The following is a 144,179-nucleotide window of genomic DNA, read 5'->3' as shown; positions in this document are numbered from 1 at the left end:
TTGTTTGCTTTGTAAAAGTTTCAAGTCAATGTGGACTCTTAAAGGTAATACTTACTTTTTACATACCTACCATGTATAAGGGAATTAGAGGGTACCACGTGTGAATGTAGAAACCCGTCTTATCTTAACTTAATAGAAGAGTATAGATATTGACAAGTAAGTGCCCGCTTGATAACCTTAGGAGAAACAATTTCTGGTGTTTTTCTATTTTGAGAAACAGAAAAACACCCAAAAACCGCTTGATAACTTACCCACTTGATAACCTTACGAGAAACAATATCTGGTGTTTTTCTATTCTGAGAAACGGAAAAACACCCAAAAACCGCTTGATAATGAAGTGTTTTTTGTGACTATTTTTGGAAACATAAATAAAAATTTATGCTCCCTGGAAGACTTTTGACAGTTCTGTCATTTCTGGGCTCAAAATTGGAAAAGTGTGCCCAATAAAATCGTGAGTGAAAGGAAAAAAGGACAACCTTCTCATATACTCTCTTCGTCCTCACGGCCAGCCATAACCGCTTCTTCTCATCATCCCCTTCAATGACTACTGCAGAACCAGGTCGAAGAGTCTCATCCAGGTAGTCTCGCTCTCTCTCTCTCTCAAGCCAACAAATTTCTCTCTTCTTCCTCTTCTGCAATGGCAATGTCTAAGAAGGTGGGTCCGAGGGATGAAAAGATGAAGCAATCAGAAGAATCTTTTGTTTGGTGTTGCCCAAAAATTGTCCGTATAAGCATATTGTCACGCATCACCATGCGCCAGTTTATATTGCGAGGCGAGCATTTGGGGGAGAGACAAGAGAGAAGGCTAAGTGGAGAGCAGACGCCGGATCAGCCCAGATCTCTAAATTATTTTCTGTAAATCATTGTATCTAGGTTTGATTTCATGGGTAATAGCCAGTGATTTCTTGAATTATTGATCATCGTCTCACATTCATCGAATAGTTGCAGAAAAACTTTTGTTTTTTCCCTTTCTCCCAAAAAAATTCATTTTTTTTAACAAGCCCATTTCATTTTAGCCTTGTGGATCTTCGAAAATGTCGAAATGCGTTCACTACTTTATGCGAGTTAGGATTTTGGGGCCGAAAAATGGGATCTTGATATAGGGTTTGTGAAGGTCACACCTTGGATTTGGATAGAGCGTTCCAGTTAGGGTTTTGGCTTTGATCTCCCATGGGTGCATGAGACTTTGGTGTTGTTTTGGCATTTGGGAAGAAGAAGAAGAAGCAAACACCAGAGATGACATGAAACAAGGGTTGCTTTCTACTGAGGCTGAAGGTAAGTCTGAAGAATTCTCGTCTGCGGCTATGGAAAATGACCAACCTGGGTCTTCTCGAATGGGGTTCTCCGAGTGCCCCATATGCAGAGAACGTAGGAAGAATGGGTAATTAATTGAGGCCTTGGGGGTAGATATAGATGAAAGTAATTAGTAATGGTGAGACAGAGAGAGAGAGAGAGAGTCAAAAAAGTGCAAAGAGATTGTCAAAATGTTAAGTTAAGGATGGTGACTTATATCTTCTGGAAACGTTTCTAGAACAGGTTTTAGCAAGCGGGTCAAAAACGGTTTCTCAGCACAGAAAATGAAAAAATTGTTCTGTTGTTTCTCAGCACATAACTAGAACAGAAATACTCGTAAGGTTATCAAGCGGGCACTAAGAGACCTAAGAGAGATTATACAAAAATAGAGTTTGAATTAATTTATCAAAAAGAAACTAAATAAATGATGATCAGAGAAACAAAAAGAATACATCAACATGGACAGTTACATAAAAACACCAAAAATGTTGCATAAGATGCTTCAAATGAAATTCTACTTCAAACGCAACATAATTATTTCGATATCACTATATGGAGCTTACAGTTATACATAAAGAAGGCTCAGAAATAAATTGTTTAAATCACATTTTTGTTAGGATTAAGAATAGACCATATAAATTAATGCTTCTCTACTACAGGAATATTATTTAATCCGAAATTCAAAAACTGTGTATGAAACAGAAGTAATGAATTTTCACCATGAGCTCCCCTCGCACACTACCTTCTTCTAAATCTTCTCGTTTTGCTGCCTCCTCAACAGTCTCATCATCCTACCATCCTCCCTGTAAAGAGAGAAAATTGAATGAACTGAAATAAGGTCTTATCTCCAATTGTCTGGAGAGACATACACATGCACATGGTCTTATCATCCACACACACACATACAAAGGCGGTGTGAGAGAGAGGTCATATATTACTATCTGTTATGTAGCTCATTAAAAAATGAATGCCACAGGGAAAGGGTATGATAAGACAAAATAGACAAGAATATCATTTGTAGTTTTTGTGTTCATTTAAGGGCTCATGCATGCTTTTAAGAAAAAGATAGTGTAATATGCAGTCGTAAAAAGCATTTAAGGTCCTTCAAACACAAGAACATTTATACCCACAAGAACCCCATCATCAAATGTTTTCTCAAATAAATTTGACACTCAATCTCAAGTGTTTCTTGATTCAGACATAGGGAATACTCTGTGAAGCCAGTGAAATTCAAAACTAAGCTCCCAAGCTAAGAAACAACTCCTCTAATGAGAATGGATGCGACCTAACAAGCTATTTGCTGTTACAAACAACCAAAACTTCGAAGGAAGAACATCAACATACAACAGCCAAACTGCAATGAAAATCAGGATACACCAATGTAGTTAAATCATAACAAGAACAATGAAGTAGTAACCATGAGTAGTAAATTCTTGTCTGTAACAGATACAAAGCTATCAAAAACCCTAAATAGAGCTTAATTCTTATCTCCGAATTCCATATTCACCAACGACAAAATGGATATAGAAAGATTGGGAGTAAAACCCGAATTTGTACTCTTGAGAAAAGCCCCAAACTGACTAAGCACTCTAAAACCAGAGGTAATGCAGAGGAACCCTAAGAAATTTCTTACTGAATCATTAAATTTAACAATGGCAATGGGGGATTACCTAAATCAGAACCTTGGGAATGTGGCTCACATCCTTTGATTCTTCAATGTTAGTAGGTTAGAGAGAGAATGAGAGTGTAGGGTTGTCATAGCACCAAAGAGAGAAAATACAGGCGGCAGAGCGAAGACCTTGGGCGCTTCTTCTGATTTTTTGATGTGAGCAAATAAAAACTTGGCCACTTCTTCTGATTCTTCGATGTAAGCAGATCAGAGAGAGATTGAGAGGTTTAAATTGTTGGTAACACCAGAGAGAGAGGAGAGAGCCAAGACCTTGGGATTGTCGGACCTCTGATTCTTTGACCTGCTAAGGAGAGCTCACACTAGAAAGAGGAAAGAGAGGAGAGAGAGCGCGAAGAACTTGGGATACGATCATCTTGTTTGAAACGACAGACGGGTAAGGTAGTGTATTTTGTGAAATGACAAAAATATCCTTTTAAAATGTCATTTTATAATATAAATATGAGATTCTAATAAAAAAGTGAGATGTCCAAATTGGCCAACCTAATAGATACTTATTTGTTTTATTTCTTATTATGAAATGGTCTTTTCCCTATTTTGTTACTTTTCCACATGTAACCCACCCATAATTGATATTTATTTGTTTTATTTCTTATTATGAAATGGCCTTTTCCCTATTTTGTTACTTTTTCAAATGTAACCCACTCTTATTACGTTAATAACAACAACAAAAAACATATTTTTGCATATTAATTCATTAATAGGCTTTTATACGTGGATTTTAAGGTACAAAACATGGTTGGAAAACCAAGTTTTTTGACTCTACTCAAAATCTGTAAAACCTGGTGATGCGAACGAGTCAAGCCTGGTTAAAATGAGTCACGTACTCGAGAAATATATTGGATAAAAATGTGGAAACCAAAGTCCCAACACTCTAATCTTGCTGGCCAGGTGCAAAAATCGATATAAATTGGATAAAAATACAGAAAACGGAGTCTAACGCTCTAGTCACGAATTACGATACAAAAATCAAGAACATTGTATTCCTTAACAACCCAGAGATGTCTTACTTGGATCTGGCTCCTGTCCAGCCGTGGCGGGAGCTGGACTGTTCAGCATCCACCTAAGATGTTAACACGTGGAAAGTAATACATCCAACGGTCATGGTTTTAAACCATAAATTTAACCCATCTATATCTCTCACCCTCTCGTTTGTAGATACCCGATCTGACTAAACCCATCGTCGTATTCTTCAAAACCTAGTTTCTTTTCCTTTCTCTTCTCTTCCCCCTTTCTGTGAGCTTCCCTGGTTGAACTCGAGGCAACCATCATCTTCAAGGTTGGTTCCGGCGACGGCGAGGTTGGTTCTAGGTTGAGAAACGTCTTCTTCTCTCACCATTTCCTTGTAAACCTCTCTTGCTTTGGTCAAAAAGTGTTTGTCTTGAAGAATCCGGAGCCTTCTGTTACAGTTTTTTACATTTGGGCATAACCTATGTTGCACCATCTTATCAAAAGTTGATAAACACAACTCAGTCATCCTTTGGTGTAAACCAACAACACCACATCGAGGAGCTTAATCGAAGCCTCCGAACTTGAGTACCCATCAACCAAAACATCCACAATTCCATGTAAATTCACATTGACAAACTTCTGCATCACCCAATAAGCCGATCGCATAAGATTGTTCTCAGCTAGAATCTCAATAATGACACAGAAAGCAAACACTGAGGGTTTGAATTCAGGTTGACTCTCTGCCCATAGAAAGAACCGCAAAGTGATTCTGGGTCTCCATCGGATCGATTTGAGGACTCGTACGAACAAGTCAGAGTTTAGAACCACAGCTCAGAATCGCTCGGAGAGCCAGAACCATGCATAAAGGTGCATGGGTTGCGGTCAAGGGTATCAGATATTAGATTCTCCAAGTGCGTTTCTGAGAAGGCATTGTCTTTTGAGGTACAGAAATGCAAAGAAGAAGCGATGGGGAAGAAAAGGCGAACCTTGGGGAGAAGTGCGATTGTTACTATGGCAAATGTTCTTAAAGCTCCATATAATAGAGGGCCATTAGTTGCAGAGAAGCTTGGTCTGTTCTGTTTTCTCTTTACCCTTTGTTTATACATTCCGGAATTGTTGGTTTACACCAAAGGATCCATGTAAATCCATTCTTGAAACAACGCACATGACTGTCTGTGAGGTCGATTTCAGCAGAAACCTTAAGCTTTCTTCCATTCAGACCTCACCGGAACAGTAACTCTAACACTAAATCTAACCTTAGAGCGATCAGATCCGGCTGGAGAAAATCGAGCTCGGTTGGGATCTCAGGACAAGTTACTCATGGTTCGATTTCAACAGAAACCTTAAGCTCTCTCCTTTTTAGGGTTTCAGAATGCAAATGAGAGAGAGAAATAGAAAAGGAGAGAGAAGAAGACGTTTCTCAACCTAGAACCAACCTCGCCGTCGCCGGCGCCGGAACCAACCTTGAAGATGATGGTTGCCTCGAGTTCAAGTAGGGAATCTCGCAGAAAGGGGGAAGAGAATCTGGGTTTTGGAAGAAACGACGATGGATTTAGTCGAGTCGGGTATCTACAAACGAGAGGGTGAGAGATAGAGATGGGTTAAATTTAGGATTTAAAACCATGACCGTTGGATGTATTACTTTCCACGTGTTAGCATCTTAGGGGGGTGCTGGACGGTCCAGCCCCCGCCACGGCTGGACAGGAGCCAGATCCGTCTTACATCCAACATGATGATGCATAAAGGTTTAAAATCTAACTGTGCTTGAGGATTCTCTACTGGATAGAGATGCTGCAAGGTCACTTTTAGGTGTTCGTTTTGATGGACATATAGATTCAACATAGTCTAACCCTCCGGCCTCTTCTCCTATCAAATGCCCTACGAGAGTGAGCTCTCACCGTTGCTAGAGCCCAACTCCATGCCTCCACCAATAGCAGCGCCGCTAGCCGCTTCGTGTAAGAGTTAAACATCTGCTTTCTTGTTGGTTTCGTTGCGATACCTGAAACAGACCTATGCTAGTCGGTTCTCAAAGCTTTCAGCTTGCTGGTGATGTGCAGACGAGCCCTCCAAGGACCACATATTTGATTCAGTTTTAAGATTTACAACTTTTTATGCATTGCTTTGGGTCGCCTTCCTTTCTGATTTTAGGTTATGTCCACTGTTGATTGAGTTAGAAAGGAATCCAAAGGCATAGATATAGGTCAAGAACAAAGTCGAGAAGAAACTGAAATTCCTAACAAAATAGTTAGAATCCTTGAAACTTGCATCTATGTCAGATCGATTGAGTTCATCAGAAATAATTAGGATTCAAAGTCCTAGAATGAGGAAAACCCGATCTTGAAAATGCAGATTCAATAAAAAGGGACAGAGAAAAGAAGCGTCAACTTTAGCAAATCCTTGCCACGATGATTCAGTCACTGACGAAACCATCATTGAGTTTCTAATTAGGGTTTGCGAGGATAAAGTTAAGGTAGAGGACAACTAGACAAGTGACCGAACTCACCGAGTTTTGTGAGACTCGGATAAAAAAACGAGTCTCTTCCGACTTGGACAACATTTGACCGAGTCATGTCAATTTTGATGCTGGCCGAGTCAGCAAAACTCTTGACCAGGTTTTATAAATATTTGACTTGACTTGGCCGAGTCAAACCTTGGTTTTCCAACTATGTTACAGAAGAGGGATGTCAATCGATCGATTTCGGTCGGGCCTGATCGGGCCGCATCATTTATAACAACTGCACCGTGAACGACCATTTATGGGATCGGGCCTGCATATGGCAGGCATGAACACATTTAATTCGATCGATCGGTTAACTGGTTTTTAATCAAGGCTACAACATTTGTTGCTAAACAAGCATCCATTCAGTGAGGAATGAGGATCAAGAAGCCAAATCTGAAGAACATATAATTAGCATTACAAGTAATTTCAAATAAAAAGAAAATTGCTTGTAGAGTCGGATTTAGAAGCTGAAGAGATTACTTGACCTTGGATAAAAAAATAGGACGAAATCTAGCACAGAGAGAGAGAGAGAGAGAGCTTCTGCTGTCGTCAGCTATTAGGAGCAGCAACGACCTAATAGATTTTGTTGTCATCAAAAGAAAGAGAAGGAGATTCTGTTGCCATTGTTTACCAAGAGCGGTAGCAGGACAATAGAGAGCTAGGGTTCGTCTTCTTTTGACTGAGAAGTGAGAACTAACAATAGAGCGGCAATGGAGACGGTGAGGCGCAGTAGAGGGGAAAAGAAGAGATTTAAGGGTTAGGGTTTTTGGGGAAAAAAGAAATTAGTTGCGGTTTATGATGGAGTAGGTTTGCCGTTTGTATTGTGACTTCTCAATGGAATCATTAAAATATGGGGTGTTGTTCTCTGTGTCGCAACGCAGCCTGCGCCTAGGCACATGGGGGTGGGCGCAATGACCACCCTGCCCCCCTGCATAGGCTGCCCATGTGTCTAGACGTCGGTTACGTTGCGGCAAAAAATTTAAAAAAAATCACTCAAAACAGAATTTTTGGTCAATTGGTTGGGCTCCCACTGTGCACCGCGACTGACCTGTTAACAATTGGGCGGGCCTTAAGCCCGGCATGTTATTAATCGGTCAGGTTGGACTCGATTTTTTATCGGCCGGGGTCAGTCCAAATCTAAAGAACATATAATTAGCATTACAAGTAATTTCAAATAAAAAGAAAATTGCTTGCAGAGTCGGATTTAGAAGCCGAAGAGATTGCTTGACCTTGGATAAAAAATAGGACGAAATCTAGCACACAGCGAGAGAGAGAGAGAGAGAGCTTCTGTTGTCGTCACCTAGTAGGAGCAGCAACGACCTAATAGAATTTGTTGTCATCAAGAGAAAGAGAAGGAGATTCTATTGCCATTGTTTACCAAGAGCGTCCTGGACAGTAGAGAGCTAGGGTTCGTCCTCTTTTGACTGAGAAGTGAGAACCAACAATAGAGTGGCAATGGAGACGGTGAGACGCAGTAGAGGGGAAAAGAAGAAATTTAAGGATTAGGGTTTTTGGGGAAAAAAGAAATTAGTTGGGGTTTATGATGGAGTAGGTTTGCCGTTTGTATTGTGACTTCTCAGTGGAATCATTAAAATATGGGGTGTTGTTCTCTGTGCCGCAACGCAGTCTGCGCCTAGGCACATGGGGGTGGGCGCAATGACCACCCTGCCCTCTTCATAGGCTGCCCATGTGTCTGGGCGTCGACTGTGTTGCGGCATGGAGAACATTCTCCCTTAAATATATGTGACACATTTTATTAAGAATGGAACTCCCAAAAAATTTTAAAAAAATCACTTAAAACCGAATTCTTGGTCAATTGGTTGGGTTCCCACTGTGCACTGTGACCAACCTGTTAACAATCGGGCGGGCCTTAAGCCCGGCATGGTATTAATCGGTCAGGTCGGACTCGGTTTTTTATCGGCCGGGTCGGCTTTGCCAGGGCGGGCCTGTAATTGACATCCTGTTCCAGGGTATTAAACACGAATAAAACGCTTTTACCAAAAAAATAAAATAAAGCACACACACACACACACGAATAAAACGCTGATTATACGCTTATGTTTAATTTAAAAACCAAAAAAAACTAATTGATTGATTCCCTTTGCCCTAAACCCCTAACCCCCAAAAACCTCTAATAATCAACTTATCGTCCTCGCTCTTCAGGTTCACAGTACGAACCCAAGCATTTAAGCAGATCACTTGCAGTTGGATTTTGGAACCCTAGTCTTATCCATTTCTTCTCCGGCTCGGTTCCCGGATGATTTCAGTGGCGACCGGTGACTGAAGCTCCAGATTTTAGAACTCCATCGGAGATTGCAGCGGCGAGTAGGCGACTCTCTGCTCCTCTCCGGTGAGCACCTGCCCCGGTGCCTCCTTTTTCTTCTCCATTTCCATCAAGTCAATCAAGGCTTCTCTCCTGTAAGTTTTTTCTCAGATGGATGCATCTCTCTCTCTCTGATATACCAGGTATTCTTTTCTGGGGAGGGGGCACTTTTCTCGACCCCAAATCCAAGAAAGAACATACCAAATTATCATGAGCCTTATGAATAAAATTTGAAATCTGTGCATGATCAAAAATTTCAACATCCAGAACAATATATGTAATTTGTTGGGGCTTAATGGAGGATGTAACGCCATTTTGCCACATCCAGAGAGAAAAAAAGAAAAAGAGAGAGAAAGAAAACACAGTGTTACCATTTGAAAATTAAAATTTTGGAATTAGGTGGTAGAATAAAAACTAATTTTGAAAACTAAAATTCTGGAATTAGAGAAAAATCAGAGATGTTTAAGTAGCAGGGGAATTCAGGCCTCGGATAGGGCCCAAGTTATGGTCGAATGTTAGTCCTTAGGGTACCCTTTGAATCCCAAAATAGTGGCAGGATCTGATTAACAGATTTGCCTGAACCCACAAAGCTCTATTGCTGAAACTAGGACACAGAACAGGGGAACCACAAGTCTTAAATCATAGAAAACAAGGTTTAACTATCAATAACAAGAACAAAATCAGTGATATCAAACCAACTCAAAATCAGAGATTAAACATTCAGTAACAACACTCATAGATAAGGATAACAGTACCTATTTTGAGCAGAAAAACAGAGTATAAACAGCAAGGAAAATCCCAGGTTTACCACCCTTCCATCTAGATCAGAATCCTTCTGTCTGTAATGGTTTCTCACCCCAGATTCTCTCAGCTATGTTGTATAGCAAACTTCTTCTTCAAATGCCTTTTTATTTTTTATTTTTAATGTTTGATGAGATATTGTTTTTGATATGTTAAATGATAATCTTATGAGATGTAATAGGGTTTCTTTTTGATAAAATCATTGTCTATATGCTATTATTTTGTTTATTAAGTGGTGGGTGTCTGTTATATAGTAAATATATGCCCGTATTTTTGGTTATAGAGCGGCCATATTAAACACGTACCATATCATTATCGTATGAGTTTTATTATGCCGGATTTTTAAAAAGTATTATTGTCGTCTGATCCGTTTAATTCCTGTACATATCCATACCCGTTTGATTGCCATTCCAGAACTTACTAAGGCGAGAGGTGCCGGATTGCCATCATTGACAGAGCATCAAGCTCCTCCCCAGGGAGCCCAGTCCTCAAGGGGCATCCAACGGCTGGGCTGTGCCGCACACATCCCGATGGCTGACTGGATGCCCCCGGGCACTCTTTGGAGAGGAGCCAGATCTATACAAGTCCAATAGGTTTCTTGGATTCGTACAAGTGAGGTGCGTCTCTCTTTTGCCAAGCTGATCATTTTGTATTTTATAATATCCCATCCAAGCTATCTATATGTATACCCAAAAAAAAAGTTGAGATATTTCTACAAAGAATCAATTTTTCATATATAATAATAATGATAATGCCCTTCATTATAAACCCCTAAAGCTTAAACCCTTCCTTCTCCAGACTTTCCTAAGACACCAGCCCCGTTCCTTCTCTCTCTCGATCTCTCTCCACCGTGAGCAATCCTCGAGGAAGGATTCTCTCCATTTCAAGGGGTATGTCTCTCTCTCTCTCTCAAATGAAAGGCGAAACACTCCGCCTCTCTCTCTCCTGGTCTTAAATCTCAACCTTGATCAGGCATTGGGGTTAAATCCGAAGAAATAAGTGGGTGTTTGATATAATTTGATTTTGATTGGGTAACCCATCTTATTTTAAATGTTGGTATTATGCAAATATTTCACCTCTATTCTCCTCCAAGTCTCTTGTTGGGTTAGGTTAACTGGGTACCTGGACGCTGTTCTCTCTGTTTTCATTCTGCCTTTTCACATAGGATTCTGGTATGCAAAATATCCATATCAGTCCAGAGACACTGCTGTCCAGTGTGCTAGCATATTTTGTATTTTCCTGATAATTAGACAGGTGACCACATCTAAAACAAGTTCCTCTTCATATTATACCATTCCATATATTTAGGAGATAGCATGAAGAAGCCCAGAATGTTAATGCATATAGATTGAGTAGATTTCATCACCTGTGGATTGTGAAGTCCCCTTCTGTACAAAGGTTGGATGGATAGCAGCTCGACTTACGTGATTCAATCCCAGGTTTAGAGGAGGACTTATAATTGAAATGTTATTGTTGTTTCATAATTCTAAATTTAAGTTCGCTGTGACTCAGAACTCTACTAATGAGTTCGGGGTGAGCTTCTAAAGAATGCTTCCCGATTCATATAAGGTGTATATTCTGAAGTAATGTTTTTATTTTATCTATTTTTGTGTGATTAGCTTGGAGCTGCTTTGCTTGTTTATACTTTTCAATAATAATGATGGGCAGATTTGATTTCTTGAGTCATTGGCTTATCTAAGTAGACCTGGATTTAATTTGTCTATTTTATTAAGTTTAACCGAATTAAGTATTCTCTCTTTTGATAAAATGATATGATTCCTTAACTTATTATGATGTTTATTGGATACTGTAGTCTGGACAGTGAACATATCACCTGTTTCTGAATATACCCCCATGTTTTAGCTCCCGACCATTAAGTGAAAACCTTTTTAAACAGACTTATCTATGTCCAACCTTTTGCCATAGCTGTTTTTTACCCCCAGATTTTTATAAAATATTGAGTTTCAACTTTCAAGTCTGTCTTATACCTGAATGCATCTGTTCCCCCCCCCCCCCTCCCCTTTTTTTTTTTCCCCGTATCCATATTTACTAACTATGCACTGTCTTGGTGCAGAAAATGTCTCTCTGTGATGATGGAAATTCTACTTGACTACTCCATTGAGCAAGTGGGAGCTCATGGAACTCCTTTGAACAGTTGAAAAACCCTTCCTGATTAACATATTTTTCACCTCCTGTTATCCCTGTTCTTTCACTAGTTTGTTCTTATAAAGGACCATCTCTTGCGGAATTTTGAAGATGAATCGACTTGGAAATGTAATGAAATTTAACACTTTACTACGGAGTGGTAAAGCAAACCAAGGCCTTTCAGCACTGAGACATTTCTCTATTGGAACAGAAGAGCCCTCAAGCAAAGGTATCGTGAACCTAATCATTGGGATAAGATTTAGAGCTTAAGGTGCAATATATATTTTGATTCTTATAGCTCATTTAGGTAAATCAGAAGCCTCAATGTTGTTAGAACATCTCTGGTGGTTGTTGTTTGGAGGTTTCATTTTTGTGATATCAGTTTGGCATTATTCACAATTGTCCTTGGAGTTGCGTTTTTGTGGGGTTTTTCCCTTGTGGCACAAGGTTTTATGGACGGTCTCACTCTCGCCCATATGGAATATATGGACAGGCATACCTACTTTTGCCATTTGGAAGGCTGATGTGACAATTCCGACCATTAGATATCTAGGGAATGATTTGGATTGGCCACATGTCATATTTCAGACTCAAATTTGATCATTAACACTTCCATGTATTGGCATAACATCCCATGAACTATCTTGGTAGTCCGTACACCCTCTTTGCATTCCCAGATTTTTCATGCTTTGTTTTGCCAAATGACCAATTCCATTTGGGTTGAAACTTGACTTGTGAGCAAGAGACCTTGAGGTCTATTTGTCCATAAAATTTCAGTCGCATCCAACTTGCCATGTGGCAGAACTAGATGCCCATTCATAGATTCCATATTGTGTGCCTTTCCATAAAATCTGTTCTTTTTTATTGTAATTATTGAATTATTTGATATTAAGGTTTTTGAAATTGTTGTTGGTGGCTGTAGAAGCAAATAAGTATTTGTTGGAGCTACGGAGGACGAAGCAATCAGATGTTATGGGCTGCTTCCAGAGGATGAGATGTTGCCAGGAATACTCCAGTCTTTCTATGCTCACGCACATCACACAACCCACTCACTCTGGTAAGGTTTATCATCAGTTGTGTTTTGAGTCGAGTCTGGTAAATTATTTTCTTGATTAATTCTGATATTTGATCTAAGTGGCGTGATGATCCTTCTGACTTCATTTAAGTGAACCAAATTTGTCTTCCAAACAGGTTCTTTGACATCTCGTAATGACAGTTACCTTCAGTATCTTTGTTGTGCAGAAACCCTAGGCATGGGCTGCTGAAGAAGGGAATGGAGTGTCCTAGTTTTCTTGTCAGACACATTGCAACAATGGGCGATTCCAAGGAGTCCATTTCAGAAGTGGGTTCTGCTGCTAGTCCTGACATGGTTCCCCGCATCAAATTTAAAAGGCTCGATAAAACAGCGAAGCACATAATGCAGGCATGCCATGTTTTTTCATATTTTCTTGGAATGAAGTCCTGCATTATTCCTTTTGCTCCCCCCCCCCCCATACACACACACAAAAGGTGTTCATCGTTCCTTTCCTTTAATCTTTAATAAGTAGGTTCCTACCTTATAGATTCTGGATAAAGAAGCAGTGGAGGAAGTGAGGACACAGAGAGAGATACTTGATATAAGGCCTGGCTATATCATCCAGCTCAAAGTGGTATGAAATTATGAATTTTCTGGTTGAGTCAATTTTGAGTTTGCTTTCTTTATTTTAATCCTGATATGAACAGGAAGTTCCCGAGAACAAGAGGCGTACTTCAATTGTGAAAGGAATTGTTATAGCACGGCGTAATGCTGGTCTAAATACAACATTTAGATTGAGGAGGCTCGTGGCAGGTGTCGGGGTGGAATCTGTCTTTCCTTTGTAAGTAAATATGTTATCTAACTGTTCTTCAACTAGGGTTCCTTTCAGTACCTTGTTCTCTGCTCAAGTTACTGAGTGTATGTCTCAGGAATCACTGCATCAACAGATCCAATGACACTGTATGAAAATACATTATTTTATACATTTATATATAATGAATAAATGAATAATTTTACCAGTAAAATTATTATTTGTATTGTTTTTAATTATATGACAAACTGACTGAAAAAATGTATCAAGTTAGATATAGAAGGGTCGAAGATATGATGACATGAGGAAAACTTCTTACATAATGGCATCATGTATGCCAATACACTAGAATGGTTAGGTCTACAGCACAAGAAAAATGTCAATCAGAACTATTGTTCCTTTCCTTGATTCAGTAGTTGGGCATCTTCTATCATCAGCATCCCTATGCATGCATCCAGCACAGCATTTTTCTCTATTCCTTCTTGTGGGGAATGATCTTTACCCATCGCGTTTCTTTTCCTTGAGTTTCTAGCAGCAGTTGTTCTTTATCGAGATAGGCATTTATTCATATATGGCAAACTGATCAGACCAATAGGGGGTTCTGCTGGTGGTGGGTCAGATTGATGGAAGAGAAGGAGAAGAAAAGCGAGAAGAAAGAATAGAACCAAAAAACCGAATCGTTGTGAGGGGAAGAAGAGAGAGGAGAGAGCAAGAAACATGGGGAAGAGAGATAGAGAGAGATCTCACTTAGTTTTTAACTAAACAAATAAAAAGGGCTTACCCAGTGCATGAGGCTCCTGCCACTGCGGGGTCTGGGGAGGGTCATAATCTTTTAATTAATCAAAACGGGGGGGGGGGGGGTGGTTCAGTCATTACAATGTATATATATATATATATATAAAGATAAAGATAAAGTTAAGACACTAAAAATCTTTCATGACCATTAGTCTTTGGAAGGTATTCTAGTCTGACTTAAACACCTATTAATAACCCATACTTGATAAGATAACCTCTCCTCCTGCGCAGGCTAAGAAGGAGAATCCCTAGTTAATTAAGGTTCTGTATGGTAATTTTCTTAAAAAGTGTTTTTAGTGTTTTTTTGCTTTTTTGGAACAGAAACGGGGTAAAAACTGTATGGTATGTCCGGTTTATTTATTTATTTTTTTGAAACAAATCGGGCACTTGGCACACTTTTGACCTCATTTGAGGAACACCAAAATCATGTTTCTCACATTAGAGAAACACTTCTACAAATTTTCGGAGAAACACCATGCCCACCTAAGTTAATGAGGGTATTTTGGGAATTTCCATGAAAAACATAACATATGTGATGTTTTGCCTAAAACCTCACAGTCTCTCTTCACTCGCGGTAACCTCTGCAATTCTCCCTTTTTTGCCCTAAAACCTGACATTCTCTCTTCACTTTGGTGCTCTCTCCATGGCTCTATGCATCACCGCTGCAACACCAGTCGTTGCTATCGCCAGCAACACCTCTCAGTAGCCCTGCAATTACATCCACCTCTTTGTTTTACTGGCTCGTCTCCTTCCCCACTCTCCATGCGTAAACCTTGCTGCTTGAATCCGTCAAAGCTCATAAAGACATCGTCAATGTCATGGACATGTTGGTTGACAGAATCCTTTATATGGTGCCAATAGATCGGGTGTAGGGGGAGAGCAAGACCGACGGATTGAAGTCATTGAAATTAAGGAGAATGTAAATCATGGTGGCTTAATTAGTATTGAAAGCTGAGATTCTCTTCAGACTCACTTGTGAACCATTCCTCCAATCGGATGGATCTCTTGAAGAGATTGATTGGTGGGCTCCGACATTTTTTTTTTTTGGTGAAGTGAACCTGGGAAGGTTCTTACTTTCCAGCTAAAATCTAGACCCAGAATTCAAAATGAGCACTACTTCAGTTCAAATAATCACATCTGAACCGTTTCTCTCCATTGTTTCTAATTTTTGTCATAGGTGAACAAGATCGATATGGCTTTAATTGAGCAGTGGAAGAAAAGACTTAAAACTCAGGGATGATTAATGAGAGAAACCTATTCCAAAATCTGATCTTTCCATCTTTTTTAATGCTGGAAAACAATGCCATGGTTCCCCTCTACTTTGCGATGCTGGTAGCCTACGCATCCGTGAAGTGGTGGAAGATCTTCACTCCCGAGCAATGCTCGGGCATTAACTGCTTTGTCGCTGTCTTCGCCATCCTTGTTCTCTCCTTCCACTTCATATCTTAGAACAATCCCTATCAGATGGACACAAGAGACTGAGGAGGGGGTGCTTGGGTTCAAGAAGAGGATCTAGTTCCGATTTGAGACTAGGGGCGAAGGGAGGTGGAGTCATGTTCTGGACCATAGTTGTCAAGGCGCCAGGCGTTCCAAAGCGTTCGAGGTCCTCCCTAAGCGCTTAGGCAGCGCCTAGGTGGCCTAAATCGCGTTCTAGTAATTTTTTTTTAATATATCAATTATATGTGTGAAACAATTAAAACACACATTTGGTTTATATGTTCTTGGAATTGGTCATTTTCAGGTATACATCTAGTCTCACGTTTGGATTATATTGTTCTTAGAAAATATGATGTTATCAATAAGTAATTAACTTGCTCTCAATTTAGAGAAATGCTCTTGTTCTCTAAGAAATTTGAGTGATTGAATTATTTAATTTTTACATGAGATTTTTTGTATTAGGTAGAGCGCAAAACCAGCTTTCCAACAAATTCAAGATTGCTTAATTCTGATTAATATTGAAGGAGTTATTTTCCGGCCAAACCTTATTTGGTGTGCACGAATGTTCTCAAAATCACTCTGAATGAAAATATTTTTTTAGATATCAAAACAAATTAATATTTTGTAGCACTTTTGGTTTTTGGCAATGTTTTACCATATTAAGATATATGTAATTTTTAGACTTAAGAAAAACCTCAGTATTAGAAAGTTGAAAATTTCACCTACCGCCATAAATCCAATTTTTGTTCTTGAACTGGGGGGTTGACTTTTTGTCCTTTTGGAATTTGATTTTTAAAATTTTTTTTAATTGGATTCAAATAGGGTTTTTTTTGCTTAATTATGAATACTATCTTAATTAAATGATTTATTAAATGATATTTGGCATAAATAAGTGTCAAAACCTGGTTTGATACCGATTAAATCAATGCAAGGCGCCCTAAAAAAAGGCGGCAGCCGCCTAGGCACCTAGAAATCCCCCTGGACGCCTAGGTGGTGCCTAAGCAATGCCTTGACAACTATGTTTTGGACGGGTCGGAAATCTGAATTGGAATCTGTACGCTTGGGGAAGGAGGGCAAGGGTGGGGCGGGAGGGATTGCAGGGGTGTCCTGGATGGCTGGATGTGAGGAATATACTGGTTGAACCTATCATGGTGGCCGGAAAATGCCATTTCGGGGGAGTAACTGCAGGGGAGTGTTGTTGTAGCAGAGGGTGGGATTCCAGGAAGAAGAATGGGGTAGGGAAGGGTGGGGGTGGTAGGAAGAAGACAAAGAAGAAGGGGGTAGACAACAGAAATGATTCTGTTAAGTGCGACACATACAGATTTGTGTTTTCTCTTAGTTACAGAAACATTTTTTTTTCAGTGTTACCAACTTACCATACAGCATATCAGGACCCAGAAACGCTCAAAAAACACAGAAACACATAAAATTGTGCCGGACCCAAAAACACTTAAAAAACACAAAAACGTTGCCATACAGAGCCTAAATGACTTACTATCAAAGGAAATAAAAGACCAACTAAAAGGGAAAATTATGTGCTTTTGAAAGAGCCCTTAGCCGACTCAAAACTAATCTCATCCCTCTTCCCAACTGGGTCTGAAATATAGGATAAACTTTATCTAACAAGATAATTTCCTAACTAATAGCTAATGGGCCCCACTAATAGAGACCTATTTAAAATTCTAATTTTGTGTACCCTTATTAATGTAGCTCTAGATAGGCAAAGGACCTACTAGAGGCCAAATATCCAGGATCTAACAATAAAGGAACCAAGGGGCTACTGGTTCTGCAGTTGCAATAGGGCAGAATTGTAGTTTCAGGTCAAAACTAGGGATAGGTTTGGGGGAATGGGGGTAATTTTTACATGGTAATGCTAGGCAGGTCTAGGGGAAGCTAACAGTGAAGGTTTGAACAAAATTTCAAATTTCAGAAATTTAGGGCTAGGGTTTCGGGTTTTAGAATTTAGGTTGAAATTAGGGTTTAGAGTGAGAATTTGGACCAGAGCTTTAGGTCGAGTTCTCCAAGGATAGGGAAGAGCATTCGGGCAAGGTTGGGTGAAGTTTTGATGGTTGGATATGGCTGAATGGAAATTTTAGGGTTTTGGGGTTTTACAGAGATGAGGGGGATTAGGGTTTAGGTGTTAGGATGAGGCTGTAATTAAGGTCGAGTGGAAGGGGAGGTCTAATGGACCTGTGGTTAAAATCTGATTGTAAACTGATGGGGGAATAGGGCTGGATAGGGAATTTAGGGTTTAAGAGACTTAGGGTTTAATGGAGACCGATTGGGGGTGATTAGGGTAGGCTGTAGAGGATTAGAAGAAGAAGGATAAATGCAGAAAATTAAAATAACTTACTGGATTGAGCAATGGAGAAGGATAGAACCACCTTCAGAGAAGAACCTCCTTGCCGTCACGGCGTAAGGAGTCATAGGAGATACCTACCCTTTCCACCTTGATAGAACCACAATGATATACACTCACAACGAGCAGCAGCAGCAACTAGGCAGTAATACGATTTTTTTAACTTCATAAACTTGTGGGGGAGCCTCCCACGATTTAACTTTTATAATAAAAGGCCATAGGCCAAGTCCTAATACAATTTAAACTCTTCCCTCACTTAAATCATGGAGGGGGGAACCTAATTAAAACAACTTAAAACTTTAAAAGATAAAAAGACCTAATTGTTCGTAATAACTTAAAATAAAAGACACTTAATTAATTCACTTAAATTGAACCAATTGGATGCAACCAATTTGAACCGGTTCAATTAAAAAACATAAAAATAAACTAAGTATTGGGCTAATCCCGTATGCAACCTATGTACCCCTAGTTTAGGCCCATTAAAGTGGCCTATTACATAGAAAACCCTTGGGATCAAAGGCCCAACATATATATATCCCAACCCTTGACTTATTTCTAAAGAAATAAGCCCATTTCGATGATGAATCTACATCACTTATGGACCTAAAATTTAGGCCTTACAATTGAACCCATTACAAATAAAAACATTTAAAACAAAAGCCCATAACCAAGTACTATCAAAACAGGCCTAACTATTGCATCAAAACTGCATTATTCCTTCCTTGTTTGAAAAAACTCATCCTTGAATTTTGTAGAACAAGAGAATCATCCCCACTTGATCGACGATTAGCTGCCTTGGTTTGACGATCCAACACTTATCTTGAATAAGACAGACATGATTAATGACCGTCGAAATTTTGACGTTAAAGATCTGTTGTGAAAGAAAAAAATTCCATACATTCAATCTCTACAGGGTCAATCGTGATTTTCTTCATTGTTCACGCATTGACTGGAGGCATTCTTCTGATGATACTGGGTTGACTGAGGTCAGGAAGATTTTTTTTGCTGAAGCCAAACTGAAAGGTATGGTTCGAGTCTGGTGGATCAATTACTAGCAACAAAATTGGACTCGAGGCATTGGGTTGGTAAATACTTGGGCTGAAATGTGAGGTGATGAACTGTCGATTTCTGTCTAGTGACTACAAGCAACACATGCACATTAAGTTCGCATAATTGCAACAACATAGTATGGCCTTTGGGGAATATGTGGCAAAATTTACTACTTAGCCACTTGATCTGATTTTAAGTGGGATCATGGTTTCAAGTTTCGATCAAAACATATCGGTTTCGACACTAACCGAAATGAAACCAAGGGTCGATACTGGTTTGGTCCAACTTTCGACAATGTTCCGACAGGTTTCAACCAAAACATGATTTTGGTCGAACTATATGTATAATTCACAGGTTTCAATTATAACCTGTCATAGACCTCCTTGTTTCGCTGGTTTTGACACTGCTCCTGGGGATTTTGCCAAAAACTTAAATATCTTGATTTCTTCCCACTTTTTTGCACCGTTCTACAGCTTGGATTTGCGTGACTGGAGCTTGAAGGTAATGGTTTTTCCCCCCAAATCTAATTTTTGGAAGCATTAGTACATAGAAATAGTAATTTTGGTTCAATTTTTTATATGTTGATAGAATGGTTTGATCTACTACTTCACGGATTATTTTTGAGGTTGATAAATTATTTATTGAATTTTATGGTTTAAAAATATGATTTTCCTGCAACAAAAATTTGAAAAAATAAAGGGTTAATATCTGGTGGCTATGGTGGATCTCTACTTCATTCTCTAGCACTGAGTATGGGGATGGGACAGGTGTTGGGTCATCTTTCGTCGACAACATCTTCTTGTATCCGGCCCAACCATTTGTGCCGACTCGACCTAGTTCCTATCTTTGTGAGCCATTCCGTAGGTTGGGATACATCCGGTATGTTGATGATGAGGCTATAGGTGGGTTGTCATGGACTATCAAAACAACTTGGCACAAAATATGTCATGGGATACATATGTGTTCACGGTTTAAAGTATCCTTTTGTATCCGCTGATATTGACCGATACGTATCTTATTTTTAAGGTACCGATATGATTCCTTTAAAAAAATTGGTATTAGTACATGTAAGAAACCACATCTTTTATATATAATCTATTGAATGCTCGTCTCGTCGTACCTTGTTTTTCTTTTGATACATTATATATTTTACATATTACTTATTTATAATGTTTTATGCTTCAAACTGTATTTTGCATACATCCTATGCATTTCCATATGTTTCTTGATCATTTCCATACTTATCTTGCATCTCTTAAAATCACCCTTCCGATATGATACCCGATACTGATACTTTAAACCATGTGTTGCATTCGGAGTAGCGTCAATGAAATCTTCAATCATACGCAACTTGTAGATTAGACTTGCCAATAAACTGCATGTGGTATTGAGTGGCGAGTGTTGTATACTTGTATTTCCCTAACCCAATTTATGTTTTGAGTGTTTTAATTGCATATATACTGTTAAGGATGTCAATTAGAATTAGTAGTCTGGGGGTGTTTGGTTTGATTTATAGCTTATTTATGTTTCTAGTTTATTTTCTGTACTAAGGGTAGTTTGGGTATTTACTCTTGTAATGTGGTTAAGTCGTTATAAATAATATTGCCTCTCCTCACGATTCAATTAATCAAAATCGTGAGGGAGGTTTCCTTGCTCTCCGAATCGATCTCTCTTCTCCATCTTCCTCTTCTCTTCTCCTTCTCCATCTTCTTCCCTCTTCCTCTCTACTGATCACAATTGCAGGTCTGCATTGTTTCATGGTATCAAAGCTACAATTCTGATCCACGATCTTCCCCTCTCCTGCGGTTTTGAAGGAATTTCTATGTTCTCTCTTATCATGGTCCACAACAACCATATGCTGCTTTATATTGCCTGAACCCTAGTCATATTATGATGAAGGACTAGGGTTCCCTGCTGTGCTAAAGTTTGGCTGCCTGCAAGTTTGATGGTTGAAGTATTCTCTACCCCCATTTAAGATCGATTTTCCAAAAACCCTGTGAAAATCGATTTTGTCTCTCCTGGGAGTTTATTTTCTCTCACGGATTTATGATTTGTATGAAAAGTTTTTCTCCTTCAAGCAAGAGGGAAAATCGCTTGGCGAATACTACAGCTCTTTGAAGGGCATGTGGGAGGAGCTCAATATGTACCAGCCAATATCTACTGATGCTGCTGTGGTTAAGGCTCAACGTTCTGAATTTCTTGTTGCTAAGTTCCTCTCTGGGTTAGATTCTGATCTTCAGTCAGTCAAAAGCCAATTATTGACTGGTGAGAAGATCCTGTCTATGAATGGAGCTTATTGTCGCATACAAAGGGTTGTTTCTCCTTCCACGGTCAAATCTGATGCAGCTCCTGTCTCTAAGGATAATTCTGCCCATTTTATTTCTACTGGAGGGCGTAGTCATGGTGGTGGTATCTCTTCTCGAGGTGGTCGTGGTTCTAGAGCTGGTCGTGGCCGTGGGGCTGTTTCTGGTGGTCGAGGGGCTGGTTTGAATCCTGCTGGTTCATCTTCTAGTGATGGTGGTTCTCGATGGTGTTCTCATTGTGGTCGTCCTAACCACACTGTTGAAAAATGCTGGCTGAAACATGGCAAACCACAATGGGCTCAAGAGCAGTTTGCCAATGCCGCAGTCTCTGATGGAGCGGCTGATTCTGTGCATCTTTCTAACACTAATCATGGGTCTCCTACTGATGGTGGTAGTACTTCTAGTGATCTGGTTTCTCAACTGTTACAACAAGTTCAACAACTAGAGGCATCATCTTCTACTCCTACAGCCACTCTTGCCCACTTAGGTACTACTTTGTTTCGCCTCTTCATCCTCTCCGTGGGTCATTGACTCCAGTACATCTTCTCATATGACTGGTAAGCCTAATTTATTTTCCTCTTTTACTCAGTCTACTACTTCATCTCGGATTTCCATTGCTGATGGATCTTTTATTCCTGTTACTGGTTATGGGGATATCCCCTTATCCTCTAATCTTTTCTTGACTAATGTTCTTCGTGTACCTAGGCTGCCTCTTAATCTTTTGTTTGTTAGTCAGTAAATCTTTAAATTGCTCGACAACCTTTCATCCATCTCATTGTGTTTTTCAGGATCTTGCAACGAGGACAACGATTGGTGGCGGGCATGAGAAGGGTGGTCTCTATTATTTTGATTTGTCAACTTCTCCAACAGCGGCTGTTGCTACTTCTTCTGGTGTTTCTCCATTACATTGGCACTATCGGCTAGGACATCCTTCCTTATCCAAGTTGCGACATCTAGTTCCTAGCTGTAAATCTGTCTCCCGTATTGAGTGTGAAGCTTGTGAGCTTGGCAAGCATCATCGAACTATTTTTCCTTTGTGTCCAGAGTCTAGGAGTACTTCTTTATTTTAGTTAGTCCATTCTGATATTTGGGGTCCATGTAGGGTTAAGAGTCGATTAGGTTTTCGTTATTTTGTCAGTTTTATTGATGATCATTCTCGGATGACATGGCTGTACCTCTTGAAGGATAGATCTGAGTTTGTTTTCGTTTTCAAACAATTTTATAATGAAATTCGTATTCAATTTGGTGTTCATTTGAAAATTTTACGTACTGATAATGCTCTGGAAATGGTTCAACATGAGATTTTTTCCTTTTGTTCTGACAATGGCATTCTTCATCAAACTAGTTGCTCTTATACACCACAACAAAATGGTGTGGCGGAGCGCAAAAACCGCCATTTGTTAGACATTACTAGATCATTAATGTTTCATATGAATGTTCCTAAACTCTATTGGGCTGATGCAGTGTTGACTGCTTGTTTCTTGATTAATCGTATGCCTTCCTTGGTTCTTCATGATCAAATTCCCTTTAATGTTGTTTTTTCAGAGCGGGCTGTTTTCTCTCTTCCTCGAGTTTTTGGTTGCCAATGTTTCGTTAATATTCTTCGCCCTGGCCTTGATAAATTGTCTCTAAGGGCTATCAAGTGTCTGTTTCTTGGTTATTCTCGTACCCAGAAGGGGTATCGGTGTTTTGATCCTGTTTCTCACCAACAATTTGTTTCCACTGATGTGACTTTCTTTGAAAATACTCCTTATTTTCCTGGTTCTCCCAATTATATTGATCTTACTGTTGATATTGGTGTTGTTGGTCCGGTTGTTACTACTGTTCCTCCTCTTCCGTTAGTTGCCAATCCTCTGCAGGTCTATCACCGTCGTGCCCAACAGCAGTCACCGCCTGTGCCACCTCAAAATGTTGCTGCTGCCCCTCTACCGCCACCAGCTGAGTTCTTGCCTGCGGATCCTCCTTTAGATGCTGATGACCATCCTATTGCTTTGCGCAAAGGTACTCGTACTTGTACTCAAAATAGTTCCCTTTTCCCGTTGGCAAATTATGTTTCTGTTGCTCATCTCCCAACTTCTTACCGTGCCTTTGCTACTACATTACACTCTACCTTTGTTCCCACTTCTTATACACTTGCCTTGTCTCACCCGGGGTGGAAACATGCTATGGATGTGGAGATGGATGCCTTGATCTCTCGTAAGACTTGGTCATTAGAGGATCTACCACCTGGTAAAGATCTTGTTAAGTGTCGTTGGATGTATACAGTTAAGTACAATCCAGATGGAACTGTGGAATGGCTCAAGGCCCGTTTGGTTGCGAAAGGGTTTACACAGACCTATGGGGTCGACTACTTTGAGACCTTCGCTCTTGTTGTGCGTTTAAATTCAATTTGTATCATACTTTCCTTGGCTGTCAATCTTGATTGGCCTCTATTTCAGATGGATGTGAAGGATGCTTTCTTTTATGGTGATCTCCAGGAGAAGGTATATATGGAGCAACCTCTTGCGTATGTTGTTCAGGGGGAGGATAGTGTCCGGGTATGTTGCCTTCATAAGGCAATTTATGGACTAAAACAGTCTCCCCATGCATGGTTTGATAAATTCAGCAGTGTTGTGGCTGGTTATGGGTTTTCTCAGTGCTATTCTGATCACTCTATTTTTGTTAGACGTCAGGGGTCTAATGTGGTCATCCTTGCAGTATATGTTGATGACATCATTGTTACTGGTAATGATGCTTCTGGAATTGCATAGGTGAAGGCTTATTTACATGATAATTTCCAGATCAAGGACTTAGGTAGCCTCAGGTACTTTCTTGGCATTGAGGTTGTTCGCTGCTCTCGAGGTCTTAGCCTGTCCCAGAGAAAGTATTTCCTTGATTTACTTGATGAGATAGGGATGTTAGGTTGTAAATCTATTGATACTCCTATGGATCCCCACATTGAGTTTGGTGCTTCTGATGACAAAGAGTTTGGTGACATACATCAGTATTGACGTCTGGTTGGTAAACTTATTTATCTCACAGTTACTCGTCCTGATATCTCCTTTGCTGTAGGGGTTGTTAGTCAGTTCATGCAGAACCCTAAGCAAGTACATTGGGATGCTGCCTATCGCATTCTAAGATACCTCAAAAGCGCTCCTGGTAAGGGATTAGTGTATTGTCGCCATGGTCCTACCAAGACCATGGTACTAAATCTCGTTTCGTTTCAGTGTTTCGGTTTGACCGAAATTTCCGAGATACTGAATTTTCGTTGAAATATGGTATTTTTTCTGTGGGTGTAAATGCAAAAAATGATCGAAATTTCTGAAATTTTCGAAACGAGATGACCGAAATTTTTGAAATATTCGAAATATTGCATTTTTTCATATCGGACTTGCTTTTCGTTTCGGACAGGTTGAGATACTCGAAATATTCGATATCTCGACCGAAATTTCGCGAGTTTTAGTACACTGCTACCAACGTGGTTGGGTTCTCTGATGCGGATTGGGCTGGTTCTGATGGCGATAGAAGATCGACCACAGGTTATTGTACCTTCTTTGGAGGAAATTTGGTTACTTGGAAGAGCAAGAAGCAGACGACTGTAGCTCATTCCAGTGCTAAGGCTGAATACAGAGCCATGGCTCATACTGCTGTAGAGTTGATGTGGATTTGTTCGTTCCTTATTGAGCTTGGTTATTCCAGTGATCAGCCCATGGAGATGTACTGTGATAACCAGGCTGCTATTGACATTGCCAACAACCTTGTTTGGGCCAAACACATTGAAGTTGATTGTCATTTTGTTCGAGATGCTGTTTAGAAGAAGCTCATTGTCACTCCTTTTGTTCATTCACGGTTTCAGCTTGGAGATATGTTTACGAAGGCCTTGTTTCGACCTCAGTTCTTGGATGGTTGTTCCAAGCTGGTTCTTGGTGATGTCTACGCTCCAGCTTGAGGGGGAGTGTTAAGGATGTCGATTAGAATTAGTAGTCTGGGGGTGTTTGGTTTGATTTATATCTTATTTATGTTTCTAGTTTATTTTCTAAGGGTAGTTTGGGTATTTACTCTTGTAATGTGGTTAAGTCATTATAAATAATATTGCCTCTCCTCACGATTCAATTAATTAATCAGAATCGTGAGGGAGGTTTCCTTGCTCTCCCAATCGATCTCTCTTCTCCATCTTCCTCTTCTCTTCTCCTTCTCCATCTTCTCCCCTCTTCCTCTCTACTGATCACAATTGCAGGTCTGCATTGTTTCATATACATTTCCAGTAGCTAAATTATATGTAGTCAGCGGTTATAATAGGGCTAAAGTGTACAACAACATTCATCGTACACTAGCAAACTTTGGTCCAATCCACAAGTACCATTTTGGGTGTTTTTTTTTTTTTTTTTGTGAAACTAATTCATGGATTAGGTGTAAAATGGTAAAAATAGGCAGCACAAAAAAGGGTCAAAAACTATTTTCTGGGCCTCGAAACCTAGGTTTCAATTTTGGCCCCAGATAAAATCCCAGGTTTCGACCAGGTTTTGGTCAAGACCCTGGGAAGTTTCAGTTTCGGGTAGGATCGAAACCTGCTTGAAACCCGAAACCTTGAACCTTGAGTAGGATGAATAGGGGTTGGCGGCATAGTTTCAGAATGGCTTGCACCCTCAGATCAATGTTGCATTGGCTTCCAGTCGGCCGCTTATGATGGAGGATGTCGTACTAGTAGCATGTCAGGTAGAGGAAAGTCTAAAGAGGCCTTACAATTGGAGGAACTTTCCAGATGCCTTCTCTAGGGGTGATAGCACTAGCAAGCAACCTTCTCCGCTAAAGAAGTCTTTCAGCAAACCACAGGTCAGTGGTCCTTCAATGGCGTCATCACAGCCAAAAGCCCTTATTCTTTGCCTCGTGCGCGGGGTTCTGATAGGCCTCCCCCAAAGCCAAGGACTGAACTACAGTATTTTACATGTAAAGGGTACATGTACTTTTCTACTCGGTGTCCTCATTGTTTGGTTGCTTTTGCCGATAAGGAAGATTCCATGGCTACTTTGGAAAAACAACAGAAGAACAAGATCGTATATTTGGAGGCAGAGTGTGAGTGTGAACCTAATGAGGTCAACGGCAGTGATAGTGATGGAGAGCAGTAGTGGTAGTTGTACAGTTTGGACAACAGTATTTTCCAAACCAGAGAGAGATGTAATGACAGTCTGTGCACTATGGTAATTGACAGTGGTAGTTGTACCACCGTCATTTTTGGGGACGTCGTTCGTAAGCTCGGTTTGAAGACGGAGCTACATCTTAACCCCTAGAAGGTTGCTTAGTGAACACCCCTAAACTTAAGATCAACGATTGGAAACACACACATATTCAATCGGTGGATTAATCCATGTAGTGCAATATGACCTACCTTTGAAGGTCTGTCACATCCTCCTTGCGAGACCGTGGTTCTACACTTCTTTGACAAAAAGGTACAACATTGTGGTGGTGCGAATACTTACTCTTAAAGCACGGTGGACTTAAGTTAAAACTTCTTCTTGCCAAAGACCTCCTGACAATTAAGCTCAAGCGGACAATCAGATCATTTCTCCTCCAAATAGTTGACTCAAATAGTATCCTTGGTTCTTATCCAAACTCGACTGAGTTAAGTTCTTTTCAGAGGAGGAGAGTTGATGCAGTAGCAATATCATGGCAGGACTGGCATGCCCATAGTTAGTTATAACGGGAATTGCAAAACAGTTTTGTTTGGGACAGCATATTTAAAATCGCTTTGAAATTAAACGGGACGGTAAAAAAAAATGTCAAACATTTCAAGAATGGCAAAAAACGAAAACAAACAGTAGATGTTTTAAAGGTTTAGATTTTTAAGTAGGGGACCCAAAAAACGGCATTAAATACTTGTATTCTTTGTTGTTATTTTTGTTTCACTTACTATGTTTTTTCAAACCCACTTGGGCCCATGAGGTGAATCAGACATTTGATACCAAGTTGGATTCATATAGGGTCCATTATGGGCCCATAAGTCCTTTGGATTCTGATCAGGATTCTCGGCCATGTGAGAGTAGATTTTGAGGCAAAGTTTTTCCCTGTTATAATGGTTGGACTCACTTTTTCTATTCATTGTTTTCCCAAACAAAGTTGGCACTTAGCAATGTTGCGTTGGCGGATGGATCAGCGTAGATCCCTGGTGCTATCTTCAAAGTTGGTATACGAAATTACAAAAGATTCCCTATTCTGCTGGCTCAGCACAGCTTTTGTTTTTTTTAGATGGGAGGTGGTAGTTGGGGTTTTGCTAGTTTTTCTGGTTCATCTCGGCCAGAGACCTGAATATTATAGCCTCATTTACAAAAAGTATATAGACTTTGGTCTGGGCCCCCTTTTCTCTCCCTACTGGCCAGATTATGAGAGTGTGTGTTAGTTTCTCCTAGATGCCAAACTTTGTTCCAGGCAACCACCTTTGAGGCATTAACTCACACACATGGAATGGGGGCAATAAAGTTGCCTTTAAAAGTCATGTGAGATTTGAATATTGAAAGTAGGGATAGCGAAGTGCTTTCCATGCATCTTTTCGAGAAACAGTGACATCAGCCTGTCACCTTTTTAAATTAAAAAATACTTATTAAAAGTAGGGTTATGCAAATGCAGCTTCCCACCTTTTATAAAGTTAAACATCAAGTTCAAAATATTCCTTTTTTTTTTTCATTACAAAAAAAAAAAAAACTCGATTGCGTATAATACGTCAGACGTAAACAAACTTGTTTTTTGACGTTAATTTGAGACCAATTCAGTAGAAAAAGTTAAAAAAAATGGTTCAAGGACACTTCATTTGCTGGCACTTGTGCATTTGAACAGGTTACAAGGACATTCCATTTGCTGCAATCTGGCCAATGTTGCATGGAGTCTTCTTAATGATTGCCTTGTGCACAAGTGGGATCCCAACGCTCCACAGATTCTTGTGATGCAGAACAATATTCTGTTCTATACACTTAATATGAACTAAAAGATGTTAGAAACCTAGTACAATGCATCATAATGTACTAATAGGAACCCAGGACAATGCATCATAATGCACTAATCTCAATGCAAGATACCTATCATTGTCGGACATTCATTTTTATTTTTGGTGTACGAAACACATAATGTTGATGCCTGTACACAAATATAAATATTTATATATTTATTTTTAAAATTATATTTAATAAATATAATTTTTCTCTTTTCTAACATTTATAAAATCTTAATTCTTCACCCTGTAAAAGTTGTCTAAGCTCAAGTCCTTCCTAAATTTTAGAAAACTTTAGTGTCTGAGCCAAAGTAGTGTATACTTACGCCTATTAACAATGCTCTTTTCATAATGATTCCTGGAAGAAAATTTTCAAATTCTTCTACCAATAAGATTGCAGAATCTTACCATCTTTATATTACATGTGCATGCAAGTGCAATAGTTTGCATTTGGCATGCAACTGCTGTCTTTGTGAACATAAAGGACAGTTTCTTTTCCTAATATTGATTTCAATGCCTCTCATAACTAAAAATTATTGTTGTCAATTATAATACATTTCTGCTTTTATGGTCGTTACTGATCTTCTGTTACCATGGTTTTGAAACTTCTTGCTTACAATTTTTATCTGAAACTGCCTTTTTTGTTAACAAAAGATGATAATTGCCAATAGTAATGTGCAGCATAGTTATCAAGGCGGAAAAGCGACCATGGCGTTTTAGAGGGTCAAAATTCAAGGCGACACTGCCTTGGCGAAAGGCGCCTGCCATGGCTGGCGCCCAAGGCGTCTAAGGAGCCTGGACGCCATGGCGACGCCTTGATAACTATGATGTGCAATGTCTATTTTTATGATAGTTTTTATTGCTATGTTGCCAATTTTTTTGTGTATTTGGTAAACTCTGGTATTCTAGGTTTGCCTTCATCAACAATCTTAATGTTACCCGTCCCCCTCAGGAAGGTTACTGACAATGCATTCAGGAGGATCGGAAGTCTAGAAGTGCCATTGAAGATGGCTTCCATTGGTTAACCAAGACAGCTATTGAGCTGGCATTATCAATGTGTGGATTACTAGCTTTGGTTTGGTTACCTGTTTCTCTTAGATAAACAGCAGACAAAAAAAGAAAAAGGGAGGGGTGGGGTGGGGTGGGGTGGGGTGGGGGGAGTATGCAACTCTTATCAATGTGCCTTCAGAAAGGCACCACTACTTGGAATATCGTTCCTTCACTACTTAAGAGTGCGACTCCAGGAGTATGCAACTCTTATCAATGTGTGGAAGCTTTTTTGTATGCCTTCAGAAAGGCACCACTACTTGGAATATCATTCCTTCACTGCTTAAGAGTGCGACTCCAGGAGTATGTAATTTAAGGCTTCAAACTGTGGTCCAGATCATGCTGTATGTGGAAGGTGCAGAAGTCAGATCTTCCAGTCTACTATGGTGGATTTCTACATGTTATAGGATCCATGTTAACCTTGCTCCTTATTTTCCAGATCTATCGCACAATGATATTGGCAAGTGTGGGGCTTGCTTGTGACCCAGTGAGCCTTGAATTCTTCCACTATTGGTACCCAAGGGTTTGATTTTATGGATAGGCAGTTACTCATTTTTGAAAAAAGCTTGGAAAAATATGTACTATATCTGCATCTACAGTTTTCCAGCATTTCTGCTAGAGTAAGGTTGGGAGATCCATTGGGTTGGGAGCATGTGGTGGGGGTATGGCTCGAACCACAGCAAGGATTTTTTCAGAAGAAAAGGATGCAGCCAAAGAGATTTGTTTTCTTATTCTGTGATCCCTCAAGAATTACACTAGATAGTCATCTGGAATTAGAGGTGGATTACAGGATGAAAATATCTGAAAGTATCTAAAGAAAACTGCAGAGAATAGTTGAGTCAAGTCTCCATCCTTGTGAGTGATTGGATGCAATCAATCTTTTCTTATCGTGAGGTTAGAGAGGTTATGCAATCCGAGGTTCGCAAAACCCTCGTTTGGATCGCTTATGGTCCCACCTAATCAACAAGACTCCAAGTTTTAAAAGGGAATGACAGTTTGGTAAATAACCAGAAATTTAAAGGGCAACTAAGGGAGATGAAGAGGGACAGGATACGAAAAGACTTAAGTATTTATTGATCAGGGGTAAACTAATGAAAGATAAAATAAGGGCTAGAAAGAATAAAAGTGAAGATGGTAAAGTACTAATAAAGGATTAGGAAATTAAGGAGAGATGGAACAATTATTTCTGCAGCCTACTAAATGAAGACACTTCGAGTAATAATGTCTTGGAAGACTACATTACCCATCAAGACACCACATGTCATAGATATATGAAAAATTAGGGTGTCTGAAGTAAAAGAAGCTTTAAGGAGGATGAAAGTAGGCAAGGCCCAGATGAGGTCCCAATAGAAGTATAAAAGAATTTAGGAATCTGTTGTTTATCTTGGCTAACCAAGTTGTTTAATAAGATTATGAGCACAAGGAAAATGCTAGATGAATGGAGGAGAAGCACTATGGTTCCGATTTACAAAAATAATCGTGATATTCAGAGTTGCAATAACTATAGAGGCATAAAACTAATGAGTCATACTAATTATGGGAGAGGGTTATTGAAACCCACCTGAGGCAAGAAACTACTATTACATAAGCTATTTACTTGGGAGATTTACGACAAAATATAGAGAATGCAAGAAGGATCTCTATATGGGCTTTGTTGACATAGAAAAAGCTTATGACAGAGTCCTTAGAGAATTAATCTGGCAAGTGCTAAATAAGAGAAGTGTTTCAAGTAAATATGTGGACATAATTAAAGATATGTATGATGGTGTGGTGGCTAGTGTAAGAACTGTGGGAGGTCAAGGTAGTGAATTTCCAATTACAATTGTGTTACATTAAGGATCAACTTTAAGCCCTTATTTGTTTGTGCTTATCATGGATGATTTAACTAGAGACATTAAAGATGAGATTCCTTGGTATATGCTTTTTGCTGATGATATTGTTTTGGTGGATGAGACAATAGTAGGGATTAACACCAAGTTGGAGTTATGGTGATCAACCTTGGAATCAAAAGGTTTTAAGATAAGTAGAATGAAGACAAAGTATATGGTGTGTATTGTGTAACTTTAGTTACACTAGGACGGATAATGAGGTGGTGAAAATTGATGAGAGGGAGATTCCACAAAGTGATTATTTAGGTATTTGGCCTCCTTCATAAATAAAGGTGATATAGAGGATGATGTTTCACAGAGAATTAAAATAAGATAGATGAAGTGGAGAGGTATGTCCGAAGTGTGGTATGATTAACGCAGTGTGGTATGATTGACGCATTCTTTTAAACTGAAAGACAAATTTTATAAGACAGTCATACGATTGGCTATGATGTATGGTGCAGAATGTTGGGCATTAAGAAGCATCATATAAATAAACTCAGTATAGCGGAGATGAGGATGTTAAGATTAATAAGTGGCAAAACTAAGAATGATAATGTAAGGAATGATCATATTAGAGCTGATTTGGGAGTAGCTCCGATACATGATAAGCTATGAGAAAGTCGTATGGCCATGTTCAACAGAGCCCTTTTGGATGCTCTAGTATGGAGGAGTGATTTGATTCAGATTGTAGGAACTAAAAGAGCCAGGGGCCAAACCTAAAATGACCCTAGGAGAAGTGGTGAGGAAAGACATGCATAGCTTAGGCCTTGTATCAAGTATGACCTCGAATAGAGCTGATTAGAGGGCAAGGATCCATGTAGCCGACCCCATTTAGTTGTGATAAGGCTGAGTTGTTATAGAGTAAAGGAAGGAGGGGTTAAACGGGAAAGAATTTGTTATGGTGACAGTCAATAGAATATTTTTTGTTCTTCCTCATGATTTCCCTACCATGTGCACTGACCAAACCAGATGCGAAATATGCAATTGGAAACTTCTCCCATCTTAAATCCAAATGCCACAAGATTCTAGAATATGTTTTGCAATCCCCTACCCTATTAGAACCAACAAGAATCATTCTCAAAAATCAACTAACAATCAAAGGGTTAGATCTGGAATAAGGAACTGATGGTAAGTTGAGAACCAGATTCAAAATCGGTTCTGCAACTTTCAAGTCGAGCAAGCTCTAGGCCCAAGTTTGTTAGGATGGGGTTTCCCTAAGTGTACTGATTGCTGCCTCCCAAATTTGAGGGTGAAAGGAGGTGATACGAAGTGATTCCGCTTTATTGGGCTGCACCTACTGCCCAGAACAGGTAGACCAGCAAGAAATAAGGAAAGGTGAAATGAGGAAGCATGAAAAGGGGAAAGAAGGGAACTGGGAAAGTGGAAGTTGAGATATAAACTCACTGGATAGGGAAGGAAGGAGGAAGAAATAAGAATGGAGGAGGGGACGACAGCCAAGCCGCCCAGGCCACATTGGCACACACTGAAACCAAAAAACTCAATATTTCATTCCATTCAACTTCTTTAATAATCTCCATCCATTACATGAATACAAATGAGAAAAGAAAGACTCCTATATGTATTATAAAGTAGAAACTGTAGTAAACTAGGCTAACTACCTCAAACCAGGAAACCAATCTCCTACGTTATCGTACTTTTCATAAAATAAAAATTGCGTAATCTCAAAAAAATAATCAAACCTCTAAATATCCTACTGGACCAAAACTAAAATTGGACTTTGTTTGTCCTGGTCTAGGCTTCCACGGTCCATGGAAGTGCTACTGCACAATTTGATGTGGTTCACATCTCAGTTCCTATGCTAATGGCTACACTAATTACAATAGCCCTCTCTCTTTGTTTTGCAGTAGCTCCTCATATTTAAGCAGTATTGTTTTTCTCCACTCCAGTCTCTCATTGAAGAGATATTATAATTGGAACTTCTTAATTTGTGATTCCAACATACAGTTTTTGTTTAGATAATTGCAAGAGTACTTTTGCTCTTTGAACATTATCCAAGCAGGAATTAGATCTAAAATTCATTGAGTTTTACTATTGTAGATACATGAGAAAACTGATTCCTCCGGACAGCCATCTGAATCTCAACATGATTAATTCCAAGCAATAAATTGGGTAAATTTTAGGATCCTGTCCAGTAGACTGCCCGGTAGTTGTCTGAACTTCGGGCCATAGTCCTACTACTATTATCACTGAGCTTAATGTTCTTAGTTTTAGTTGGTTGTTGTTGCTGTTATTCCTCTTCCCCTAATTCTTCTTCTTCTTGTAGAAGAAGCACTTGATTTTCTTCCCCCCTAACTGCCAACTAATGGGTGATGACAGATACTCTCCAAACATCAAGGAGGTTAAAGTGCTGGACAAGAAGAAAGTGAGAAGGGCCAAACTCTACTACCTCAGGGACAAGATGAATGCCCTCAAGAAACATTAGCTTTAGAGTACCTGATGGTTGAATTTATTGAGAGGAAAAGCAAAATAAATTTTGTCATCCAACTGTTTTGGTCATTTGTTTGCGGTAAACAGGTTTGTTGGGCATTGCAAGCACTTTTTGACTGATTTACAGTATTTCTTGATATGATAATGTTGCTTATTATTTTGGTAATTTTTGCTATACTATTTTGAGACAGTAAATTTTGTTTTACAATTTTTAAGAAACCTGACATTGTCTCTCTAGAATTCTCCTGTACTCGTTGTATTACATAACTTAGAACTGTTAGATGGGTTTCTATGTTTCTATCAGAAATGGGGTTGCACACCTTTTGTGGGGACCAAATAGACCATGATCTTCATCTTCGCTCTTCTTTAGTGGTGAGTGAAGCCCAAGCTCTATGGCTGTCATTATCTGTATGTAGAGGTTATTTTGCATCACCCGTTGTTATTATAGTTCTGGGTTGCCCCTTGTCTAAATGACACAGTTGATTCTCAGTTCTCATGTGAAATCTATTTTGGTTTATAAAGGTTGCCTAGAGTAATTTGTCCACAAAATTTGAGCACCAACGAAAGCTATTATCGATTACCCTTGATTAGGGCAAACTACAAAAGAAGAATGAATATCCACATCGCAACACTGAGGTCGAACTCTGTTCAAAAGACAGTCTGAATCAGCATTACGTGCAGACTCAGTTCTCTTTGAATAGAGGGTATACAATAATTTCTTTTTGGGTTATGTTTAAGCAGAAGACTACCTTGAAATGATTTATCATTCTTTGACTCGGAGGGAAGGTGGAAATATCTTTTTCAGGAAAGTAACAAAAGGAATTCAAATACAAATTGCAGTGTATCGACAAGACAAGAAATTGCATGTGTTGCATGGATCAGAGTAGGTAGAGTTCCCCTACAAACCATTCGAGTTAAAATTGATTATTGTTCCTATTCAGTTTGAACTCTCTCCCAAAAAAAATTTAGTGCCCATTTCGAGCAGCTCTCCGTCATCTTTCTTTGGTTGAGTGGCATATATTTTCATGGTGTTCGTTTTCCAATTATGAAGTAGGCTTCTGTTTTGGGATGAAGTACGGAAGCTTTGAGATTAACTGGGTCTTCTCATCGTAGCTCAACAAGGTTATCGGGAAAATTTGCTACAGGAATGTTGTGATGATTAAGAATGTCATATGGTCATATGTTTAATTTAGTAGTAGACTATCTATCAAGTGAGAGGCACCCATTCCATGACGTTAAGCCGGTCTGGATGGTCAACACCTTAAAATCTTTAATCCAAAAGGGGGGAGGGGGTAAGCAGATGCTGAAATTCTAGGTGGTGCAGAGCAAGCACCTCAAAAGTAGCTTATGCAACCTATGACTACTGGGGTTATAAGACTAAATCCTAGCTTACAACTTGAGAGAAAAAAAACAAAGGGGAAAATAGTAGGATTGCAATCTGGGCGTAAAGGCGTAGCTAAATTTGGATGGATCTGTATTTTTAAAGAAATTCAAATCAGTGAAAAAAATACTCAAATCCAACTGAAAAATACTCCTCTCCCATTCGGCTGCCCCTCTCTCTCTCCTTAAAACCAGTCTATCTGATGGCTAACAAACAAGAGAATGAACAACGATGGTCTAACAGATCCTCAAATCAGCCCTCCATCTTCCAAGAGCTTGAGGCCCTAGCTGTTTTATTAATACTCAAATCCAACTGAAACTCTCTATTTCTCTGCTCCAATCCTACTGGTTTTTTGTTTCGTTCAGCAGATTGTAGATCCTCTACTGCGGGCCAATCGGCTGGTAAGTGGTTCTCAAATCAGTTTTTTTGTTTCGTTCATTGAAGGAATGTCCATGGTTGGAATTTGGAGGTCTTGGCCGTTGGAACCGAACCAGAGTTTTCTGATTTCTGAACTCAAAAATCCAAATTATGGATTTTGTTTAGATTAGTAAACTGGAAATGAGTAACCTGATCTTAACCATTCTGAAAATTATCATTTACAAACTTTACAATGTCAGGTGATACAATCATTGACCGTCTCAATGCGAGGTGGGGGAAGCCGATTGTATGGATAGAGAAGGGGGCATGTTGAAAGAGGTGTAGGTTGAGGAAGAGTTGCAGGTGAATCCGGTGGTCCGCCACTGCAATATTTGTGTGACATAGCCGCCGCTGCTCTCCAGCCCCTTTCTGTGAACCCTCAACCCCACACCTGCCAGCCCCTTCTACGAACCATCCCCTTTTGCCCCATCCTATCCTTAGCCGGAGAAAAGCTATCTTCTCTTCTCCCTATAAGATTTCATTCAGGTAAATTTTCAAATTCACCCCTCCTCCTCAAGTCTCTAAAATAGTTTAAAAGGGTAGATAAGAAAATAGTGAAGTGAATTACTTCACTCTTAGTCATGACGAATAGAGAACCTTTTGTAAATCCCATAATAATTTCCAAAAGTTAAATTTTCCTAAATGAAACAAAAAATTCTTGATCATATTTTTCTGGACAATGGAGAAAAAGTTTCCAATCCGACTGACATTGCCCAAGCCTTTGCAAGCCATTTGTACAAAGCTTTTAATTCCTCCAACCCTCTGGATGTAGGCTTTGTGGAATGTTTATTTTCACCAATTGTTTCGACTGAGCATTATAGTTTCTTATGTGCCCCCCCCTCCCCCACCACTTTGGTTGAAATTAAAAAAGCTATGTTTGCTATGGGCCCCCTCAAATCTCCTGGAATTGATGGCTTTCAAGCCTGTTTCTTTCAAAACTTTTGGGATGTGATTAAGGATGACTTACACCTCTTTATCAACAATTGTTTCACCTCTCTTAATCTGCCTGAGGGCATCAATCACACTCTTATCTGCCTCATACCAAAATCTGAATCCGCTTCCAAGCTTGGAGACTTCAGACCTACTAGTCTATGTACAGTGACCTACAAGATAATTGCAAAAATTATTGCCAACAGATTAAAGACCTTTCTACCCTTGTTCATCTTTCCTTGTCAGGCAGCTTTTGTGGCTGGTCAACAAATTTTTGACAACATTGTCATTGCACATGAAAATTTCTACTTTCTGAACCATAAGAAAAGCAAGAATGGATATGTAGCCATAAAAATTGATATGTCCAAAGCCTAAGATAGGATCGAATGGTCCTTCATCTCCTCTATCTTTAAGTTCCTTGGCTTTGGAGATCGTTGGTGTGACCTTATTGTTGCTTTCATTTCTTCTTCATCTTTCTCAATCAAACTTGAGGGGAGCCCTTTTAGCCTTTTCAAGGGAACTAGGGGTATTAGGCAGGGCTGTCCTTTCAGTCCTTACCAGTTCATATTGGGCATGGAGGTTTTATCTAGATTATTGTCTGCTTACAGGGACCTGAACCTCTTCTGGGGAATCAAAGTTGCTGGAACTGCTCCTGAGATCTCTCATCTATTGTTTGCTGATGACATTTTCATTTTTTACAGAGCTTTGCCTGAGGACTTTTTAACAATTAAGGCTATCCTCGATCTCTTCTCTGAGCTATCGGGCCAAGAGATAAAATTTTCTAAAAGTGGGATGCATTTTAGTAAGAAAGTCACCATGACGGAAAAATCCCATCCATGTTCCATCTTGGGCATTTCTGAAATGTCAAAAGACACTAGCTATTTAGGAACTAAGTTATTTTCCCACATATCAAAACTTAAGAGTTTAACCCCTCTAATTGACTGGATCGATAATAGTTTGTCATCTTGAAAATCTAAGTTTCTTTCTTTTGAAGGGCTTAGTGTTCTAATCAAATCAATTCTAGGATCTTTATCTGCGTACCTCATGAATTGCTTTTATTTTCCTCAAAACATATGTAGGAAAATTGATTCTATTTGTCATAAATTTTGGAATGGGGCTACTAAAAGTAAAAGAAGAAATTCTCTCATTTCTTGGAACAACATTAGCTCTCCCATCTCCGAAGGAGGCCTAGGATTTAGGAAAGCTAGAATCCAAAATGAGACTCTTCTTCTAAAATTGGGCTGGAGGCTTTTGACTGAAAGTAATGCTTTGTGGGCTAGGACTCTTAAAACTCATTATTTTCCCAACTCCTTTTTTGATCCCAGAATTGCCTTGAAAAAAGGATCTTGGACCTAGAATAGTATTACAAAGATTATAACTCCTTTAAGATCGTTTAGCTTTAGAAGAATTGGTAATGGTCAAGAGACTTTCTTTTGGACTGACCCGTGGATCCCATCAATCCCTAGATTTACAATCCACCCTGATTCCTCTAAAAGAATCTTTCCAGAAAAGGTGAGTTTGTTCACAAATAATCTCATGTGGGAAATTGATCGGATTAGAACTACTGCCCCTTCTTTAGTCTCTAACATCATTAATATTCCTATTTCTGATTCTAGAGACAACTGGTGGTGCACTTTAGCCAAAGATGGCTGCTTTAGCACTAAGAGAACTGCTAATTTTCTCCACTCTTACTCCACTAATCGTGACTTTTCTACTTACACTTAGTGGAAATTTTTTTTGGAAACTTAAATTGCATCCTAAATTTAAAATGTTTTTCTGGCGTGTATTACATGCAGGGCTTCCAGTTAAGGATATTATTTCGAAATGGATTCAGATCTACCCCACTTGTGCTCTCTATGGCACTTGTAATGAGACCCTCTGGCATATCTTCTTCTCTTGTGATTGAGTTAAACATATCTGGACAGCTGGTCCTTTGGGTCTGAGAACAGAGTCTATTACCCACCCCTCTATGGAACATTTCTACATATCTACTCTCTTGAATCGAAGGCTTGATAAACCCACTATCAGCTGAGTTTTTTTTCTGTTTTTATTATCACTTGCTATTTTATTTGGGATACTAGAAACAATTATTTGTTTAAGTCACTTAAACCTAACCCTCTCATGCTGTTGAGAAGGGTAGCAATTTGGTTGAAGGAACTTAATATTTCCCCTACCCCAATTCCATCTCTGTATGTAAATAACTCTGAAGTGGAGGTTTTTCTTGAATCTTCTATGCTTGATTTACCTATTCTAGAATTACCTATTTTGTTATGCACTAGATTGTTCTAGATGGGTTTTTGGTCTTTTGTTAGATGGCAAATTCATTTTGCTCACTGCAGGTTCGATTAAAAACTATCATATTTTGGAACTGGTGCTGTTTGGGATTACAACCGGGCTAGATTTTGCTACAAAGAGAGGTGTGAAGTTGAAAGAAGTGTGGTGCTCTGACAAAACGCTGCCTGGACTTCTTCCAACTCCATCCCATTCTCCGTGGCCTTATGAACTCCTAACCTATTTTTTGTAGATTTTGCACAAGTATAAAGATATTATATTTCGGCCTATACCGAACAATGGGTTGCTACCTTGGCTAAAATTTAAGGCTCATCATGCTACCAAAATGGAATTACCTTGTATTTATGAACACTGTACTAATCTGCCATCTTCGTAGTTTATATAATCTTATCTTTTATTATAACAAAAAAAATCATCAAAAATTTCATGGAGGCACAAATTTAATAACTAAAATCTATATTAAGAAAAAGAACGCTGCCCTGATCGCGTGGCCCTTGCGCCTACACAGCCCCTCCTGAAATGACTGCCCTGCCCCACCCCTACAAATAGAAAAATCCCTCCCTTGGTAGATGCCCCTGTGTGTGCTCCAATTGGCCCCTATACTTTCAAGTATGTTTTTTTCCCCAAAAGATGAAGGAAACGATTTCATTAGCTCTTATTATTTTTTTTATGAATAAAAAAACTTTAAAATAAAATGACTATTACATCGTCTTCAATAAAACAAGATAATTTACACTCCCTAGCAATTTGAGCAACCCTTCGAGCTAGTAAAGTTTGAAATTCAGATTGACATGTTATATGAGTAATAACTATAATCATTGATTTAAAATACTAGAATATTTTAAGAAAAATATCAAATAAGTCTAAAGGTCTGCTAGCCTGAAGTCCTTACGTTAACCACATGCATAATTCTAGGCTATCCACCCACACCTCTACTTCCCTCTAACCTTGTGCCCTTGCTTGGTTCAAACTCTATAAGATACCTTTGACATTTGATGCCAACAGAGACCTTATAATACCAGAACTCAAGGAGACAAAATAAAACTTTGCATTATGAAAAACAATAGAAGCTCATCCACTCAAAAAGGAATTAGTATTGAAAACACCATCACATATCAAGACTATATGATACATAGAAGGCAAAACAAGGTATTCATGTAGGGGCATATGCCCCAACTGAATGGAAGATGTTAAGTAAGATGAAGACGATGATAGGTCAGATTCAGTAGACCATTTGTAAATTAAATGCACAATGTTAGGGGTACATTTTTTGAAAAAACACATTTGTTTCTATGTAACCATAAGAAATACGTAGTTATGGCAACAATATAAAGAAACCGATTGAGATCACATGGACGCACCATCGATGAACACACAAGAGATTCAACCAAATCAAGCATGGAGAGACTTTGTGCGTAACCCTAATGGCCGTGCTGTCTGAATACGCTTAGAAAGAATAAGACAAAAATAAATGCAAACTAAATTCAGATTCATTTTTAGAGAAAATATTAATATCGATAAGGATGAAGCTTTAATTTCCAAACATACTTCCATATGAACTTCCTACGATGGTACAAGTTAATTTCCAAACATGCTTCCATATAAACTTCCTACGATGGTAGCAACAAACGAGTAGTAATCATTAATAATGAATAATGCCATAGTTTATCTAAACCAAAAGGGATAATGGGGACTTTCCGTGTAACTTTGGTAATACCGCAATAGTCATAAGAAACACCGAAAATAATAACCTAACATCCCAGCTATTACTAGTTATTAATTCATTAACAAAATAAAACCTATACATCAACATACATTGGGATGGAATTCTATAATCTTTGAGTGTAGGAACCCACCAATCATTCCTAACAGAACTAGATAAATTATAGACAACCTTAAGACATAATATGGTTTTTTCTGGATTTAATCAGAAATTTTCTTAGTTTATTCTAGCCCTAGAGGTAGTTTCGTAATTCTTTTCTTATATTATTTGTGCATGGATTTCCATTTCATCTTTATCATGTTTGATTGAATTTTCTTATTTTACTTAGCTTTATTTTATATCTTAGGTTTTATCTTTGATTTCTTCATGCATTAGAATTATAGCTTGCAAACTCCTAGTAGTGGCATATTCTATAAATATGTTACATGTATTATGTATAGGAAAAAAGATCCCTACCAAACTACGTGCAACCTGTGCCGATTCCTATCCCCGTGAAATAAAAATCTCATCCATGTTGATGCCCTTTTGCACGCTCTTATTGGTCGCACGCTTGTAGGGGCTATGCAGCCTAGCAGCGAACTTTTGTTCATTAAGTATTATGTTTATTTTTACATTATGTATACTAATCTTGCTTTGCAGCCATCAATTTTGAGTATGCGATTAACCCTAATTTTTATTTTTGTATTTTTCTTTTGAATTTTATTTATTGGCTTCTTGCATTTTATGTAATATTTTGACTAAGTGTTAGGAAGACTGGTTTTAACTGGGCAGACCAAGGTGCAACATTTTCTTTGGAGCATAACATGACTCGTACCCTGACTAATGGTTTGACCAGTCCCATTGGAACCGTTATTGAGTCAATTGTAAGTTTTGTGGGTCCTAAACCCTAATCTAGGTGGCAACTCCCTATTTGTTCTTTTTTTGAGAACCTGAGCATCTTCTCCGAAAGTGGATTTTCAACTGTTTTCATAGGTAGCAAATCCTTAGAAATATAGATGGGTTCTAAAGACATGGTACATTTAATTTTCAAAGCATGTGGATCGGGTTTGGCCTTGGGAATGTTTTCATGTATTGTTGTTTGATATTACCTGTTTTATTAACTATTTAAGTCTGTTGATATGAAGAAACATTGGAATAACACATACGTTTGGATCGCACTCTAGCTAGGACTAGGCAAGAGAAGTTTAGGACACTTACTACTAATTCTAATGAAGTTAGGAATATTGTAACTTAATTTTACTACTATAATTTTTCTTTTGGGAAAAAGGAGCCTATCTAGGAGCATGGTTCCTACCCCCAGACACAGGCCTCTGTTAATTGACCTCCCTCGCCTCCATTAAAGGTGAAAATCTTGTCCCTATTGATGCTTCCTTGCATGCTCCACTGGCTGTTGTGCTGACTCATGGACCATGCTCATGAACTAAAATTATCCCATTTTTCTTTTATTTTCATAACAAAGACAAAAGATTTCGTACACAATCGCACATGGACTATCAGATGGGGACAATGGTTCCCATTGAAATACCAAAGCCATGGGAATGGCTCTCGCGCATGAATCTCTTCCAAACAAAGAAAATTTACAGTGATGTTTCTTATGGACTATGATGGAAAAATCTCTCTCTCTACTAGTGGGGTTTCCAGAACCCTAATAACACGATTTATGTGTAGGGAAGCTAAATTTATCCCGCTACCATGGAAATGAGGCCATGACGCACCAAGTTCAAACTCCAAAGAATGCTAATCTCAAAAAGAAAAAGAAAAATGGGTGGTTAGAGAGAGACAATAAATAATCATGATAAACCCAAACTGGGAACTAGGTAGCACATCCATTGCTTGTATTGATGGAATCAAACTTTGCTAAAATTAGCTGATGCACATTCTTATCTTTGAAAAAGAGAACAAGCCATAGTGAGGTTTTGAGAAGAGGGTTGTTACACATGTTATAGAATTAAATTTGTATCCACTATTTCGCTTGTACACACACTATTTCACCTATACATATACTATTCCATCTACCACATTTATATTGCTCATCTCTTGTACAATGCAAATACACACAGATATACAATATACATTTTCTTCAATTCATTATATCATGGTATCAGAGCTGATTTTGTGAGTCCGGCTTCTGCAGTAACTAATTTGTGAGTCCAGCTTTATGTGTCCACTGTCTCTTTAAAAGACAAAGCCTTTATTTCGCTTTTGCACATTATTGTTTTTGTTTGTGTAAGCCCGTTGCTTTTGTTCTGCTTTCGTATATTGCCGCCTCTGTTCGTGCAAGCCCGTTGATGCTCTTGTTTCTCTAAAAGATTTTGGGTCGTATTCTCTTGGTTCTACTACAACTAACTCATTGAACTTTTGATTTTATTTCTGGAATCGCCAAATTGAGTCATCCCGCAACTGCAACATCATCGCTGTCGCACCTAATCATTCCAAATCTCGCTATTGCCACACTTAGTCGCTCCAAGCATGACCACTGCTAATCAATAATGTCCATTGAAGTTACCCTTGCACATCTCTAGTTTTGCACATCAACGCTCACCGGACCAACCACTCCTGCAGAACATCCTCACCTACCCCTTCTCCTTCCTTGCCATATTTTATTCTTCCAGCTACTCCCTACCTTTTCTTTCTCATATATTCTCACTTCTCAAAAATCTCATACTACATTTTTTTTCTACTTATTTTATTCTTATTTCTTGTATTTTCAGTCCAATTATCATTTAATTCAACTACCATTTGTCCCTTTGACCACATTTTATTTCCACCCCACCATCAATCACCGTAGCATTAAGCATTGTTTCCTTCATTTTTTTCTTCTTTAATTCTCACCCACATTTTGTCCTCTACCAAAAAAAAAAAAAAAAAAAAAAAAACATTTACCCCAACTCTCTACACGGCTCCACTTCACTCTAAGCCCATCATCTAGCCACCCTAATACCTATGGCTACTACCGATGTCACTTAACCCATTCACATTATTTTGGAAGAGATTCAAAATAATGTGATTAATTTTCTTAAAGATCATACTCTGGCGTTATATCACTGGAGACAAGGTTATTCCAACAAAGACAACCACTGAGGATACTAATGCCTTTAAAAAAATATTTGGACGAATGAGTTAACAATAATCACAAGATCATCTCTTAGATCACCAATACCCCTGTCACCTCAATTAGTGTTCTTCTTGGAAAGTATGCCACAATGAACGAAGTTTGGGAATTTCTTGCTCACTAGTACATTCCTTCTGATCTATCTCGTTAATATCAACTTTTGCTTGAACTTCATTTCCTGAAGCTTAAGAAAGGTCAGTCTATTTTTTATTCCCACTCCACTATGTCAGTAATATGGGATCAACTTGCCATTATTGGACCTCATCTCATATGTTCTACTGATATTGAGATTTATCGTAGTCACAGTGAGTCCACTTGTTTGGTTCAATTTCTTATGGCACTTGATGAATGTTTTGAGAATACATGGGGCTCTCTTCTCTCTCGGCAACCTTTGCCTATTGTTGATCAAGCTCTTTTCGAACTTACTGTTGAGACTTACATGACCATTTCTGATCTTGGCCCTATTGATGCTATTTTCGTGACTGCTGCTTGCCGTCCAACACCTAATGATTCCTCTTGCATGGAATGTCGTTACTGTAAATTTTTGGGACATCACATTTATGAATGTCGTTCTCAACCACAGAAGAATGCACCGCCTACATGCTTTCATTGCAACCGTGTTGGACATGTTAAAACCTTCTGTCCTGCTCTAAAAGGCATCACTAAGAATTCTCAGAATTCTGATAGACCTCATCGTACCGCCACTGCTGTTACTCCTGAAACAGAGTCTTCTTCTTCTTTACCACCTGCTAGCTACTCTGCTGCTGATGTTCAAGCGATGATCAACCAAGTCTTATCTCAGTCTGGTACAACCTCTTCTGTCACTGCTCTCTCTACCACATTAGGTAACTCCTCTTGGTTCTTTGATTTTAAGGCTTGCAACCATATAACTCCTGCCTCATCCATATTTTATTCAAAGTCTTGCTCTCCTATTTTACCCACAATTCATACTGGCAATGGGCCATCTCTCCATATTAATCACACCGGATAGGTTTCCATGCCCCATTTGTCTGTTTCTGATGTCTATCTTGTACCTCATTTGACTCTTAATTTACTCTTTATTAGTCAATTATATGATCTTGGTTATGACCTATTATTTTCTCGTTCTGATTGTGTTGTGCAGGATCCACAGATAGGGCAAACTATTGAGACATGACGTAAAGTTGGTCGTTTGTTTAAACTATCCATCATTTATCTTCCCAAGAACCTTGTTGCTTCTACACAATCATCTTTTTCTTTGTGGCATTCTCGCCTAGGCCATGCGTCAATCTCTCGTGTACAATTTTTGACTTCCAATGGAAAGTTAGGTTATGTTTTGATGGATGATTTTAATTGCCATGATTGTACCTTTGCAAAACAACATGTTCTACCTTTTAATCAAACCACTTCAGTTTCATCATCTCCTTTTGATTTAATTCATTCTAATGTTTGAGACTCTGATCCTATTCCTATTAAAGGAGGTTCCAAACATTTTGTCATTTTTATTGATGATTATTTCCGTTTTACATGGTTTTATCTCTTTCAATCTCGCTCTGAACTCTTGTCAAACTATCAAAAATTTGCCCACATGATTTATAGTCAATTTTTCAAACACATTAAAGTTTTTCGCTCTGATTCTACTGAGGAATACAATTCAAAACCATTTTGTTCATTTCCTCAATAAAATGCTACACTTCATCAACTTTTATGTCAAGATACTTCTTAACAAAACGGTGTCGCCAAACATAAACACCGCCACATCTTAGATTCTACTCGTGTCCTTCTATTCTCTGCTAAACTAACTTCATCCTTCTAGGAGAAGCTTCTCTCACTGCTGTATTTACTATCAACTGCATCCCATCTTCGGTAACTCACCACATCTCTCCCTATGAGCATTTATATGGAATCCCTCTGGATTATTCAATTCTCTGTGTTTTTGGCTGTCTTTGTTACGTTCTTTTGCTTGACAAAGAACACAATAAACTCTCTCATTATGCCTAGTGTTGTTTTCTCGGCTATGGCATCAAACACAAGGGTTATCGGTGTTATGATCCAATTGCTCATCGTCTCCACATTTCTCATGTTTTTCAAGAAAATATAATCTTCTCTAGCTTCTCTCCGCTCTCCTCTGATCCTACCACACCTTCTGACTTCTTACCCAACCTTGTTCTAGACATTTTTCCTCCCTCTCCTTCATCTAACTCTGCTCCTTTAATTCCTCCATCTCCCAACCCTTCTACCACCCTTCCACCTGCTTCTGACTCCCCCATTGATATTCCACTTACCACTCCATTAGTACCACCCTTATCAACTACTGACGACCCGTCCCATGGTCTAGACCTCTCTGTGGATTCTTCTACGACTCCTCTCATCGATATCCTGATCAGGTAAGAGAACAATCTGTTCGTCTTTGACCTTTTCATTGTTATTTCTCTGCACTTGTTTCTTTACATGAACCGACCTCCGTTCGTGAGGCCTCCACTGATCGTCTTTGGCAGAAACCTTGCTCTTGTAGCCTAATTGACCTTTGTTCGTATCTTAATCGCTGTGCCAACTGTTCGCCAGTGGTCTCTCTTTCAAATGGATGTAAAAAACGCCTTCTTGAATGGTGATCTCCAAGAAGAAGTTTTCATGAAACCACCTCCAGGATATTCTCATCTACCTCACAAGGTGTGTCATTTACGTCATGCCTTATATGGACTGACACAGGCTCCCCATGCCTGGTTTGCCAAATTCACCTCTACTATCTCTAAGTTTGGCTTTACAAGCCCACATGATTATGCCCTCTTTGTTCGTCAGACTACCTAAGGAACAATACTTTTATTCTTTTATGTTGATGATATGCTCATTACAGGGGATGACATTATAGGAATACAGTCTTTAAAACTCTCCGTTAGTTAGCATTTTGAGATGAAAGATCTTGGATCTTTACGACACTTTCTTGATCTTGAAGTTTCTTCTGCTCCAATTGGTTATTTTTCTTTTTTGGTCTCATGCCAAATATGCTTCCAACTTACAATCTCGTGTAGGCTTGACTGACAACAAAATTGCTGACACGCTTCTAGAACTCAATACCAAGTTACGAGCTACTGATGGAGAACCTCTATCTGATGCTACTCTCTATCGGCAGCTTGTCGATAGTCTTGTCAATTTAACCGTCACTCGTCCTGACATTGTCTATGTTGTCCAACTTGTCATTCAGTTCATGACAACTCCATGATCCACTCATTTTGTTGTCGTTCTTCGCATTCTCCGCTACATCAAGGGTACACTCCTTCGTGGCTTACGATACTGGGCCGGAGATGTTACTGATCGTCGATCCACCACAGGCTACTATTTCTTTCTTGGTGATTCTCTTCTCTTGGTGCAGTAAGAAACAAAGTGTTATTGCTTGTTCCAGTACTAAACCGAATACCGTGCTCTTGCTAATGCCACCTCTGAACTTATCTGGCTTCGATGGCTACTACAAGATATGGGCATCTCTCTCTCTACTCCAACTCCTATCTATTGCGACAACAAGAGTGCTATGCAAATTGCTCACAATGATGTCTTTCATGAGTGTACCTAGCACATCGAGATCGATCGTCACTTTGTTCGACATCATTTACTTAATGACATTGTCGCTCTCCCCTTTGTTCCCTCCGTGCACCAACTTGCAAATCTATTACCAAAGCACATCCTTCCGGGCGTTTTCATTTCTTGGTGTCCAAACTCAAGTTGATTTTCTCTGACCCACCTTAAGTTTGAGGGGAATTGTTACAGAATTAAATTTGTATCCACTATTTCACCTGTACAAATACTATTCCATCTACCACATTTATATTGCTTATATGTACTCATGACCTATATATAGGTCCTCTCTTGTACAATGTAAAGACACACAAATATACAATATACATTATCTTTAATTCATTCTATGAACACGGTTGCCTTTGGTTGTCCATTCTGAAACGTCCATATTTTTCCTGAGGGAAGAGGAAAAGGCAAAAGGGGTCGTGGAACTTGTTTCAAATTCTATTAACAATTTCTTTTCCTCATTGAAGATGGATGTAATTATAACTCTTAACAATGCATGTTTTGTGCCAATAGCCAATAGGGTAGCCTTGCTACTAGAGAGGATGATGTATCTAACTTCATATTTTGTTAATTTTTCTTTTATTTTTCAAAAGAAAGGGGCAATGGGACCTCAACATCAGATGGCAGATGGCAGATGGCTAGAGTACCAGACTCAGCTCTGCTCCATCTGGGTTCTGCTTCCTACAAACCTTGTTTCTGTGTTGGAGTTCGTACAGATTGACAGAACTGTGGGAGTGGAGCGGAGGTGCGCAAAGAATGGGTGGGGCGAGAGTCCGGTGGGGGTGAGGGTTGCACAGAAAGGTTTGGGCGGGGGGGGGGGGTGCGGGGAAGAGAAAGAGAGGCAATAACAAGGTTCAAGGTTGGGCAGAGAAGAAGAGAGGCAAAGGTGGGGTTTGAGGTAAATGCTGCCTAGTTGAAAATATATGCTCATTAAATAATTGAACGCGATAGAAATGATTTCAATGAAATAGCTCCTCAATATTTCTAGATTTTTGTTCAAATTGATTTCAATTTTACAGGAATAAAGTGCAAAAATCATACCAAACAACTTGCAAAATTAAAATCACCCTCTGAAATAATTCTCAAAAGGGCCAAAGTCTAAAAAAGAATGTGAAATTCATAGAATTGGGTCCACCCACAACTAACCAGTATGTACATATTCAAAATAACCATTTATAAGACGTTGGTTCTCACTGTTCCAAGTCCCAAGACAATACTATTTCTAGCAACAACATTCATGATTACTTATATCTTATTCAATCACAACAAAGAAGAGAGGATTGTTTTACTCAGGAGAGTTTCCTGTCGGTAAGTCTCAAGTTAGCTTTGTCTCAATAGGGCAAACTTTGGGAACAAATGGCTCAACTGAACTTGGTTTCTTATGGCAATACCAATACTAGATTTTTTTCATCTCACAACGATGAAAAGAAGAACAAGAAATCAGATTCACCTAAATGAATTTATTAAGGGTCGACATATATAGGATAATGTCCTCATTGCACATGAGATTTTTCACTACTTCAAAAAGAAAAAGAAAAGAAAAATATGGTTTCATGTCATTGAAACTTTGACATGAATAAAGCCCATAACAGGCTTGAATGGGATTTTCTTAGGATAACTCTCAACTTTGGTTTTTCCTAGCCCAGAGCCTTCTCTTGGAAGGCCTTTTTCATTTGGGTTGGTCATGGCCAATGTATAAATTCATGGATATCTGATTTCGTCCCCTCTATGGCTCTATATCCCCTTCCTCAAGGAGCTCCATCTTCAGTAGCAGATTTCATTAATCAACCAGATTAGTCCTAGAAAGCTAATCTCATTCCCAGATATTGCAATGACAATTTTAGCTATTCCTTCACATGTTAATGAAGTGAATGATATATTTGTTTGGGAACCAACAGCTAAAGGAGACTGCATTGTGTCTTCGGCATATTTCCTAGCTCTTGCTCCTTCATCTACTCAAATCAATATGATATGGCAGAAATTTTGGCACATCGAAACAGCTCTAAAATTTTTATTTATCTTTTTAATGGAAACTCATGTTGGATCGAATCTCACATCCTAGTTTTATTACACAGTTGGGTTTTCATCTTGAGGCAAGCTGTCATTTGTGTTCTCACTCCCAACCAATCTTCTAATCATGTGAGAAATCTCATTTCCACTTTCCTCATTCTGGGCCATTCAAACTCTTCTGAGTTGCTGCTCAGTTGGGATCATTTTATCTCCCAAGATAAGAAGAAAGCATCTGAAACGTTTGGCTTCTGCTGCTCCTTTCTGTGTTGGTACCTGTGGATTGCTAGAAATGAAAAGACCTTACACAAGTTCTGGACAGCTTCACTCTCCCAAACCCAACCTACTTCACAGGTGCGGATGACGGTCAAGACAGATGGCTTCATCCTCTAGTGGATTCTCCAAGCTAAATTGTGATGCAACTCTCCCAATCGATTCTCAGGTGGGAGGCATTGGGTTTATTATTCGCAGCCATTTGAGGGATCAATTATTTGTGGCTTCTGAGATGGTAAACTTTGCTTCCTGCAGTATTGGAGAAGCTCTAGTTATCATAGCTGTATTGCTTCAAGCTTCAGACATGGGTCTCTTTCGTATTCAGATCGAACGGCTAATCACAGCTCCAACCAACACAACCCCCCCCCCCCCAAGTCCCTTTGCTTGGTTCCTATAATCCAAGATATATTCCACCTGTCGTCTCAACTCTAGGAATGTATTTTTACCCATATTTAAAGGTCTGTGAATATCACTGCTCATAACCTTACCCAGAAGGCCTTGTCATTGACATATAAAATAGTTTGACCGAATTCCATTCCTTGGCTTCATTATTTGTGTTAATGAAGCCTTGTGTTGACCATGTTATCAATAAATTTCATTGTCCCACCCCTTCTATTGCTCGTAATCAGAGACAAACCATCTTTATCTAACTGTGCAAACCTCCACAGAATTTTAACAAGGTGACTATTGATTATTCATGTTTAGAAGCTCCAGAACATGTCGTTATAGGTGTTTTTCGTAATGATCAGGGTGAATCCTTTCCTGTTTTGCTGAATATGTTGATTTCTCATATGCATAAATTGCCGAGAGATTAGCTATTCGACAAGACTTTGTGATTGCAGTATCAAGAAATTACCAATGTGTTATTGTGGAGAGAGATGGTCACACAATTATTGATCTTTTGAACTCCAATTCATCATCACTGCCTAAGGAGAATTGAAGCACTTTTTAGAAATCTAAACTAACTTCATACAATAATATCAATTAGGGCAATAGATCGCAGCTTGGTTGGGTAGCCCCTGCACCAGCTTGAGGGCTAATGAGAGTACACACAGGGGCTTCAACATAGATGGATTTTTTTTTTTTAAATTTCACGGGGGATTTGATGATAAATTCATGTATTCTTGTGTTTGGGCATTGGATCCACGCGACTAGACAGCGTTCTTTTTTCCTATCAATAATTCAAGAATGTCCAAGATGTTTAACAGGGTAAACATGACCAAAAAAGAAATAGTGATGCTTACTGATTTATGGATACAAATATTAAGACCAATGGAATAACACAACCTTTTCTCTTTTACCTTTCATCCGTCAACTGGCAAAAAGTTGCAAATGCATGCAAGAACAACATATTTTTATGTTTCACCACCAGATATAAATCAGTAACAATGAGAAGTATATGAAAGTGTCCATAATCAACCTTCATCCATTGCATCATTGCCACTACATGTCTAAGACCAGAAGTCCTTGTCCTCATCCTGCCTTGTTTATGTTGTCCCGTCAGCTTCCGATGCTTTGGCAACAGAATCATCCAGCGCCTCAAGGAAAGACAACACAGTGAACTTGTCTACAGAATAGAACCCAAAAGAAAAATTGTGGATTACCAATGATTGAGCAGGCTTACAAACCCAAAGAACAATATAGATCCCGGCAATCAGATGTTTCCCACTTCCCTCTTTTTTGACCAGGATAGAAAGTAGAAACTTTACTACCACCACTACTATGAACCTATGCAAAACTTGGTGAATCAAATATTCTGTACCTCAATGAAGTCATAGTAGTAGCTGTTGTCATCATCGTGGTAGCACCATAGTAGTGGCAGTAGTAACGCCAACCACAAATCGAGTTGGAAAACTAGGGTGTTGAGAGCCGAAAGAATATAGAGATTCACCAAAATGCATGAAAACTAAAACTTCCAAGTTATTTTAGTTCATGAAGGTGTGAATACTCACATTTGCTAGGGTCAACTCCAAATTGAGTCAGATCTATCTGCCCTGTTCTAAGGACCTGTACAAGGCAAAAGCATCACGTGTAAACTTTAAGCAACTTGACATGGAAATACTAAAAAGAAGAAAAAAATCAAATAGATAATAGGAAAAATAGAAAAAGAACAATGTGAAAGTAAGAAGGGAGTTCTCACATAAGTAAATGCTTCCACTTGTTGACGAAAAGGTGGACTTTGAAACAAGTCTATCAAATCCTCAGGAGTCCATTGACCCTATAAACTCACAACCATTACAAAGTTTTGCAACTTAACAGAACAAGATTTAGAGGAAACTACTGCAAGTCTGGTTTACCTCAGGCAAATATGATGCTAATTTCTGTTCCAATGGCAATGTCTCAATCAAAGGCATTATTAGATCAGGCTTTAGAATATCTCCTAATTCCAAACCTAATAAAAGGAACAGAATGATAAGTGTTTAGAACTAAAAAAAACATCAATAGAAAGCTACGACTGCTGTCAAAATTCCCCTAAGCATAAGTTTAACCTTAAAGATGGTCCACCAACTGCATAATGGTACAATACATGGCTCACATGCAGAGGTATGGCAACAATTACTTGATAGGCATAAGCAGAAAGATCTCCCAGGCCAGATATTCCCATCACTAGTTGATCCTAGACACCAGATTTTGTCTAATAGGAGATGTCCAAAGAGGTACAGATACTATTAGATTGGTAACAGGTACAGCTTCCATGAAACCAAGGATACGAATTGTTATGGGAGGAGAAGACTCGTAAGAAATGCGATTGGTAGAATGAAATACTTGAGATTTTTAAAGCACCCTCTCACTCAAAGTCCATACAGAATCATTGTCAAGGGATTTAAAATAGGCTTTAGTCTATCACAAGCTATAGTTGGAGAAAGCCAAACATAAAGCTGCATGCATATTTTGGGATTAGACATTTTTTCCTCTAAACCTGCCAGTGCCATGGGTGGTCTCATTTCAGAGATTCCAGAATTTTCATAGTCGATATCCGGATTGAAAGAGTAAGGTCAATTGAAGAGAAAACAAGGTGTTTGAAGGATATGTTCTGTGATTGGTGGATTTTTTTTGGATTGGCAAGCAACAAAGGGAACAAATGGATTTTGGGGGTGGATAGATCTAGTTTTAATGATGATATGAATTCCTTTAAATGAGAAACTCCGACTCATTTTCTGTCTATCCATACAGAAATGTTTTTTTTTTTCAAGGGAAAAAGGGTGAGCAAGCTGCCGGGGTGCCCACCCTGTGTCTATCTCTCTCCCCTCCCCATGGGAAAGGACCACCCTGCCCTCCCATCCCACCCCTTCCATTGGGCAAGGCCGCCCGCTTACCTGGAGCGGGCGGCGTGCCCAGCCCTCTCCCTTTTTTAATTAAATGTATACAGAATGTTGATACTGCTCTTTCTTCTTTTGCATTTTTATTTTGTAGACTTGTCTCCATTGCCTTTATGAACTCTGTTGCCGTTGCCTATCAAAAACAGAAGAATGCGTAAGGTCACCTGATTAGTATTATCAGATCAGGCAGGTTCAACCCCTCCACCCCTCCACACCATCCCCTTAAAAAAAAATGACAACAAACAAGAAAAAGGAGATCTATACAGGGCTAGTTCATTCAATGGTTGATCCCAATACACTACGTGTACCACAAGAATTTCCCCCATCGGAAGACCATCCTTAAAAGTCTAACCATAAGGTACCAGTGTTTCCTCATTTACACAAGCATTACCTCCATCCTGATCTCCAGTAGCATCTACAATAACAATAAGGTAACTATGTAAGAGCAGCACTATTAAACACGAGAATAAGAAGCCACAGCTAAAAGAGCTACTACTTGAAGGGAATGGGTTATTCATACCTGTAGGTCCAATGCTACTTAATATTCTTTGAAGATCTGCCAATTGTACTGGTCCAGATGAAGATGCAATATCCATAGTAGCTTCAACATCCAAGTTTGGACCAACCAAGTTTCCAGCCCTGGAAGTAAGAAACAATGATCAAACCAGGTATTTCAAGTAAAGAGAACTAAGTGAAAATTCTGGACCCAATAAGCTTTGAAACATAAAGAAATTCTTATAAGAAAATACGAGGCAGTGCTGCCTCAGAAAAAATCCAACCCTCTAGCAGCATAATTGTTATGGTGCCAAGGCAAGCCTAGGCAATGAGGTCGCCTTATTGCGTTAGGCGACCCTTAGAATATGATATATTTTAATACTTTCCTGCATTATGAAATAGATTCCATATCACTAATTCTTAGCCAGGGTCCATAGATTTGATAGTAGACCCTGATTATTTGGTATCATAAGCCATTATATCATGGTATCATAATCATAAAAACATCTCAGTTGTGACTTGTGAACCCCTTCCTCAATCCCTTCCACTCTTTTTCCCTCTCCTTAATTGTGACCACCTGGAATGGTTTCTGGCAAGGTCAACTTGCAAACTTACACAACCTTCATAATCTAGTGAGTTCCAGAAACACACTTTTTCCCCAGTTCTCTGATTTTCTCCTGTTGTTGCTCTGTACATACATTAATTCTAAGAGAAGGGACAGTGAGCGGTTGTACGGTGGAACCGTGGAGTTATTTCGAAGTTCAGTCTTCCAATGTAGACCATACCATCCTAGGAGCAAATCGGATGGCTCTTTTTTCTCCTCCATCTCCGCCTCCAACCTTTTTTTTTTTATTATTTTACAAAAGCATTTTTCACATGAGAAGAGAAAACAGAGAGTCTCAGTAATCCTATTTTTGCTCTTATGGGTCCATTTCTTTCCTTCTTTGGGTCTAGGTGCCCCGAAAGTACAGAGACTAAACAACTTGGAGGTTGAGGAGCACAACTATGTCTAGCAGAGGCCAGCGACATTTTTTTATGCACAACACATTAAGCTATTAATTGAAGAGGCAAAGTCCATCCAAAAACTTTGCCTCTGTCATGTTTGGTACAAGTTCCTTGTAGCCATTTCAAACATACCTTGAAGAGATCTCATCTTCAACCATGTCTTCTGACATTTCAGACATTTGCAGGGGAATCGAAGCCCGAGGATCTTCTTCCTCACCTAATGCTGCCAAAATAGAAGGATACAATAGTTCTGAGAATGACAAAGCAATACCTTAGTACAGAGAGCACCAAACAATTACCCATACCTAAAGGCTGATTAATGTGGTAATCAACTGAGCTGCATATTTGGGGATCGCCATCAGCACTTGGCTCCTGAAACCAATTGAAAAAGACTATGGTCAAAACATTAAAAAATAGTAGTGTGTTGTTAACACTCAGATGGGGGAACACAACTTGCCTGCATCCAAAAAAAGAACCTTCTGTTGTCGGTGCTGAACTTCAAAACATATACCCTATCAGAAGATTGACTGACCTGAGAACAAAATATAAGTAAACATGAAGATACAGATGGCATCTTAGAAATCTCGATAATGGAAGGCCAAGAATTTAGTATAAAGTGAATACCTTCTCAAATACTGCTTCCTCAGGAAATACAATCTGATCCTGTAATATCTTGTATCAAGGGAAACTAGATGAGTTCAATCTATTAGATATGACTGCAAGATACCTAGTGATGCTCGGGAGGATGTGTACCATCTCTTCATTAGCATCGGAAGTGTGGAGAGGTGCTCAGTTGGAGATGGGGGTGAGCTGGACCTTCCTCTAATTTTCTTCTGGCGATGTTTACGGAATGGGAGGGGGTCCATGGGGGGGGGGGGGGGAGAATAGAAACACTATGGAAGATGATCTCTTTTGCAAATCACAATTTCTTTGTGAATTTGGAAGGAGAAGCATGGTCATACTTTTGATGCAAGGAAGGTGCCTGCCAAGAGAATTGCTTCTAAAGCCGTGTGTCTCAGTTCTAGTTGGTGTTCCATTGTTCCGGAGTTTTCAGCAATTAGTACATTTGGCATATGACATTGATCGTTTGGGTTAGTAAATGAATAGTTATGATGGTTTGACCGTTTGAGTTTAATTTAAAGTTATGAATAGTTTATGTACAGCACCTGAGTGTACAGGTTGCTTTCTTTTAAAGCAATGAAATTTAATTTACCTTCAACGTGAAGAAAGCATGAGGTCTATCTAGAATCTGAAAGGATATCATTTAAAAAATCTAAATAATAGATACCCATTTATTAGCAAATGTTCAGACATGATGCAGCATCTAAATGAAGAAAATAGGCAAAGTTTACATCAAAACATAGTTCTAAAACTCGTCTTGACTCGGCGAGATCTCGGCTCTCGTCTCGGTTTTCTGAGAAACCGAGACGAGATGGCATATGGTACATAAAAGTGCAATATCTCTGCGAGATCTCGGGTTGACCCATGGAAATGACCCTTCTACTATGTATTCACTTACCTAACTCGACATATCTCGGCGAGATCTCAGATCTCGGGTCGAGATCTCGGGTTGACCGATGGAAATGACCCATCTACTATGTATTTACTTACCTAACTCGACAGAACTCTTATATGCTTGCTGTGGAGCACTATATGCAACATTACAGTAACACTATGTCATGGGAAGACTATGTGACACTAGCGGGGACTGAATACTTGATTCAAAGTCATTTTATGTGATGATAGTTGTAACACTGTTAAACAGTTTGATGCATCACTTTCACATTTCTAATTCTTATTTACGTTGTTTAGCTATTAATTGAATGTTTTGCTTGTTTTCTATTACTAAATTATGTGTAGAGTAGGGTATTTTAGTATGTCATCGACTACTAACTTATGGTCCGAATTGAAACTCATTGGACTTTGTTTTTGCAAAATCTGATAGTGCCATTGTGTTTAAATGGCCTAAAATAGGCTGAATACCAAGTTTCAGACCTAAACTAGGTCTAAAACCCACCGAGTTGAGACTTCGAGTCGAAAAACAAAAATGCACCAACTCGGCGAGATCTCGACTCAACTCGGTTTTTCCAAGGGTCGAGTTGGTATCGAGACCCGAGTTTTAGTACCTTGCATCAAAAGGAAACAGTTTTCCTAGAGGGCACAATCTGCCTCGTGGCAGGTTGGATGGGATGTAAATTTTATAGACAGATAGACCCCAAGGTGCCCTCCTCACATGTAAGGTTTCAGCCAGAATGGAGATGACCAAGTGGCAAAAAGCTTTGAAAATTTAGTAGAAAATTTGAACTCATTAAAAAGAATGGATGGCTGAAAAAACAAGGGGAATATGCCAATACCCGAGCAAATGATTGAATTTGTCTGGAATTTTATGCTTGGCCAACTCATACCATTTCCTAGATATCCAATGGGTGGATTTGCCACATCACCTTCCACGTGGCACAATTAGTTGTGCAGTCAAGATTCCCTGGACTGCGTCCACGATATATTTCCATCAAAGAAATGAATGTATGAGAAGTTAATGCAGAAAAATACTAGTCAATCAATTAAAGAGCAATGGCTATAAGATCACCTTAACCCTGATCTCTCGTGACCACACCACAACAAGAATCAAGGCCACCTACGAAGTCCTAGAGTTTCCTAGGAGGCTAGGACTACAATCATCCCAACTTTGTATACAGACAGGAAAAGTGGCGATCAAGGATAAAGACTACCTCCCTAGCATTTAACTACAAAAACAAATGTATCAAAATCCTAAAGGAAAGCCATATTTCCTTCATAAGTACAGGAAAACAGGTACGGAAGAGCATCACAAAAGCATATCTGTCTAATTTATCGGACTGTTTCTGTTAAATAGTGCGACACCAAACACTGGGTCTCAGCAGCAGAGCAAACCTAAATCAAGCAGTGGAACTGTCATTTAAATAATCCTATTCCTACCAGATAGCTGAAGAAGGATACATCTTCAACCTCATTCCGAGTTCGATCAAGCCACTGAAAATGGATCAAACCCTCCTCTCCCTAATAAATAAGTTCAATGTTAATTTCATGTTAACATAACAAATTACAAAGTATGAGCTAGAAGATAAATTAACACAATAGGGATCAATGATTACGTGGCTTTTCTTCAGTAAAAAAGTGATTGAATTTTACTAGCACACTTGGTACAAAAACAATCTCATCTCAGATCACCTTACCCTTGCTATTCGAACAAGCCCTTTACGTGTATCTGGGATCACCCGCGTCCCCTCAGTCAACATCTTACCGGCACGGAACTCCAGCAGAATTTCCTGCATATAAATACCAGTTAAGGCAATACTCGAAGTTGCATACTTGTCTAATGTCTACATACAAAGATTTATGTGCCCACAATTGGTAAAGGATCAGGAAAATCAAGCAGAGTGAGATCCACTATTCCATGTTCATCTGCATGCACATTCTAAGATAGATATCACATATATATTGTCCGAATCCCAAATCATACAGAAACCAAGAAGTGAAGAACTCACGGTAGAAAATTTTAACTTTAGTGTTTAAAAAGGTGTGAGCCTTAGCCACTAGGGCTTTCCTGATGCAGATAAATCACAAAAGTGGGAAAAGCTCTTGGAAATGCTGCAACTCGCTAGCTAAGCCATAGTGGTTTGCCCCTCAAATATATTGAGGCTTGACTTGAGCCAAGTGAATTCACCATACAAACTGATGAAACAAGGTTCAATGCAACACTAGACTTAAAAAGATTTGGGGTTCTTATTTCTTTTTCGAATTAACATTTCTTGGATATGTGATTCCCTTCTCAACATACAAATGAAGGGAAGGTAAATGGTTTTGGATGAATAAAGTAAAACTTGTATTAGATAAAAAAGAAGTTGAGGCTGGATATTTGAACATAATTTACATGTTCAATAACACCACATACAAAAGAAACAACATATTGTACATTTTATGAGGCATATTGTCACGGGCCGCCCAACAAAGGCCCACGGGCCTAACTTGCAAGCCTATGGACTTGGACATTGGGCTAAGACCAAGTCCATGACCTAGAACTCTCCACACTTGAAGGGAGTCTAGATATATTCTAGAATCTCTAGAAGCAAGGATGGTTAAGGAAGTTTCTAGAGAAGCTTCTAGAAAAGCCTTGTAAATAGCTAAGGAAGGAGTAGACTTCTAGAGATCTCTAAGTAGCTAGAATCCTCCACAAAGGAGGTGGGAAGGTTCTAGTCTCTTAGGCTAGAAAGTTCTCCACCATTGGATGAAGAACACACTTGTAAATATCTTAGGTATTCTTTGGGTTCTTGGTTGCCTATAAATAGAGGTGGCCTCATTTGGCCAAGGCACCATCCAACAACCAACCAACCACCCAACCAACCAAGCAAGTGAGCTATCAAGCGTTGTACTCCAAGCTTTTGAGCAATACAAGTTCATTCTTTCAAACTCTCTCTTGTGTTTTCTAAGTTCTCTTCCCAAGTCCCTTGCTAGAGTTGTGGAAAGCTGACTTAGTGCTAGTGTGAGTGCTAAGTGCCGGCGCGGTTGCTTAGAAAGGTCTAAGTCCGTGACAATTGTGGTATCAGAGCTTCGGTTACGAGGGAGCATACTTGTGGAATCGACATCATGCCAAACAACTCGGAAGTGCTAGACATGGTGGTGGACGAGCAAGCCCGTGGAAGGGAGGGCAATCCCAACAAGGAGAGGCGAAGAGGCAAAGACAAGTCCGTAGATGTTGGTGGTGCTATGGAGCCACGCCTAGCTCGGGTGGAGCTAGCAACGACCGAGGTGAAGGAGCACCTCGATGTTGTGGAGCAAAGCGGGGAGGAGCTCGAAGGCCACGTTGTGGAACTCAAGGAGGAGCTTGTGAGCCAAATGGGGGCGCTCAAGGAGTCCCTACAAAGCACTCTTAACACCATAGTGCATGCCCAACAAGAGGAGTTTGCCACCTTCAAGACTCAAGTGTGGGAGGCATTGGCGAAAATGGATGCTCGCATCGATGAAGTACAAGCTGATTGGGCCATGTGTAGGAAGGTAGTAGTTGGGGAAGCTACTACCTTTCGCGAGGTGCCTAGGGTGGAGGTACCAAGGCCCAAGCTATTTGATGGGAAGAGAGACACGCGGGAAGTCGACAACTTCTTGTGGCACATGGAGAGGTACTTTGAGGCGATGGCACTCGAGGATGAACCTACGAAGGTACGAACAGCTACACTCTACCTCACTGATATAACGACTCTATGGTGGTGCAGAAGGCATGCGGATATCGAAAAAGGTATGTGCACCATAGATACCTGGGATAGTTTTAAGAAGGAACTTAAAAAGCAATTCTATCCCGAGAATGCTACTTTCTTGGCAAGAAGGAACATCAAAAGGCTCAAACATATTGGGTCTATTCGGGACTATGTCAAAGAGTTCACCACACTTGCGCTCGATGTCCCGAGTATGACCGACGAGGAATTATTGTTCAACTTCATGGATGGTCTCCAAAACTGGGCTGTGCAAGAGCTACACTGCCGTGGTGTGCAAGACCTTGCTTCCATGGTTCGAGAACTCGCGAGACCTCGCCGAGTTTCTCGGTATTTCAAAAAACCGAGTCGAAACCACCTACGCATTATATTTTTACAATTTCTTGCCGAGATCTCGGTATCGGTTCGAACCATGGTTTTGACCCATATTTTTACAATTTCTCGCCGAGATCTCGGCGAGATCTCAGTATCGGTTCTGGATATGGTTTTGATCCATATTTAAACCCATTTTAGACCCATCAACCCCATTTAAAGGAACCTAACATGGACAGAACTCGCAAATCTCGGCGAGTTCTGTCCTAAGGCTCTAAAAAATAGAAAAAAACACCTTTCACCTCCATTTTCTTCTTCTTTGCTTCAAATCTTGGATGTTTTGATTGCTAATTTGCTATGTATTACTAAATTATGTGTAGAGTAGGTTGTTTTAGTACGACTCGTCGCCTACCAACCTATGGTCCAAAGTGAAACTCATATTTGGACTTGTTTTTTGGGAAAATCTGGGCATGTCATTGTGTTTAAATGGCCTGAAATAGGCTGTATACCAAATTTCAGACCCAAAATATGTGTAAAACCCACCGAGTTGGGGATCCGAGTCAAAAAAAAAAAAAAAATGCAGTAACTCGCCGAGATCTCGACTCGTCTCGGTTTTTGTCTGAGCCGAGATGCCTCCGAGACCTGAGTTTTCGAACCTTGCTTGCTTCAGCCATAGCAGCGGTAGAACCATTGATGGAGTTCCAAAGAGAAGACAAGCCAAGAAAGAGCAATGGTGAGAACGGTAGAGGAGACCAAGGTTTTGATGCTCATCACCCCAAGGAAGGCAGTAGTGAACCCTCTTCAGGCAAGGAGGGTAAGCCTCGACTTGACAAAAATGATAAGTTCAAGCCCAAGGACAAATGTTTCTTGTGTGATGGGCCACACTGGGCCAGGGATTGCCCCAAGAGAAAAGCTCTCAATGCCCTACTTGAGAAGGGTGAAGATGAAGCACACATGGGGTCCCTACAGCAACAGGGTGCCATCAAGGCCACTACCTCTCAAAAGGGGCTTATGTATGTAGAGGTGCACATCAACGGGAAGCCCTCGTGTGCTATGGTTGACACAGGCGCTACACAAAACTGTCTCGACGGAGGAGGCAAAGATGCTTGGACTAAAGGTGTCCAAGGAGGGAGGATGGCTCAAGGCTGTCAACTCCCAAGCTCGTCCCATACAAGGCATGGCTCGAAGGGTTGAGATGCAAATGGGGACGTGGATAGGCACCGTGGATCTATCAGTGGTGCCCATGGATGATTAACAAGTGGTGTTTGGCATGCATTTTCTTAGAAGGGTTAAGGCTATACCCATGCCATTCATCAACACAGTTTGCATCATGGAGGAAGGTGCTCCATGTATGGTCCCAACGGTGTCTAGGACTAGGGAGAGTGCTAAGCTCTTGACAGCGATGCGACTCGAGGAGGAGGGAAAGAAGCTCAAAGACTCCACTCTCGGCGTATCATCTGGAGCTAAGGAAGACGGCCTTGTAGATGCGGAAACAAGGCCTACTAAGAAGGCCCTTGATGGATGCAAGGACATTAGACCATCAGGGATGCACAAACAATCACCACCTAAGGGGAAGGTGGATATGGCCCGGTATTGCAAAGATAAGACCAAGAAGAAGAGAAAGAGAAGGGCTAGCAAAAGAAGGCGACCGACAAGCTTCAAAGGCGGGCACTTAGTGCTCGACAAGTCCCTAAAGGGGGTGTCCAAGGAGAAGGCTCGCCGATACATTGACCCATTCGAGGTCATGAAGAAGAGACATGGAAAACTCAAGTTGAAGCTTAATGGATGTTGCTACTTCACACAAGAGGAGGCTATACAGGCGTTCATACAGGCCATATACAGAAGTTATCCAAGAAGGTTGCGACGAGGGCGTCACCAACTTAGGCGGAGGAGAGTGTCACGGCCCGCCCAACAAAGGCCCACGGGCCTAACTTGCAAGCCCATGGACTTGGACATTGGGCTAAGACCAAGTCCATGACCTAGAACTCTCTACACTTGAAGGGAGTCTAGATATATTTTAGAATCTCTAGAAGCAAGGATGGTTAAGGAAGTTTCTAGAGAAGCTTCTAGACAAGCCTTATAAATAGCTAAGGAAGGAGTAGACTTCTAGAGATCTCTAAGTAGCTAGAATTCTCCACAAAGGAGGTGGGAAGGTTCTAGTCTCTTAGGCTAGAAAGTTCTCCACCATTGGATGAAGGACACTTGTAAATATCTTAGGTATTCTTTGGGTTCTTGGTTGCTTATAAATAGAGGTGGCCTCATTTGGCCAAGGCACCATCCAACAACCAACCAACCACCCAACCAACCAAGCAAGTGAGCTTTCAAGCATTGTACTCTAAGCTTTTGAGCAATACAAGTTCATTCTCTCAAACTCTCTCTTGTGCTCTCTAAGTTCTCTTCCCAAGTCCCTTGCTAGAGTTGTGGAAAGGCTGACTTAGTGTTAGTGTGAGTGCTAAGTGCCAGCGCGGTTGCTTAGAAAGGTCTAAGTCCGTGACAATATGCTATAAAAATGATGGTATTCCAATTTTCATTAAGGCATTTTACTGTAAAACTAACTTTGGCGATTATAAAAGGAATGAATAAAAAATGCAAACCCTGCACACATGCACACACAACAGAAACCTTCCCATACACCTTTTTACACATTGCAGACAATGTGCAAGCCGGTTGCCCATGCCATGCTCTTTCTATGCAACCAAAGGGCCCAAAACCAATTTATACGACCTTTTTTTCAATAAAATGATTGTCCATGTGTCTCTCCAAGCCATTCTATTTCTACATCCAAGCCTCTTACCCCGCCAATCGTGGCTGCGAAAAAGCCTTCCTTTCCTGTAAACAACAGGAAAGCAAGTGATTCTTGTCTCAAACTGCTCTTTCTTCTTTTGTGTACAAACACAAGCCTAGAGGAGCCGTGGAAGGAAACAAGGAAGAGTAGTACAACAAGCCATAAAGGAAAATAGGCGTGTAATGATTTGAACCATGAGCGGTGGGCGGGGTCGGTTAAGGGTAGATCGAGAGTCATATACAACCCTTGTTGATCTAAAACATCAAAAGAAGCACAGCACCACTATTTGGAAGGTGACTTGAGGGTAGCCATTGATTGGATTTATTCACTTGATTCTATGCCCTGGAGAGAACAGGCATCTTAAGCTTTCACTTCATTGTGTTGAGTGCTGACCCTTGGTCTCCTCTAAGAACAACCCATCCCGTTGGACATCTAGACCTAGAAATAGCATGGGGGACTTTGAGGAATTCAATGTTCTACAGCATTATATTTGATATGTATATTTTCTGTAGATTGTTATTTGTATTTGATAATGTATGATGTCCAAACATTTGGGCTACCAAACAAATTGCTATTCAACCAAGGAGGGAGCCAAAAATAATAATAATACTAATAACTAATGGGATTCTAACTCACCTATGGAATTAGGGTTAGAAAACCAGAGAAATTCCAGAATTGCTGGGATTAGGAACCAGACCAGAACTGGAGGTTTTCAATAACTTAACAAAGACAAATCTGATCAGGTTGAGTAGTCTACTGGGTATGGAGAATAAAGTAATGAGGTAATCGACGGACAGATACAAAGTAATGAGGTAACCATCTTGAATTAGGAAAACCGAATAGAAAATAGAAACCAGAAAAAAGAATTACACAATCAGATTCAGAAACCAGGATTTTAGAAAGTATAGTTTTTGAGTAACTAGGGTTTCTCAATCGATGGACAGATTTCTAGTTTGAAAACAGAACTGAAACAAAACAGAATAGCCCTTCTGGTTTGCACTAAAGTGCCTCAAGTAGCTAACAGAACAGAAACCTATTAACAGAATAATAGTTAAACCAGTATAACAGAATTAGAAACTAGCAGGCGTAGGGTTCGGAAAATGCAGAAAATTGATCTGAATCGATGGAGAAGAAGAGAAATAGAAGAAATAAACCAATAAAGAATACACAAGGAACACCTACTTGTAATATGGGTACAAGGGTAGAACTGTCATAAGGGTATTTTGGTCTTGTACTCTATTATGGAATGTTCCCCTATTTATTATAAATAAAGTTGGCCTGTGTCACATTGATACAAGTAATTCTCCCTAATTTCAGATTTCATCATGGTATCCAGAGCTAAGGGAAATCAATCAAGGGATTTCGGTTATGTTTGAGAGTAAAAAAACAGCAGCCGCCGCCTTCCTTCCAACCTCCACACCACCACCCCCTCTTCCGCCTCCTTTCCATCACCGCCAACCCTTCCGCCTTCTCTCTCCTTTCTCGCATCTCTCTCTCCTCTCGCAAGACTACAGCCCCCCCCTCACCACCTTTTTTCTTGTTTTTTCCGCCTTTTCTTTTTCCCTTTTTTTTTCTGCCTCTACAGCCACAACCGCAGGTTTTTTCTCCTGCCTCTCTCTTTCGGTCTCCCTTGGTGGTGAGTGTATCCCACCAAGGGCCCTTTTTTCTTATCCACTATGTCCTAAATCTCCCACTTATTTTGGAGAGTTTTTTATGTGCTGTTCAATGAAGATTTGAGATATTTTTTTTCCCTTCTCTATGGCCATGTCTGACGATAAAAAATCTGCCATCTCTTCTGGGCAAGGGGGAATCTCTGTGCATCGTGAGAAGGATTTCCCTAGCTTCCAAACTAACTCTGTCAAACTGGATGGCAATAATTACCTCATGTGGTCGAGGTCTGTTTCGCTTGCCGTTGGTTCCTGTGGTTTGAAAGGCCATTTGATGGGTACCACCATTGTTCGTCCCACTGCTGCAGGGAAGGCCCAGGATAAATGGGATCTTGATGAGTGCCTGGTAATGTCTTTTCTCCTCAATTCCATTGATCCTGCGATTTCATAGAGTTATTTGTTGTTGGAGATTGCTGCTAATGAATCCCAGTGCTATGGACTCCGTCGGAAGATACATAAAATGGAACAAAAGGATCTTACTCTTAGCCAGTACTACAATGCCATGAGAGGTATCTGGTAAACTTTGGATTTCTATAGGAAGTTTACTGCTACATGTCAAGCTGACACTATTGCATACCGCCAATGGGAAGAAAAGCTTCGGGTGTATTATTTTTTGGCCGGACTGAACATGGAGTATGATCCCATTCGTGCACATGTCTTGAATAGGGATCCCTTTCCAACCCTTGCCCAAGCATATGCTATTATTGCTTCTGAAGAAAGCCGACGTGAGGCTATGGTACACCCCCCTCCTATGGAGCGTGCTGCCTTTATACGGCTCCCTCTAAAGGGGCTTTGACTTCCTTTGTGGCTTCTCGTTCTGTTCAGAATCGTGGTTCTGCTGCCCCACCTGGGCGACCTCCTATTAAGTGTGACTACTGTGGGAAAGAGCGTCACACCAAGGATCGTTGTTGGAGACTTCATGGCCGTCCACTTGATTCCTGAGGGCGTGACCCGCCCAAATCTAGTGGCAGTACTGCTCATCAGTCCATCTCTGAGGATGATTCTTCCAGTTCCACCAGTACACCTCTCTCTACCCATGATATGACCCACCTGCGGAGTTTGATGTCACGGCTGAAATCTACTACTTCAGCACCTTCGGCCCATGCGAGTGTTGCCTCTGCCACTACTGCTCCTTCCTCTGCCAGTTCCTCTACAGGTATTCGGTTTTGTGGTCATAGCTCCTCTGTCAAATCCCCTTCTTGGATTATTGACTCTGGATCTACCAATCACATGACCAGTTCTCCCAAACACTTTTCCCAATATTATCCATTAGCTGGTAATAGTAAGTTTCGAGTTGCTAATGGCTCTTTTTCTCCTATATCTGGCAAGGGGGTTATACATTGTTCATCTTCCCTTTTATCTTGTGTTCTTCATGTCCCACATTTTTCAACTAACCTGCTATCCATTATTAATATTACACGTGAGCTCAATTGTAAAGTGACTTTCTTTCCTTCTCACTGTGTATTTCAAGACTTGGAAACAGGCAGTATGATTGTATGTGGTAAGATGGAAGGTGGCCTGTACCTGTTAGAGCAGCCTCCTACTGCGTTATCTACCGTGGCTTCTCTCCCAGGATTTGGATCTAAAGCACTAGCTGATTTACATACGTGGCATCGTCGATTAGGACACCCACTGCTAAGAACTCTTACATACTTATTTCCTAGTTTTTCTAAAGATTGTAACTTGAACAATTTTCATTGTGATGCTTGCATTTTTGCAAAGCAAACCAGATCTACATATCCAGTGTCAGATAATAAAAGTTTAATTCCTTTTAGCTTAATTCATTCTGATGTGTGGGGCCTTGCCCGTGTGGTTTCTTCTTCTGGTTTTCGTTGGTTTGTGTCTTTTATTGATTGTTTTAGTAGAACCACTTGGGTTTATTTAATGCACCAGATGAGTGATGTTTTTTATATTTTTCAGCATTTTTATAACATGGTTTCAACACAGTTTGATGCTAAAATCAGAATACTAAGGTCTGATAATGGCACTGAATATTCGGTTGGGGCATTTCAGTCTTATTTTTCTGCCCATGGGATTGTTCACCAAACTTCCTGTGTAGATACTCCACCTCAAAATGGAGTGGCAGAGAGAAAAAACCATCATCTTCTAGAGGTTGCTAGGTCTTTGATGTTTGCTATGAATGTTCCTGTTCGGTTTTAGGGAGATGTTGTCACCATGGTAGCCTTTCTTATTAATAGGATGCCATCTCGTGTCCTAAATAATAAGAGCCCCATTGAAACTCTTCTAGGTAGTGTTACTTTCCCTATTGCCCCTAAGGTTTTTGGCTGTGTTGCTTTTGTTCGGAATCATCATGTGCATGGGAAATTAGACCCCAGGGGTCTTCGGTGTATTTTTTGGATACTTAGCTACCCAAAAAGGCTATAAATGTTACCACCCTTCTTCTCGAAATTTTTTTGTTTCCATGGATGTTATTTTTCAGGAAAATGTTCCCTTTTACCCTGTCCCTCTTCAGGAGTCTGTTCACCAGGAAGAGGTCCTTCAAATTCTCATAGATCTGCCTTGGGAAGAAGAGGATGTTCTTGAGGATGGGGTTACTAGTCAGGAACAGCAAGGTACGATTTCTGTTCAGGGGGAGACTCCTGTATCCCCTACTGTGCCCACTGAATGCATTGTTCAGGCAAGTAATTAGCCAGGTAATGGAAACACGGTTCAGGGAGACAAGTCACTACTGACATATGGCAGGAAAGAAAATCTCGACCAGAACAAGCCTACTACCATCTTTCCACTAAAATTGACTGCAGAGGTTCCAAGTTCTACCATCTCTGAACCCTCTGGTAAGCTTCCATTTGTTCCTCCTAATTATGATCCTACTCTTGACCTTCCTATTCTACTAGGAAAGGTAAACGTAGTTGTACTCAACACCATAGTTGTCATGGCGTCCTGGTGCTAGAGGTCTGGGCATATCGACCTACGCCATGGCGTTCTATCTCTCTTTCCCTCTTCGATTTCTTCTTCCTACCTCTCTTTCCCTCTTCGATTTCTTCTTCTTTAATTTTTTGTTTCTTCCTCAACCTTAGACCCACTCCCTGCTTCCCTAAATCTCCTATTTTAGCCTTGGTTTAGTAACCTGCAACTAAGACATCCGCCAGATCTGATTTCAGATCTTACCATTCGGTTGCCAATAGAATTTTGGGGCTATTTCTCGTTGGGATCGGCAGACCTTGGTGCTGCGATTTTGTTCCAGAAATTGCAGGGAGAATCGTCTTCATAAGGAGTTTCCTCTGCTGGAACTACTCCAGTTCACCGCCTCTCTACCTCTCTTTCTATCGTGTTATTGCAAGGTTGAAGAAGACATTAAGTCTTTAAAATTGCAAGTAAGGACAACTTATATTATTTATATAAAACCCCTTATATTCTCTATTGCTATTCTGTTTAACCCATTCAGTTTTCTCTTTAACTCCATTAAATTCAGTTCTGCCACTCCTTTACAACTTCAGATTAATTACAATTCTGCCATTGCTCTTATAAATCTTGATTTATCTACTACTTTGGCATTCAATTTTGGATTTAATTACAATTCTGCCATTGCTCTTATAAATTTTGATTTATCTACTAGTTTTCCATTCAACTTTGCCATTCAACTTTGGATTTAATTACAATTTTTCCATGGTCGACATGATCGCCATGGCGGGCAACGTGTCGATATATCGATCAGACACCCCTCCACCGACTTGGATCGCCATGATGTTGTGACAACTATGCTCAACACCCAATCTCAAATTTTGTTTCTTATGACTCATTATCTCTCATGTTTCGGACCTTTCTTGCTTCCTTGTCTTTTGTGTCTCTTCTTAACTCTTGGTAGGAGGCAGTGGCACACTTAGATTGGAAAGAAGCTATGAAGGAAGAGATGAGAGCCTTTGATAAAAATAACACGTGGGATTTGGTTCAGCTTCCACCGGGAAAGAGAGTTGTAGGGTGTAAATGGGTGTTTGCAGTAAAACATAAGGCTGATGGGAGCATTGAAAGATATAAAGCCAGGCTGGTTGCTAGAGGCTTCACCCAAACGTATGGGATTGACTATCAACAGACGTTTGCTCAAGTGGCCAAGATGAATAATGTGAGGGTTATCCTGTCTTACGCAGTAAATCAAGGATGGAATTTATTTCAACTTGATGTAAGAAATGTATTCTTGCATGGTGAGTTGACTGAGGAGGTCTACATGGATATTCCACCAGGATTTGATTCTCCAAAAACTCAGGGAAAGGTGTGTAAGCTCAATCGAGCTCTTTATGGGTTGAAGCAGTCTCCCCGGGTATGGTTTGGTAGGTTTCATAAAGCAATGGTCTCCATTGGGTTCAAGCAGAGCAATGCAGATCACACGCTATTTATTAGGAGAACTACCAAACATGTGACCATGTTGATTGTATATGTTGATGATATAGTCATCACTGGGAGCAGCCAGGAGGAGATCGATTCTTTGAAAAAATTTCTGGGCACCAAGTTTGAAATCAAAGACCTGGGGATTCTTCGGTACTTCTTGGGTATTGAGGTTGCCTACTCTAACAAAAGAATCTCATTATCTCAAAGAAAGTACACATTGGATCTATTGTCTGAGACAGGTATGTTGGGATGCAAGCCAGCAGACACCCTATTGAACCTAATTGTCACCTTCGGTTAAAGGAAGGAGAACTTGTGAATAAGGAGCAGCACCAGCGACTGGTAGGACGTTTGATTTACTTGTCCCACACTCGTCCAGACATTGCATTTGCAATAAGTATGGTTAGCCAGTACATGCATGATCCCTATTCTACACACTTGGATGCTATCTACAGAATTTTGAGGTATTTGAAAGCTGCTCTAGGAAGAGGAATTACTATTTCTCCCTATGGTCACATGAAAATTGAGACATATACCGATGTAGACTGGGCACGATCACCTAATGACAGACGTTCTACTTCTGGCTACTGCACTTATGTTGGGGGGAATCTTGTCACCTGGAGAAGCAAGAAGCAAACTGTTGTAGCTCGTTCTAGTGTTGAGGCCAAGTTTAGGGCTATGGCCCAGGGTATATGTGAGGCCCTTTGGCTCCAAGGTTTATTGCAAGATCTTGGAATTGAGGTTGAGAACCCTATGCGGTTGTACTCTGATAGTAAATCCGCAATCAGCATTGCTCATAATCCTATTCATCATGATCGAACAAAGCATGTGGAGATAGATCGTCACTTTATCAAGGAGAAACTTGACAGTGGTCAGATGTGCATTACATTCATTCTTTCAGATGATCAGCTTGCAAATGTTCTTACCAAAGGATTGAGTCCTAAGTTATTTGTTTCTATTGTTAGCAAGTTGGGCATGATAGATATATATGCACCAACTTGAGGGGGAGTGTTGTAATATGGGTACAAGGGTAGAACTGTCATAAGGGTATTTTGGTTTTGTACTCTATTCTGGAATGTTCCTCTATTTATTATAAATAAAGTTGGCCTGCGTCACATTGACACAAGTCATTCTCCCTGATTTCAGATTTCATCACTACTGAATCAACAACAGTTGACTTCTGAATCCACGGAAGTAACACTTTTGAATCTCAACAGAATAAGCCTGAATCCACAAACCCAAACAGCATAAAGCCTTGTTTCATTCATCAAAATCATTGGGTAGAGCTGTACCTTTACATGCTTATTTATAATATTAGAAACTAACCAGAAAAGGCAACAAAACAAAATTAGCAAATGACTCTAAGACTCCCAACCAACAGCTGATTTGGAGGTTTCCTAACGCAAATAGGAAACTGACTGAAAAACAAAACTACTTAAAAATGTCTGGATTCATAGTATCCTAATCCAACCCTACTATTAGTCTATTACAAATATAATAATAAGAAAAATAAGGAAATAGGACTCCCAAACTATCACCCACGATTCTGGTTCCTGGGTGAACAAGAACTGGAACCACAAGGTTAGTTTTTGATGGAATATTTAGGGAATTGAACTTATGTCAATGAGACACAAGCCCTCTTTATTTATAATGAGTAAGATGATGTACAAGTTACAACCATACCCCTAGGGCAACACAAGCTAAACCCCACTGGACAATTATACCCTTGTACCCATATTACAACACTCCCCCTCATGTTGGTGCATAGATATCAACCATGCCCAACTTGCTAATAACAGAAACAAAACTCTTAATAGATAAACCCCTAGTGAATACATCACTAACTGATCACCCGATGAGACAAATGGAATACAAATAAGACCACGTTCTAGCTTCTCCCTGATAAAGTGGCAATCAATCTCCACATGTTTGGTTCTATCATGTTGGACGGGGTTATGGGCAATGCTGATTGCTGATTTGCTGTCAGAGTATAGGTGCATGGGCACCTCAACTAGGACTCCAAGGTCTTGGAGTAACCCCCTAAGCCAAAGCAACTCACAAATGCCATGAGCCATAGCTCGAAATTCTGCTTCTGCACAGGAACGAGCCACCATTGCTTGCTTCTTGCTTCTCCAAGTGACTAAGTTACCACCAACATATGTACAGTAGCCAGAGGTAGATCTCTTATCATCAAGGCAGCAAGCCCAATCAGCACCTATGTATGACCCAATGCGAAGGTGGTTATGAGATGAGATTAGAACACCTTTTCCAAGAGCAGCCTTTAGATATCGCAAGATGTGGTATACAACATCCAAGTGAGATAAATGTAGATCATGCATGTATTGACTAACCATGCTAACAACAAAGGCAATATCCGGGCAAGTATGAGATAAATAGATTAGTTTCCCAACTAACCTTTGATACCGACCCTGTCTACAGGTTCTCCATCTTTATTGCGAAGATGAGAATCAAGCTCCACAAGGGTGTCAGCAGGCTTACACCCTAGCATTCATGTATCTGTCAAGAGTCAATGGTATATTTCCTTTGTGAGTGGGAATACCTTGAGCTGGCTACCTCTATGCCTAGAAAATATCTCAATTTGCCCAGGTCTTTAATCTCAAACTCTTGTCCCAGAAAATTTTTCAAGGAAGAAATCTCCTCCATGCTACTCCTAGTGATGACAATGTCATCTACAGAAACAATCAAAATGGTAATATGGGCAGATGTACTATTGATGAACAAAGTGTGATCGACATTGCTTTGCTTGTAAGCAATGGATACCATCGCCTTATGGAACCGCCCAAATCAGGCCGTGGGAGGCTATTTCAAACCATACAAGGCACAGTTGAGTTTACAAACCTTCCCATAAGTCTCCTGGGAAGCAAAACCTGGTGGAATCTCCATGTATACTTCTTCCTCAAGCTCTCCATGCAAAAAGGCATTCTTGACATCTAGTTGTTGGAGGTCCCATCCTTGATTCACTACACATGACAGGATCACTCTAATTGTATTCATCTTGGCAACCGGTGCAAAAGTTTTATGATAATCCATACCGTAGGTCTGTGTGAATCCTTTAGTAACCAGCCTTGCTTTGTATCTGTCCATAGTTCCATCAGCTTTCTGCTCTACTACGAACACCAATTTACATCCTACAACTCTCTTTCCTGAAAGAAGCTGCACCAATTCCCACGTGTCATTCTTCCCAAGAGCCCTCATCTCTTCATTCATTGCCTCTTTCCATTGTGAATTAGCCAGGGCTTCCTGCCAAGTGTTAGGGACGGAAGCAGACAACAGTGAAGAAACAAAAGCATGGAAGGAAGGAGAAAGAGAATCATATGATACTACATTAGAGATGGGATTTTGGGTACAAGTTCGTTTTTTTGTTTTCGAGTAGCAATTGGTAACTTTAGAGTTGGATTACTAGAAGGAAGAGACTTACCATTTAAATTGGGATGACATGTAGGACTTGAATTCGGTAAGGCCAATTGGCTAGGAGAGATGGTGGTGGTCCTGGGAGCTTGCCCTTTGTTTTTCTTTTTTCGAGAGCATAGAAAACCTTCAGAGCAGAAGCAAGTGGAAATTTCCCATAGAAGTCCAAAGTGTGCCATAGACCTCGCATAGTAGAATAATATTTGGAGAGAGAGATCCTTCTGTTGCATATTGTGAATTTTTCTCCGGAGTTTATAGCATTGTGCATCATTGCCAACTTCGGAATATGTTTCCTTGGCAACCTTCCAGATGGTTGCAATAGATTCAAGGAGACATCACTGGGCGATAGCAAGATCAATTGAGGTGAGAAGATAGGACATCACCAAGCATTCATCAGTCACCCATTTAATTTAAGCAGGACCAGCAGTAGTAGGCTTCACAGAGGCCCCGGTAAGATGGCCAGACAGACCACGGGAACCAACGGCAAGAGGGCATGATCTTGACCACATCAAGTAGTTACTCGACGGAGTTCATAGGGAACAAAGGAAAGTCACATTCACGCTGCTGGACTATTCCCTCCTGTCCGGTAGATGCAGTCGACACATCCGACATGGCTGTTGATCTGAAGAAAATATGGGAAAGGGTAGCAAAACACTTACCACATGAAATTCTTCAAAAAAGGTAGGAAAATTTCAGTTCATGGGTGAGAAAGATCCCTTGGTGGGAGAAAAATCACCACCAAAGGAGAAAGGAAAAAAGAAACAAGGCGGAGAGAAGAGGGCTCCGGCGGCGGTAGGCGATGGTGTTTGGCGGTGAAAAAACCGAGCGAGAGAGAGAGGCAGTGGTGGTTGGGCAAAACCGAGAGAGAAGGGCGACAATGGGTGGTGGTGGTGAAGCTATAGAGAGAGAGAGAGACATGTGAGGGAGATGGCAGCGGTAGGTTTAGGGTTTCATGGGGTTGGAGGCACAATTCCCAAAGTCAATTCTCCTAGATTTGGTACCATGATGGAATATTTGGGGAATTGAACTAATGTCAATGAGACACGAGCCCGCTTTATTTATAATGAGTAAGATGATGTACAAGTTACAATCATACACCTAGGGCAACACAAGCTAAACCCCACTGGACACTTGTACCCTTGTACCCATGTTACAACAGTTTTGAACCACAAAACTGGTTCAAAGCTTGAAGTGCAGGACCATAAAAGGCCCTGGTCTCCATACATCCACAGGACTTTCCTGCTCTCCTCCTGCTAGCAACCGGATACTTTATCAATAACTGACCAACTGATTCATCATGGACGGAACATCCAAAACACCTGATGCAGACTCGAAGGTCTTCTCATGGAAGAATAGAGGCCCTTGGGCAGCCCATGATTAACGGTTTTATGTGCCCCACGATAGGCCCCCTAAAGTTCTTTAAGTCAGCCTGTTTAGGCCCATATGTGCTCCAACCAGGCCCATCAATTAAGTCACAACTTAAGCCCATTTAGAAGCCAGCGTCCAGCTTTGTGTGGTATATTTGTTTGAAGATTCTGTTGGCCCAAGTTATGTAGCTGCTTAGTAGCTTGGAGGATAAATAGTTAGTTTCTAATAAAGCCACTTAGCCAATAGCCATCAAGACTTATGCTAAGTAATTATTTCTCTTCTATTTTCTTTCTATGTTTTGGCTAAAGAATATGTCTTCTACTTTAAAGAAACAGCTCCTATGGTGAAGTAGCAGCAACCAAGGTGGTGAAGCCGATCATATCTCTTTCCTCCCTACCTACTTTCTCTTTTCTATGTTTTTTCTTCCATCCATTCTGTCAGATTTTCCAGCAAGGCATTCTCTCCCTACCATGGCCTTATTCTAAGTGTCTTCCTTTTATTTTGGATCTTAGTTATTGTTTTATCACATCCATTTGGCCATTACAGTTTCTGCAGGTTTTTCAAGCACAGAAATTACCCACAGTTTCTGTCAGTCCAAGTTTCTTTGCTGTTTCTCTATCTTTTCTAGCTACTCCCTATTAGTCCAACAACAGATTGCCACTGTCAAATACTGATATGCAAGTCTGACTTCACAGTTCTGTTATGTTGCTAATTTCTGGCAGCAGGGAATCAATTGATATTCTATCCAACCCAGCCCTTGGATTGATCTCCTTTTAATATTACCTTCTTCACTGTCAGTATGCTTATGTGACCCTAATTTGAGGATCATCAGACCTACAGATTTAGAGTTATATCTGTTTTCTTTAGTTACTAAATTTTGTCATTCTTAAGTTTCTATTTTTTGTCATACTTCGTTACAGCAGATCCAACCATTGGATCAGCTTGTTCTTTCGAGAGATTAACTATCCTAGTAAGCATAGTTCTAAAACTCACTGAGATATCGGAAAACTCGAGAATCTTGAGCTGCTCCAGATGATATCTCTTAAGAAATTTGAAATCGACATTGTTTCGAGAATCTCGCCGAAATGGTACAAACCACCATATAAATAGGCAGCAACTCGACCCATTCTTCGAAATTTCGAAGAAAACTCGACAATTTCGTGGTTTTGGACCTTGAGAAGGAGGAAAAATCTTGGATCTTGATTTTTTTGCCACATCATCACCCAATACTAGTAGGGGTTGCCACATTACTATGAAGAGATCGATTGCTGCTACTGTGGAAGATTTGGCTACATTCAACTATTTCAGGTAAAGTTACTATTCCCAAAAACTATTTTTACAAAAAAATTAAAAATATGACATACTTTTCGTATGGAGGTAGTTTTTTATATGTCGGACACCGGAGGCCAGTCTACGACCCAGGGTGTAGAAATTAAGGATAGAAATCAAATAGAGCACCGAGTCTTTGAAGATAAAAAATGCATGCATGGAGATTAGGAAGTGTACTTACCGCTTGAAGGAATCAAAAAATGAAATCCTAACCCCTTTAGATAAAAGGTCTTCCACACCCAAATCCTACTTCCTTTGAATCACACCCAGCCTAGGTTTGAAAGAGGATCTAAGTTGCACAATCCGGTGGGAGAGGTATGCTTCTTCCCCCTCCTCTTCTTTCTCTTCTTCCTCTCCACGATCTCTCTTCTCCCCCTCTTTTCTCTAAAAAAATCGTCCAAGGGTGAGAGCACCCACCCACGATTTTGGGTTGGCCCGAAAATAGGCTAGCTCACCTCAAATCTTGATACTCTAAACAAGGTAAAATCTTAGATTGAAACCCCCAAAAAATATCCTCCAAATATTACTAGAAATCTCCCTTCCCTAACAAAGTTTAAGATTACAAAAATTCTTACCATTACACTAGTCTATCTCATATCCTATCTACTAAATTCGATTAAACCCAATATTATACATACTTTATACCATTAATATTTCATGCACAACAATCATAGAAACTCAAATCAGAATCAGATCCTCTAAATATTTAGTTTAAAAGAATTTAATTAAAAGGCAATAAAATTGTAGCATGGAAATCTTTGACTTTGACAAGTCCAACGTTGACTCTTGACCGCCACGTCATCTCCTAAAATTTAGGCTATGACCAAACTATCCTCAAATACCAGGGTTATTACAATCCACCCCCTTAAAGAAATTTCATCCTCGAAATTATGTGTATATCAATCTTGGAGGGTCCTATAAATTTGGGGTTTGACTTGTCATCTGTACAAAACATCATTATTCCCTCATCAAAATAACAAGCACTATCATAATAGGAGGATAATCAAATCATGCCAAGTATGACATCAAAATCCGTCATTTTTTTTTTTTTTTTAAAGGATCAAACCTGCAAGAACATCACTACCTTCTATCTGTACTTGACAAGACATATATACAGGTCTGCCACAAAAGTCTATCCAATTTGTAAAGAAAATATCGTACCTCAATTCCACAACTTAAGTTCACAACAACATACTAGAGAGTTTCACCCAAGTTGTTTCAGTTGAACCCTTATGTGTAATATTCAAAATCTTATGCCACTAGTTTCTAAGTTCAGGGTTCACTAAAACTCATCTCCAATAATTCTCATGTGGTTTCATAAATCAAAGTTCATCCTCAGTTGGTGGTGGTGGAGGATTTCCATCATTTGGTGGTGCATTTCATTGCCACTACTCCGTCTCGCTGTTCACAGAGGCGTTCTGGCTCTAAGTACAAAAGATCAACAACTCACTCCCAAAATTGTAACTCATTAGAAAAAAAAAAATCCTAATTAAAATAAATATTTAGAGGATAAAAACTTGCTACAATTTTATTGCCTTTTAATTAAATTCTTTTAAAATAAATATTTAGAGGATCTGATTCTGATTTGAGTTTCTATGATTATTGTGCAAGAAATATTAATAATGCAAAATTGAAAAACAGACTATTGTAGAAAATAATCCACATAACTTCAGTAGATCAGAATTCCAAATCAGAACGTTCTAAAAGCAATTTTGGAAGTTCTAGATGTCTCCTAATTCCATTTCAAGCTTTCATGCAACCAATCTCATGACAAACACAACAACATACCAATTGAGAGAGAGGCAAAAGTGAACAATTCAGTCAAGCCGAGATGATTCCTCTCTCTGGCAGATGGTAGCGCCACTCTCTCCAGCCACCCCACCTTCCTCCACCACCTCTACCACCCCCTCCACTCAACCTCCCCCCGCCTCCACCACCACTACTACTACCTCACCTTCAGCCATTCCTACTCATGCAAATAACTGGGCCAATCACCTCTTCCACCGTGACTCATCCTCCACTGCAACTTCCCTATACTTTGTCCCACCTACTTCCGAGAATGGCGCCACTTTCGCCCACTGCCCAAACAGCCTGCTAGCTCCAGAAATCATCAAATGGAATGACTATTTTGTAGGTCACTTCCTTGGGTCCAGACCCCCCTTCAACGTTGTCAAAGCTTCCCTCTCCAAGCAATGGAAAGCTCCTGGAGAGTTGGACCTCTTCCTCCTTGATAATGGAGTTTTCATCTTCAAAATTTACTCCTCCGATGTCAAAGCTCGAGCCCTTGCTAGCGCCCCCTGGATGGTTGGTTCCAAACCAATTTTCCTTCGCCAATGGACTCCATTCATTCAGCTCCACAAGGTCGACCTCAGCACCATTCCCTTGTGGATTACCTTCCCTGGTCTTCCGCTGCATTATTGGAGCCAAGAATGTCTCAGTCGGCTTGGCTCGGTCATTGGTGTTCCGCTTTATTCAGATGATCGCACTTCCAAGATGCTCTGACTCTCATTCGCCCATATCTACGTCGACATCTCTGCTGCTTGCCCCCCTCCCTCCTCTATTACCATCGTGGAGGATGACGGTTTCAGCTTCGAACAGCCTGTGAAGTACGACTGGTTGCCGCCTCACTACATCCATTGTAAAGTCTTTGGCCACCCTTCCTTGGCCTGCTCAGGGAAAGCCCTTGCAGTCCCTGTTCCACCTGATGATACCCCTGAAGTTACTGTTCAGACTGAAGCTGCACCCATAGCCCCTACTTCGACTGAAGTTGTTTCGCCAGATGCTCCTACTGTCGCCTCGCACATCTCTAATGATCTCGCAACTCCACAGCATCCTCTTTTCGATGACCTTACGCCTCAAGGAAGATCCACCAACCGCCGCTACAATTCCTCCTGTCGGAGAAAAAACTTTCGTCGATCTATAGCCCTGCCGGCGAAGCCTACTGGAAAGGATGCCCAGACATCTGCCTGCTCAGAGGGACCTGCTGCGCCCTAGACCTCTGTGCCGATTTGAGCTGCTTCTCGAGAAAGAGAGCCTCTGCAGTCTGCTCCCCTGCCCTCTCTCCTGCCCTGCAAACTCTTTGGTCTGGCTAATTCAAGCTCTCCACCAACCCTTGCCAGCTCCTCGGCTGACGCAATTTCCACTTTGATGTCTCTTGAGCCTGCCATGAGCTCCTTGGACCGTGAGGACTTTCTGCTGATCGTGGAAGATCTTCGTCAAGATCTGTCTCCATCACTGAACACTTGAACCATGACTTGCCGCTTCAAGCTTCCACTGCTGCTGACGATGTCTCTGCCCTTGAAGATATGGTCAATGGTGCCTTCTTTGGAGATGGAAGCTTGCCTCCAGTGCTTTCGTCAGGTTTGCCTAACCCCCCCCCCCCATAACCCCTTTCCCCTTTTTGCAGATCCCCTCCTCTTCCACCTTTTCCTTATTCCCAACTACCCCCCCTTGCTTCCTAATCCCCCTACTTTCACCCCCTGACCCCACAATCTCATCCGCTGCCAAGTGTCTTCTCAACTTTAGTTCCAGCCTTTTAACCCCTTCCCCTTTACTACATGGCCCATCTGCTTCTGAGCCCTCAAAATCGTTACTTTCCCCTTTAACACCCTTCAGGCCCATACCCGCTCAAGCCCATCTACCCTCTTCCTCCACCCCTTCCCCTAGGTCCACCAGTCCCAAAACCCTTTTAACCTCCACTAATACCTTTCCTTCTAGGCCCATCTGTCCCAACCCCCTCAAGCCCACCCATTCCACTAAATCCATCAATTCCAAAGCCCTTAATACCTTCACTAAACCCATACCAATTAAGCCCACCCAATCGTCCAAAGCCACCTGTTCCAAAGCCCATAAAACCTCCTCTAAACCCATCCCCCTTAAGTCCACCCACTCCAACCTTCGTGCTTCCTTCCCTTCTCAACCGAACCCTCCTCCCCCCTTCAACTCTTATTTTGCCTACAATCTCCCCATCATTACCCCCCAGCCCATCTCCCTGATTTACCTACCCGGCCTATCCTAACCCGATCCACTTCTAACTCCCTCTTCCCCACCCTTTCTGAGGACCCCCCTCTTGCTCCTCTTGACATCTCAGTGCCTTTGCCTTTATCAGTTGTTCGCCCCCCAGCCCCTTGGTCTTTCTAGACCCTCCCCCCCTTGGCGCCCATATGTTTGCAGCCTGGCTATTGTCTTCTCCCGCAGACGATATCGGAGTGTCCCCCCTAGGTCCTCCCTGCTCTCTACCCTCTAGTCATGTCCGCTGGTTTCATTTGGAACGTTAGGGGCCTTAATTACCTAGCCAAGCACCATGAAATTAGATCGTTCATCAATGCCTCTCACTCTTCTTTTTGCGCTCTACTGGAGACCCGAATCCTCCAAGAGAATTCCTCCCGTATTGCTGCTTCTATAGCTCCAGCTTGGTCTTTGCTTTCTAATTACACCTACTCCCCTAATGGTCGTATTTGGATCCTCTGGAATCCCTCCAAAATTCATATTTCCATCTCTCACTCCTCCCAACTCCTTCACCTCCATCTCTCATTCCCAAACTCCCCCTCCTCCATCTTCCTCACTATGGTCTATGCTCACAATTTGGCTGTTGATCGTTTAGCCCTTTGGAATGACCTCTCTCACCTCAAATCTGGGATTAATTCCCTCCCTTGGGGTGTAGGCGGTGATTTCAATGTGGTTAGATTCCAATCTGAAAAATTTGGAGGCCGCCCCATTGACCTCCCCTCTGTCAACTCCTTCAATGATTGCATTGAAGATCTCAGTCTTGAAGACCTTCGGTGGTCAAGGTCTCCTCTTACTTGGCACAACAGAAGGATTGGCCCTGAGCGGTTCGCTTCTAAGCTTGACCGCCTCCTCATTAATGACTCCTGGCTCTCTACCTTTCCTCACTCCCATGCTACCTTCCATCCTCAGAGCTTATCCAACCACTGTCCTTGCCACCTTCTCATCCAGCCCTATTCTTCTTTTGGGCCTAAGCCATTCAAATTCTTCGACATGTGGTCCTCCCATGCCGACTTCCAAACCACCGTTCTTCATGCCTGGCGCCCGCCCGCCCGTCCATTATCCCTCCTTTCCCCTCCTCACTTTCGCCACCAAGCTCCGTCGCACCAAAGCGGCCCTCAAGCGTTGGAATCTCTCCACTTTTGGCAACATTCCTTCCCACCTCTCCTCCTGCCATTCAGATTTAGCCCGTGTCCATTCTTCCCTCCAACATGATCCCTCCCTCCAAGATCTTGCTTTGGCGGAGAAAAATCTTTCCGTGGAGCTCTCTTCTCTCTCCCTCCTCAAAGAAAGTTTTCTATGCCAAAAGTCCAGAATCAAGTAGCTTGAGTTGGGAGATTCGAACACTGCTTTTTTCCATCGCTCTTTGCGAGCCAGCTTAGTTCCAACTCATCTCCTCTGATGGGACCCCTATTTCCTCCGTCTCTGGGATCAAGGCCGAAGCTGCCTCCTTCTTCTCTTCTCTTTTCAATCCCTCTCCCCACCCCGCCTCTACCCTTCCCCCTAATCTCATTAACAAATTTGTCCCCCCTTCTCTTTCTGATTTCCTTTTGCCTATCCCCTCGGATGACGAAATCTCCAATGCCATTCTCTCCCATAAAGCCAACAAAGCCCCTGGTCCTGATGACTTTAGTATGGGTTTCTTTCTCAGTTGCTGGGACTTGATCAAAGGAGAACTCTTCAAAGCCATTCGTAGTTTTTTCTACAAACCCAGTCAACTTGCCCAGATCAATCAAACCTTCCTCTGTCTCATCCCCAAACTGGATGGAGCCTCCTCCTTGTCTGATTTCAAACCCATCTCGTTGTGTAACCTCCTCTACAAGTTCATCGCAAAGATCCTCACCAATAGGATCCAGCGAGTCATCCCTGATCTCGTCAGCCCTAATCAATCCGCTTTCATCTCGGGTCGTAGCATCGCGGACAATATCATCCTCTGCTCTGAGATTGTTCGTGGTTTTGACCGTAAATCCCATTCCCCTGCTGCTCTTATGAAGATTGATCTGCACAAAGCTTTTAATTCCATCCGTTGGGACTTCATCTGCAACGTGCTCTCCCAAATGGGATTCCCTAATGCTTTTGTGCGTTGGATTCATGCCTGCATCTCCTCCCCCTCCTTCTCTGTTCTTGTCAACGGCTCCCCTGCCGGGTATTTCAAATCTTCGGTTGGTATCCGCCAAGGATGCCCCCTCTCCCCCTTCCTTTTTTCCCTTTCCCTTGAAGTCCTCTCTAGGAGCCTTCAATCCAAAACTGATCTCCATCTCATTTCCCCCATCCCCAAATGCAAGCACATCAACCTTACCCACCTGGCCTTCGCTGATGATTTGATGATTTTCTCCAAGGCCTCCCCCCTCCTCTATTACTGCCATCATGTCCTCCCTCCGCCGTTTTGAAGACCTTTCTGGGCTCCGTATCAACCTCCTTAAATCCAAACTCTTCCTCGCTGGGATCCCCGAGTCTGATAAAGAAACCCTTCTCCGTCTCACTGGCTTCTCTCTCGGCTCCCTTCCTGTAAAATACCTTGGCCTGCCTCTCATCCCTGCCAGGCTTTCCAGCCATTATTGCACCCCCATGCTTGATAATATCCGCAAGCGCCTTCAACTCTGGAAAGGCAGACTTTTATCCTATGCGGGTAGGCTTGAATGTATTAGATCGGTCCTCCAATCTTCTTACATTTATTGGTGTGGCATCTTTGCCATCCCTAAAGCCACCATCAAAGCTATTGAGAGCCTCTTCTGTGTTTTCCTTTGGAAAGGGAAAGAAACCTCAAAATTCCTGCATCCAATCAGCTGGAAATCCGTCTGTCTTCCCAAGGCAAAAGGAGGTCTAGGCATTCGCCGCATTCAAGACTACAACACTGCGGGAATCCTCAAGCTCATCTGGAAAATCTCTTCCAAGCATGATTCCATCTGGGTCAACTGGGTCTACTCCCATCTTCTTAAGAATGATTCCATTTGGACTGCTCCTTTACGCCTTGACGCATCTTGGGTTTGGCGTAAGATCCTCCTTCTCCGGCCTCTTGCCCTTTCGGCCACCTCTACCGCCATTGTTAATGGATCCTCTACCTCTCTTTGGCTTGACCCCTGGCATCCCTTAGGCATCCTTTACAATGTCTTTGGCCCTAGAGCTGTCTACTCCTCTGGCATCCCCAAATCTGCCCCCCTATCCCTCATCATATCGCTTGGTTCCTGGTCCCCTCCTTCTCCCCTTCCCTCTATCCTTTCCCAAATTTGGCCTACCCTCCCCCCATTAACCTATCCACTCCTACCCTTGAGGATAAGGCAATTTGGCTTCCCTCCCCCTCAGGTCGTTTTACCACTAGATCAGCTTGGAACCTTGTCTGTAACCTTTCCGCCCCCGTCCCCTAGCACAACCTAGTCTGGTTCAAAGGCTCCATCCCTCGCCATAGCCTTACAGCCTGGAGATCGCTTCACCTTTAGCTTCCTACCCAAGCCTTTCTCCTGCACCGTCACATCCCTGTCCATCCCTCTTGCACCTTTTGCTGGAACGGTTTAGAGGACACTGCACATCTCTTCTTTGCTTGCCCCTTTTCTTCTACCATCTGGAAAAAGCCCTCTATTCCATCTGGTACCGAAGCAGGAGACACCTTCCATTTGACCAAGAATGCATCTGGTTGACCAAAGCTTTTAAAGGCAGCACCATCTGTGACAGTATTGGCAAACTTGTTTTGTTGTCCATCATATTTGGATGGAGAGAAATCTTAGGAGATGGACTTCCAAATCTAGATCTTTCGACTTGATTTGGAAAGACATCTCCTTCGAAGTTTCCTCTAAGATCAGCACTATCCCTCACCGTTCCTTCATGGACACCGCAAGGAACAGGCACATTGTTGTTACCTGGGATCTGGATAGCAGTTTGTTGCGGTCCCCTTCTAGTTTAAGGAGGACTTGACTCTTTTCTCTCCCCCCCTTTTTCTCCTTGTACATTCCCCCCCCCCCCCCTCCTCTTTTCTCCTTCCAGATTGTGCAACTTAGATCCTCTTTCAAGCCTAGGCTGGGTGTGATTCAAAGGAAGTAAGATTTGTGTGTGGAAGACCTTTTATCTAAAGGGGTTAGGATTTCATTTTTTGATTCCTTCAAGCGGTAAGTACACTTCCTAATCTCCATGCTTGCATTCTTGATCTTCAAAGACTCAAGGCTCTATTTGATGTTATCCTTAAATATCTATGCCTATCCAATTTTATTTCTAATGAATCCATGTCTATTTGATTTCTATCCTTAATGACCTACACCTATTCGATTGTATTTCTAATGATCTATATCTATTTCGATTTCTATCTTTGATGATCTATGCCTATTTGATTTAATCTCCAATGATTCGATGCGCTATTCACTCTTATCTCTAATGATCTATGGCTTCTCGATTTTATCTTTAAATAATCTATTCCTATTAGAATGCTGATTTTTGTGAATCCATCTTGAACCAAACTATGATTAATTTCAGGTCTTGATTTGTTTGTTTCAGTGAATCTATCTTATGGTTTAATTACCATAGAATTTTATGTGATGATTATAGCATGTATCGATTTTTTTAATTTCCTATAGTGATACTAATATTGTGTTTTACCATCGTGCTTATGTTTAAAGAGAGAAATCTTATAAAAGTATGTTGTAAGTTAATACGTGAATTGGAGATTATGTTCTCCTACATTTGGGTTGAAATAAAGAATCTATTGATTTTTACCTAATGGTGATGATATAGTGTTTAAGGTTGTATTACATTACAGGCTGTATCACGTTACGGGGCACTATGTCAAGATCCTGAAGGATATATGAATAATTATAAGAATTTGGCATTGGTGGTACCTGAAAATGGTTAAAGGCTGTATCACGTTACAGGCCATATTACATTACGGGGCCATATTTCATGTTCACCAAGAATTAATTGGAAATGTTCAAGAAGAAAATTATTTTATAGCATGAGCATAGCATGATCTCATCTTTGTTTATGATCTTCTATTCCGTTATTACCATGATTTCTATCTAATCTTGACTACTGCTATTTCTCAATTTGTGTCTCTAATTTTGGAATACTTGAATGGTTATTATGTTGTGCCTACTTGCTAAGCTTTTTCCCGAAAGCTTACCCCCTCACAAATTCCAGATAATGAATTCATAGAACCTAAACTCACTTATGGTAAATGGGAGGACAAAGAGGAGGAGCCACGTGGAGATAATGAGGGACCCTGCTATATTTGCTGTTAGAGGATATTAAGGATTTTATTAGTTTAGAAGTTTCTGAACTTAATGATTTAATTTGAGACTTTATGTAAGGAGTGTATTAATGTGTTAGTAAGATTTTAAAGATGAGTGTAACAAGGTAGATGTCGTTGGATTATTTAAAGACTTCCGCTGTGTTTATGTGAATGGTAATGATTAGTTACACTGTTACTAAAATTTGAAGCTATGACGTTTTTTTTTTGTTCACACTCTGGTTCCTTTTCGCTAAGACTATCAAACTTGTGAAACATTAACGACCTAAACTCCTGGACGGATTTGGGGGCGTTACACTATCAGTCCCTTGACCTATAACTACTTAAATTCCCCTATTCGCTCCCCATGCTTTCGCACCCCAGTGTCTAGGCTCCCCAGTTCACTCGGTTGTCCACCAAAGCTGTCAGGGGCGATGGGGACAATCTAGGGATTTTAGAGCCAGCCAGGATTCCGCTCAGAAGGTACTAAAGCAAGGACTTGGGTAAGTAATAGTAAGGCCTTTTCTTTGTGATCTCCGACCACCCTCCATTTGCAGATTAGGGGCTTTTTAGCTAGTCTATTTACTTAAGAATAGTAAAGGTCATAGTTGTCACAGTGTCTAGGGGAACTAAGACAGTAAAGGGGGTAAAAAAATAAGGCAACACCAACAAGTTGCCTAGGAGTCGCCTAGGCAACCAAGGCGCCCATCCAAAAAATGTGCTTGGACGCCTAGGCGTTGCCTTGACAATTATGGTAAGGGTGCCAGCTTCAAAATGCTAGTTGTAGTGCGATCTGTGTGGGGAACTTCCGTCGGTTCTAGTGCCAGTTGAGGTGCCTCTCAGAATTGTGTGAAAAAAGAAACGGGCCATTGTAGGCCCCAATGAGAACATCAAGATCCATCCTCCAGATCAGGATAAGAAATGCATTCCTTGGACTGTCCTCCAAGACTGTCTCATGGAGCAAGTTCCTAAACTGGTACAAATAGTTGGCAACCAACACCCCATCACGATCAATCTTGAGATCTTCAATTCGAATTGTTACCCATTTCTCTGCAATTGCATTATACTCAAAAGGAACATTGAAAGTGTGAGCATAATTGGCCAATCGCCGCCCAGTTTCCTCAACTCTAGCCACTAGTGTGATACTACGTTGGGGAAGTTCAATCCTAGTTATCCGAAGCTTCGTTGGTCCATTAGGCCTATTGGAAAGAATTCGTATAAGAGAGGGCCATAGAAAACCATAAAGGATACCAAAATCCACAATGTGGAGCCACATCGCTTCTCAGCCACATTCAAAATGGTCAAGTAGTTACCTTCTTAAACAAACTTTGATTTCAGCCGCCAATGCTCACAGGCTGGAGATACCTGTGTAAAGCTGGCTCCTGCACCAACCAAGTGTCTCGATGTTGTCTGCAAAATAATGAGCCAACCTTTGGTTTCCATCCCCGTAAGAAGTGGAGTGCTGCAGGATCTGCTTCAAAAGTTCATTTGCACTCCTACGGTCATCAACTGCAACGGCATGTGCACAATGGATCAGGATGCTACTTTAGTCCACCACGTCCCTCTTACTCCCCATTTTTTACCATGGTCCTGCCACTGTTAGATCCAATTGACCACCCATTCTTGTTTGCTCCGTTTTGCAAGGCTTCACGGAGTGTAGACAGAGGGAAGATAGTTATCAAGGCAGCAAAGCGACCATGGTGTTGGAGAGGGTCTAAAATCAAGGTGACACCAACTAGGCGGCAAGGCGCCCGCCTAGGCGACCAAGGAGCTTGGACGCCTAGGTGACGCCTTGATAACTATGGAGGGAACTCACCCATATTCGCTACAGAGGGGGAAAGAGGATCCAGAGAGGGGAGACAGAGAGAGAAAGAGAAAGAGTGGGGGAGGGAGAGCAAGTGGCAACTGGCAGGGGTGACGGGGGGAAATCTAGGTATTGCAAATTACCAGGGAAGAAAGAGAGGTGGAGTTTGTTTTTCTGGGGGAATCAGAAAAGAAGTCATGAGTAGGGGAGTCAAGTAATTATAGGGTAAGTATAGGGGACTGATAGAAATTAGCCCTTATCACAACAACATTCTGAAGCTTCATTTAAAGAAAAAAAACAAAGGGGGATGGGGCAGTAGTTGAGCTCTTATGAGCAAAGGAAAAAAAAATCAAAGACAAGGGGCTATCGGGCTGGCTCAGACACAGAAGATGCAGATGCTAACCCAAAGCATCCCTTACAAGATAGACAGTTAAGACGTTCATTTTCAGAACATAAAGGGGTGGCTATTCCCAACATGAGCAGCTGATCTGACACAAACATGACAAGTAGTAAGAGGGTTCAGGCTGAGGAAATTCTGCATGACAAAATTAATAAATGGATCATGCTAGGTCTGAGAGTGTCAACCCACCCATATGATATACTAAGTTTAATAGTAGAAACTAATATTATTTATATATACATCATTCATAAACATCAATAAGTTGTGCAGCATGGTGGTTGACCTATTCTTTTCAGATACAAGGTTAGGATTTCCACATGTAGTCATTTTGCAGTTTTTTACTCCAATTGACCTAAAATGGGTTATTTGAACAAATATAAAAGAATCTGACATGCTACATGGACAAAAAACGAACACATTATTGACATAACAAGTTGTGATATCTTAAAATAACTATTCACCAAATGGTTGTGACAGGGTCGGTCACATTAACACAATTAAAAAAGGGTCCTGTTAGAGTTATCACAATTCAATATAAGTATATAACCTGAACCTGACACAACTGCCACCCCTAGCTATATTTGATGTAGATCGAAGCATGAAGAAGACCCCCCCCCAAAAAAAGTTACTGTTCACGCAGACAGTAATTTGGGGCTGATATGGACTGTTGGCTTAGAGGAGTTGATTTTAGGTGTTATTTTTATTATTAGACACTTATTTAGTTTCCTATTTGAGTTGTTATCCTAATTGGGAATCCTAGTTAAGAGTCTAGTTTGTATTTTATAGGTTTTATTAATTAGTTTCTTACTTAGATTAGGATTGGGTAGTTTTATTATAAAAACATGTATGTGGCTGAACAGAAAAAAGACAGATTGAAGAAAAAAGAGCTATTGATGAAGCTGTGAGATGCATCAACAGTGAGAGACCGTGGGTGAGAGGGTGATGAGCTGAGATAGCTGATCCTATCCCCCCTTCTATATCCCTTTCTTCTTTTTTCCTATCCTTTAATGTTCTTCTTTCATATGTAAACAGAAAACAGCAATAAAAAAACAGTTACCATTATTTAATTTTGATCCTGCTGCAATCAATCTCCCGCTGGTTTCCCTGGTTCGAGGTCAAGTTTACATTAATATTGGCAGAAATTCCTGTTGCTGCAGGCTTGAATTTCTGTCACAACAGAACAAATCAACCGCTGGGAGATGATTTGGCAATCAGGCTGTCCATCAGATGGCAGACCAGTACAGTTCTAGGGTCCAGTGATCTTCGGCATTTTAACATTTGTTTTATCCACAAAATGAGGGGAAAATGGAAAATGATGTAGGATGGCCAAGGTAATATTAAGATGTTAAGACGCACAAACTAGCTTGTAGCAACCTGGGATCTTAAAAGAGGTATTTGATGCACTGACAGTTTGACACATAAAGTGTGTATTTGTTGCAGTAAGAAAAAACCAGCAAAGGGTAGGGTTCTAGATCAAATTAAGGTTTTTAAGCTTTGCATGGTAGAGGGTTTGGGAAAGAAATTGGCCAAAATCCGAGTAGAACACAAAGGAATCCAATACAATTGCAGGAAAAAAAAAATAGTGGAGGGGGGAATAAGAAGGAGAACGGGCCTTACCAATCACACTTAACCTGCCAGGCAATGACAACGAGACTTTAAACTAATCATGCTTCCATTTTCAGAAATATCTGAAATATGATATAAATTCCTCTCATTTATCATATTTAAAGTTGGAATATATAATAATGTAGAAGTAGTTTAACTAAGAACCACTCTACAGTAGGATCGATGATAGGCCAACAGTAGGTTCCTGCAACAATGATCTCTAGTTGAATGATGAACAAATCAGTAGTAATTTCCAGTTTATAGATCTTCCAACCAGCAGCAACAATGAAGCTTCGATTGTATCTTAGATGAAGATTAACCCACAGCACAATATAATAGAAAGTAGATTGAAGGGTAGGCTATCTCAGCCTTGGGTGTCTCACCCACAGCTATCTCAGCTGTTGTAACAAAGATGTCTCTCAGATCTCAAGCAAGCAACTGCAATTTTATTAATTCCACGTTCCAACTGTTGAATATTACAACTTATGGCCCCTTTATATAGATTGACCAGGCTTCTAAAAAATAGAAAGTTGAAATTCAGAAACTTACATCCAAAAACGAAAGAACACAAAATTAGAAAGTACTCAAAATAGGAAACTACTTGCCTAACAAGGACTTACTAAAGCACAGGCTTACTAAAACCTAACTTGCTTGCTTGCTGAACAATCAACATAGGAAATAAAATTAGAAGCTAATAAAAAGACGAAGCAAATCAGCCTTCTAGAAGCTGTAGCTAATCTCTGTCCTTGCTGCTGACTTGGTTTCTAAATAAGACAAAATAGTGGACAGATTTAATCTTTAATTTTGGGTCTTCTAGAAGGATTCCCACCAAGGCAATATGGCTGACACTGTTCACGTGAACAGTAACTTTGTTTTGAATTTGATTTTGGTCCTTCTCTTCTTCATGCTCCAATCTATATCATACAAACTCTAGCATTCCTCATTAAACTATGACTCTGAATTAGGGATCTCATCATAGACTGATACCCAGCCAACATTTTGACCATAATTTCCCTAATCAACTCAGATTCCTGGGACCTTTGACTTGTTGAAATGGTAAATAGCCTACCAAATGACACAAATAATGCAAGACAAGCATGTTAATAGAGAAGCCAAAAGAAAGGCAGGGGGTTAGCCATAGCTGTCAGGGGAAGACCAAATTACATGGAATACTTTCAATATTCCAAGTATTTTTCCATATCCCAGGCATGTTTTACATATTACAAGTATATTTGCTTCATCAACTGGGTATGGGCGCCTGGTAGCCTTGGGAATCAAGACACACCTTGTCACACACCTAAGCATCACCTTGGTGTACACGACTATGGTAATAAAACTGAACCAATCTACCTTTTCCTTAAAAATGATTTTCGGCCGGGCAAACAAGGACTTACAAAAAAAAACCTACCAAAACCTAACTTGCTTGCCAAGTTTTATGGTGAGTGCACCAACAACATATCAGAAATTAGAGCTCTAATTGATGGACTCAGCCTTTGTAGGGAGAGGGGCTTCCAAAATGTGTATGTTAGCTCAGACTGGGCTACAGTTGTCCGATGTGTGTCAAGCAAAAAATGCAATTCATGGAAGGCTTGGTACTGGTTTCAGGAGGTTTTGTGGTTGCTGCAAGAGATCCAGGCAGTTGTGACGTTCACATACAGAGAAGGTAATAGGGCTGCAGACTGACTTGCGAATTACACCTGTAACAGGAAGGAGGACATGTCTTTTGTAGGGGGCAATGATCTCCCACGTGAGCTACAGAGAATAGTCCGAGAAGATGCGTTAGGGTTCCCTATGATAAGAAACTAGGTTGGGGGGTGGATTTGAGTATGAGAGACCTGAGTGTTTTTAGCCATTGTAGCAAGGGTTGGGGTAAGGCGGGAATGTCCCCCCCAGTGTATTCTTTATTCTTATTTCTTGATTTTAATAAAATTCTAGGGGCTGCCCCGGGTCCTAGAGAATATTCGGGTTTAAAAAAAATTAAAAAAATTAAAAAAAAAACCTTGCTTGCTTGCTGAACAATCAACATAGGAAATAAAAATAGAAGCAAATCAGCCTTCTAGAAGCTGTAGCTAATCTGTGTCCTTGCTGCTGACTTGGTTTCTAAATAAGACAAAATAGTGGACAGATTTAATCTTTAATTTTGGGTCTTCTAGAAGGATTCCCACCAAGGCAATATGGCTGACACTGTTCACGTGAACAGTAACTCGGGTACTGTTCACGTGAACAGTAACTTTGTTTTGAATTTGATTTTGGTCCTTCTCTTCTTCAAGCTCCAATCTACATCATACAGACTCTAGCATTCCTCATCAAACCATGACTCTGAATTAGGGATCTCATCATAGACTGATACCATGCCAACATTTTGACCATTATTTCCCTAAATCAACTCAGATTCCTGGGACGTTTGACTTGTTGAAATGGTAAATAGCCTACCAAATGACACAAATAATGCAAGAATGTTAATATAGATGCCAAAAGAAAAGGCAGGGGGATAACCATAGCTGTCAGAGTGCCAGTGGAAGACCAAGTCAAGCACCATATTACATGGAATACTTTCAATATTCCAAGTATTTTTCCATATCCCAGGCATGTTTTACATATTACAAGCATGTTTGCTTCATCAACTAGGTATGGTTGCCTTGGGAATCAAGACACACCTTGTCACACCTAAGCGTCACCTTGGTGTAGACAACTATGGGAATAAAACTGAAAGTAGAAGCTACTTGTTCAAATGAAAGGCCAAACAAGGAACGTGTATAGCTGGACCCACCAGCCCAAATATAATGAACAACCAAATTTTATTCAAACCAACACAAAACTGACAAACTATCAATAAAATTTTCAAACTACAACACTGGACCAAACCCCAAACTTGATATTCCATAAAATTACACAACAACTCAGCCTTATCCCAACTGCATGGGTTCGGCTACATGGATCATTACCCTCTGCTCTATTTGAGGTCATACTTCATACAAGGCCTAAGCTATGCATGTCTTTCTCACCACTTCTCGTAAGGTTATTTTAGGTCTGCCCCTGGCTCCTTTAGTTCCTTCAATCTGAATCAAATCACTCCTCCATACTAGAGCATCCAAAGGCCTCTATTGAACAAGACCATGCCACCTCAGACGACTTTCTCATAGCTTATCATGTATCGTAGCTACTCCCAAATCAGCTCTAATATAATCATTCCTTACTTTATCCTTCCTAGTTTTGCCACTCATCCATCTCAACATTCTCATAATGTAGCCTAGGTAGGACAAAGCCCACTAGGAATCAGGGGAACAAGGGCTGGCCGAATGGACAGTTTTAGGTAATTAGGTCACAAACTAGGGTTAGGGTTAGGGTTTCGAACTAGGGTTTATTTGGTATTGAAGTGCAGGTTTTTATGAGTCTAACGGTATAAGTTGGATCGAACTTGGTTGAGGTTGGAAATCTAGGGTTTCGGGTAGGATGCCTTATGAAAATGGACTGTTTGTGAGAACTAGGGTTTAGGGGCAGATTTTAGGAAAGGGGCTTATAGGGTTTTAATATGCAGGTTTAGGGGATCCTAATGATGTAAAGAAGTTAGGGTTTGTATAGCTTTTCAAATTCTGCTGTAGGGGGCAGAATTAAGTTGCAGGTTTAATGGAGGTCGAATGTGAGGGAAGAAGGTAAATAGATCAGATCTGTATAAGAGGGAGCAAAGGGCAGCAGGTGACTTACTGTAATGCAGAGATAAAGGCAGTAGCTTGAAGATTAATAGAGCCTCCTGACCTTCACAATGCAAGGAGTCGCAGGACTCCACCTACCCTTCACCACCTTGAGTCCACAAGGATGCAAGCTTGCAGAGGAGCAAAAGCAGCAGCACGCAGGCAGCAGTTTCAAATTGAAACAAGAGTTTGTTTAATGCAAAAATTAGTGGGGGAGCCTGCCCACGATCCATCTATTTATAATAAAAAGAGGGCCAAAGGCCTTACACAAATAACGAGATTTGAACTAGGAATCCTAGTTCCAAATCCTAAATCCAATCCTAGTCAGATTAGGACTAAAGGTTCCTAACCTTAATCCTAATAACAAAACATAAAAAACATAGCAGACTTATACTCTAAATAGGAGTATAAGTTTAAACAAATAAAACACTCATCCCTCTAAAATCGTGGAGGGGAATAACTAAGAAAATAAAAGTAAAAAGACTGTTTTAACCTTACTAATTAAAACACTAAAAACTAAAGGCTCCAACGAAATCAGCCTAGTCAAGGCTCTTCTTCTTTCGCATGTTGGACCTGCATCAGCTCTCCCTGGCTTAGAAACATTCACCTCCGATGAATGGGTGAAGGCCATGTAGCGATCATATAACTCCGGATCAAGCCTCTTGAAGTCATCAGCATGTATCCAAGTGTTGTCCTAGCGTGGGCGACCTTTCCACTTGACAAGGAAAGAGTGGTAACCGGCGCCCTGACGAGTCGTCTTGTGCATATCATCCAGAACCTCTTCAATCACATCATTCGTAGGTGGCCTCAATTGGGGCAGCCGCAACATGTGTTCTGAATCACCATCATCTGAATGATGCCCCGTATACAAGTATAGATCAGCCACGTTGAAAACATTGCTTATGCCCATATCATCAGGCAACTCTAGAACATAAGCATTAGGCCCAATACGTTTCAGCACTTTGTATGGACCCATCTTCTTTGGATGGAGTTTACTGTTGACACCTGGTTGGTGTCTCTCTGGATTCACCCGTACCATGACCATGTCTCCAGGCTTGAACTCAACGAACCGGCGATGCTTGTCAGCAGTGGACTTGTAGTGGTCAGTGTTGAGTGCAATCTTGCGTCGAACATCTGCGTGCACTTCGGTGATATGGCGAAGGAATTCATCGGCTTCAACACTTACCCGAGCTTGAGGGGGTAAGGGAATGAGATCAATCGGACAGAGGGGTTGTACCCCAAGGAGAATCTAAAAAGGAGTACGATCGGTGGTCCTGTTCACGGAGCTGTTGTATGCAAACTCAGCAATGTCAAGGATAGAGGGCCACGTCTTCTCATAATCTCGGACCAAACACCGCAGCAAATTACCAAGGCTCTTATTAACTACTTCTATTTGCCCGTCAATCTGGGGATGGAATGCGGTAGAAAACAACAGCTTGGTGTTTGTCTTCAGCCATAGAGTCTTCCAGAAGTAACTCATAAACTTCACGTCACGGTCGGATACGATGGTACTGGGTAACCCATGGATGCGAGCAATCTCCTTGAAGAACAATTTGGCAATGTGGGAAGCATCAAGTGTTCTTCGACAAGGAATGAAGTGAGCCATCTTGGTGAATCTGTCAACTACCACCATGATGGAGTCAAATCTTTCTTTGGTAGGGGGTAGTCCAAGTACGAAATCCATACTGAGATCAACCCAGGGTTGGTGAGGGATCGGCAATGGTGAATAGAGGCCTGTGTTTTGCTTGGTACCTTTAGCTAGCTGGCAAACTCGACACCTCCGGATTACATGCTCCACATCCTTGGCCAAGTGAGGCCAATAGTACCGATCAGTCACCTGCAAGATGGTTTTATCTTTCCCGAAGTGTCCTCCTAAACCTCCTCCATGTAACTCCCTGATAATGTGGTGCCATAAGGATGAGTCGGGAATACAAAGCCGAGTTCCTAAGAATAGGTAACCATCATGTAATGAATATTTAGGGTGCTGTCCACCCTGCTTCAAATCAACATATAGGACTTGAAAGTCCTTGTCACTAGCATACTCATCTCTGATCTGCTCAATGCTAAGTGCATGGGCTGAAAAAGTGCTCACGGTCAGGACTTTTCTACTCAGTGCAGCAGCCACTATATTTTCCTTTCCTAACTTGTATTTGAGGGCAAAGTTGAAATCCTGTAAATATGCAACCCATTTAGCATGCCTGGTGCTAATGGACTTCTGTGAATGGAGGTGCTTGAGTGCCTCATGATCAGTGTACAGGACGAATTCTTTGCCAATAAGGTAGTGTCTCCAATGCCGCAAGACCTGAACAACGGCATAAAGCTCTATATCATAAGTAGAGTACCGAGTCTTGGCATCATTGAGTTTCTCACTCTAGAATGCAATAGGATGTCCATTCTACATAAGAACTCTGCCTAGACCAACATGGGAAGCATCAGTTGCAACTTCGAAACTATGGTCAAAGTTGGGCAGGCGTAGCACTGAAGCTTCAGTCATCTTCTTCTTAATCACTTGGAAGGCCTTTTGAGCTGCTGCTGTCCATGCGAACGGACCCTTGTTCTGTTTGGTGCATTCGATTATGGGTGCCATGATGGCACTGAAATTGCGAATGAATCACCTGTAAAAAGAAGCCAAACCGTGGAAGCTTTGCACTTCAGTAAATGTCTTCGGAGTAGGCCATTCAACAACGCTTTGGACCTTTTCCGGATCAGCTTCAACACCCTTTGAAGAAATTATAAAACCAAGGAAAACAACCTTGGGTAGCATGAAGGAGCACTTCTTTAAATTTATAAACAGCTTCTCTTGCCGGAGTACTCTTAGAACTTGTTTCAGGTGGTCTATATGTTCATCTGGGTGCTTCCTGTACACCAAAATATCATCAAAATAAACAACGAGAAACTTACCGATGAAAGGACTAAGTACCTGTGTCATGACTCTCATGAATGTGCTAGGTGCATTTGTTAGGCCAAAGGGCATGACCTTCCACTCGACCAATCCATCTTTGGTCTTGAAGGTTGTCTTCCATTCATCTCCAGGCCGGATGCGAATCTGATGGTATCTACTTCGAAGATCGATTTTGGAAAAGATCTATGAACCGGATAGCATGTCTAGCATGTCATCAAGCCTAGGGATTAGGAACCTATACTTGATGGTAATCTTGTTGATAGCTCTGCTGTCCACACACATGCGCCACGAACCATCCTTCTTTGGTGTCAACAAGGCTGGAACAGCACAAAGGCTTATGCTCTCATCAATAAACCCCTTCTTGAGAAGCTCTCCAACTTGTTTAGTAAGCTCTTCATGCTCAGAGGGACTCATTCTGTAGGCGGGCAGATTTGGTAACATAGCACCGGGTACCAAGTCGATGGCATGTTGAATGTCTCTCAGTGGGGGTAACTTGTTGGGAAGTTCTTCTGGCACTACATCTGAAAAATCCTGCAATAAGTCTTTGATAGGTTGTGCAAACTTCACTTCAGGTTGGGCAGCAACCTCATGAGTCACCACAGCAAGAACCAAGCCTGTATCATAGCTGGTTCGTTCAAACTCTCTCTATGGAATAGCCAACAACTTACTTCCAGATTCTGTCCCCTTCTGGTTGGTACGCATGACACGGCGTTGACGTAATTCTTCAGGCACATTAAGGGGGTGCCACTTGATCTCCTCTCCCTTATGTTGAAACACACACAAGTTTTTTCTTCCTAGGAGGGCAACATCATTGTCATACAGCCATGGTCTTCCTAGTAACACATCAGTCATTCTCATTGGGATGATATCACACCAAATTTCCTCTGAATACTTGGGGGCCTGTAAGGGAATGTAACATCTTTTGTTCACATCAATCTTATTCCCGTTCAATAAGGAGACTTTGTATGGCATTGGATGCTTTTCAAACTTCAGACATGCCTTCTTCACAAGGTCTTCAGAAACAACATTAACACAGCTACCACTATCAACAATTATCTTGGCAGTGCGTTCACCTGTCCGCAAGCGAGTGTAGAAGATGCAACTACGTCGCCAATCTTCACTCTTAGATTCAGCACTCAATATACGTGCTACTACGTGTACACCTCGGGTATCTTCAAAGTCTTCACCCAGGTCATCAAAATAAGCAGCCCCATCATCATCATCATTAGGGGGTAATGCATAAACACCCTGTTCATCAAAATCATCAGGGTCTTCTTCTTCCTTTTCCGCTACATGAATATGTCTCTGTTTTACTAGGCAGTCCTTAGCATAATGTCCCTTTTCATTGCAGCAATAGCAGGTGTTGGAATCACTTGTGGTCATTGGGGCTTTACCCTTGTCCACACGAGAAGAGCGGCCAGTGTAGGGGGCTGTCCGTGTAGAACCAGCAGTGACATTATTACTTCTATTGTACCCATTAGTTGGTTTGGAGGCTGGAAAAGATTTCTTGGTGTCGACAGCAGTGGAGCCAAACCTTCTAGTGGTGTTCAATAGGTCTTCAGCCTTCAATGCTTTCTCAAAGCAGTCCTTAATGTCCAGAACATCTGCAATGCCAATAGCTCTAGTAATATTAGATCTTAATCCCAACCGAAATCGAGATAACATTTAAGTAGCACTCTCTATGGTATCAGTACGGGATGAAAGAGAGTCGAACTTCTGCATGTACTCGGATACAGTCATATTCCCTTGCCGAAGGGAGTTGAATTGGTCTTGCATCTGAGCATTGTAGTGTCTAGGCAAGTATTTCTCTTTTAGATCATACTTCATATCTTCCCAGTTGGTAGGTGCATCACCTACGCGCTCCAAATCTCTCTCTGTCTTTCGCCACCATTCTCAAGCAGAGCCAATTAATTTGGTACGTGCCAATCTCATCTTTCGGTCTTCAGGCAAGTCATACCAGTCGAAATAGTCATCTAGGGCAGCAAGCCAATCATAGAATTTCTGTGGATCACCATGTCCATCATACTCTTTCAGCTCTAGTTTGACCTTCTGTGTATCAAACCTCCTGTTAGTAGCTTCATCTCCAGTGAAGTAGGACTTCAAGTATTCCTCAAAGTTAGGTCTTCGAGGTGCTTCAGTAGTTCTATCCCTGTCTTCTCTGTAGTCATCTCTATCATACCTACGTCGATCCCTGTGATCTCTGTCATGTCTAGAATGATCTCTGTGGTCCCTGTGACGTCTGGGATGACCTCGATGATCTTCATCCCTTCCCAGAGTTCCATGTACTTCAGAATGAACTTGGAATCTATCCTCCTCTACATATAGAGAATTGTTTACAAGAGGCACAGTTTGCCTTTGTTCTATTGCTGTCATTCGATTACCAAGAGCTTGTTGGTCTGTTGAAATCTTCTGCAGCATAGTCATGATTGCAGCCATTGGATCAGGTGGGGGTGGTAGTGGTGGATCAACAACAGGATCGCCATGTTCTTCCATGGCTTTGATACCAATTTAATGTAGCCTAGGTAGGACAAAGCCCACTAGGAACCAGGGGAACAAGGTTATGTGGTAGGGTTGGCCGAATGGACAGTTTTAGGTAATTAGGTCACAAACTAGGGTTAGGGTTAGGGTTTCGAACTAGGGTTTATTTGGTATTGAAGTGCAGGTTTTTATGAGTCTAATGGTATAAGTTGGATCGAATTTGGTTGAGGTTGGAAATCTAGGGTTTCGGGTAGGATGCCTTATGAAAATGGACTGTTTGTGAGAACTAGGGTTTAGGGGTAGATTTTACGAAAGGGGCTTATAGGGTTTTAATATGCAGGTTTAGGGGATCCTAATGATGTAAAGAAGTTAGGGTTTGTATAGGTTTTCAAATTCTGCTGTAGGGGGCTGAATTAAGTTGCAGGTTTAATGGAGGTCGAATGTGAGGGAAGAAGGTAAATAGATCAGATCTGTATAAGAGGGAGCAAAGGGCAGAAGGTGACTTACTGTAATGCAGAGATAAAGGCAGTAGCTTGAAGATTAATAGAGCCTCTTAACCTTCACAGTGCAAGGAGTCGCAGGAGTCCACCCACCCTTCACCACCTTGAGTCCACAAGGATGCAAGCTCGCAGAGGAGCAATGGCAGCAGCACGCAGGCAGCAGTTTCAGATTGAAACAAGAGTTTTTTTTATGCAAAATTAGTGGGGGAGCCTGCCCACGATCCATCTATTTATAATAAAAAGAGGGCCAAAGGCCTTACACAAATAACCAGATTTGAACTAGGAATCCTAGTTCCAAATCCTAAATCCAATCCTAGTCAGATTAGGACTAATGGTTCCTAACGTCAATCCTAATAACAAAACATAAAAAACATAGCAGACTTATACTCTAAATAGGAGTATAAGTTCAAACAAATAAAACACTCATCCCTCTAAAATTGTGGAGGGAATAACTAAGAAAATAAAAGTAAAAAGACTGTTTTAAGCTTACTAATTAAAACACTAAAAACTAAAGGCTCCAACGAAATCAGCCTAGTCAAGGCTCTTCTTCTTTCGCATGCTTGGACCTGCATCATCTCATCTCTGCCACACTGAGTTTATCTATATGATGCTTCATAACTGCCCAACATTCTGCACCATACATCATAGCCGGTCGTATGATTGTCCTATAAAATTTTTCTTTTAAGTTTTAAAGGAATACGCTGATCACATAACACTCCAGACGCACCTCTCCACTTCATCCATCCTATTTTTTGTGAAACATCATCCTCTATGTCACCTTCTTTATTTATGATCGTGCGCGGCAAACACGAGCGCATGCTAATGAGGATATGCTCGGATATAAGACCATCGGTCCCCATTTCGGCCGCGAAGCTCTATGCTCTTAGGCAACCGACCCTCCATTCTGAGCCGAGATACCTAAAAGAATCACTTTACAGAATCTCCCTCTTATCAATTTTCACCACCTCATTATCCGTCCTAATTTAACCAAAGTTACACACCATATACTCCATCTTCGTTCTACTTTTCTTACTACCTTTTTATTCCAAGGTTGATAATCCCTGCCTTTGTCTCATCCCCCCCAAACAGTATCATCAGCAAAAAACATACACCAAGGGACCTCATCTTGAATGTCTCTAGTAAAATCATCCATGATAAGATGGGCTTAAAGCTGATCCTTAATGTAACCCAATTGTAATTAGGAAATCACTACCTTGATCCCCCCCCCCAAAACTTCTTACACTTGTCACCGCACCATCATACATATCTTTAATTATGTCTACATATTTACTTGAAACACTTCTCTTCTCTAGTACTGGCCAGATTAACTCTCTAGGGACTCTGTCATAAGCTTTTTCTAGGTCAATAAAGACCATATGGAGATCCTTCTTACAATCTCTAAACCTTTCCATGAATCACTTAAGTAAATAGCTTCTATCATGGATCTTCCTGGCATAAAACCAAATTGGTTCTCCGTAGTAGTAGTTTCTTGTCTCAAGTGGGTTTCAATAACCCTCTCCCATAATTTCATAGTATGACTCATTCGTTTTATGCCTCTATAGTTATTGCAACTCTGAATATCACCTTTATCTTTGTAAATCGGAACCATGACGCTTTTCCTCCATTCATCTGGCATTTTTCTTGTGCTCATAATCTTAGTAAACAACTTGGTTAGCCAAGATAAACTACAGATCCCTAAGCTCTTCCAAACTTCTATCGAGACCTCATCTGGGCCTTGTGCTTTCCTCCTTAAAGCTTCTTTTACTTCAGACATCTTAATTTTTCATATATATCTACGACATTTGGACGGCTACATGGATTCTGTTCAACCATTCAATTCTAATCTATAGAATCACAGAACACCCTCACAACCCAAAATTAATAAAATATGCACATGTATCCTATGGCAAATATTCAATCACTTTAGTTGTGCTATCCACCATAAATCAATCCAATTCACATGTATGCAGACCTGTGGAAATAGGAGTACTGGCATGGGCCCACCTCCTCTTGAACATTTTAAACCACATAAGAATGTGAGGATTTAGCCTCAAGGCTCATGTCTGGATGTATTAATACCTTATCTTATTACATCTTGCCTTAGAAAATACTGGTTTATATTAAACTAACCATTACATTCTATTTCTTCATTCAGCATACTCATCACCTTAAACTTCTTATATTTACCAATTGAACACAGGAAAAACCAGAGAGAAACAGGCTCAAGTCACTGGCTATGCTCAGGTGGACGGTTTTTTTGTGCATTTGGACCAAGGTGTCAAGTACCGATATCGGTCAGCATATCAGGAGGGTGGTTTTAAGAGACGTATCGGACAGACGCAAGATACACACAAAAACGCTTAAGAAATGCATGAATATACCTAAGAGGCTACGACACATGCCAAAAATTGTTTTGATGCATGATACACCATAAATTAGTAATTAGGTCCGATCATAGGATGTTAATTGTTAGGTGGTCGAATCTAATATCCACCACATTGCAGATCAGTTAGTGCCCAAATTGGGTACAAGTAGGTTGTGAGTGGAGGGGGAACAGACCCAGGGAAGGGACCTGGAGTGTCTGATTCAGATTCTTTTGATCAATTTTAACACCCTGGATTTGGACTGAACTATGAGGATGCCATCTTCCATCAAAGATGCCATGTGGCATTCCAGTCATTTAAAGAAAAGGGCAAGGGTAGCTAAATAATAACTTCGTGTTTAAAATTTTTTTTTCAAGAGGAAATTCTGTTCACTTAATTGATTTAATGGAAATAAGATAAACATTCCAAGACACTTGTTACATTCAGACTTATAACTAATGATAGCAATCTGATTCGGTTAATCTGATATGCTGCGCTGCACCAGGAATGTGTGTATCATGTATGAACGGTAACTGGTAAGTGGTAAAGCGACTTGGCCAAATAGCAAAAAACCTTTAACTTAGCAAGTTAGAGTACGATCTAGATCTTTCGTATGTATGCCACATGCAACTTCTGTACTTACATTTATGATGGAATACCTTTGTGGCTTTTTCGCCTTTCACAAAGAAAAAACAACAGAGAGTGGAGATGAGCTTCAATTGGTATTTTCACATATTCCCATCTATCGGAATTAGTGAAACCCTTTTTCAAGTGCACGGCCATTGGAAACAAAATGGAAAAGCAAAACAAGTACGTGGCCCACCTCTCCTCCCCTTCCCCTCGCTCCTCCGCCTTCTTTTTTTCCTCCATTCTTCCTTCCTCAGTTGCTGCTACTGCCGGGAGGTGGCAGTGGCTGCTGCTACTGCTGCAGCTGCTGGCCAGTGGTGGTGGCTGCTTCCTTCTGTTCCGCTGTCTGCAGAAAAAGGGATTCACGGGAGTTGTGTCAAGACGAATTGTCGTGTCTCAGGGCATATCGACCTTTATCCGAGACTGTCGATACTGGTTTGATACATTATGTTTTTCTTTACTGTTTCGTCTAGGTACCATACAATCTCAGCACCTGCCAATACATAATGTATCGTATCTATACTTAGTTGTTTGATTTGGACCACTTCCCTTTGTCAGTGACTCAATGAGTAGGAGCTCCTCCCAATTAGCCCCTCTTATTGCAGATATTGAACACAGCAAGGGCAGCAGGATAGAGATCTTGGGGACTAAGCACTTTAGCCAAGTCCACAGTTAGATCCTTCTTCACAATGCTAGAAATCCCAGGCAGAGATTTCCCTTCGAAGTCTACATGGCTTAAAGGAGTCCCAACTAGAGTAATGTTCCTTTCGTGAACTGCTGCTAAAGACAACATCTTAATCAGATTTAAGGAGGGTTCTGTCTCCAATTGTTTGTTTATTCAGTTGGAGGCAGCTGAATCTATTTCTCACGTTTTACTTCAGTGCCATTTCCTTTGAAGTGGGGGGCCCTTGTTGGAGGAGATAGAAGTGGACTGGGTGATCTAGCTTCTTTTGACCAATAATGCTGGAACGGTTGAGGGCAGAGGTTTTGCAGAAAGGGTAAGTCGTGGTCTCTCCAGCTGGCTCTACTGCTACAAGTATTTGGCTTAAGAGCAATGAGAGGGCCTTCTCAAACAACACAAAGTAACTTCTAAAGCACAGGAGGAGATGACTTTCTGGTCTTCTAATTGTAAAGAACTTTCTAGATTTTCCACAACTTACATCAGGAAATATTAGAAGTCTTTTTTTTTTTTTTTTTTTTCTCTTGTCCCATTTTGTATTGCCCTTCTTTTAAAGGCTTTGTAATGTATAATATGTCTTTTGTATGAAAGGAGTCTTTTGTAATAAAATTCCTTTCAATTACTAAAAAATGACAGGATAAAACCAAGCAATGCCATGATTAGTGAGTGGATAGGTTGACATGACAGTCTTTGGAAGCCCAAGCCAAAGAGATCCAGTCCAAAGTCATGTGTTCTAGTCTTGGCCAATATAAGGGTCCTTGCTGGTAGTCTTTAGTTAGTAGATTATTTTAAGTGATGGGATGGTAAATATGTAATTTCAACTTAGTTTTAGAAGTAGAGAATAGCTTAAATCATGGTATCTTTGTGGAATCCTTTTTGTAATGTCTACAGATTATTTTTAAACTTTAGAAGTTCCTAACAAGTCAGAGTCAAATTACTAATAGGTTTTAAAGTCTCCTACTTTAAGTTATCTTTTGTTTTTAAGTTTACTTAAAGATATGTAACACTTAGTTGAATGTGATTGTGGAAAAAAAAAAATTTAGTGAAGTGAATGTGAGGGTAACTTTTTGTTTCTCTTTCTTTTCCTTGGTTCTCTCTCTTCTTCCATGTTTCCTCTCTTATGTTGATCTCTGTTTCAGATTACAGCAGGTCTTCTTCTTCAGAGAACAGGTCAGTTTATGCTCTTAAATATTAATATCAATACCCTGCTTTCACTCTCAATTTTTCTGATATTCGTACTAGTTCCTGCTTACTCTGAACTATGATCGTTTCCAATTCTTACATCTGACGTTCAACTATTATAATCTTTTCAGTTCTATCATTAGATCTGACTATATCCTTCTTTCTTCTCTGCTATACCCTTCCACTGTTTTCTTGGAATTCTGACTAGATTTAACACCCTGGTCTGTCATGCCTGTTAAGCTGACTGAGATAGCAATCTTGAGAGAACTGCAAGGTTCAGTTGCCTAAAAAAGGCCACTCAACCAGGTTATTACTTATTAGCCTGATCGGATTTTGGGTAAATAAAAAACAGATTCCTCTATAAAAACCTCACTCAATTCTAGTTAATTATCTGATTGATATTTAATTTCAGTGAACTATTATTTCACTGTTCAGTCCCTTATATCTCTACACTTGATAACCTAATAAGAATAGGGGCCTGAACCAGCAACTATTAGATTTCTAAATTCCTTAACTATTATTAGTATTTTTGTGGCCGCATTACCAATACATGGAAAATCCTTGACCCTTCCAAGGACATGGTGAGTTTCATGGACCATACACATCATCAGACAGTGTGTCTACCCTTTTTCACTCCTGGGCAGACTTTTAATGGAGAATAAATTTACTATATTACCAGATGTTTCAAATGGTGTTGTTTTGTGTTGGATACTAGTATTTCAATGTAAAAATTTCACCTAGGGTACTTTAAACACTTGGCACTAAAATCCCGAGAACCAAATAGGTAAGCACTAAAGCTAGTATAACAAAACGTTATACTGTAAGCATGCCAAGTAAGTATTAGAACAATTTACTAAAGAAATGGATTTCTTTTTTGGTATTATATTGTAACAGATAATAAGCAACTTCTTCTTTGGACTTCTTTTTTTTTTTAGGGGGGTGGGGGGGGGGGTGGATAACAAAAACTAAAAAATTTAAAACATAGACATACAAAAATAGCCAAACAGCTAGTAGTCACTTTCAAAAGGGCACAGCTACAGCAGCCCTGGCCACCAAAAATGTCAGGGCTTTTTTTGCAAGTAAAAAACCACAGTAAAGAGGACAAGCAGTGATAAATGCTCGTAGAGAGTTGTAAGTTTTTCAACTTGTAGTCTTACAAAAGCATAACTGCACAAAATGGAGTCCCAAGATAACATGATAGATAGGACACAACCATATGCCGTTAAATACCTGCATTGGGGGAAAATTTTCCGTTGCAGACGACCCCATACCTTCAAACCTGTTTCTCCAATTCAGAAGAAAAGCAAAAGAAAAATTATAAATTAATATTCATCAGATAAACTAAACCCAGGTGAGACTGCCACTTAATTTTTAAAAAAAATTTAAAAATTCTTCCTACCATCCACATATAAAGTCATAACCATTCAAATAAACCACAACGTTGCCAATGTTAGGGGCATAGATTTACAGGATTTAAAAAACTTCTAGTTATGGAAACGATGAGGGAAGAACAGTAGAACATTAGAACCCTAGTTTCTTATCGTTTCCATAACTACAAGTTTTTTAATGATTAGTGGAAGCAATGAGAGAAGGGATTCTTTGAGGCATTGGCAATCATGAGTTATTAACCTTTCGCCGGAATCTGTCACCGATTCTGATGAAGTGACGACGAAGAAAATAGAGGTTTGAGAGAGAAAGAGAGAGAGCTTTTGAACTTCTGAGCTGTTCCCGTCTGTGCTACGAAAAGGAACCTTCGAGGGTTTTGGAGCCAAAGTTGAATTGACCAAACCGTAACTGTTCTTGAACAATATTACGTTTTCAAGTCCTTATATGTTCTTTTTTTGGGTAGAAAGTCCTTATATGTTAGGCCGCTTATCGAGGACATCTCATATTTATCCTCTTTTTTTTTTTAATGAGAAAAGATATATGTTTAAAATAATAAAAAATATCAAACTGAAAGAGAGAGTTTTTTTTTTTTTTTTTTTTTTTGATGAAAAAAGAAAGAAATATATTAATATAACGATGGCAAATTACTACACCGGTCATACATACAAGGGTAGGATCCTATCATCAGTTATATTTCGGAAACAAATATCTTTTGCCATGTCCAAAATTTGTAAAAAAGAGGTTAAGAGTTTCATAGGGCCAAGGAGATTGGGATGGAGTTGGAAGAAGTCTAGGCAATGAATGGTCAGAACACCAAACTTCTTTCAGCTTCACACCTCTCTTTGACGTCAAAATTAATCCATTAATTATCCCAGTCAGCTCTGGTTTCAAAACATAGGGATTTTTTATGTAACCTGCAATAACCAAAATGAATTTGCCATCTATCAAAATGCCAAAGGCCCAACCCGAAGGATTTAGGTCTCTGGATTCACCCCCTGCACATAACAAAACAGGAAAATCTAAAATGGGTAAATCTGGCAAAGAAGAGAAAAACAAGTCCTCCTTATCATCATCAGTTACAAGTGGGGATGAAAAAGGATTGGGGGAAATATGGAGATCTTGCAGCCACAAATTAACCTTTCTCAACAGTGTTAGAGGGTTAGGTTTGACATCTTTAAAACAAACATTGTTTCTAACTTCCCAAATATAGTAACAAGTAATAATTAAAACTGAAAAAAACCATTGAAGAGAAAATTTGTCAAGCCTTCGCGAGAGGAAGGTCGAAATGCAGAATTATTCCAAAGGAGAGGTGATAAATTCAGTCTTCAATCCCAAAGGATCAGCTACCCAGATATGTTTAACCCAATCACATAACAAGAAGATATGCCAGATTGTCTCAGTACTAGAGCCACAGAGAGAATAAAGGGGGTCAATCTAAATCCATTTCAAAACAAAATCCTTAACTGGAATCTTTGCATTTAATACACGCCAAAAAAATATTTTCAATTTCGGATGCAGGTTGAGCTTCCAAAAAAACTTCCACCAATTACAAGAAGAGAAATCATGAATAGTGGTAAGAGAATTAAGATAGTTGGCCGCTCTCTTGGTATTAAACCTACCATCCTTGGCTAGGGAGCACCACTAGGAATCACAACAGTCAGAAGTAGGGATGAGCGAAATTGCCTGAGCAAAAGCAGGGATAGCAAGTCTCAATTTATCACAATCTCATAAGAGGTTATGGGAGAGAAAAAGGCACACCTTCTCCGGATGGGTCCTATGGGAAGAATCATCTCATCCTTGCCCGAACCAACCTTCCTAAGCAACCCAGGCATTTCGGTACAACTCCAAGTAATGCAATCCCGAAATGCCTGGGTTGGATCCCAATGTGGCAATGCACAAGTTAGCAATATCTCCTGAAATTTTGCCAATCAAACAGCCACAGTGCAAGTTCCACCCTGAGTTAGCGGAGCGTAAAAAAGAAGAAGTACAAAAGTTGAATGATGCCGGCTTCATTTGAGAAGAAAAGTATCCAGACTGGTTGGCCAACATTGTACCCATAAAGAAAAAGAATGGGCAGATCCGAGTCTGTATTGACAGAGTCGCCAAGGATAGTAAATCCAGGTGCAATTGGAATCCATGGGTCCAACCAGAAGTAGGTGTCCAAACCATTCCTAATTCTCCTAAAGGTAAAGGATTTAAGGGTTCCAATGATTTTAGTGATATTGTTCCATGTCCAGGATCCCTTTCTAGCCCTAGTTTTAGGATCGAATAGAGAGGTATTGGGAAAGTAACAGGCCTTTAGAACTCGAGCCCAAAGAGAGTTATCAGAGGTCAAAAGTCTCCAACCCAGTTTTAAGAGCAGAGCCTCATTGTGAATTCTAGCTCGGTTAAAACCAAGCCCCCCCCCCCCTTCATTCAGGGGCCGACAAAGGTTCTTCCAAGAAATCAATGAGGTTTTCTTGTGACCCTTAGTGCCACCATTTTAAAAATTGAGGCAAATAGAATCAATTTTCCTACAAATAAATTTTGGAAAGTAGAAACAGTTCATGAGGTAGGCAGGCACAGAACTAAGGACAGATTTAATTAACACCGTACCCCTCGTCCTGCAATAGAGAGAAGGTTAGATTTCTAACAAGATAATCTTGAATTCATCCTATTGATCAGAGGGTTAAAGCATTTGGCTCGAGATCTGTGAGGGAATAAGTTTGTTCCCAGATAGACAGTCTCCTTAGGCATATCCGAAATGCCTAAAATAGAGCAAAGGTGGGTTCTTTCCTACATAGGAACATTTTTGCTGAATTGGATACCACTTTTTGAGAAATTAATCTCCTGCCCTGAAAGATCAGAAAATAAATCAAGGATAGCTTTAATTGTTAACAGATCCTCAGGCAAAGCTTTGCAAAAGATTAGAATATCATCAGCAAATAACAGGTGAGAAATTTCAGGGGCGTTCCTAGCAACTTTTATCCCCTTAAACAAGTTCAAATCCCTATAAATAGACATGAGTCAAGAAAGCACTTCCATAGCCGTAATAAAGAGATAAGGACTAAGAGGGCATCCCTGCCGAATTCCCCTAGAGCCATTAAACAGACCAAACGGGCTCCCATTAAGCTTAATCGAGAAAGAAGGGGTGGAAATGAGGGTTTTGATCAACTCACACCTTCTATCCCCAAAACCAAGGAATTTGAAAATAGAGAGAATAAACGGCCATTCAATCCTATCATAAGCTTTGGACATGTCAATAACCCATCTTACCTCTTTTGTGGTTAAGAAAGTGGAAGATCTCATGCGCAATGATTGTATTGTCAGAAATCTTTCTACCTGTCACAATGGCAGCTTGGCAGGGAGAAATAACAAAGGTAGGAAGGCCTTGAGCCTGTTAGCCACAATTTTTGCAACAATTTTGCATTCACTACATCATTATGCTTAGCCTAGAGTCGATCATGTTTAGGTTATTTAGGCCTTTGAGTCCTTTATTTTACATTCCTGTATACTAACCTTCGCCTTGCATCCGAACCTCCATGTATGTGTTCCCGCCACTCCTCCTTGTACTTTACTTTCTTGCACTTTTACCTGCATTTTATCAAAGCATGTCATTCGTTCCTTAATGCATAGTAATAGAAGACTGGCAAATCCGGGCGGACTAGGGTGCCTAATACCTTCCCCGGACCGTAACTTGACCCGTTCCCAAACCAACAGATCATTTGTCCCCAAATGGACTTTTTATGAGAGTCATTACATTTACATCATGGGTCCTAGACCCTCCTCTAGGTGGGTACTCCAACATACATGTCACCCCTTCTCTCTTCTCCCACCAAAGAGGGATGAGGTGGAGGACATGTGGCGACCCCCGCCATGCAGTCATTGTCCTCACAAAATGCTGGAATGGTTCCATTCCGTCCTAAAGGGTTAATTCGTTCTTCCTTTGCCTAAACATGTTTGCCCTTCCACTCACGAATGGAAGAGGGCATGTCTTCTAAGATGGAAATAGCCTTAGACCTGTGGTGAAAATTATACTAGTTGCGGTGTGTTCCATGCGCAACAAGCAGGAAGTAATTCATAAACAATGCCAATAAGGGTCTACGGTTCAACCTAGTATAGAGGAGGAGGAACCCACACAACCACTTCCAAGCATTGGGCATTAATTGAGCAGGAACAACATGGTAGTGACGAAGAAGGCGTGTCACAAAATCACTAAGAGGAAAATGAAAATCAGCCCTAAAAGTGTCCTCATACAAGCAAATCTCTCCATCTCGCGCATCACAAGGCCTATCACTCTCCTCAAGAACTCTAAGATGAATGGTCTCAGGTATTAAATATCTTAGGAAAAGAAAGAGGATACTATATTCATCTAAATTGTAGGATACTTGAGTTACCCCTATCCCTGACATAAAATCCACCCTTGCCGGATGACGACGCCATAGAGTCCCTCCTGAAGCATTTTTCGGAATCTTAGAACTAGAAGAGCGACTATGTGAAGACATAGTGGAAATAAGAAGGGAACTTACTGGTTGAAGATAGATTGCTCTCCGAAAACACCACCACAAAAAGCCTTAAAATTGAAGTTGCAAAAAATTGGTAAACTTTTGGAGAAGAAGGTAAAAGAGATGAAAAAGGAAAATTCGGTCTTACGCCGAGAAAGTATAAATAAATGTTAAGAGGGAAAGTTAAAATCCAAGCAACGGTTCAAATCAGGATAACTTTTCATTTACTGTGGGCAAGATCCATGTGCCAATGTCACGATTCAAAGCCACGCAAAGCTGTCCCATCAGACTTAGGGCATGAAGCTTCTCTAAACATACCATCATAGGGAAAGTTAAAATCCAAGCAACGGTTCCAATCAGGATAACTTTTCATTTACTGTGGGCAAGATCCATGTGCCAATGTCACGATTCAAAGCCACGCAAAGCTGTCCCATCAGACTTAGGGCATGAAGCTTCTCTAAACATACCATCATTGGGCACGACTCCCCAAGAAATATTTTGAAAGCTCGAGTTATGTATGATGGCATGTAATGAAGTAATAAATGCATCGCATACTCTGCGAGGTGCCATCCCATGCAATGAGTAAAATAAAGAAAAGAGAGGGAAAACAACACTTCCTCAAAATGATTGAAAATCATGTGTGGTGACATTCTAGATGAGATGCATGACTACAAAGACTATCCTCCCTTAGCCCAGATCTAGCCTAAGGGAGTGGGGGGCAAATGATGTGGACAATTATCCACCACCAATCAACATGCGCCACGTGGTATGCCCACAAAGAAGCGTATAAATATTAGGGGTGTAAATGAATAGCCGAAATCCGTTTCCGTATTCGTGTCCATATCCGTTTAGCACTATCCGAATCCGTTCGAAAGCTAAACGGATGCTGATACGGATAGGCTATAGCTATCCGAAATGCTATATTTACATGTAAACGGATAAAATATCCGATCATTATCCATTTAGCACTATCCGAATCCATCCGATAGCTAATCGGATGCGGATGCGGATATAGCACTATCCGAGCAGAATCCGATCCGTTTACAGCCCTAATAAATATAACCCCGTGCACAATCGGGACTCTCCACGAAAAGGAAGCAAATCCAATTGGATATCATAGATAATTGGTAACTTATTCTATTCCTATTATAACTTATGCATATCTAAAGAATCTCGAAGAAGAAAGGAAACAATCTACTGACCCAAGGATTCTAATCCTACCAGAACTCGAATCTTGGGCACAAATGGGGACATATCCCATGAACCATATAAATACCACGCTCCAGGAGAGAGATAAACCATTCTGAACTGCTCTTCTATCCCCCATTGAATACTCTGATCAATATATTGACTTGATTGTTGGAGAGTGTCCCCCAAAAGACCTACTCTGGGCCTTAACCCTTTTTGTTTCAAGTCTCATGGATTGTTTGTGAAGAAGAAGATAGTTTCTACCAGAAACACAAAAGTATCATCATTCATTCATAATGTAATTCCATTAGTACCAAAGTACTTTCATTCCATATGTGGTGGGTCGTATATTGGCATCAATGCCCGTCGGCATATGTCTTTTACTTTTTTTTTTCCTTTCTTTTGAAAACATATATATAAACATACATATTCATTTATAAAACATAGTCATTCATTTTAAAGTAACATCACATTCAAGATCAATAGGGTGAATCATAAAATCCAAGCAATAAACTAAGTATCAACCTTAAAAAATCCAACTTAACTTTCAATCCTAACGCTCACACCAAATTCAAGTGTTGGTTTTCAAGAGTTTTTAAAGTCGCCTACAACGACGGCCCCTCATAATACTTTGACCTTCCAAAAAGTTTTGAAACTTCAAGGACCACCTTTTTTGTGAAATCAAAGAGAAAACTCTAAGGAAGTTACAAGGATGGAATCAAAGCTTGATAACTCATTTTAGAAAAGAAATCATAATAAAATCAATCACCTTCCCTCTATCCTACTTTGCATGTTCCCATTTCAAATTGCTTGCATCCGACCATGATGACATTAGGAAAGTTGCATCAAATTCATATTGGGGAGATTTAGACAAAGATCAAAGATCAATTGGATCTCATGGTCCCGGCTCTGCCGTTCCATGCAAAAAGGGGGCCTAGGCCTTCGAGACTCTTGGTTGCAAAATCAGACTCTCCTTGCAAAAGCAACATGGCGGCTTTGGTTTTCATCTGAATCCTTCTCTTCAAGCTTTATCAAGTCTATTAACTTTCCCACATCTGATTTCCTCCATGAAAATTAGGTCGCCTACCATCTTGGCCATGGCATAGCCTTCTTGAAGGAACAAAAGTGCTCAATCTGGTCTCATTTGGCAAGTAGGAAATGGTGAAAAAATTGACATCTGGTCAAGCAATTTATCCCTTCTCTTCCAGGTTTCAAGGTTTAACACCAAAAACCAAATGGTTGCCCTTTTATCTGGGTCTCTGATCTCATTGACCATCAGAATAGCAAATGGAGATATGATATTCTTGACCAGATCTTTCACCAATCGGATAAAGCAACTCTCCTCCAAATTCATTTAAGCCTTTTTCCATCAAAATACCAAGTAGTCTTGGGTGCTTCAGTTATTATCTTGTCAATAAAGTCAGCATATCATTTCTTATCAAATCAAAAGCAAGCCGTTGAATACCAAAGAGCATCATCCTCCAATATTCATGAATGGATCCAAGTTCCATACTTTATTTGAAAACAAATCTAGTATACCTGTACTCTTCTTATCAGAATAATATTCCAGTGTATCCTTCATTGTGGGGATAGTGCTCTATATATAATAAATGTCTTACAAGGATAGAATACAAATGTAGAGAATGGTAACCAACCTATACAAGGAAAGAAATATTGAGAGGATTGATTGATTCAATCAAGAGGTGATTGACTCAATCAATATATACAAGGTAAGATGGTTGGTGAGATTGGTACATGATAAGGTGGTTGGTGAGGTTGATTCAAATTCAAATACAATAATCCAAACATGGAGAGCTATGACTGTTTGGAGCTGACTGTGCACAGTGTATGTTGATACACCCCCTCAAGCTGAAGGTGGCGGTTCCCGTATCTTCAGCTTGTCACGAAGGAAGATACGGGCACTGGAGAGGCCTTTAGTAAATATATCGGCGAGTTGGTTCTTGCTAGAGATGAATTGGACCTAGAGAGCTTTTGTGGCCACCTTATCGTGCACAAAATGGAAGTCAATCTCCATGTGTTTCGTGTGGGTGTGAAACATGGGATTGGCCGATAAATACGTGGCTCCAATATTGTCGCACCATAAAATTGGCGGTTTATGGAGAGGTATGCCTAATTCGCCAAAAAGAGAGGTCAGCCACATGAGTTTTGCAGATGCATCAGCTAGGGCTTTGTATTCAACCTCTGTGGAAGACCGGGCCACTATTTTTTATTTCTTTGAAGTCCAAGAGATGATATTTGGGCTAAGAAAAACAACATATCCCCCAGTAGATTTTTGATCACCACTTCCTGCCTAATCGGCATCTGTAAATGCTTGTAGGGCAATATTGGTGGATCGAGTAATAAATATGCCATGAGACTGGGTGTGCTTGAGGTAGCACAAAATGCGCTTGACATGTGTCCAATGTTGATCTGTAGGGGCATGCATAAATTGACAGGCTTGGTTCACAGAATAAGCAACATCAAGTCTAGTCAAAGTTATATATTGAAGAGCCCCCACAATTGACCAGTACCAGGTGGGATCTTTCATAGGTTCACCCCCTGTAACTGATAGACCTGTAGTGGTAGCCATGGGTGTCAAAATGGGCTTGCAATCCGCCATTCCTGCCCATTGAAGGAGATCATTTATGTAGCGGGATTGGGAGAGAAGTATGCCCCCTGCAGTACGAACTACTTCTACTCCCAAAAAGAAGTGCAGGGGTCCCAAATCTTTGATGGAAAAGGATGTACTCAGCTGTTGGATCAAAGTGGTTACATGAGCATCCTGACTGCTGGTGACTATAATGTCATCTACATAAATCAACACATAGGTAGTAACAGCTCTGTGGTGATAAATAAAAAGTGAGGGGTTTGTTTTGGATGCAACAGACCTTGATTGAAGGAGGAACTGAGAGAGACGACTGAACCATGCCCAGGGTGCCTGTTTGAGGCCATACAGGGACTTGTGTAGGCGGCAAACATAATTTGGGTAAAATTTATCTTCAAACCCAGGTAGCTGGGACATAAAAACCTCTTCAGTGAGGATGCCATGCAAGAATGCATTTTGGACATCGAGTTGGCAGATGGTCCAGTCATGAGATAAAGCTAAAGATAGCACTGTGCGTATAGTAGTGGGCTTTACCACAGGGCTAAATGTTTCTGTGTAGTCTAAGCCCGGTAGCTGGTGAAATCCTTTGGCCAGTAGGTGGGCCTTGTATCGTTTCAGTGTGCCATTGTCCTTCCTTTTGACTTTGTATATCCACTTGCAACCAACAATGTGACCATGGGGGGCGAGGGAACCAGTGTCCAAGTGTGATTGCGCAAAAGCACATTGAACTCAGTGGTCATGGCGCTATGCCATTCGGGTACCTTGTTTGCTGGTGTGAAGCAAGTGGGTTCAGGTAAGAGGAGTGAAGGGGTGGTGTTGAGGGCAGTGGGAGGGTGGCGGCGAAGGGTCATAAGATGAGAGTGGAAGGGATCATTGGTGGATCGGCTATGGTTGGGGGTACGGATTGGGTTGGTGGAGCGGGTAATGTTGAGGGTGCGGATGTGGTGGGTGGATCGGCTATGGTGGATGAGGGCTAGTACAGGGAATGGAGAGAGCCTGTTTTAGGTGGTGGAGTGGAATCGGAGGAGGTTGAAGGAGATAGTGGTGTGGGTGATGGTGAAGGAGAGTGTAATGGTGTGGGTAATGGTGCGGGTGATGATGAAGGAGAGGGCAATGGGGTGGGTAGGAGGGGGGAATATGGATTGTTGGGAGGTGATGGGGAGGGTGGGGAATGGTGGATTTGGTGGAAGAGGGGGGGTGATGTGTTACCGTATTTGGTGCGGCAGCCCATGGTACAGTTGATAATGGTAATGTTGGGGGAGAACTGAGAATTGATTAAGAGCGAAATGGAAAACTGGATTCGTCAAAACGGACATGGCGGGCTATGCGAAGCTTGTTAGATTGGAGATCAAGACATTGATAGCTAGTATGGGAATTACTGTACCCAAGGAAAACACAAGGGGAGGAGCGAAACTCCAATTTATGTTTATTATATGGCCATAGAAAAGGAAAGCAAGAACACCCAAATATTTTCAAAATTTTGTAATTTGGGTCCTTTTTATAGACCAATTGAAAGGGAGTTTGTTTAGAGATAACCCGGAATGGCATCCGATTTATAAGGAAAACAACTGTTTCAAAGGCAAAATCACAAAAGTGGTAGGGAACTGACCCATGAGCAAGAAGGGTAAGTCCAGTTTTGACAATACGGTGGTGTCATCTTTCAACCGACCCTTGTTGCTCATGGGTATGCGGACATGCAACTCTGGGTTGAATTCCAAATGGTTCAAAGAAACGGGTTAAGGATCTAAATTCGCCACCCCAATCCGTTTGAACAGCTTTGATTGGTCTAGAGAATTATTTCTCCACTAGGGCTTTGAATTTAGTGAAAGTGGCCAGAACATCAGATTTCCTAGCCAAGGGGTAGAACCAGATGTATTTGCTGTAGTCATCCACAAATATCACATAGTAGCGATTGCCAGAAAAGGAAAAATTTGGGGTAGGATCCCACACATCACTAAAGACTAATTCCAAGGGAAAGCTGCTCCTTGAAGATGTTCCAGAAAGAGATAAATGGCGGGCCTTACCAAGTTGGTAGGCATTACAAAAATTATTGGATTAAGTTTGAAAGATGGGTAAATTATTGGTTATGATGACAGAGCGCACAATTTGTTCTGTTGGATGTCCCAGGCGATGATGCCAACCCAATATAGAAGTACATTCAGCAATGAGTGTAGAGGGTGGATGGACGGTGGAAAGGGTGTAGAGCCCCCCCGTACTCGATCCGCTCAGAAGTGTAGTCCTAGTAGTCCAATCCTTAGCAAAAAAAATTAGAAGGATGAAATTCAAAAAAGACATTATTATCTGAAGCAAATTTTTGAACAAACAATAATGACTTTTTTAAAGATGGCACATGTAAAATATTAGATAATGAAAATGAATGGGAAGGAGTAGAAAATGAGGAGTGGCCTGTGTGAGAAATGGGAAGGGTCTTACCACTACCAACCTGTACCTGTGAGTTGCCAGAATACGGATCATAAGATGCTAGTTGTTGTAGATTAGGGGTCACATGGTGGGACGCCCTAGTATCAGGAAACCAGGTGGAGGGTGTGGGAGAAAATGTTACACCGTAGGGGGTGGCATGGGACGATGGGAGGGTGGAGCATAGGAGTGGGTAAAATAGGCTGATGGTGGGGTTGGGTAAGGCGAAGGGTTGGTACCAGTATTTGGGTTCCCAGTTCTGTAAAAACATTGGTCAACTGTGTGATTAGTCCGATGACAATAAGTACAATAGAAACGACCATAATGGCCACCACCACGTTCACCCCGACCATGACCACGGCCTCGATTGCCCCTACCGCGACCACCGTGGGTGGAAGATGATGAGGGCGTAGTAGAAGGGGACCCCTTCTGAGCCATATTGGCAGAAGGTGCTGGCTCAAAAGTGGGCTCGGTCAGGCTGAGTTGCTTCAATGAATGTTTGACAGTAAATTCATGGCTAACAAGTAAGCCTTGGAGATCATTGTAAGAGATAGGTTCAGGCCGTCCCATGCGGGTGGGAATCAGATTCTGAAATTCCAGTCGTAGACATTTGAAAATCCCAATATTAAAATCTTCTGTGGACACTGGTTTGCCAGCAAAGGCAAGTTCATCCGCTATGTTCTTAGCATGTTGGAGAAATGTAGATACAGGCTCATCAGCCTTTTGGGATAAGTCAAGAAGGGCCATACGGAGGGAGAGAACACTAGTGGTTGAGGCTAAACCATATGCAAGATGCAAAGCATTCCAGATGTCACGGCTAGTGTCTTTCCCAACCGCAACATGGAGAGCATCCTCGGACAAGGAGGCGATCAAGAGACTCATAATGGCATTGTCTTGTTTATGCCATGTACGAGCATCATCGACATCCGAGAGGCAGGGAAGGGTGCCATCGATATGACCAAACAAGTCTTGGCCACGAAGAAATGGAACAACTTGAGTTTTCCAAAAGATGAAGTTCTTATTAGTGAGTTTGAGAGTGATGGAGTGGTGTGCACCTGGATTGGTGGCTGGGTTGGTCATTGAGTTTTCTCCCATTTGAAAAATAAAGAAGGTAGTGTGGAAGGAGAAAAAAAAGAAAGAGAGATGAGATGGGAAGAGTGAATCTCGTTGGAGTTATTGGCTCAATGATACCATATCAGAATAATATTCCAGCCTATCCTCCATTGTGGGGATAGTGCTCGATATATAAAATGTCTTACAAGGATAGAATACAAATGCAGAGAATGGTAACCAACCTATACAAGGAAAGAAATATTGAGAGGATTGATTGATTCAATCAAGAGGTGATTGACTCAATCAATATGTACAAGGTAAGATGGTTGGTGAGATTGATACATGATAAGGTGGTTGGTGAGGTTGATTCAAATTCAAATACAATAATCCAAACATGGAGAGCTGTGACCGTTTGGAGTTGACTGTGCACAATGTATGCGACTGTGCACAGTGTATGTTGATACTTCCCAAGCTCAAATATTTCCTTTAGAGAGCATATGCGCAAGGCTTGGCTTCAAGCAAGGGTCTTCAAAAACATCAAATTCCAATTGATTCAACATGTCGTCAGTGTGGAACAATGAAAGAATCAATCGACCATAGTATTCTTAAATGCCCCTTTGCTAAGCCAGTATGGCTTGGGAGTTCACTATCCTACTCTACCTCGATAGATCTAAAAGGTTGGGATCATATTTTCTCTATTAACAAGCAGAGAGCTAGCGAGGGTTTATCACTTTCATCTTTCATTTGTTGGTATCTCTGGATAGCTAGAAATGACTTTTCTTTTAACTCTAAAAATGGGTCCCCAACTGAGGTTATTTGGATAGCAAGATGACTTTTCTCTGAATCCCAGAAGATCTGTCCAAAGTCACAATACTTTCATCCTTCAATAGCTCCAACTTCCGGCTCAATTTTTGGAGGCCTTCTCCCTCCAGAGTTATTAAGATAGATTATGATGTATATACCTCAAGTTATGAACTCGAAAGGAATCATCATCATCTTTCAAGACCACTTAGGTGTCCAAATCTGCTGTATTTATGAGCCTTGCCTCCTTGAACCTGTCATCCAAGGTGAAGCAATTGTAATATGGAAAGCCTTGTCTCTCACATACTCTGCAACATTCTGAATATTCAAATAGAATCTGATAATCAAGAGGCAATTTAGTTTTTCAAAGGGGGCTCATCCACTCCACTCCCTTTATATGTGCAATAGTCCTCCAAGATGCTAAACATCTTTGTTCTATTTTTCAGTGGTGTTTCTTTCCATTATGTTCCATGGGTAATAAACAATATTGCTGTCTCCTTGACCCGAAGGGCTTGGTCAATTACGTGTGTGACAAGATGGCTTATCACCACCCCTTGGCTCCATGATCTCCGTAAGTTGATGGTTCTACAAGTTCTTCTCATCAATAAATTCCTTTCTTGCAAAAAAAAGGAAAAAGAACACTACCTTGTCGCGTGGCTCCTGTGCCTAGACACAAGAGTACATAAAATTACAACCCTACACCCCATGAAATAAAAGATTGTATCTATGTTGATGTATGTGTCCACTCTCATTAACCCTTACTGTGCAGGTGCTACACAATCGGACGAGGATCTCTTGCAAAAAAAAAAAAAAGAGGAAGAAGTTCTCTATGGGGTGTGGCCCTTATGCTTGACACAGAGGGGGTAAAATGACCTCCCCACCCCTTTGAATGGTGGTAATGATTACCCACATGATGCTGTCATACGCGTAGGGGCCACGCCCTCCCCGCAGAGAACTCTTCCCTCCCCCCCAAAAAAAATAGTTGTACCTACAAGAATATAATGGTGAGTCCGAATAAAATCTTTTTCGGGTATGTGGGAGTGATGTGTGTTCTAAAAAAAGATTTTATTCAAACTTACCATTATATTCGGGTGTGTGCGTGTGGTGTGGTGTGTGTTGTGTATATCTATTGTTACACGGTCTTAAAGGTCGGCTAAACTTTTGGGATTGGTGTGTGGTTTGTGTGATTACACTTTCATCCCAAAAAAAAAAATCCTTTTTCGGTTAAGGTAAAGCTGATTGTGTGAATCAAATTCTTACCAACTCGTGTGTTACTTGCACGTTAAATTATTCAGCGAAAAATGTTCATTTCATTATAAAAATATAAAAAAGGGATAATTTCTTAGATGCACTAGATAAGAACTAAAATTACAAGATAAGTAAATTTCAAATTTGTTTTACACCAATTAATTTTAATCTTAAAAAGATTTACTTAATCCCCATAGTTAGTTATTGGTCATGCCACCTAAGAAGAAAATAAAATCAAACTTCCAAAATTACCCCAACCCTCATTTCTCACTTATTTCTCATTTTTTTTCTTCAAAACCTCAATTCACGTTTATGATTGTTGAGTTAGAAATCTGCGTAATCCAAATCCACCATTTCATTCTAAAAAAAATAACAGTTTTAATTCACAATGGGAAAAATAAGCGGGAAGAGTAATAAATATAAACTGAAATGGGGGAAAACAAGCGGGATGACGCAAACCACTATCTCTACCTTAGTGCGTTTCTTCTTCTTTTCGATTGTTTATGTATATTGGAGATGGGCTTGAGGCCCAACTGGTCCGCCCACATGGGGCAGGCTGGCCAAGCCAAAAATGAGAGAGAGAGAGGGACGGTCACTTAAGTGACCGATCCCTCCTCTGATTGGCCAATCGCAGGGTTTAGCCTATATATATACATAAGGCATAAACCCTAGGTGCATTAATTGATTAGATCTCTCCCTCCTTTCAAGTCCTACGCATCCTAGGGTTTCCATCGTTGCCTAGGGTTTTATGATGTGGAGTTCTCTGAGGAGAAGCCTGTAGAGATCGCGTTGTGCTCGTAACTGCAAGCCGCCTTCGATCTTCCTTTCTGCTGCAATTCCATTCGGCTCAGGCAATCCCTAAACCCATGTGATTAATGGAATATTCATATGCCCATAGTGGTATCAGAAGTGATTAGGGCTTGTTGTTCGCAGTTTCTTTTTTGGGAGAGAAATATGTTTTCTTTACTTCTTCCTTTCCCCCTCTCGATCGCCTCCCCATTGGCCGCGCGGCCTTGGCGCATGGCGCGATGGCAGTGCGACTACTACTACTGCCATGTGCAAGGTGCGAATCAGCCAAGGGCTAGCCGCATGTGGCAAAGGCAGCAGCCTGCCTCGGCCAGCAGCTGGCACGATCGCACGCAGCCAGCAGTGGCCGTGGACTGCGGGTGTTTTTTTTATAAAAAAAAATAAAAACGATGAAAGGAGAAGAAAGAAGTAAAAAAAAAAAATTTATGGTTGATGTGACTGTGAGTAATGATGTGTTTTTTTTGAAAAAATAGTGATTGTTGTGATGATTAAAAGCAATCATGATGCATGATGTTAATTATTACACTTCTGATATTTGTTTTTGAAAAGTCAAATTAGCATACTTGCTCACTGTTGAGCAGTTTAAAAAAAAAAAAAAAACTTGCAGACATATTATTTTGTTTGTCCGCGCCGTGAATCATTTTTTTTAAGGGTTTTTTTGGGGGGAAGGAGATGGGTGAAGTGGGGATTCCTTCACCCACCCCCTTACCTTTTTTCCCTAATGGGCTTATATGTGATATGATTTTATTGTATGCATATGCTTTATTTTTGTTTGTTATGCATTGGGGATTATTATTAAGTTGGTTATTATATGGTTTCTTGATCTAGGGATAAATCATATTTTTTTTATATGTATGTCATTTGATATATGCATTGTTTATGATTTGTTCTTGTGGCCCCTAACAAATTTTGGGGATCTTCCCTGTAGGGTTTCTTGTTATTGGGGGGTATTTTATTTATTTCATGTGCACCCCCCATTAGTGAGAAATCATTTTGTGAGATCCATGGGAGAAAAATGGGAGATAGGGTGTTGTCCCAAATCATCCCATATTTTTCCCATGTGTATTGGAGATCGCCCAGGGCCACTTTGCTAATAAACAAACATGTGATCCCCCCATTGTGGTACAGATCGGTTTGACGCTGCCATTAGGGTATCACTGTCAAACACCCCATCCCATGCACACCTTGGTTTTATTATTTTTATATCTTTATGGGATGGATTTGGTACTTAAAAGTGACGTGTTTATTTGGATAGATGTACGCTAGAGTTAGTGCCTGGAAGTGATACAAAGTGCAGTACTCGCCGGTAGTTTGTAGTAGGATCTTGAATGTAAAGAACCGGTTGTAATTTTAATATTTTTTTAGAAGCCATGTATTGGGAGCTATTGCACTGCGTATCACAACCACGTACCGACTCGACATATCACTTTGAGTACCAAATTTGGGTCTCTTGTGTGAGTCCCTTGCACACCTGTGTGTATGGCACATTAAATTGTGGTTAGGAGACTCTTGTTTTTTCTCCTACTTTCGTTCAAAATTAGTTAAAGTTATACGTCCCCAGACCCACACATTGTGAGATTTGATTACCAGCTTAGCGAAGTTTTTGGTCTCACCGTGTGGGGAAGGGTACCATTAATTTTAGTTAGGATTTCTTAAATAATTTGCGAATTTATGGATGTATACTAAATGTCCTCCCTTGCACATTGTAGTGATTGCCTCTAAGAGTGTTGTTGCCGACCTTAACCAAGGTAACAAGTTGGATGGCACCAACTATGACCTGTGGCACAGAAAGGCCAAGTTCTTGCTAAATGAGCAAGATTACCTAGACCTCCTGACCACTGAAATTGGCCTACCCGAAGTGGGTACTACCGCCCGTCACCGTGAAGAAAAAGAGGATTACGACAATTAGTTTAAGAGAGATCATAGTGCGTGCTTTCTTATGTTAAGCACGATGCACGATGATCTCATCGGTTAGTATGAGAAGTGCGAGACTGCCAAGTCCATGTGGGACCAGGTAAGGCTTGACTATGGTGGTACATCCATGACCAGACTTAGGTTCATGATCTTGAAGTTTGAGATGTACCGTAAGGACCCCAAGCACATTATGGTTGAACACCTCAGGGTCGTGAAAGTCATGATCCAAAAATTAGACGATGCTGGGGTACACCTTACCGATGAGCAGCAAGTACAGGCCGTCATTAGGACATTGCCTAATTCCTGGGGGCAAATGAAGATAGTTTTGACACATAATGACACTGTCAAAACATTTAATGACATTGCCGCTTATGTGGAACTAGAGGCGGAGCGCCTAGAGGCGACCCAATCACATGCCCTTGTCGTCCAAGCTGGGCAGCGCAAGAATGGGTCTAAGCGCAAGAGATAGAGAAACATTGGGAATCAGGATTAAGCTCAGAAAGCTGCGTCAACTGGGCGTAAGACCACCAAGCGTCGATGTGGCAAACGAGGTGGAAAGAAAGATTTCAGAAAGGTCAAGTGTTGTAACTGCCAGAAGATGGGGCACTTCGCTCATGACTGCACTGAAGCGAAGCAGGTACCATTTCTGCCTCTCTCTATGTACTTTTGTATGTACACACGTTTTGGTTACCCAAACCCAATCTGATTAGATTGTGGATATAGGTGCAACAAGACACATAGCGCGAGATCGAGGAGGGTTCGTAGATTATAGAAAGATTCCGGATGGCGCCCAAAGTATCTACATGGGGAATGGCACTAGTGAAGCAGTTCAAGGAGTTGGTACCTACCAGCTCACCTTGCACACTGGGCGTATCTTGCTATTTCATGATGTGCTATACGCACCAGAAATCCAGCATAATCTACTTTCAGTTACTGCATTATTGACTTTAGGATATTCCTTTATTTTTTATGATGACTCTTTTGAGATTCATTTGGATGGTAGTAGTTTTGGATATTGTAGACTTGAGAATGGTTTTGTTAAATTAGATTTAATAATTCCTGTTGTTTCCTCTTCATCTTTTGTAATTGATTCTAATACTAGTCCAGATTTAGTTACATGGCATGCTAGACTAGGACACATAGGTCGAGATAGGATGGGACGGCTAGCTCGAGAAGGCCTTCTTGGCTCACTCGCTAAAGTCAACCTACTGACATGTGAGGCCTGTTTAGCGGGTAAGGCCCACCGGAAGCCCTTTGGAAAGGCTAAATGGGCAACCCAGACCCTAGAGCTTGTCCATTCGGACATCTGTGGACCAATGAACATGAAGGCATGTCATGGTGCTTCCTATTTTCTCACCTTTATCGATGATTATTCATGGTATGGTTATGTGTATCTGATCGCTCACCGCTATGAAGTGCTAGATTGCTTCAAACGCTTTGTAGCAGAGGTTGAGAATCAACAAGGCAAGATGTTAAAAACTCTGCACACTGACCGAGGATGCGAGTATTTGTCTGATCAATTTAAAGAGATGTGTGAGGAAAAAAGGAATCACTAGGCAACTGACTATTCCCCACACTCCATAGCAAAATGGTGTAGCAGAGCGGAGGAATAGGATGCTCTTAGATATGGTTAGATCGATGATGACGCAAGCCAACCTCCCAATATCTTTCTGGGGGGATGCTATGTTGACCGCTACCTACGTCCTTAACCGCGTGCCACCACTGTCACTTCCCTCCACTCCCTATGAATTATGGAAAAGTGCAAAGCCCACTTTGGGGCATATGCGACCATGGGGATGTGCAGGATATGTTCATAGTACCTCCCATAAGTTTGGGAAACTTGGCCCTAGAGCTAAAAAGAGTATCTTTATAAGATACTTTGATACCTCGAAAGGCTATGTAGTGTACGGTGAACATCAAGATGGAGGAATGGCAGAGAGTGAGTCTCGCAATGTGGATTTTCCTGAGATCGATTTCCCTAGCATTAGTGATGCTGGCAGAGACCTTGATCTTTTTGAGATAGAGACTGATGAAAGCGTCTCACCTACTCTTGATGAGGGTGAGGAATTAAACACTCATCAAGAGATCGCCAGAGAGGGTGAGAGTGATCATCATCCCAGTGGAAGTGTGCTACCTAATGAAAGCGCACAACCCACGGGTCAAGAACCCTCTACGCATAAGAGCACACGTGAACACATTCCCTGATGTCATTTTGAGATTGAAGGGGATGCTGCCCTCGTCTGTGTCCCGAGGGATGAGGATGAGCCAGCCTCAGTGAGTGAGGCGCTCTCTTCTCCAGCTAAGGAAATGTGGCAGGCTGCTATGGAAGATGAGTTGAGTTCTATGAGTAAGAACCAAGTCTGGGAGTTAGTTGATCTTCCACCTGGGCGCAAGGCCATCGGGAATAAGTGGGTCCTAAAGGTCAAGCGAAAGGTAGATGGATCAATTGACAAGTATAAGGCACGTCTTGTGGCGAAGGGATATACCCAAAAGGAGGGTATAGACTATGATGAGACGTTCTCTCCTGTGGTGAGAATGGCCTCAATACGCCTCATTCTAGCCATTGTCGCAAGGTTGGATTTGAAACTCTACCAAATGAACATTAAAACTGCTTTTCTCAATGGAGAATTGGACGAGGAGATCTTTATGGCTCAGCCTGTGGGCTTTGAGAAGAAGGGACATGAGCGCAAAGTATATCGTCTCAAATGTTCCATCTATGGCCTTAAGCAATCATCCAGGCAGTGGTACATTAGATTTCACCATGCCATTACCACTGTGGGTTTTGACATGATTGAAGAGGACCACTGTGTGTATGTTAAATGGTCCAAGGCAGGGTTTCTTATCCTATCATTGTATGTTGACGACATCTTGCTGGTTGGGAATGACATTGAAATGATTGTCGCCACTAAAGAGTGGCTGTCCTCCACTTTTGAGATGAAGGACATGGGTGAGGCCAACTTTGTGTTGGGCATGAAGATTGTGAGGGATCGCACTAGGAGACTTCTTAGTTTATCTCAAGAGACTTACATAAAGAAAGTCCTGGAGCGGTTCCATATGAGCAACTCGAAACCCATTGACACTCCAATGGACAAGGCATACACTTTGAGCCTAGACCAATGCCCTAAGAGTGATGAAGAGAGAAACCAAATCTCCAAAATACCCTATGCAGCGGCAGTAGATAGTATGTGATGTATGCGATGATGTGCACGCGTCCAGATACTTGCTTTTTCATTGGCATGGTGAGCCGTTACCAGAGTAACCCAGGGCCAGTTCATTAGTAGGCAATTAAGAGGATACTTCGATACCTACGTGGCACTGCAGACCTCTCGCTCACCTTCAGTGGTTCAAACTTGAGACTGAGAGGCTACAATGATGCTGATTGGGCTAGTGATAGAGACGAGCGCAAGTCCACTTCAGGGTATGCGTTTATCCTGGGAGGCGGGGCTATCACTTGGAGTAGCAAGAAACAGACCTGCATCGCCTTGTCCACGATGGAGTCAGAGTACATCGCATGTTCGGCAGCTGTACAGGAGGCCGTTTGGCTCAGGAGGTTCTTGCAGAGACTTAGCGTTTCTGCTCACTTAGACGACGCTGTGCTTATACACTGTGACAGCACGGTGGCGCTTGCATTTGCGAAGGACCCCAAGTTCCATGGTAGAGCCAAGCACATTGACATACGGTATCACTACATTCGAGACATGGTAGCGCAAGGTGAAGTGGTTCTGCAGCATATCTCCATTGGCAATATGTTGGCTGATCCATTGACTAAGCCCATTGCCAGAGATGTTTTCCTAGTTCACGTTAGGAACTTGGGACTCAGGTGGATCTGATATGTATTTGCTTTGAGAACACTTTGTTTGTGATGGACATTTATCTGTATTTTTCTTACATTTATTGATAAGCATATATTTGTTTGAGTAATCTTGTGTGTGTACATTCATTGTTTGTAAAGATGTCACCAGGCATAGAATCGACACATTCACACGGGTGATTCGCCTCTGCACTGGGGTGTAGCGAGCAAGATGAGCCCATGAGCATGTGTGCTCTATGGTGCCTTAGTTAGAGCTAAGATGAGACCTTTACTAGGTCCAACTTGGAAGATACCACACTTCTAAGTAGCCTGTTAGAAGCCAGATGTGAGGTTCTAGGTAGAAACCATGAGGGTGATGGCGCTAGAGACTTAGGTTAGGCGCTTAGAGTAGCGACTAGACTAAGATCTGTCTGGCGTTTATTTATTGCGAGTGACATGCCCACCCTAGTGGGAGTTACGCCATAGCATGCATATCATACTGCATATGCTCATGATGACCGATTGTGAGAGTGACCATGGATCCCTGCTTTGTCACTGTGTGAGCCACGTGGATTATATTAATCCCACAGTACCCTTATTACCTGAGACAATGTCATGAAAAAGACACCCAATCACGCTACTTTGACGTTCTCCTTAGGATCATGGATGATGCGGTCCAGCGGGAAGCGATTGGGAAAGCTGTTGGGGATATTTGGATTAACATGAGGGGCTCAAGGAAAACCATTGGACGTTACACCTTTGTTATGTGACTCATTGCCCGGGCGACGTGTCGTATTTGTGATCGACGCAGTCATGAGTACATTACGTACCAAGGATTAACACTGCTCATCATGAGGGGTCGAGAGTGTTAGATTAGGTGTAAGTGGATCGTTTGGGGTATTTTGAGACTTTTTGGGAGTGATGTATGGTTAGATGGAAGTTTGATATAGTACTCCTACCTTGTATCATCTCGATAAGTTGCACGCGCCATTACCTGTATGGAGGATAACGCAGAATGAGATAAACTTGAATGCATAATATATGCGCCCTGTGTGGGAGAGTGGGAGATGTAAATCGGAGATGGGCCTGAGGCCCAGCTGGTCCGCCCACATGGGGCAGGCCGGCCAAGCCAAAAATGAGAGAGAGAGAGGGACGATCACTTAAGATCCCTCCTCTGATTGGCCAATCCTAGGGTTTAGCCTATATATAGACATAAGGCATAAACCCTAGGTGCATTAATTGATTAGATCTCTCCCTCCTTTCAAGTAGTGCGCATCCTAGGGTTTCCATCATTGCCTAGGGTTTTATGGTGTGGAGTTCTCTAAGGAGAAGCCTGTAGAGATCGCGTTGTGCTCGTAACTGCAAGCCGCCTTCGATCGTCCCTTCTGCTGCAATTCCATTCGGTTCAGGTAATCCCTAAACCCATGTGATTAATGGAATACTCATATGCCCACAATTGTTTTTCACTCTCATTAAGTTTCTTGATCAGAAATACTTATGTTCGAGATTGATAAGAATAACCAGAGATTTCATCTCTTTTATGAGGTGTTTATTGATACAGGTATGTTTAGATTCCGTAATGTTGATGGTGATCATTTCTAGGGCTTCAACTCTCTTGTTTTCAATTCTGATTTGTTGATTTGTTGTTCTCTCTTGTTTTAATCGAGTGCAATATAGGGAATTTCTTGTTTTAATTGAGTTTGGTTATGTAAAAAGGAAGAATAATTTGTTTTGTTTATGTATGATCCACATTCAGGGCTATAATGCTCTACTAAAAATCACCACTTTAAAGTCTTTTGGAATTTATGTCCTGCTATGATTGTGCGTGCAGTTCTTTATTTCATTTTATAAAATCTGACTTAATGCTCTCATGTTGGTCAAGTTTTCTATGATAATGATGCTGACCTCCAATTTTGGTTTCTCGGTTCCTCACTTCAAATTCTTCCACCAACAATTAATAGTGACTAGAAACTTGCTTTTTTGTTGTTACACAGAGAAGTATAGTATGGATAGAAATCTCAAACCGAAATGGGAGGAATAAAAATATAGATATCTTACTTTGGCTTCGGAAATCTGCTTGAATTTAGCCTCTGCTTCTTTTTTTTTGTTTGGACTCTTATCGGGATTGTTAAGAAAACAACACCCATAATGGCGATTTGTAGAAGAAAAACAAAAATAGAGAGAGTACACATAACGCACAACACAGAGATTTACGTGGTTCACCTCCAAAATGGAAGCTACATCCACGGCCGAGCAGTAGAACAAGTTTCACTATTTTCTCTGAAAATGTTACAAACCCTCATAACCCTATCCCAAAGAGATAAGAACATTATATAGGGAAGTCGTAACCCTTAAAAGTACATAAATGCCCCTAGCTCAAAAAATTGCCAAAAAACCTGAGCCGGACCAAAACATAACACATGGCTCAAAAATACTCATTTCGAAGATCTTGATGAGCCCAACACAACTCCACGCCTTTGCGTGGAGCCCCGCCATTTTTTGACATTCTGAGGTCGTTTCGGGGCCAAAACGACCCTCTGAAGGTCTCAACCACACTTTCTGGACCAAATCAGGCTTCACCACCAATAGGGATGCCATTTAAAACCTGTAAGACTTCTTGAGATCGTCATCCGTTATGTTCCTATTCACCTTCAAGATATTGTAGCTAGTAATCGACTCCCCCATCCCATAACTTCTATTGCAAGCAAAACCCTTAACAGATGTTGCAGAAACTCTTCCTGGTTCGACATCCAACAGGGAGCTCTGGTTTCAATTCTCAGATCTCTGTTATTCGTATAGACCTTAATGAAACGAATTTGGACTTTCTTTGGGATTAGCTAATGAATCAAATATTCGTAGAAAATATTTTCGAATCTCTTTTGGTTGTTCCTTCTAGAATGAAGTTTGTCTTAGGACTTAAACCATTGATACCTTAGAGAACTCCGGAATCCTTCCAAGTACGTATCACATTCCAGAAATTCGCCTCGATCAAAGCTCAAATTAATCCAGAGATTTTTCTAAATAAAACAGTAGCAATCAGATCACCCAAATTAATTGAAGAACCTCAAAGAACATCGACTAAAATTCTCTCTATAATCATGAGGAATGTCACCAAGAAGAATTACATAAAAAAAAATAAAACTAGCCAATCAAATTCTCCCACCAATTCTGCGTCAAAAAAAAAAAAAATCCCACCAATAATTACCCAAAAAAAATTGTTTATTGTTTTGGGTCCATAATCCTGCGAAGCTCATCTGCAGTAAACTTAACCTGCATAAATAAAATTAATTCCCCAATAAGTGGCTGAAAAAAAAAATCAGACTGGCAAATACAAACGCATTTTGGAACATTAGTAACCTAAAAAATAAAGATATTGCAAGGAGAAGTTCCTGCAAAAGTTATAAACAGAGAATAGTAATTAGCTAGAAGTCACTATCTCCCTCACCAACAAAAAAGGGGTTCCCATTTAAGATGGCCACTATCATATAATAATATGCATGATATTTTTTGAATGTTAATAGAATTTTAGATTTCCCAATTTGTTTTTCTAGTATCCAATGCAGATTTGTAGAAAAATTATTTAGTATATTTTCCTTCTTATTCCTGAACTTTCTTTAAATTTTTAGTGCTGCAGACGAATTTATAATGTCTTCAGTACATGCAATGGAACCTAGTAATAGTGTTCTTGTATTATGTACGACTGGAAGAAATACAAAAGCCAATTTTGGCACTGTGGAATATTCTGAGAATGATACATATACTTTGAGAATTGATAGGAGTTTCACGTATGATCGCTTTGTGGCTGAACTATCAACCTTGATGAGTATGGAACATCACATTTTAGGCTAAAGTATACCCTTCCTTGTGCCACATTAATAATTCTCACTCTGTCACGCTATGCGGACATATAGAACCTCATCGATTATCTGTTTGAGTCTAAAATTGTGAACATGTTCATTTACAAAGAAGATGTATTTATGCATGGGTTATCACAAATGGCAAGGTAATTTCAATGCATTTTTTAAAACTAGGTATATACAATTCATTAATGATTATGAGATTAGATGATTTCCTTAATTAAAGACAAATATTTTTGTTTCGCAAATACAGTACATCATCAGAAGAAGTGAGTCATAGGGATGGAATTGTGCAAAGATCATCGATTATGGTGAGATCTGACTAAATCAATAGGATGGCTTCATTTTGGTCCAAAGCGCTTGAAGGTGATGGTTAGATATTTGATAGTGCAGCTGATAATTGTACAAAGATCATCAATTATGGTGAGATCTGACCAAGTCAATAGGATGCCTTCATTTTGGTCCAATATGCTTGAAGGTGATGGTCAGATATTTGATAGGGCAGTTGATTTCAAGAAATCAGTTGCTAATTATGCTATTGCTCATAAATTTGGATATCGTATGAAACGGAGTGACCCAAACATGGTTAAGGCAGTGTGTGGCTTACATAGTTGTGGTTGGTATGTTTGTGCAAGTATTATTCGTAATACAGGCTATTTTCAAGTTTACAAATCCAACTTGCAACATTCTCATCCAGCTGGTTATAGCACCCAACAAAAGACAAAGGTTCCAAAGACACTAATTGCTGATGTAATACTCGATAAATTACGCGATAATCCGAAATATCATCCTGTGGAGGTTGTTCGAGATATAAGCAGGGAGTATGGTGCTAGTTATCATACCAACAAGCATGGAGATGTAGAGAGTTGGCCACAAGTTTGTTAGTTGGCTCACAAGAGGACTCTTACAAGACTATTCTATGGCTTTGTTGTAAGATTAGAGAGTCCAATCCAAGAAGTGTAGGTAAGTACGGTTTAGAACCGGATGAAAGTTTCAAAAAGCTTTTTATAGCATTTTCCTCATGTTTGCGTGGGTTCATTGAAGGTTGTAGACGTTTGCTTGTGCTTGATGGGACATTCATGACTTCAAAATATAAATGTACATTGCTTGTTGCTTCTGCATATGATGCAGATGCTGGAATGCTACCAGTTGCATTTGGTGTTGTCCCGTTTGAATCAATTGATAATTGGGAATGGTATTTGACTCAATTGATACATGCATTGCAATATGAGGTGGGAGATGAGTTCGTCTTCATATCTGATCAGCACATTGGTATTGTACAAGGCCTACAACATATCTTTCCTAGTTGTTCCCATGCTCATTGCCTACGCTACTTGAAAGAGAACATTAAAAAGTACCTAAAGGGTCGCTACAGTCAGTCGTATAAGGCAGCTATTGAAGCACAATTGGACAAGATTACATATTCACGCAAGATGCGTGATTATGAGAAAAATATGGAGGTCATGCATAGGATGAATCGTTCTGCTCATCAGTGGGTGATCCAAGCACAACCAGAAATTTGGGTGATTGCTTTATTCAAAGGAAACTGATATGATAAGCTAAATTCAAATTTAGCTGAAACTTATAATGCATGGATAAAGGATGCATGTGAGTTACCTATGTCACCTTATTGATAAATCTCAGTTGTAGAGAGTGAAACTCATGAATGATAGGAAGACTAAGTGCTACAAATGGCAAGATGTTGTCGGCCCTAGGATTGCGAAGAGATTGAAGGAACTGGTAAGCGCTTCTCATAACTTCATAGCCTTTCGATTAGGTAAAATGTCTTTTTGAAGTTCATGAGAATGATCAATATTGGCATGTTGACCTTGGACGTTAAGTGTGCTCATGCAAGGCATGGAGCACAAGTTTGATAGTATGTGTACATGCTTATGCTTGTATTAGGACCTTCAAAATGGACTCGTATATGTTTGTTAATGATCACCATAAGACTCCCATGTATATGGTCATATATAGTCAAGGAATTAACCCAATGGACACAAAACATCGATCGACCCACGATACAAGAGTTGGTTAGTCAAGATGATGGCAATAGTTGTTTACATATGAATGCAGTTCGGGAGGCAGGTATTAACCCACCTCATACTAGGCGACCTCTTGGAAGACCCCATAAGAAACGTATAGAGTCCTAAGAGGTGTAGGTCGATCCTACAGTCCATGGGATCATGGTGGTTCACCTTGGAAAACCAATAATAATATAAGTTCGAGTTTCCTATTTTAGGGAACTCCAAGGTTGGCCCTAGGGAACCCTAGGATCAACCTAGGGCACCCTAATCTAGCTTGGGCATCCTATTTTCAATTTTAGGGTTTTCCATGGTCGCCCACGGTGCCGTACTGGAACCCTATTAGGGTTTGGTATGACAAACCAATGCCTAGTCCATCTCTTTGACATCCCATAAAATTATTGGGATCCATGTCATAGAGAATATTCATCCCTATTCCATCTCATGGATTTGCGCAACAAAAAATAATTGATTCGGGTTACTTTCACATCCCATGAATAATCAATATAATAAATCAACAGGAATTAACATAGAATTGCTAACCTGATGAGCCTCAAGTGTTGCTCCTCCAATAGACAATGGTTCTTCCTCCGATGAGCACTCCAAACAAACAGATCTGAACCTCCAATGGTGCAGTCAAGGTTCTTCAAGCCAATCCTAGATGCTCTTTAGTTCTTCAAGCATAAATCTGGGTTTCCAAAACCGTAACTCTCAAACAAAGTAGAGAGCAAGAAGAAGGAGAAGAAGAGATCACAAGAGAGAGAGAGGAAGCAAAAAATCATCCAAGAGGGGAGGGGGCAGCCAAAAACATGGAGCACTGCTGCCCCCTTCTACATTTTTGGTTATTATATAATACTAGGTTTTCCAAAAACCCTGGATGGAAAAAAGAAATCCCAGTGAGAGTGAGACGCTCTCTCTCCTTGTTTGGCTATCCTGTTTAAACTCAAAGTGCTTCTAATTGGTGAAGAAGCAGAATCTAATAGGGAATGTTATAATAAATTAATTATTTTAATTTATGGATAATTACAATTAGCACCATATCCATTAATTAAATAAAGAACTAATTATTTTAGCAAATTTCAAATAACTCCCTAAATTATCATGTACAACCCCCCCACTAATCAACACCATCATTATGGAATCTAGGGCATGTACACTTGTACTGCCAAACCCCATTCCATAGTACATGTCCATATAAGAGTGTCTGTGTATCTGATCGGGTCTTGCAAAACTCGATAAAACACTTTATTCAAATAACTACATATAATCTATTATTTTATGTAAAATAGGTTTTGCAAAAACCATTTCCAAAACGGCACTGGATCCAGATTCTGATCCGACCATACATAGACAACTTCAATCTCGGTGTTCCCCAATCGGGCAGTGGTGACCATGTTGAGTAACTCCTTCACTCACAAAGTGTTCGTGCATTCCCAGAACACCGGCTTTGACTCACTTGAGTTTCAGTCGTTGATGAACCAAAGAATGCGGGCATACTTTGTAGCGACAGGGTTCCCTCAGGTAAAGGGTCTTGGTGACACATATCTATCCCTTCCTACATCTGGCAGTAATAAATGAGGGAATCGACAAAGTAGATTCTTCGTCAATACACACATCGAACATGTGAGTACTCACATTCGTACCCTGACATCACATGTCTAGGAATACCCAATGTGACGACCATATGATAAGGGGTGCCCAGCCCAAACCCTAGTCGTGACTACCATTTTAAGTAAAACTTACGGACACATAATGCTCAAAAAGTTTATATCGCATGTGATAATATTAAACTAAAATGTATAAAGGTTCAATACAAAGTAAAATCGGATTGAACTGGACCGAATCGGGTTTGATGGATACTTAAATCCAACAATCTCCCACTTGTACATTAAAGTCAATTTTTCATACATTTTAAACCCATGCCCTCCATGTGTTTTTCAAACACCCCAGGAGACAAACCCTTTGTCATGGGATCTGACACATTTTCAGTTGTGTCCACTTTGGAGACACTCACGTTGCCCTGCTAGATAATCTTTCTGATGAGGCGATAATTCTGTTGCACATGCTTGTTCCTCTGATGAGCTCTAGGCTCCTTAACTTATGTAATGGCCCCTCTGTTATCACATAACAAGGGAATAGGGCCCTTGACAAGGTCAGTGACAACCTCCAAATCTGATAGGAATTTCCTCAGCCAAACACCTTTTTTTGCTGCATCACAACTACAAGGTATTTTGCTTCGGTAGTGGAATCAGCTGTAGATTTGTATTTTGCACTCTGCCACACAATGACACCTCTACCCATTAGATACACCATCCCAGATGTGGATTTTTTGTCATCCTTGTCAGTTTGGAAACCCGAGTCTGTGTAACTAGAACTGACAACTGATTAGATCCAAAAACTAAGAAATAGTCCTTAGTCCTTCTCAGGTACTTGGGGATATTCTTGACAGCACTCCAATGCTCTCGTCCAGGGTTAGACTGGTAACGACTTACGATACCTATTGTATAGCAAATGTCTGGCCTCGTACACAACATAGCATACATAAGACTCTCTATTGCAGAGGCATAGGGAATCCTCTTCATCTCTTCAATGTCCCTCTGAGACTGAGGACACTGAGATCTGGAAAGATTGACTCTATGTTAGAAAGGGACACTTCCCCGTTTGGAGTTCTCCATGCTAAATCTGGCCAGGACTTTGTCTATATAGGTAGCGTGTGACAAGCCTAGCATCCTTTTCTGACGATCTCTTACGAGTTTGATCCCAAGGATATAGCTAGCTTCACCAAGATCTTTCATCGAGAACGTTGTGGACAACCATTGTTTCACTGATGAAAGAAACCCTACAGCGTTGCCCATCAACAATATGGAGGTCATGCATAGGATGAATCGTTCTGCTCATGAGTGGGTGATCCAAGCATAATCAGAAAATTCGGTGATTGCTTTATTCAAAGGAAACCGATATAATAAGCTAAATTCAAATTTAGCTAAAACTTATAATGCATGGATAAAGGATGCACATGAGTTGCCTATATCACCTTATTGACACATCTCGGTTGCAGACAATGAAACTCATAAATGATAGGAGGACGGAGTGCTACAAACGGCAAGATGTTGTCGGCCCTAGGATTGCGAAGAGATTGAAGGAATTGGTAAGCGCTTCTCATAACTTCATAGCCATTTGATCAGGTGAAATGTTTTTTGAAGTTCATGAGAATGATCAATATTGGCGTGTTGACCTTGGATGTCAAGTGTGCTCATGCAAGGCATGGAGCACAAGTTCGATAGTATGTGTACATGCTTATGCTTGTATTAGGACCTTCGAAATGGACTCGTGTATGTTTGTTAATGATCACCATAAGACTCCCATGTATAAGGTCATATATAGTAAAGGAATTAACCCAATAGTCACAAGAGATTGACCCACGATACAAGAGTTGGTTAGTCAAGATGATGGCAACAATGATTTTCATATGAAGTTTGGGAGGCAAATAGTAACCCCCCTCATACTAGGCGACTTCCTGGAAGACCCCATAAGAAACGTATAGAGTCCCAAGAGGACCCTAGATGCACCACCCAGTGTAGTCGGTGCTTTGAGGTTGGTCATAACTGGCAACGGTGCGTTGTACTGATATAAACTCCCCAAAGGTATTATTTCTAATTACTACAATTTTTTTTTCATTGCTTATAAGTTTACTGGAGTACTGATGAATTTGTAATTTTCTATTGGCAGGTAGCATGTTTTATCACTCAAGTTATGGATGAAATTCTGAGTTCCTTCAATCAATAGAGTTTACTTTTTTTTTTATTTTGTTTAATTAGCTCCCCTACTTATTTGAACATAATTTTGTTGATTGATCAATGAACTTTTGGATTTCCAATGCTTAATACTAGATCTGTAATTGTAATAGTCATTGCTTTGTCAAATGCTAGTGACTTAAAATAGGTACTTGAAACAAAAACTTCCCCTCCTCCAACAAAAAAAAAAAAATTCTGAACAATGATTTTGTAACCATTAAATATGCAAGAGTGAGACCAAAACCGATATATATTCATGCTCGCGTAACTTTTTTCGATGGAAGCGGATGACCTATAATTGCTTAAGAGTTTGCAAAGTGTCTCTTTTACCTAATGATTTTTGTAAAGATACTCTAAAAAATTAGCAGTATCTTTAAACTTTCATTTTATTCGATGTTTGAGTTTAATAGATTTTGGCTCTATAAAAATTTGTCTCTAAATGGTCACCTACATAATGGAGATTGGGTCTTTTAGTGAGGTTGGGGATCGTCTCTAAAAACACCAGCACCCACAGGGAACGGATAAGTGACAAATGGAAGAAGCAAATTAGGAATGGATGGTGAGTTTGGACCATGGTTTGAGGAATCGTTATCTGATCGATCGGATTTCTGTCCGATCCCGTGTTGATGGATCGGTACAGTCGGGGTATAAATATAAAAACCGATCCAGATCAGTGATATGACCGACCTAAATTGGAATTGGCAGAGACCCCGATGTCTTTTTGTTTTGTTTTGTTTTTTTTTTTTCTTCTTTATGGGTAATAGGAGCTTTGATTTGTACTCAGAACAAATGAAAGAAGCAGATTAAGATTAGATGGTGAGAACGGATGCATGACAAATGCCTTGAAGCAAATTAGGATTAGAGGGTGGGTTTGGATTTAAGATTAGATGGTGAGAACGGATGAGTGACAAATGCCTTGAAGCAAATTAGGATTAGATGGTGGGTTTGGATTTAAAAAAAAAAAAAAAAAAAAAATTCTTTTTCCTTTGTTTTCTATCCCAACAATTAAGGTGCACTTCTCTTTGGCAATAACACAATAGTATTTTTTTTTTTTAGGTAATAGGAGGTTTGATTTGTACTCCAACAATTAAGGAGCATTTATCGTTATCTTCTCATCCCACTACATTTTAATCTTCCCGGTACAGAACAGGTTTTTTTTTTTTTTTTTACTTTTAATATGGCAGGAACTCAATTATTAGGAGATTATCCAGATCAGTATTCTAAAACAATAAATGAGGGTTGGGGTAGTTTTGGAAGTTTGATTTATTTTCTTCTTAGGTGGCATGATCAATAACTAACTATGGGGATTAAGTAAATCTTTTTAAATTTAAACTAATGAATGTAAAACAAATTTGAAACCTACTTATCTTGTAATTTCAATTCTTATCTAGTGCATCCAAGAAATTATCCTTATAAAAAAAAGGGGTAAATTTTATGGACACCCCCTGTAGTTTAGTTGAATGGCAAGGACACCCCAAAAACTATCAAAATATCAATCTGCCCCTTGATGTGAAGTACAATTAGCACCCAAAGTTGAAATGTCCATTTTAACCCCCATGTTATTTAACTAAAAACCTCTCATTCCATCTTCTTCCCTCTTCTTCCCTCTTCTTCCCTATTTTTACCGTTGGAGAACTGCAGCAAAACCATTCTTGGGCGACCATCACCTGCGCTAGCGACAATCAACTTCGGCAACTCCATCTCCGGTGACCATCTCCTGCGACAACTCATCATCAACCACCTGCAGAAAGTGAAACAAAGAAAATGTAAGTGAACTAGGGTTCAATAACCCATTCTAATCCTTGGATGCCCTTCCTGCAATACGCAGATCTCGAAGTTCTAGAATTCTTGCCTGATTACAATGTGTGTATGGTCTATTATTCAGTGGCTTCAACATGTCGTGGGCATAGTAACACAGATTTATTAAGAAAAGTAGATTTCCCCTTCACCTTCTCCACCACCTACAACAATTTCACTGCTATCGGATGTGATATCTACGCCTCCTTTGCTAGCCGCGATAGCAAAAATGACACAACCGGGTGTGTGTCGCTTTGTATTAGATCACATAAACCAGATCCAAATAAACTCGGGTTTGGATCATACCTGAATATGTACAAAAATGCAATGGAAGAAGGATCAAAAGCCAAGCTTATGGTTACGAGCACACGAGCAAATCTCCACGATCATGATCTGCTTCTCCATAGAGAACTCCACACCACAAATCCCTGGGAAGAGATTGAATCCCAAAGAGAACACAAAACACTAGAGAGAGAGAGAATTTGGTTTCTCAGATGATATGGTCATAGGGTTACATGTTTTCTATTTAAAGCCAAAACCCTAAGACCCCCGACCCTATTTAGACTCCCACTGAGAATTGACCAAAGAGGGGGGAAGAGACCTAGCCACTTAAGCGGCTGGTTCTTTCCATGCACAACGGGTCGGGTAGGGTCGGGTCCGGCCTGCCCCTTGTGGGCGGCTTGGACTGGGCTTGGCCCCGTGTTCAATATACACTTTACAACAAAACCCTGGCCACTATAAATACTATCATTTCTTCTTGTCCAAGTGAAAGTTGCTGCAAAAAACCCATTCCAAGCAGACTTATTAATCTGTTTGATTCGAAGGTCTTACACTTGGCCACCTCTGGGGTATCCAATTCCTGCAGCGTAGCTTTTCTTGCAGATAGAGACTTCTCTTAGTACAATCAGTTTAACCTATGCAGTAGTACAAAGGAGCTGAATTCTGCTCACTACCATATTCCAGTAGTGCTCGATTGGGTGGTAGAAAACACCACATGTGAAGAAGCTCGCAAAAGAAAATCTTTGGGTTATTAATGTGGCACGGTAAGAACGCATACTGTGTTGACTCCGTTGATGGCCCAGGATACCATTGTCGTTGCTCAGAAGGCTCCCAAGGGAATCCTTACCTGCCTAGTGGATGTATAGGAAGTAAACCAAGGACTTCTGTCGTTGTTAGGTTGTTGCCTAGAGACCCAAGTACCCTTACTAGTTTATGAGTTTGTCTTAAATGGAACCCTCTTCTATACCATTTCCATGCCTATTGAGTGTATATTCTCCCCTCTCACATTTTTTACATGTGCAATTGAATATTGTCACATGTGATACGGATCTCTAACAAGCATTGCAAGAAATATTCAGAATCCTTAGGATATGGTAACCCAATATCTCATGTAATTTTTCCTTGTAAATCCAGTGAGCTCTCTCACTCTATGTAATCTCTTTATATACTCCAATTGGAGAAATCTAATAAACTGTGGAATAGTACAATCTTAACATGGTATCCAGAGCTAATTAACTCCAACGAGATTTTTTCTTTTTTTTTTCTGGGTTCTCTTCTATCTTCTCTCATGGGGGACGAAATCTCTTCCTCAGCCGTGACTCCCTCTCAAGCCGACTCTCTTGCTTCTTCTTCTTACTCTCCCTTCCATAATGCCCACCACTACATCTCCATTAAACTCACTTCAAAAAATTATCTGTTGTGGCAAAATCAAGTTGAGCCTTTCCTTGATGGACAGAATTTGTTTGGCCATCTTGATGGCTCTTCTCCTTGCTTTGATGATCTCACTGAGAGTGCTCATCGGTTTCACCAAAATTCAATGATTTGAAGCCTATTGCTGGCTTCCCTCTTTGAAAAGGTATTTCCACTCGTCCTTGGCAAGAAAACTAGCCGTGCAATCTAAGAGACATTGTCAATTGTTTTCTCTTCTCCTTCTAAAAGCCGGATAATGTCCCTGACAATGGCCTTACAGGAAGTGACTCAGAAACCCGATGAGCCTGTTTCTGACTATTTGAAACGTGCCAAAACCATTGCCGAGGAACTAGCTGCTGCTGGCCATGTTGTTTGGCCAAGTGCATTCAATCTTCACATCTATCGCGGTTTAAAATCTGAGTTTGGCGCCATGGTTTCATCCCTTCTTACTCGGACTGATCCTATTCTTTAGGACGATCTCCATGCCATGTTACTCAGCCATGAATTCCTTCATGGTTCAGCCATGACGAAGCTTGTTCTCATAGATGCTCTTGCTCCTGCCAGCGCTCTTACTACCAACACAGCCCAATGCTTGGGCAACAATCCGGATTCTACCACTCCCACTTCTCAACGTGGGGGTCATGGTGGACGTTGGGGTCGTGGCCATGGTGGTCACGATCGTGGTGGTTCCTATGGTGAGAACTCAACTGGGTGATTTTGGTGTGCTATTTGTTGCCGAACCAACCATTCAACAGACCATTGCTACCTTCGTCAGCTACATGGTAATCCTAACCCATCTCTTCCCTACTACCCCAATAACCCACCACCCATTGTTCACTATACCTATCCCACCTACCCTTCTTCTTCTTATCACCACCCAACCCCCCCTTTTACCCACACCCCACCCATCCACTGCCTGACCTTGGTACCCTGACACCGGGGCTTCTCACCATGTAACCCCTGACATCCAATCCCTTTCTCAGTTTGATGACTACACATGACATGATCAATTACTCATTGGTAATGGTAAGGGCATACCTATATCTCACATTGGTGATTCTTCTCTTCCTTCCCTTTCAAATCGCACTTTTCATTTAACTAATGTTGTTCATGTTCTATCTATTTCTAAACGTCTTCTATCTGTTTAGAAATTTTGCAATGATAACAATACTTACTTTGAGTTTCACCCATCTCACTTTCTTGTGAAGGATCAGGTAACTAAGTCCACTCTGCTGTCCAGACCAAGTAAAGGGGGTCTTTATGAACTCCTTCCTGCTAGTCCCCCATCTGCTCTTTCCGCTTTTGTTCTTCTGTTGATATCTGGCATCGTCGTTTAAGACACTCGCATGAGCGCTTACTCCATCAAATGCTTAAATTAAATAATTTACCTCATTTTTCTTCATGTCTTAGTAATGTTTGTATGGCTTGTCATTTAGGTAAAGGCAGTAGAATTTCTTTACCTGTTACGGACAGTCGTAGTTTATTTCCTTTAGATTTGATTAATAGCAATGTGTGGGGTCCCTCTCCTACCCCTTCTTTATCAGGACATAGATTTTATTTATTTTTGTGGATGATGCAACCAAATTTATATGGTTTTATTCTCTTGTGCATAAATCTGAAGTTTTTCTTATTTTTCAGCAATTTCAAGCCTCAGTTGAACGCCACTTTGATAGAAAAATTAAGGCTCTTCAAACAGATTGGGGTGGAGAGTTTCGGACTCTCCCCATGTTTTTGGCCAAGCTTGGAATCACTCATAGGGTTTCAGCACCTCATACCCATGAGCAGCAAGGGGCAGTCAAATGCCGTCATAGACATATTATTGAAATAGGGCTATCCCTTCTTGCTCAAGGTTCGGTTCCCAACATTACTAGACTTCTGTTTTTAAAATTGCGGTGTATCTAATTAATAGAATGCCCTCCGCTGTTTCCAATGGAGTGTCCCCTTTCCAACTTGTCTATAAAAAGTTATCGGATTACAGTTTTCTTAAAGTTTTTGGTTGCTTATGTTTTTCGTATTTACAGCTGTATAATAAGCATAAGATGGACTTTCATTCTTTGCCCTTTGTCTTTCTTGGCTATAGCCCCTCCCATACCTGGTTATCGCTATCTTCACATCCCTTCTAACAGGATGTTTATTGCACGACATGTTTGCTTTGATGAGTAGTCCTTCCCGTTTTCCCAGTCTATATTGGGACCTCCACCTGCTCCCCATCTCTTCCATCTTTCCCGTGGGGTATTGCCTATTCGGCTCTCCCCCTTGAGCCCTCTCCCTCCTACGGGTGTGCCCTCACCCTTGCCAACGCCCATTGTGCCTATGCTTGCTGTGGCTGGCCCTCCCCCTTCCCCTTTACCTTTGGCCTCCCCTCTAACCTCAGCTTCCCCCGCACCCTTACCCGCGGCAACACCACCCTCCCCGCCCAGGCGAACACACCTTCTAAGTGACATCTACATCGCCACCACTGCACCTGCCCTGGTACTCTACAGTCCCCCACCAATGCCTTCTCAAGATGAACAACCCCATCCACGGCCTCATGCTATGCTTATTACTAATGATATTATTGAGCTAAGTTGTTTTTTACAGGCCTCCAAAGTTCCAAAATGGTGCATTGCTATGGCTGAGGAATACAATGCCTTGATTCGTAATGGCACTTGGTCTTTGGTCCCACTCCAGTCACATATGAATCTCATAGGGTGTAAATGGGTATACCATATTAAATGCAAGGCGGATGGGTCTATAGAGCGCTATAAGGCCCGTCTTGTTGCCAAGGGATTTTACCAGCAGCGTGGCCTTGATTATGGTGAAGCCTTTAGTCCTGTCATCAAGCCAGCCACCATTCGCTGTGTTCTCTCCATTGTTGTCTCTCAAGGGTGGTCTGTCTGACAGTTGGACGTTAGTAATGCCTTCCTTCATGGCTGATTGGAAGAAAAGGTTTTTATGTCTCAACCGCTAGGGTTTACTGACTCCAATCATCCTAGTTATTTTTGCCGTCTTCATCGCTCAATTTATAGTCTCAAAAAGGTGCCCAGGGCTTGGTTTCGTCGGCTATCTGATTTTCTTCTCCTACTTGGATTTCATGGTTCCAAGACAAGTACATCACTTTTTATTCGTAGAGAAGGTGCCCATGTCTGCTATGTTCTCATCTATGTTGATGATATTTTGGTGATTGGCAGAGATACTTCCATGATCTCTTCTCTACTGCAGCATTTATCGGGCGAGTTCTCCATTAAGGACCTTGGCGATCTTCATTTTTTCCTTGGTGTTCAGGCTACTCCACATTCCAAGGGGCTGCATCTATCACAATCTCGTTATATCTCTGATCTCTTGCAACACACTGGTATGACTGACTACAAGCCTATAAGCACTCCCATGGCTACTACCGAACCGGCATCAGCTGCAGGGGGTGCTCCTCATTCCAACTCTACCGAGTACAGATCTGCTGTCGGTGCCTTGCAATATGTGACCCTCACCAGACCAAATGTTGCATTTGCTGTTAATTATGCCTGCCAATTTATGCATGCGCCAACTTTTGATCATTGGAAAATGGTGAAGCGTATATTATGCTATTTGAAGCACACTCGCTCTCATGTTCTGCTCATTGAATGCTCTCCTACCCGATCCTTGCAAGCTTTCTTTGATGTGGATTGGGCAAGGGATGACCTTGATCGCAAGTCTACTGGTGGTTTTGCTATGTTTCTTGGTCCGAATTTAATTTCTTGGACTTCTCGCAAGCAGAAAATTGTGGCCCGTTCATCTACTGAGGCCGAGTACAAGGCCCTTGATGATGCCTTGGCCGAATTGATTTGGCTTGAATCCCTTTTTGGTAAACTCTGCTGCCCTCTATCGGGTGCCCCTATATTATGGTGTGACAATATTGGGGCAACTTATCTCTCGGCTAATCTAGTGTTCCATGCTCGAACAAAGCACGTTGAGATAGATTTTCATTTTGTTCATGATCATGTGGCCAGGAAACAACTACAGGTTCAGTTTATCTCTACCAAGGATCAGTTAGCTGACACTCTCACCAAGGCACTTGGCACTGCTCGATTTCAGTTTTTGAGGGACAAGCTAAAGATTCGGGTGACCGATTCTCCACCTTGAGGGGTTGTATTGAGTGTATATTCTCCCCTCACATTTTTCACATGTGATATGGATCTCTACCAAGCATTGCAAGAAATATTCAGAATCCTTAGGATATGGTAACCTAATATCTCATGAAAGCTTTCCTTGTAAATCCAGTGAGCTCTCTCACTCTATGTAATTTCTTATATACGCAAATTGGAGAAATCTAATAAACTGTGGAATATTACAATCTTAACAATGCCGAGGGTCAAGCATCGTTTCTTTCATGGGAAAATTGCTTAAGAATTGCTACAGAAATCGTTGGAACACTTGCCTACTTACACTCTGCTGCTTCTAATCCAATCTTTCATCGAGACATCAAGTCTACCAATATCCTCTAGGATGAGAACTACAACGCTAAGGTTGCTGACTTTGGAATTTCAACGACTGTACCCTTTGAAAACACTCACTTAACTACACTTGTGCAAGGAACCTTTGGCTACTTGGATCCAACGTATTTTCATTCGTGTCAATTTAAAGAGAAAAGCGATGTTTATAGCTTTGGAGTGGTTCTTCTTGAGATCTGGACTGGACAAAAGGCCATTTTTTTAGTGGTTATCAAGAAGAGAAAAGTTTAACTATGCATTTTTGTTATGTGCCTAATGGGGCCCACTCTAGTGTATGGGAGCTAGATTGGGCCAGCCTAATATGAGACAGGTTAAAGGGCCTGATTTAACACGTTCCACTAGCTTCAAAGCTTTTGGCGTATCAGTCAAGTACCTGACAATTTCGTATCATCAATGAAGGAGAATCGTTTATTTGAAGTTTTGGAAGCTTGAGCTATTAAAGAAGGGCATATGGAGCAGCTTTTGGCTATTTCCAAACTTGCAAAGATATGTGTGAAATTGAATGGAAAGAAAAGGCCGGCCATGAATGAAGTAGCTGCAATTCTTGAAGGATTAAGAAGCGCTTTCAGAGACAACCATCCAGCTTGGTGACATGTGCAAACCAGGTCAGGTGCTTGATATTTGAAGAAGGTACATTTAGCAACCCAATTATTGAAACAGGATCAATTGATGGTTCTGGGAATACTGGTTCAGCAATTGCTGGTGTTCGATCATGACACTCCTTTGTTCTTTCCTTTCTATCATCCTTCTTCTTTGGGTGGTCGTGGTGTGGTTGATTGATGATACGAAAATATGATGCTTTGCAGAGAAGCTCCCTTCCCTGTTCTTGCTTCTTCCACCTTCAGACCATCGAATACGATGAAAAGGATGGTGTTTATATTTGGGGTTTTAACCTTAAGGGTATTATGGAAAGTTCACCCTGTGGTAAGGGTACTTTCGCCATTAATAAAGAGTTAACAGTCACTTAACTGCACAGACCTAACGGAGTGGACTAAGTAGAAATAAAGTCATACTATAAGGGGTGTCTATGATATTTTGATAGTTTTTGGGGTGTCCATGATATTCGATAAAATTACAGGGTTTGTCCATGAAATTTACCAAAAAAAAAAGGGAAACTTCAGTCGTGCGTGCCTTGCCCATCCCCTCTAAACCCCACAATATAGGGCTTGAGCTCACTGCTACAACACTCGACGGACTAATCGATCTCTTACCATTTACAGTTAGTTGGTTCCAATTTCTCTCTCCTTCTCTGTCTTTCCCTTTCTCTTGCGTGTTAATTCTAAAAAGATGGTGTCCAATGTGGTTCCTCACCTTCTTGCAAATTGAAGCTCCCAACAGAACTCTTGAAACATGATATCCCAACCTAATTTTTTTCAAAACCCTTCAAATGTGTCGTTACTTTCAACAAAATTTCTACTCCATTTGTATTAGACTCTTGAGAGATTCTCCACAGCATAGTTCCATCTCTTCCTCTTTTCTTTTTATCATCATGCTATGTTTTGGATAACCACTACGACTTTTTTTTTTAGTTAAAGGATCATTGGATTAAAGAGGAAAAGAAAAACAACAAGCACAAAGCCCAAACAAAAGCGAACTAAAACAACAACCCCAAACAAAGGAGGGACATCCCTCAATTACCAAAACCGATATCTCGGCAGATCCATGGCATCATGAGCCAATTGATCCTCAATGTGTCTAGGAAGAGCACAGTTGGTCACTGAAGAACCCGATTTCACTGCCGATAACCACTGCGAATTGCATGTCCCTGGAATTTTTTTTGTTGGATTTAAGTCCTGGAGTTGTAATTTGGTTAGGGTTATTTCTTATGCCCTGTTTTGGATGATCACTGTTGCCACTTTTGGTTTTTGGATGAGCCAGCCAATTTGATGTCTTGTGGTAAGTATGCAAAGCATGGGAATTTGGAAGAAACCCGTCAAGTATTTGATCAAATGCGGGAGAGAAATCTCTTTACTTGGCCCACCTTTGAGGTGAGTATGCTAACAATGACTTTCATTTGGAATTCAATTATATCTGGACATTGAAAGTGATCAGAAGGAATATGCCCTCGGCCCTTCTGATCATATTAGTTTTATGAGTACTTCAGAGTTTATGCCAACAAAAAATTGATTTTGGTTCTTGGCCATTAGATCCCTTGGTGTATACTTTTTGCTACTGATAGTGTTCTGGTGGACAAAACAAAAGTAGGGATAAAAGCAAAGTTGGAATTATGGAAATCAACCTTGGAATCAAAATGTTTTAAGTGGAACAAAAACGTAGTATATGGTGTGTAACTTTAGTAGCAATAGGATTGAAAGTGGGGTGGTGAGAATTGATGATAGAGAGATGCTACAAAGTGAAAATTTAGGTACCTAGGTTCAATCATAAGTAAGGAGAAACAAAAGATGATGTTGAACAAAGAATTAGAATAGGATGGATGAAGTTGGAAGGGTGTATTTAGAGTGTTGTGTGATCAATGTATTCCTCAAAGGAAAATTTTATAGGATAGTTATACGACCAACAATGATGTACAGGGTTGAATGTTAGGCAATAAAGAAACGACATATAAATAAACTTAATGTAGCTGATATGAGGATGTTGAGTGATAAAACTAGAAAAGTTGAAATAAGGAATGAA

General features: G+C 40.7%; 3 protein-coding genes across 3 annotated transcripts; 2 read left to right on the top strand and 1 right to left on the bottom strand.

Annotated features, from left to right (window-relative positions):
- Nucleotides 1-11,601: 11,601 nt before the first annotated feature.
- Nucleotides 11,602-34,028, top strand: LOC122662666 (50S ribosomal protein L19-1, chloroplastic-like). The gene is made up of 6 exons (XM_043858367.1): nucleotides 11,602-11,929; nucleotides 12,623-12,757; nucleotides 12,927-13,123; nucleotides 13,263-13,349; nucleotides 13,423-13,556; nucleotides 33,684-34,028. The coding sequence occupies exons 1-6, from the start codon at nucleotides 11,812-11,814 to the stop codon at nucleotides 33,787-33,789; spliced, it is 777 nt and encodes a 258-aa protein (XP_043714302.1). The 5' UTR covers nucleotides 11,602-11,811; the 3' UTR covers nucleotides 33,790-34,028.
- Nucleotides 34,029-50,684: 16,656 nt separating this feature from the next.
- LOC122662578 (26S proteasome regulatory subunit RPN13) lies at nucleotides 50,685-103,891 on the bottom strand. The gene is made up of 14 exons (XM_043858244.1): nucleotides 103,854-103,891; nucleotides 103,455-103,503; nucleotides 57,517-57,609; nucleotides 57,281-57,340; nucleotides 54,929-54,967; nucleotides 54,762-54,836; nucleotides 54,610-54,676; nucleotides 54,437-54,527; nucleotides 53,325-53,443; nucleotides 53,196-53,219; nucleotides 51,782-51,876; nucleotides 51,625-51,702; nucleotides 51,437-51,491; nucleotides 50,685-51,051 (listed from the first exon to the last, which is right to left on the bottom strand). Exons 2-14 carry the CDS (start codon nucleotides 103,491-103,493, stop codon nucleotides 50,972-50,974), a joined length of 915 nt encoding a protein of 304 aa, XP_043714179.1. The 5' UTR covers nucleotides 103,494-103,503; nucleotides 103,854-103,891; the 3' UTR covers nucleotides 50,685-50,971.
- A 19,728-nt stretch (nucleotides 103,892-123,619) lies between these two features.
- Nucleotides 123,620-129,325, top strand: LOC122662913. The gene is made up of 6 exons (XM_043858614.1): nucleotides 123,620-123,774; nucleotides 127,545-127,716; nucleotides 127,830-127,921; nucleotides 128,029-128,086; nucleotides 128,169-128,655; nucleotides 128,820-129,325. Exons 1-6 carry the CDS (start codon nucleotides 123,620-123,622, stop codon nucleotides 129,323-129,325), a joined length of 1,470 nt encoding a protein of 489 aa, XP_043714549.1.
- The last annotated feature ends 14,854 nt before the right edge of the window (nucleotides 129,326-144,179 follow it).

Source organism: Telopea speciosissima, chromosome 5, assembly GCF_018873765.1.
Source record: "Telopea speciosissima isolate NSW1024214 ecotype Mountain lineage chromosome 5, Tspe_v1, whole genome shotgun sequence".
Taxonomy (NCBI): domain Eukaryota; kingdom Viridiplantae; phylum Streptophyta; class Magnoliopsida; order Proteales; family Proteaceae; genus Telopea; species Telopea speciosissima.
The sequence above is the reverse complement of the archived record's forward strand: the minus strand, read 5'-3'. Positions and strand labels throughout refer to the sequence as shown.

What these genes read in the sequence shown, in the direction of transcription:
- LOC122662913 (XM_043858614.1), top strand. Translation starts at nt 123,620, where the DNA reads ATGGAGTCAGAGTACATCGCATGTTCGGCAGCTGTACAGGAGGCCGTT. An exon ending in GCATTTGCGAAGGACCCCAA is followed by an intron (nt 123,775 to 127,544) that starts GTTCCATGGTAG and finishes TTAAATTTTTAG; the next exon opens with TGCTGCAGACGAATTTATAA. An exon ending in GTTTCACGTATGATCGCTTT is followed by an intron (nt 127,717 to 127,829) that starts GTGGCTGAACTA and finishes GCGGACATATAG; the next exon opens with AACCTCATCGATTATCTGTT.
- LOC122662578 (XM_043858244.1), bottom strand. Translation starts at nt 103,493, where the DNA reads ATGGGGTCGTCTGCAACGGAAAATTTTCCCCCAATGCAG. An exon ending in GGTTCTTTTTTTGGATGCAG is followed by an intron (nt 54,677 to 54,761) that starts GCAAGTTGTGTT and finishes AATTGGTTTCAG; the next exon opens with GAGCCAAGTGCTGATGGCGA. An exon ending in TGGAGTTGACCCTAGCAAAT is followed by an intron (nt 51,052 to 51,436) that starts GTGAGTATTCAC and finishes TCTATTCTGTAG; the next exon opens with ACAAGTTCACTGTGTTGTCT.
- LOC122662666 (XM_043858367.1), top strand. Translation starts at nt 11,812, where the DNA reads ATGAATCGACTTGGAAATGTAATGAAATTTAACACTTTACTACGGAGT. An exon ending in CAGCGAAGCACATAATGCAG is followed by an intron (nt 13,124 to 13,262) that starts GCATGCCATGTT and finishes CCTACCTTATAG; the next exon opens with ATTCTGGATAAAGAAGCAGT. An exon ending in ATATCATCCAGCTCAAAGTG is followed by an intron (nt 13,350 to 13,422) that starts GTATGAAATTAT and finishes TGATATGAACAG; the next exon opens with GAAGTTCCCGAGAACAAGAG.